This window comes from Lutra lutra, chromosome 15 (assembly GCF_902655055.1).
Source record: "Lutra lutra chromosome 15, mLutLut1.2, whole genome shotgun sequence".
Classification (NCBI taxonomy): Eukaryota; Metazoa; Chordata; class Mammalia; order Carnivora; family Mustelidae; genus Lutra; species Lutra lutra.
In genome coordinates this window covers 3112420-3234873 of record NC_062292.1, presented here as the reverse complement: position 1 = coordinate 3234873, position 122454 = coordinate 3112420, and the positions used below count along the sequence as shown (strand labels likewise).

The 122454-nt window shown below is 41.1% G+C and overlaps 3 protein-coding genes and 1 long non-coding RNA gene across 14 annotated transcripts; 1 reads left to right on the top strand and 3 right to left on the bottom strand.

Annotated features, from left to right (window-relative positions):
• Positions 1-2668: 2668 nt before the first annotated feature.
• Positions 2669-31068, bottom strand: FMO2 (flavin containing dimethylaniline monoxygenase 2). Of its 2 annotated transcripts, none has more exons than XM_047704356.1 (9): positions 30932-31068; positions 30510-30647; positions 16610-16798; positions 12940-13102; positions 10325-10467; positions 9810-10009; positions 6604-6959; positions 4435-4507; positions 2669-3070 (listed from the first exon to the last, which is right to left on the bottom strand). In XM_047704356.1, exons 2-9 carry the CDS (start codon positions 30639-30641, stop codon positions 2707-2709), a joined length of 1620 nt encoding a protein of 539 aa, XP_047560312.1. In that variant the 5' UTR covers positions 30642-30647; positions 30932-31068; the 3' UTR covers positions 2669-2706. The 2 variants fall into 2 exon arrangements, with proteins under 2 accessions (XP_047560312.1, XP_047560313.1); XM_047704357.1 differs by having other exon boundaries at positions 30510-30680; positions 30932-31015.
• On the top strand, positions 24376-46601 carry LOC125085728 (uncharacterized). The gene is made up of 4 exons (XR_007123000.1): positions 24376-24635; positions 39106-39296; positions 41634-41689; positions 46397-46601. It is a non-coding gene; the product is annotated as an uncharacterized LOC125085728 (long non-coding RNA).
• LOC125085720 (putative dimethylaniline monooxygenase [N-oxide-forming] 6) lies at positions 43945-104535 on the bottom strand. Of its 8 annotated transcripts, none has more exons than XM_047704363.1 (9): positions 104448-104535; positions 60515-60652; positions 55610-55798; positions 54265-54427; positions 52938-53080; positions 51326-51525; positions 48847-49202; positions 46838-46910; positions 43945-45447 (listed from the first exon to the last, which is right to left on the bottom strand). In XM_047704363.1, the coding sequence occupies exons 2-9, from the start codon at positions 60644-60646 to the stop codon at positions 45105-45107; spliced, it is 1599 nt and encodes a 532-aa protein (XP_047560319.1). In that variant the 5' UTR covers positions 60647-60652; positions 104448-104535; the 3' UTR covers positions 43945-45104. The 8 variants fall into 8 exon arrangements, with proteins under 8 accessions (XP_047560319.1, XP_047560321.1, XP_047560320.1 ...); XM_047704365.1 differs by lacking the exon at positions 104448-104535 and adding an exon at positions 61740-61925 and having other exon boundaries at positions 60515-60756; XM_047704364.1 differs by lacking the exon at positions 104448-104535 and adding an exon at positions 61071-61130 and having other exon boundaries at positions 60515-60756.
• On the bottom strand, positions 81072-104571 carry FMO3 (flavin containing dimethylaniline monoxygenase 3). 3 transcript variants are annotated; one of them, XM_047704360.1, is made up of 9 exons: positions 104448-104571; positions 103180-103317; positions 95918-96106; positions 92394-92556; positions 92005-92147; positions 88656-88855; positions 85403-85758; positions 82773-82845; positions 81072-82059 (listed from the first exon to the last, which is right to left on the bottom strand). In XM_047704360.1, the coding sequence occupies exons 2-9, from the start codon at positions 103309-103311 to the stop codon at positions 81717-81719; spliced, it is 1599 nt and encodes a 532-aa protein (XP_047560316.1). In that variant the 5' UTR covers positions 103312-103317; positions 104448-104571; the 3' UTR covers positions 81072-81716. The 3 variants fall into 3 exon arrangements, with proteins under 3 accessions (XP_047560316.1, XP_047560315.1, XP_047560318.1); XM_047704359.1 differs by having other exon boundaries at positions 104460-104536; XM_047704362.1 differs by lacking the exons at positions 103180-103317; positions 104448-104571 and adding an exon at positions 98131-98183.
• Between the last annotated feature and the right edge of the window lie 17883 nt (positions 104572-122454).

Genomic DNA, 122454 nt, shown 5'->3' with positions numbered 1-122454 from the left:
CTTCCTTAGTCAGTCTCGGGCTCTGGAAATACACTCTTTATTTATTTATTTATTTTTAAACATAACAGAATATTTGGAAAGATTTCAAGAGATCAAGCTCTTTCTAAAACTTTCAAGGTTATACATTTAATAATAATTTTGTCCTAATGGAGCTATTTCCCCCCACCGATTCAGTGTCAGCCCAACACGTGTTTCCCAGTCTAGTCCACTGTAGAAGTAGGATAATGACCAGCGGTACTTCCCTGGTAGGGGTAATGATGAAGGAGGCAAGTTAAGGAAAATAATTAGGACAATGCTTTAGATATTACAAAGCAGGGACTGGCAGACCTTCTCCACAAAGGGCCAGCTAGTAAATATGTTAGGCTTTGTGAGTCCTACTGTTTCTGTCGCAACCACTCAGCTCTGCCATTACAGCTTGCAAGCAGCCAGGACCGGGGATGTGTATTGCAGCTGTGTCCCAAGAAAACGTTATTTATGGAAATGGGTAGTGCACTGCCTTTAACCCACAGGCAATAGTTCACCTGGTCTTGCCATACAGGCTTGATATATTCTACTATTAATAATAATAATATAATGGCTTGCAAATAATCTTTAATAATTAGCAAATCAGGTTTTTAATCAAGAAGTATATACATTACCTGTGATTTTTTTTTTCCAAGGGAAACCACTCATAGGAACAATGAAAAATATGTTGCATTTAAATGCTGGTGTCATTTCGATGGAATTTGAAGAAATAAAGCTTCCACTGTCAAGAGATTGCCATTACATTGCTGTGGGCACTTCAGGGACAAATCCAGGCCTAAGTGAAGAGCAGTGTCCACACAGACTTTGGAAGAGTAAGAGGAGAAATATGCCTAAATCTTTAATCTCTGACCTTTTCCCTTTTCAAAAGGCCTTGGTCGGGGCTTAGGGCAGAGCTTATCTCCCAAAGCACAGTTCACTAAGAGAATGGCTGTGATGGGTTACTAAACCAGATGTTTATTCTGTTGCTCAAGGTCTATTGACATGGAATTGCTTATATCTGTTTTAGATTTCAGTTCCAAGAAAATGTGTCTCCTAACAAAACTGTACGCTTCCTTTCATCAGATGACAAGATTGCATATTGTTTTACCTTTTGCCTTGTTTACCTGCAAGGTTAGAGGTAAATAAAAGGCTCAAGCATTGTAATACTTTTCATCTACATAGGACATATACTTCTTCCCTAATGCTTGTTTTTTCAAATGAAAAAATGAGAAAATTTTCAAATTTTTTCATTTCATAAGATGAAATGAAATGAAAAATCATTTCAATTTTTCTTTTTCTTTTTTTAACCTTGAATCTTCTTCCTTTATTTATTTTAAAATAATTTAAAAAAATTTTTTATAAACATATAATGTATTATTAGCCCCAGGGGTACAGGTCTGTGAATCGCCAAGTTTACACACTTCACAGCACTCACCGTAGCACATACCCTCCCCAATGTCCATAACTCAATTTTTTCAAATGAAAAAAAGTTTGCAAAATTTTCAAATTTCAAAATACTACCTTAAATATTCTGGTATAGGTGTCTTTCATTGTAAATGCCTTCACATGCTTCTTAAATCTGGCCGGACTATAAACCAAATATTATGAAAAAATTAATTGATCATATTTGCAAGAAGAGTGTTGTTATCTATGTTAAGTTCCTCCAGAAGCAACATATATATGATTATAAATAAAATAAACTGTTAATAAGTACTTAATCAGCAATAGGGGTTTTGTAAATAAGTATATTCTGGGGAAAGGTTATGATCCACAGTCCCAGAATCAAGCAAAAGTGGGTTCCAGTCCCGGCTCCACGATAAGACCAGCTGTGTGGTCTTGGGCATGTTACCCAAATGCTCTGAGTCTCAGTTCATCATCTGTAGAATGGGTAGAACAGCTGCATCCACATCACAGAACTGTTGTGAGATTTAAAGGACACTGGTACACGCAGTGTACCCTGAGCACAATGTCTGCTCTGTTAAGTACTGAATGTGTCTGTAACTGTTACCGCAGCTTTATTTTTATTTTTACAACGGTGCTTCTGTCAAAATGCAAGAAATGTGCCTACTGGCTTTTCTTTCTTTCTTTTTTCTTTTTCTTGCTGTGTTCTAAGATTCATTGTCTGCGTACAACACTCAGGGCTCCATGTAGCACGTGCCCTCCTTATTACCCTTAATACCCTTAATATCTGATCATTGCTGACGCTTTCTGACTCGAGCCTCTCCTTTTCGCCTCCAGGATTTTTGAGCGATTCCCTACTGAGCAAATGGACCATGACCTGACACCTGCGAACTTTGTTACCAGTCTCGGTAAGAGACTATCGGGAACATTCGTGCAGGAGTTTAAATATTTACCCACCATTGAAATTTTCCAATGTTTTCAACCATGGGGCTTGCTTTTCCTTCTGTATAGTCCTATTTTTTCCACACAAGCCCCTTCTTTGGGGCCTGGCAGCACTATTTATCCAGTGCCATTTAATTGTCCTTTTGGAGAGTCTGAGGAACTTGAGGGAAGGGTGGAATAGCAAAGAAATTTTATGACGCCATTTTGGTGTTCTCCATGGACCGAACTCTGCTAATTCTTTACAACCACCTCTCTCTGTCCTCTCAACTCTGAAATACAGAATCCATTAGGTTTCCCATTTTTTTCTTTTAGTCTTTTTTTGTTTTTAATAGGAACTGGCTGATAGTAAAGTCACAAGCTTTATGCTGACAGATTAGAACCACTGAAGCTGAAAACAAAGGCCACGACAATAGCAAGAAGCCCCAGGGTTTTCAACAGGAAGGAAACCGGGAAATCCGGAGAAGCTTTTACTGCCCGGGTCTTCAAAGGCTTCAGTATCCGTTGTTTCTGGGTGAGGATGGCACTCTTGGCTCCCTGCCACGGCCTGGGCCCAGTGAGGCGGTACTGGTAGGAGTTGCAGGGTCCAAAATAGAGCTTCACAGCCAGTTTGGGGTCTTTCAGCAGGAGAGACAGGATGTCTGGCTTCGCACCTATCTCTAAGGCGAGCTCGTCCAAGTAGTCGATGTAATTGGTCTGCAGCGTCTGGCTCTGGCTCTTTCCAAACCTTAATGAAAAAAGTAAAAAATGGCGGATTCACAAAATGTTCTAAGTTGCAGAAGAACAGGAGGTGTTTGACAGCGCTTGGAAGAATGATGGGCTGAGTGAGTAAAGGAGGTTCGAATGACTCTGGTGGAAGGTTCGAACTTCTCCCGTCTGGAGGCCCGTCTCAGATTGAGAGTAGCTGTAAAATCAAGAGCTGGTTGGAAGTCTGAGGAATGGGACAAGGTTTATAACCACGATTACTATTGGATATTTAGTAAGCGGCTTCAGTTCTCCGGGCAATACACATCAGTCAGGATGGCTGCAAAGATTCGTGCGCTGACACATATGAAACCCTTGCTCAGTGTCTTGCACAGAGGAGACGCTTAATATTTGTGTGTTAAATTATTAAAGTAGTTGGCGCTCTGGCTGGCATAAAACAGGTTCTCAATAGATGTTAGATTAATTAGAATTTGACCAGGAGACAACCTGTATGTGTGATGTCAGGCCCCCCGAGTCTACTCTTCAAGGGTGCTTGGTCACTGGTGGACCCCATTTTACCCTATCATAGAGCATCCATCTACTTTGGCTTCTCACCGACTCCCTCTGATTTACTTTGATAGGACGTCCCCCAGCTAAATTTTCAGAGACACACATGGCCACTGTTACTACTGCTGCTCTCACCCCATTTCCTCTCTCACCACAGAATCTAACACGGACATCATACAAAACTGAAATAAAACAAGTCCAGGAAAAATGTCCCGATTTGGTAAAATTTTTATCTTTTATGTAGTTGGTCCTACTTTTTTATTTTTTTAAGATTTTATTTATTTATTTGAAAGAGAAGATGAGAGAGAGCAGGAGCACGGGGAGGGGTAGAGGAAGAGGGAAAAGCAGACTCCCCACTGAGCAGGGAGCCCGAGGCAGGGATCATGACCTGAGCCAAAGGCCGATGCTTAACTGACTAAGCCACGCAGGTGCCCCATGGAGTTGGTTCTTAAACTAGTATCACCTGGGGAGGGGCACCTGGGTGGCTCAGTGGGTTAGGGCCTCTGCCTTCGGCTCAGGTCATGATCTCAGGGTCCTGGGATCCAGCCCTGCGTCAGGCTCTCTGCTCAGCAGGGAGCCTGCTTCCCCCTCTCTCCCTGCCTGCCTCTCTGCCTGCTTGTGATCTCTCTCTGTCAAATAAATAAATAAATCTTAAAAAGAAAAAAAAAGAATCACCTGGGGAGAACATAAAAATAGAAATTTCCAGATTCATCCTGAGGTTCCAATTCAGTTGGTCTGGGTTGTGACCCAGGAATTTGCATTTTTAAGAAACAGGTAGGTGGGTAGTTAGGTCACCCTGAGAAATATTGCTTTATGTAAGGAATTAAAAAAAATTCTTACAGATTGATTCTTTTTTCATTCCTCTGGATAATGTCGGCCATCATAGTCCTCTCTGAGGGCAAGGTACACAAACCTAGAAATAAAAGACTGGTTTGAGTGGTGGGTTTGATTCAGTATCACTGCTTTTTCTAGTAGTTGGTTCCTACCATTGAGCTTGGCCATTTACGCATCTTACGACAATCAAGGCAGCTTGGTGTTGCTGAACTCCAGGCTGGGATGAGTTCTGTGTGGTCTGCCCTTAAAGGGAGCCCAGGTTACAGCGAGACCTCTGAGGTGGAGTGCGTAAGGGAAGAGGCTGGAGAAGGAAGGTGAGCCTGAAGAGCCAGAAATCATGCCAGGTGGGTTGAGCTCTATTTTAAAGGTGATGGGAAGCCATGGAAGGGTTTTCTGTAGGTGGTGACAAGATCGGATTTTCCTTTTAGAAAGATCCTTCTAGCTGGTGAATTTTGGGAAATGGGCTCTAGGAAAGTGAGTCTAAAGGTAGCAAGACCAGTTGAGAGGCCGTTGAAGTAAACCTGGTGGGAGTAAAGTCAAGCAGTGGGGACAGAGAAGGTAGATTGGTGCAGGAGTTATCACTGTGTGCTTGTGATTCCATCCCTGTCCGTGGGTGTTCTCGGACATGGCGAAATGGTCAGTTTCCCCTGGATATAGTTAGTCATCAGACATACCAGAGTCAATGAGTCCAAAACCGAGCTTCACTGAAGCTCTCCTGGTCAGACTAGTATCTTCCTCCACATGTCCTCTCTTTATTCCTGGCTCTGCTGTCCACCCAGTTCCCATGGCCAAGATCTGCAAGTCATCTGTGATTCCACTCTCTCTCTCTCTCTCTCATTTTCTACATTCAGCCAATCATCATGTCCTGTGGATTTTATCCCTGTTTCTCACATTTCATCTTCTCCACTTTGTCTTTCTGCCAGGCTCAGCTACATCATATTTCAGCAGACTTGCAGTGGCCTTCTCACTGGTCTCAAAGACCTCATTCTTTTCTCATTTCAAACCTGTCTTCCATACCAGTGCTGAAATAATCTATTGAAAATGTAAGTCTGGTAATGTTTATTCCTTGCTTATAACGTTTCATTGGGTTCTCTGGTTGAAGAGCTTTCTAAAATGGAGATTTTAGGTCCTCAGGTCAGACTTAATCAGGGTCCCTAAGGATCCAGGTGATTTTTATGTATGGCCAGATTTGGAAAGAACTGATCTACATTTTATATTGTAAGCCTTTGAGCGTACGTTACAAGGCTTCAGTGTCCTGGCCCTTCTCCTGAAAGATTATTCTTTAAAAATCTCTCATCCCTCTCTGCCTCATATGTTATGCTCTGGGAAGGTCAAATAGCTTGTAATTCTCCATATCCATCACGCCTCTATGCTTTGGCTCAAGAGATTCTCTCTTCTGCACCTGAGAAACTCGGTCGTCTAGCAGGTTTTTCTTGGCTACATGCCCTCATTTATCCCAGCATGCTGCAAAGCACCCTTCTCCTTCTTTCTATGCACTCCATGCATCCCTCTACCAAAGCATTTATCTTGGTATGTGGAAATGATCTGTTCGTATTGCTGTCTGTCCCACCAGGCTCCAGCACAAGGCTAGGTATTCAATGAGTTTTGGTTGAACTCAATTGAACCCTGGGGTCAGGGAGATAATGGCCTCCTGAGGAATGCAAAGTGCTATGCAGATCCTTAGACCAACCCTTTCAATAACCTTATAACTTTGTAAGGATCCGTGAGGTTGAGCTTCTTAACATATTGAGAGTTAATTTGGAGTTAATGTAGAGGCCCTGGGTCTCTAGATTTGCACATATTCAGAAGAAATTATAAACATCGTATAGGTGAAGTCAGGAGTCAGAGATCCTTTCCTTCTCAACTATTTTTTCATGATTCCAGGAAAGGATAATATGTATTTAGCTTTATGAAAATTGAAATTCTCTGAACTTTCTAATATTTTAAAGGGATGATTACAGTTCTTTATTATTATTTTTACTATTATTATTGTTATTATTTTATCTCTATATTTGTTATTTTGCAAATTCTCCACTAACTTTTTAGGACATTAATCTCACGAGAGTTGCCTACGTTTGGGCAACTTCTTCCTGGCAGCCTCCTTATCTAAACCTGTTATTGAGCAAACTCCATCAGAGATAAAACCCTCAGCCCCTCACTTTCCCACTCGCATACCTTTGAAAACCCTGGTTGCCCATCGAGCTTGAAGTTCAACAGTTGGGAAAATGGAACCTAGGGGTTGGATGAGACCAATGCATGCCAGAGTTGACTTCTCCAGGTGAGGAGGGAACATGTATTTATACAGTGAGACCATCTTATCCTCTACTTTCACAAGTGAATCTTCAAGGAATGGAAAAGAGAAAGTATATCCTGTTGCAAAGATAATGACGTCAATCTTCTCCTCCACTGTTCCATCTTCAAAGATGGCAGAAGTTTCCGTGAGCTCTTTCACTGTCGCTTTCACCTTGATGGCTCCGTAGAGTATACGACTTGGAAGATCATCATTTAGTACAGGTTCTTTCATAAGATATCTGAAACGCGAAGAAGAAAACACTTAGAAGGAACATTTAATGATATTGGGTGAGTCTTGAAACTCTCTTGATATTTTATGGGTTTGGCTCTTCAAATAAAGAGATTTCTCAACTATCCATAAAACTTTCTAGCTTGACTAGTTGATCTACCTCAAACCTTACTATCTGACTTGATTCTCATGTCACAAATCTCTCCCCTCGATGAAGAAGAGAAAACATGTATGTCCTGTGAGTAAAAGACATTTCAAAAAAGGAGGCATCCCCAAGGGCTTAAACAAAATACCATGGCTATGGTCATTCCGGTCATTGTTACCCCATCGACGTTTCCACTATTGTTTTAATTATCTTGCTGTTCTACTTAATCTCCATCTGATCATAAGTAAGAAAGGAATATTTTGTTAAATCCCCATTAGTTTTGAAACTTTTATTAAGGGATCAGCGTAAAAACCAATGTATGAAATTAAGTTTGGGATATTTGTTGATCCCAAATACCATGGAGTCTCTGCATGTGATAGCATGTGTGATAGAGCAAAGTCTGGTTGTATTTCTGGAATTCCCCTTTTCATAGATTTGAGAACCACTTTTTAAAAAAATAAGACAACATGGGGCACCTGGGTGGCTCAGTGGGTTAAAGCCTCTGCCTTAGGCTCAGGTCATGATCTCAGGGTCTTGGGATCAAGCCCCACATCGGGCTCTCTGCTCAGCAGGGAGCCTGTTTCCTCCCGCTCTCTCTGCCTGCCTCTCTGTCTACTTGTGATCTCTGTCAAGTAAATAAATAAAATCTTAAAAAAAAGAATAAGACAATACATGCTACATGTATCAGATCTCAGAACTGAGCAGTCACATGGCATTTGTTGAAAGATTCCAAAGTTCTTCTGTTTTTGTATTTTTTTTTAAGGGAAGGAGCCTGTTATCGACTAAAGAAAAATAAACATTCATACTGTTTGCTTGTGTTTATAAGATCAGTGATATATAACTTTGAGCTCAGTAGAGATTTATTTCTTGGCAAAGAGATAGTGAGTATGTTCTCAAAAGCTGCTCATGGGAAGAGCCCTTATGGTGTACAGAATTAGCAAAGCATGAGGTATCACATGGAGAATTTGGGACACATTTCCCACCACACCCCTCTGAAAGGAAGGCTTCAATCTCTTCAAGCAGCCTTTGCCAATGTTGGACAGCTTTGGGAACTAGGAAATTCGTCCCATGATCCTAGTTCTGCTTTCTAGAGCAGCTCATAATATTTTTTTCTTTTTTAAAATTTATTTTTTTATTCATGTATAATTAATATATAGTGTTATATTAGTTTCGGATGTACAATATAATGATTCAAGAGTTCTATACATTTCTCAGTGCTCGTCAAGATAAATGTACTCCTAATTCCTTTTGTCTATTACCTCCAGCCCCCCCACTCATCTCCTCTCTGGCAACTGCCAGTTTGTTCTCCGTATTCAATAGTCTGGTTTTTTGTTTGTTTGCTTGTTTCTTTTGTGTCTTAAGTCCCACGCGCGAGACAAATTGTATGGTATAGTCTTTCTCTGACTGACTGATTTCACCTAAGCTTATACCCTCTGGGTCCATCCATGTTGTTGCAAATGGCAAGGCTTCATTCTTTTTATGACTGAGTAATCTAATTAAAAATGGGCAGAAGAGGGGCGCCTGGGTGGCTCAGTGGGTTGAGCCGCTGCCTTCGGCTCGGGTCGTGATCTCAGGGTCCTGGGATCGAGCCCCGCGTCGGGCTCTCTGCTCGGCGGGGAGCCTGCTTTCTCCTCTCTCTCTCTCTGCCTGCCTCTCTGCCTGCTTGTGATCTCTCTCTCTCTGTCAAATAAATAAATAAAATCTTTAAAAAAAAAAATGGGCAGAAGACCTGAATAGATGTTTTTGCAAAGAAGACTTCTAGCTGGCCGACAGACACATGACAAGATGCTCAGCACCACTCGTCATCAGAGAAAGACAAAACCACAGTGAGATATCGCTTCATATGTCAGAATGGCTAAAATAAAAGACATAAGAAATAACAATTATTGATGTGGATGTGGAGAAAAAGAAACCCTAAATGCACTGTTGGTGGGAATGCAAATCGGTGTAGCCACTGTGGGAAACAGTGGAGGTTATTAAAAAAGTTAAAAATAGAATTATATGGAAAAAAAAAACTTAAAAAAAAAGAAAAAGGTGCACCTGGGTGGCTGTGGGTTAAAGCCTCTGCCTTTCAGCTCAGGTCATGATCTCAAGGTCTTGGGATCAAGCCCCGTGTCACGTCGGGCTCTCTGCTCTCGGGGTGTGTGTGTGTGTGTGTGTGTGTGTGTGTGTGTGTGTGTGTGTGTGTGTGTGCTGCTTCCTCCTCTCTCTCTCTGCCTGCCTCTCTGACTACTTGTGATCTCTGTCTGTCAAATAAGTAAATAAAATATTTTAAAAAAAACTAAAAAAAATAGAATTATATGATCCATTAGTTCTACTATTGGGTATTTACCCAAAGAAAATGAAAACACTAATTTGAAAAGACATGTGCACTCCCATGTTCATTGCAGCATTATTTACAATAGCCAAAGTATGGAAGCAACCTAACTGTCCATTGATAGATGAATGGATACAAAAGATGGGGTGTTATATACACAATGGCATATTACTCAGCCATAAAAATTTCCCAATATTTCTACTTCAACTTCTTAAGTATTTACTTTTTAAAAGGTATACAGAACAAATTTGGAATTGAAATTCCAGGATGTCGATGATACTCATACTGTTAAGTTGTGATTTGAAATACCACATTAGCAACTGGGCTCTTTATAAAGAGGCACCTCTGACAACCTTGCTTACCAATGAATATACCATAAAAAAGCAAAATAACTCTACTTGTTTTGAGGCTCAAGGCCATAATTTTCATGGTTGAACCACTGATTCATCTGCTGTTCCATCATCCATTTTCGAATCATTTGTGGCAGGATATTTCGGAGCATGGACCTAAACCGGGTGTGGAACACCATGTCCCAGGGGTAGCCATCTTCAGAGATCCGACCCATGACCCAGGAACCGTGTCTGGTGCTGACAAATACCTGGTAAGCAAAAAGGAATGCTGCTTAAATCAGGCCATTGTCCCTTTTGGAAAGGATCTACTGTGTAGACAATATATCACATGTATGGCTCAGAGAAGTAAAACACTTGCTCTGGGTTAGCAGGGCTGATTAGTGGCAGGACTAGGAGGTAAACCTTGGCTTCCTGACTTCAAGATTTTTTATGGTACCACACTGTAGTAACCAACCAACCAACCAACCAACCAGTAATGGAACCTTGGTTATGTGGCGGATATTCCAATATGCCCTTGCTCCTTTCTCTCCTCCATGGTACAAGATGAATAGAGAACATCATACCTGAGCAGCCTTCTTACTCAGCTCAACGGCAATGTCTGAGGCTGAGTTTCCTAGTCCAATCACCAGGATCCGTTTCCCTTCAAGTCCCCCTGGGTGCTTGTATTGGTGGCTATGGAAATACTGGCCTTTGAACCTCTCAATACCTTCAAGGGGAAGAAGAGAGAAGTCCATGGGTTATGTTAACTTCAATAAAAGTGCACTGTCAGATTTTCTTTTTTGGAATCAATCATTTGCTTGGCTTCCTCACTCCTTAAGGAGGTTACAGTGGCAAGACCAGCTGACAGACTGAAAGCATATGGAACCTGTATGCATATGGAACAGGACCAAAAGAGTTGATTTCAGGGGTTGCAGCGTACATATTTATTAGAGAATAAGATGGTTTTGATAAATCGAGTGGAGTCAGATGCTGTCTTCTGACTACCTATTATCTCATTTCAGACTGTACAGTAATACTTTAATATCACACAGAACATGTATTCTTTTAAACGTTTTTGAACATATTATGAAATGCTATTATGGTACTTGCATAGTAATTAGAATGGTATTTATCATTCTCATTTTGCAAAAGCAAACAAAAAGTAAAATGAACTAAAAACCAGGCACATAGAAAGTGAAGGATGTTTCCCATTGCAGGATAAGTCGGTAACTTACTGGATAAGCCATTTTGAAGACAAGACTGTAGATTTCCCAGAAAAATATGACTTTGTTAAATATTTATCTTTTATGGTGGGTTTCTTTTTTTTTTTTTTAAAGGTTTTATTTATTTGACAGAGAGAGATCACAAGTAGGCAGAGAGGCAAACAGAGAGAGATTGAGGAGGAAGCAGGCTCCCTGCCCAGCAGAGAGCCCAATGCGGGACTCGATCCTAGAACCCTGAGATCATGACCTGAGTGGAAGGCAGAGACTTAACTCACTGAGCCACCCAGGCACCCCTATGGTGGGTTTCTTGAAAGAACCTTTGGATCATTAGTTCTCATAGTGGGGTCCTTTGACCAGCATTATTAGCTGGAACCTGGGCACTTGTTGGAAATGCAAATTCTCAGCTTCACGACGCCACATGTACTGAGTTGGAAATGCCTGAGGTGGGGCCTCCCAAGTTGTTTTTAAAAGCCCTTCAGGGATTCTTTGAGAATCAGTGCTTTCGGGTAGAAGAGCTCACACCTGGCTGCATACCTTTTTTAAAAGGGCTGTTTATCAGAGATAGAGCACAAGTGGGTGTGGAACTTGGGGGACGGGCAGAGGGAGAGGGAGCGAGATTCTTAGTTAAGCTCTGCACTAAGCATGGAGCCCCAGCAGGGAGCTGGGGGTGGGGAGGGGGTTGGTTCAGTCTCATGACCTGAGCTGAAACCAAGAGTCAGAGGCTTAACCAACTGTCTTCCGGCTGCCCCTTGCCTGGCTGCATATTAAAATCACTTGAGTAACTCTTAACTGCTTTAGGCCTACACTATACTAACTGAACATTGGAGGTCATAAGGATGTTAGAGGGTCCACAGATGGTTTGAATGTGAGACCTGGACTGTGAACCACTGTATTAGCTATTTTCCTGAGGGCCTTCGGGGGGAAGTACACTTTCTGAGGGAAGGGCCTGGGAGGTACCAGGTCAGATGGCTGCATGGTTCCCTTGTCTGTACTCTTCCCCGTCACTCTCTGTGTGCCCATCACTGTCCTGTAGGAGAGCTTATTTCCACGGAACCTCCTCAATAACCTGTCTGAAGGCATGGCTCTGAGGAAAGTTCTCCAAGGACATGGAAAAGTCACAGTGTTCGGCAGGATAGATAAAGGCCGAGGTAGGTAGGTACATGGTGAGAAGGGCCTCTCCAACAGAGAACCGATTTGGGTGACAATGCTCTGAAATTCTGGGGAAGATTCAGTGACTTTGGAGGAAGTTACTGAGGTCCCTGTGTCATGAAGACCGAAAAATGGTATGTGGAGACTTTCATCCTTCTAGCTCTATCTAGATCTTAATACTATGCCCAGTTGCAGTAGCTAATTCTGCCTGTCAGTCCAACCTCCATATAAAATTCCTGGACATTCTAGGGTTGCAAAATTTCTCACCTCAAAATGTGTCTCCTTGGCATGTGGATAATGTTAGGCTAACATTTTTTAAGAAACAGAAGGCTTAGAAAAACCTCTAACTTTCCCTCCTAACTGCCTAAAAAAATTTAGATAGAGGACCTGCTCCAGGAAGGGGGCTGTCCCCCTGGATAACTACAGTATAATAGGAACCGGGTGAGGTAGACGGGGAGGAACACAGCAGTCTGTTTGTTGAAATTCCTCTCTGTGTCCCACTATTTCTGAGTGGTTCAGCAAACATTAGTTTACCAAACACTTACCTTTTTCATCTCCCTGTGAATTGTCATCTTTCCCTTTGTGGTCCCCAACCCTGACGTCCTTCTCTTTAGCTCCGAATGGCACATGAACAGCAGCTGCCCGACTGCCTGTGGGCCTCATATTCTTATGGACTCTCTGCATGCATAATTGCATTTCATTTTTTCCTATTAATCTGTTTCATGTTAACCCTTAGACTAAGCCCAAAGAATGTTGGAAGGTAAGAGAAAATCTTTCCTCCCCAACAACCCCCGCTCTGAAAAGCTGGGAGTCCTCGTGGGCCTCACCTGGAAACGATTCCAGCGGCATGTGAGGGAGGATGTGGTGGCCGCTGCAAACCATAACTGCGTCAAAGACAGCGCTTTGCTTCTTGCTGTTGCACTCGGTGACAACCTCCCATTGGCCCGAGGATGAGAAATCTGGGTGTTTTTTCACACTGAGGACAGTTGTCTTGAATGAACACAGAGAAGCCATCATTGAACGTTACTCTGGCATAACAGGGGCCTCACTGAGTATCCTGGGAGTGGGAATGGGTGGAGTGCACTGTATGACTCCATGTGGGTTCCATTTGAATCCTGTTCAAGCCACTTAAGACAAAGACTGCTAGGTGTCCCCTTCTCATTCTTCTTTGGCAGGGAGCTACCAAGGCTATGGTACTTTGTACAAGACTCAGCCATGGGAACCAGTCTGTTAAGGACTGAAAAAGGACTTGAGAGAGAGAGACAGAGAAACACAAAGTCTGGGCAAGATATGGAACATATGCCCATCATTCAAATGATCACATGGTCAGTATTTATTAAGAATCTTTTATGTGTCTGCCTCTGCGAAGACGGTGTGTTAGAGAAGATATTTCAGGCAAAGCACTTTGCACCGTGTCTGGCACAATGTCTGGCATCCTGTGAATGGTAGTTGTTCACATTATTATTTTTCAGAGTACATCATGTTAGCAATATAGTTCATGATCTCATTTGGATGAAGTAATTTATGTTCATTAATTTTTTTTAATGTAGCTCACACTGTCTGGAAGTCTATGAATTTTTTAGAAGTATCCATCAAGGTGTTACATCTTTTTTTAAAAATTTAATTTTTTCAGTGTTCCAAGTTTCGTTGTTTATGCACCAGTGCTCCATGCAATATGTGCCCTCCTTAAGACATCTTTGATGTGTAACAAACAACATCAAGTGGAAGTAAAGTTTTTCTCACTGCTAGAGTAATGGCATGCTTCCCTTGGTTATGAGTATTTGAGTCCCATGTACATGCTTTTCAAATTTTCAGATATTTAAAAAATGCTGGGTTGGCAATTTTTGAAGGTGTTTCAATTGAAAAAATATATGGAGATTATTAGCATAAAGCTTGTAAAGGACTATAAAATGTCCAGGCATTTTTGGCTGAGATTAAAGATTTCAGATTTGCAGTTTAGGGTAATAGATTAGTTAAAGTACTGTGAATTATTGCTATTCAAAATTTGGTTTGAGAACCAACCAAATTCAACAGAGCCTTTTACAGTCTAACATCTTGTGGCTTATAACAACTCAGAGACCAATAATGGAAATGAGTGTCCATTGGGGAACCCCTCTCTAAGCTCCAGGAAACACAACAGCAGTAATATAATAAATAAGAAAAATAGTTCTCTTGCAACTTTAACCTGATCTTTCAAAGAGCAGATAATAAAAGGTACATATCATAAGAGGGCAATATATCTGTTAAATAAATTAATAGTCATATGGACAAAGAACTATAAAAGCTTGTGGCATTAAAAATAATCTGTTATTCGTAGGATGGCTCCACCAGGAAATGAGTAATAGTTTTCTAATGTAGTACATTAGATATATTTTAATGGCATTTACAAATATAGATTTCCACCACAATCAGCTATTATAAATTAATATAATACAAACCTGGAACAAAACTGAAATTACTGAGGAAATGAGAAGTGTCACAAAAAAATTAGTTCATTGATAGACCTAAATGTGAGACAGGAATCCATCAAAATCCTAGAGGAGAACACAGGCAGAGGCAAGGGAAACAAAAGCAAAAATGAACTAGTAGGACTTCATCAGGATAAAAAGCTTTTGTACAACAAAGGAAACAACAAAACTAAAAGGCAACCAATAGAATAAGAGAAGATATTTGCAAATGACAATCAGATAAAGAGCTAGTATCTAACATCTATAAAAAACTTATGAAACTCAACAGCAAAAACCAAAAACCCCAGTCAAGAAATGACTTGAACAGACATTTCTCCAAGAAGAAAGGCAAATGGCTAACAGACACATGAAAAAATGCTCAACATCACTCAGCATCAGGTAAATAAAAATCAAAACCACAGTGATCAGAATGGCTCACAGGGGTCAGACTGGCTAAAATTAACAACTCAGGAAACAATAACTGTTGGCAAGGATGTGGAGAAAGGGGAACCCTCCTACACTGCTGGTGGGAATGCAAGCTGGTGCAGCCACTCTGGAAAACAGTATGGAGGTTCCTCAAAAAGTTGAAAATAGAGCTACCCTACAACCCAGCAATCGCACTACTGGGTATTTACCTAAAGGATACAAACATAGTAATCCAAAGGGGCACATGTACCCCAATGTTTATAACAACAATGTCCACAATAGCCGAACTATGGGAAGAGCCCATATGTCCATCAAAAGATGAATGGATAAAGAAGACGCAGTTATGTATTTACAACGGAATATTAGTCAGCCATAAAAAAGAATGAAATCTTGCCATATGCAGTGATGTGTATGGAACTAGAGGGTATTATGCTAGGTGAAATTAATCAGTCAGAGAAAGACAATGATCATATGATTTCATTCATATGGAATTTAAGAAACAAAACAGATGAATATCAAGGAAGGGAAGGAAAAATAAAATAAGATAAAAACAGGGAGGCAAACCATAAGAGATTCTTAACCATAGGGAACAGACTGGGGGTTGCTCGAGGGGAGCAGGGTGGAGGCATGCGGTAAGTGGGTGATGGGCATTAAGGAGGACACATGGTGTAATGAGCACTGGGTGTTATATGCAACTGATGAATGACTAATTTCTGTCCCTGAACTAAATTGAATTTAGATTAAAAAAAGAAAATTAGGGACGCCTGGGTGGCTCAGTTGGTTAAGCAGCTGCCTTCGGCTCAGGTCATGATCCCAGCGTCCTGGGATCGAGTCCCACATCGGGCTCCTTGTTGCCGGGGAGCCTGCTTCTCCCTCTGCCTCTGCCTGCCATTCTGTCTGCCTGTGCTCGCTCGCTCTCCTCTCTCTCTGACAAATAAAATCTTAAAAAAAAAAGAAAATTAAAAAATTAGCTCACTAATATTTATTCAGAGATATAATATAATTTTATTTACTAAGCATAGTTACTAGTGTTCGAAGTGTAGGTTATTGATAAAAATTCAGCATGTTTAGTGAGAATATTGTTTTCTTCTTGTTGATTCTTTGTTTTTGAGGGAGCAGAGGAAAGCTAGCATGCAAAATGATCCAGCCGTCCTTATGTTGCTAGAGAATGCACCATGCCACTCCCCCTAATACCAAAAATAGTTTCTACAGGCTTATGAAATGAATGGGGAACTGTGAGCTCATTTAGTACATTTTTTTTCTTAGAAATTCCATTTCTAAAGAGATGATCAGAAAATGAAATAGTAGTTTGATTTTTCCTTCTGTTCTTTCAAGGGAAACGAGGCTAGGAACCCGTAGTGGTTATAGACATTAGCTTAACTGCAGTTTCGTTTTCCATATCATCATTAGTCAAGCCCTTAGTATTAACAGGTGATTTTCCTCTTCTGCTAAAGTGTGTGTTATCTATAATATCACTACCTTTTAGGTCTTCTATTCTTCCAGCAAAAAATTGGATTGGAATACTTTGTTTTCTTCACAATTTCTTTCATTACCAGAGTAACTTCTTTGTTTACATGTGAGCTGAACCCATGTAGAGAAAACCATTCCCCCCAAAATACAATACCTGGAACTGAATATATTTTAGAAGATCAAACTTTCTGGCAAAAATCCTGAAGTATTCCAGGAGCTTAGAATGGTGCAGGAAGTTTGGAAAGTCTTCAGGCATCGGAAAGTCACTGAAACAGGACATTTCTTTGCTCGTGTTACTGATGACAGATTGATAGATACTTGCTCGGCCGTCTTCAACATTTTCCTGAAGAATCAAATAAAAAGAGTGATAATCATGTTGCATTTAAAATAATCCCTTGGTGTTTCACACTTCTTCCAAACCTAACTCTTGGGAGATGTGATCCTCTTTCATTGTCGTAGCATGATGGCCGTGTCTGGGTGATGGGGTTTAGTATATGTGCTCTATCATCCCATGGGATAGGGCCTAGTTGGGGCCCTCCACTGTTGTTCACTGGTGGGATTATTACCGCTGGTGGGACTGAGCATGGGGACGATCCTTCTTTTGCCACATTGCAGGGTATTAATATCCCCGGTCTCTATGTACTTAATGCCAGCCATTGGGGCAATTAGGCCCATTCTGAAAATTCCCCTGGGGAGGTTACACCCACTTTCCTTTAGGAACCAATAAACTCTGGGATACTGATCGGAAAACCTAAGGGAGAATTTCAATTAAAATGAATACTTCTGGGGGCAGGTAGTTTTCACATGTTAACATGAACGCACCATCTTCATTTTATGCTTTATGCAAATCAACCTTCCTCAGGTGATAAAAATGAATAACATTAGTACCAATCAAATCTTAAGCTTGAATGTAAATGCTGGCGAGTACGCTTTGGTAAAATCGGAGGTAGCTCATAGTATGGTTGAGTTTATAATTTCCTCTAAGCACTGTGCATACAGATAATATTCTTTGTGTTTAATTATATAAGAGCCAAATATGGTGATTCAGTGTCTCTGAAATCAACAGGTTCTCAAAGAGGCTTGCATAAGAACATTTAAATAACGCCACCAGAGAAGTCCTCAATAAATGCTTCTGGGCAATTTGAGGCTAGTGTTTGAATATTAAAATGCCAGAATTTATTCTTCCAGAGTTCAGGGTCATTGTATCCTTTTGTATGAGAGGGAAACCTCTTCATATTCTTTTTTTTTTTTTTTTTTTTTAAAGATTTTATTTATTTATTTGACAGAGAGAAATCACAAGTAAGCAGAGAGGCAGGCAGAGAGAGAGAGAGGAGGAAGCAGGCTCCCTGCTGAGCAGTAAGCCCGATGTGGGGCTCGAACCCAGGACCTGGGATCATGACCTGAGCCAAAGGCAGCGGCTTAACCCACTGAGCCACCCAGGCGCCCCCCTCTTCATATTCTAATGCAAACTCCCTTAGCATTCAAACACTTACACACCATTCACACCACACCAGAAAACTCTCATCACCTAGGAAGCCGGCTGACCCTAATCTCAAAGACTTAATGACTAAACTGTGGAATCTCACCTCTTTTATCAGCAAAGATTTTATGTGCATTGGGCCTTGCTGTGTCCCAAGTTCAGGATTATTAGTACCAAGATGAGTTACCAAAGCTAAAACAATGTTTGTATTTAGATTATGTCATTTAAGAGCAGTGTGTAGAGGACTTGCTAAATCAGTCTTTGTTTATAAGGATTCTCCTGAAATCTTAGCAATGGTATCATCTGAGCCTTGATTCCGGACTGATAAAGTTAAATGCGTTTTTCTTGTTCATGTTCAGAAAGGCATTTGGCTCCTGGCCTATGGTAGGCGTGAATGAATGAATGGATGAATGAATGAACGAGAAAGAGAGAGAGAGAATAAATGTGTAAGAGAGGAGCTGCAAATTGCATAATACTAGAGTCATACTGATATGTAAACTATTTCTGGATGTTTCCACACGGTGGAACACAATGCCCTTGGCAAAGCTAAGTGTCGAACTTTCCTATCCAACCAAAGTCTCAAACTTAGAAATACAGTTGACCCTCAAACAACATGGGCTTGAACTGTGTGGGTCCACTTACACTTGGGTGTTTGACAGTACAGTACTTAGGATTTTCTGATAATGTTTCTTTTCTTTAGCTTGCTGTAGTGTAAGAATATGGTATATAATACACATAACATGCAAGGGGTATGTTAATCAACTATTGATGTTATCGGTAGGGCTTCTGGTCATCAGTGGGCTATTAGTAGTTATGTTCTGGGAGAGACAAAAGTTCTATGTAGATTTTCAGCTGTGGCCCCAACTCCCATGATGTTCAAGGATCAACTATATTTCATGAGGCAGAGAATACCAATTTTTTCCTCAAGACCAGATAACTTTATAAGTAGTACAGTGTTAAACTTGAGAGTCCTAGAGTCTGATGGGGGTTGATATCCTGATTCTACCACCTTTAATGGCTTTATAGCCATGGGCAAGTCACTTAAGTCAATTCCCTCAGTTTCTCTGTAAAATGAGGTTCACTAATAATTAGGACATTGAACAATTGTTATCAGGCTGAGATTAGATAAAGTGCTTAGCACAAAGCCTGACTTTAAATAAGAGCCCAACACATGTTCGCCTCTGTTGCTATGATTATAGGTCATGAGGGTTAATCTTACTAAACCAGTCACAGATTTGAAATAGCTACACTAAGATTGTTGTACTATAGCCGACATGATAGTTTTTTCAAGCACTAATAAGATGACTTTGAAATGTGGTTGGTTACTCTGTCAGGTCAATTTTAAGGGCACTTGGAGTGATGTGAACTGGTTCTGATGTCCGAGCTCTATAGTAATTTCAGAGTCTGGGCAAGACTCCCCTCTGGGAGTTGTATTGGTGTCATTTGTCAATAATTGATGATGACATCACAATTTTTTCCCTGAAGATCATGTAATAATCTTTATTATGGTCGATTGGCGTACAGCTGTTAAAAAAATGCTTTATTTCTGCATGTACTTCTTCCTATGTTGGCCGAAGCAGATGTCTATGTGTTTAGATAAATCAGCGTAAAACTGGGGTTTGGTGAGGTTTTACAAAGGGAGAATGATTCTTATTAATAAACAAATACATATCAATCATCTCTCCTGTCCAGACCCTGAGCTTGGAGTTAGGGACAAGAATAAAAACAGGACACACAGTTTTCTATCTTTAGGGAGCTTATTACTACATTGAATGAAAATGCATTTGGACTTTTAGGATGGAAAGATGGAGACAGAATGAGATGACAAGCCCAAAACAGGAAGACACAGCTTTCAAAACAGATAAATGTAACTCATATACATAATTAAAAATGTAAGCAGGGCCGGGGTATCTGGGTGGCTCAGTATCTGACTCTTTTTTTTTTTTCTTTTCTTTTTTTTTAAGTGTCTGACTCTTGATTTCAGCTCAGGTCTTGATCTCAGGGTCTTGAGTTCAAGCTCTGCACTGGGCTCCATACCCAGCGTGGAGCTGATTTAAAAAAAAAGGCTGATTGGAGCGCCTGGGTGGCTCAGTGGATTAAGCCTCTGCTTTCGGCTCCTGGGATGGAGCCTCCCATCGGGCTCTCTGCTCAGCGGGGAGCCTGCTTCTCCCTCTCTGCCTGCCTCTCTGCCTACTTGTGATCTCTGTCTGTCAAATAAATTAAAAAAAAATTTAAAAAAAAGCTGATTTAAAAAAAATATATATATATAAAACCCAAAAATGATATTTAAGCACAAATACTAATAGTATGAATTTCCTAGTGGACAGAATATATTACAATTTATCTATTTAAAATAAATGGTCACATGATAAATATTCTCTTAATATGGAATTTTCTGAATGTCAGAAGACTATATAGCAAAATCAAATTACCTTGGTCAGTAGTAATTTAGAATTTATGACCTTTTGATCAAAGGTTGGACTGAAGTTTACCTTTGACTCTGTAAAAATAAGAAGGTTGTAAAGGCTAATCTAAGTTTAAGGAAGGTTATAAGGGTAATATTTAATCTGCTAGAGGGAGCAAGCTTATATAGTGAAAATAGATTAGCTTTTTACAAATGTGAATTACAAAAACTTACAAATATGTCATTTTCATTGTGAAGCATTGTTATATTGACCTCTACCAATCAATATTTTGTTCCCATGCTGGTGACTCTAAGCAGTTGGAAATAACACAATTGTATTTCTTTACAAATATTCTGTCATTCCAAATTTTCACTCTTTCAGGTGGACCTTATATCTATCTGCTCCATTGCTTGAAATGAGTAAGACTGAAATTATTTTTATGTTGTTGTGCTACTGTTTGGGACAAAAACTGTGGTTCCCAAGTGCCATTCAGTGCACTAGTTGTCTTATAAGGATTCAGGGGATCTTTGAAAAAATATAAAATCCAAGTAGGTCTGGTTTGGGCCCAGCCATCTGTATTTTAGAAGGGCTCCGCTACTGATTCTTAGGCACTGAACACAGGAACCATCATGTTTATTAGACCGTCACTGGTTCTGCTTTCTCTCCACTAGGCTGGTGTCTCTCTGGATCTCTGGCTTTGATCACCCATGGTGACCCCCAGTTAAACTCCCTGACCCCAGTATTGCCCACTTTCTGTACCACCTTCAGGGTAAAGCGTATACTCCTTGGCATGGGACACACATTTCTCATGAAGAGACCCTGGCTGTCTTCTCTAGCCTCATCAGTCACCACCCATCGTCCTGTGTCCTTCAGTCTAGCTATATGGCGTGACTTTATCTTCTCTAAGCATGTCAGCTTTCTCAAGATTCTGTATTTTTGCACATGCCACTCTCTCTGCCTAGAACACTCTTTCTCCTTATTCTCATGCCTGATCCCTGCTTCTTGTCAAGACAAATGAAAGCATTACACCCTGCAGGCAGCTTGCCCTATTCTGTACTGCGTGAGTTTCTGTGCTGCCCGTAACCCTTGTAAAACTGCACTCTGATGCGGATTCTCTTGAGTATCTCTACTCCTGCTGGGACATCTGGAGACTTCAGTGACTGCTGCGCATTTTCAGGACTATGAAGCTTAGTGAGGGAAAGCCTCACTAAAATGCAGGTGGGAGGTTTTGGCCCCAACACTTCTGGTCAGTTGCAGACCTGGCAGGAAGCGATGGGCTTGACCTCGCACACCGATGCTACTCTACTCTTCCATCGGAGGAAGAGACACTTTCCTCATCCCCTTGGGCAACAGCTCAGCCAAGGAGAAGCCACCATACCGCGAACTCCTGGTTTACTTCAAAGGACTTTCAGTTCAGAACAGTCTTCCCAACTTACCCCTTTTCTCCTTAAAAAAAAAAAAGTCCATTTGCTTTGTTCCCTGGACTTGCCTATGGTTTTGCCACAGCCAGATTGCAATTCTCTTTTATTCCTCAGCAAACCCACTTTTTGCTGGTAAAATAACTGGCAATTTTTATTTTTAAGGTAAAAAGAACTTATTATATGCTGGGGATGTCATACAAAATCATTTAATATGTTGAAAGAATGAAAGAGCATGTAATGTTAACCAGAAGCATTTTTTCGTCACTGCAGATAGGACTTAATGATACTAAAATGGACATTCAGTAGCATAGTGGGAATAAGTGAATGTTTTGGTAGTAGGATGCTACAAACTTTTTTTGGTCCTATTACACACAAACGTTACTTTTAAAAAAATATATGGCAACTTAGCCAGTGTATATCTTAAGCTACTGGTGAACAGGTTTAATTAAGGACCATGCCTAGTAGTTGATATTTCATTGCTTGGAGAGTTAAAGATATCTAACATGTTAAATTTGGTTCCATTAAATGGGCAGCAAGTACAAAAACTTAAGTTCTACTGTGAGCTGAATTTGCTGTTTGATTCTGGGGATAAATTTACCTGGGGAAATGCCTGACAGTAAAACAAGGGAAAGGCGGTCATTTCTTCTGGAGAGCAAATGGCTGTTTCTCCCAAACCGTGAAGAGGAACAGAGTTTGACACCTTGGAGTATGTCCGTTTAACATGGGGATTATTTTAAACTGGTTATTTTTAAGAAACAGCAGGCAGAGAGCAAGCTCTGAAAACCAAGCAGAAGTTATCCTTTTGTAAGAGATACTTACATGTAGAAGGGAAATCTCTGCTCATAAGGGTGTCTCCCTCGAGGTACCAGGGGTGAAGGGCATGAGTCAATCTCTAGGAACTCTTCCCCTCCCCTCCCAGGGGTAAGTAGCCTTTATTGTTGTAGAGAAGTGTAAGGTTCACAGAAAAATCAAGCAGAGCATACAGAGCCCCAATGTGTCCCTCACCTCCACACACACACAGCGCCCCACACCAATATGATGTCACACCTCATGGTACATTTCCCAAAATTGGCGAACCTATCCTGACCCAACCTTATCCCTCAGGGTCAGTAATGTGCTGACCTCGCTTTACATGACCGACGTCATCTGATTTAGAAATCAGTAATTTACCGATTTACTGACCTCACCTGAGATCTCACTCAGGTTGTACATCTGATGGGTTTTGACAGATGCATGATGACAGATACCCAGCGCCACAGTCTCATACACAATAGTGCTGTCAGCCTCCAGGTCCCCTGCACTCTGCATTTCATCTTTCTTTCCTCCCCCACCCATGGAAACCACTGATTTTTATTGTCTCATAATTGTGTCTTTGCAGGATGTCCTATGGTTGTGATCATACCCGACGCAGCTCTTCAGGTTGGCTTGTCTTATTTAGATCTACGGAAGGTTCTCCCATACCTTTTTAAAGCCTAGAGCTCTTCTCTGAGAGATCCATTCCCTAGCGTTTTAGAGCTGTATTCCTTTGTTTGAAGGTACCACAGTTTCTTTATCCATTGACCCACTGAAGGAAATCTTGATTGCATCTGAATTTGGGCAACTAGGGATGAAAGTGCCAGGAACAAAAACATGCAGATGCCATGTGGACTTGTCTTCAGTTCTTAACCTAAATACCAAAAAATGCAATTGCGGGATCCTTGGTAACAATGTTGACTTATAAGAAACCGTTTGGAAAACTTTGTTTTCCAAAGTAGCTGCAGATCCTGCCTTCTACAGGCAGTGAGGGAGACCTCCTGTTGCTCCACATCCCCAAGAGCATTTGAGGTCCACAGCAATTTCCTTTTTTTTTTTTTTTTTAAATTAAAAGAAGAAGTGGATTGGAGAAAGAGATGAAGAAAGTAGCTTGGAACACTGAAAGAATAAAATTAAATAAAAAAAACATTTTAGTTGGTAGATAGGAAAAAAAAAAAGCTGTCATCACCCGGAAGAATTCAATTGAGTCAGAAATCGAGAGCAAGCAGAGAATTTCACAGTTATCCACCTCTGTTCCATTGGACACGTCACCACCACGTCCCGCCTTTCTTGACTGAATGCACCACTCTGTTACTTTTCCGTTCACACACCGTCGCCTGAGCTAGACCTACTGGCTGCCCAACTGAACAAGACAGAGCGAGTTTCTCACTTTCTGCCGGTGAGCTGACTCAGCTGTTAAATAGGAAACCCAATGCCTCGTGGACTCGCAGCACTGATTGAGGATGAGGCATTACATTTCACATTCTCTGGCCTCAGCTAGCAAGCGAAGGTTAGTGCCATTCATTTTATTGCCACTGTTATTATTTTTTTATGCCAAGTGACATAAGTCAAGCAGAGAGAGTCAATTATCATTGGTTTCACTTACTTGTGGAGCATAAGGAATAACACGGAGGACATTAGGAGAAGGAAGGGTAAAGTGAATTGGGGTAAATTGACGGGGAGACGAACCATGAGAGACTGTGGACTCTGGGAAACAAACTGAGGGTTTTGGGGGGTGGTGTGTGAGCCTGGAGGTGGGTATTAAGGAGGGCACGGATTGCATGGAGCACTGGGTGTGGTGCGTAAACGATGAATCTTGGAACACCGGAAAAAAAAATGAAGTACACAATAAAAAAAATAACAAAAATGCTGTACCTTAAAAAAAAAACTCCAGAAACTCTTACCAAAGAGAAGGCAATGCCTTAAATCAGCCCAACAACCTTCCCTCACTTCCTGCTTTTCCTGGTCACCTGCTTTAGCTGACTTCTCACCCTCCACATCTTCTCTTGTTTTTAGCTGAAGACGGTATTTAAGGTGGTGGCCACTTCCGGGAATTGCTCAGTTTTCCTGGATCTCTCCCAGGTACAGAAGAGATATACATGTTATTAAATGTTTGTTCCTTTTCTTCCTGTTATTCTGTCTTATATCAATTTGATTATTGGACCAGACAAGGAACCTAGAAGGGCAGAAGGGAAGACTTTCCTGCCCCTCTACTGGTCCTGGTCCTGTATAAGGTTAAACTTTAAGTGAACAGAATGTGCTGTTAAAATGAATGAGCTGTTTGAGGGACAGGGTGACTCAGTCGGTTAAGCATCTGCCTTTCAGCTCAGATCATGATCCCATGGTCCTGGGATCGAGTCCTGCATCAGGCTCCTTGCTCTGCCTGCCGCTCGCCTTGCTTATGTGCTCTCTCTCTCTTTCCATCAGACAAATTAATAAAAACTTTTTTTTTTAAGAACAAAGTGAAACAAAAGAACAAAGTGAAACTCATGACTGTGAGCCATGGGAAAGATAGACAGGAGTGCACGTACCGGTCAGTGCAGAGATGGTAGCATGTGGACAGTTCCATTTGGTGATACCCCACATGTCTGTTTCACATTTTTATCTTCCTATTTTCAACATTTAAGTAAATAACTTTGATGCACACAAATCCAGGTGATCAAATTTGTGTGTATCCAAAGCATAGAATTGAAAGAATTGAAATAGAATGGACAATTGAAATTTCAAATAAACGTTTCTTTTATAAATTATTTTTTTAAAGATTAATTAATTTATTTGACAGAGACTACAAGTAGGCAGAGGCAAGCAGAGAGGGAGGGAAGCAGGCTCCCCGCTGAGCAGAGAGCCTGATGTGGGGCTTGATCCCAGGACCCTGAGACAATGACCTGAGGTGAAGGCAGAGGCTTAACCCACTGAGCCACCCAGGCGCCCCCAAATGAACGTTTCTTGACGAAGGGTAAAACCAACAAAATGATGTTTAACATTCACAAATGTGATTTCCTATAAACTGGATTAAAAATTCAGTTTCATGGGGTGCCTGGGTAGCTCAGTTGTTAAGCATCTGCCTTCGGCTCAGGTCATGGTCCCAGGATCCTGGGATCGAGACCCATGTTGGGCTCCCTGCTTGGTGGGAAACCTGCTTCTCCCTCTCCCACTCCCCCTGCTTTTGTTCCCTCTCTCACTGTGTCTCTATCAAATAAATAAAATCTTAAAAAAAAATTCATTTTCACAAGAATAGAGTAATAGTGACCTGCATCATCAGTGGTTCAAATAAAAAAGATCCAGAACTTTTTTTTAAGATTTTATTTATTTGTCAGAGAGAGAGAGCACAAGCAGAGGGAGCAGCAGGCAGAGGAAGAAGCAGGCTCTCCACTGATCAAGGAGCCCAATGCGACACTTGATCTCAGGACCCTGGGATCATGATCCAAGCTGAAGGCAGAGCTTAATCAACTGAGCCACCCAGGCATCCCAAGATCTAGAACTTTTAATTGTTCCCAAACTCAGTATAAATGATTGGAGTTACATGAGACAAAGTATAGGGAGAACTTATGTATGTTTAATATCAATCTTGTGGCTACTTCTAGGACCTATCAACTACCATTTATTATGAGTCATTATGAGTAAGCCACTTACCCTTGGTTTTCTTACATTTCAGTTGAAATTAAAAAGAAATAATGTAAGAGAATATTGTGAGTATAAAATGAGATAGTTCATGTGAAAATAATATGAGCAATAGCTTTAATTTGTAAATACAGAAAAAGCTAATGCAACATTAAATTTGTTTTAGTAAGGGCAGACCATCCCGGCCAAATGAAGCATAAGTCACAGAGGGCAACTGTTAGAGCAACTGATTATAAATTCTTTGAGGGCAGTGATTGTGTCCAATTCATTTCCCATTGTCTGAAGCAATGCCAAACACCTCTTTCGTTCTGAAAAATATATATATTATAAAAATAAATTGGTTTGGAATATTGGATCTTGTGGGAGTCACATTTTAAGAGAGAAAGTAAAATTTCAGGTTGAATCTAGAGGAAAGAAACCAAGATGGAGAGATATTTAGAGGCCATTATATGAAGAGTAATTAAAATAATTGAATATATGTAGCTGGGAAAAGATATATTTATATCCAAAATGTAAAAAACAATGTATATTGGTAATTTTCCTGTGAACACAGGTATCAGGAACAATGAAAGAGGCAGAGAAGGTTAGTGGCTAAAGGAAGGTCATGTTTTCCTCTCTTAACAGCTCAGTAAGATGATCAACTATGCAGGCTCAGGAATCTTATAGAGCTTCATTTTTGTGCTTTTTCCACACCTGTGTTCCTCTGGACAAGTGGTTCATTCCAAATCTCAGCTTCCTCTTCTTAGGTCCACGAGGATAATCATTATACATACTGAAACCTGAAAGGTTTCAGGACAGCTCCCCCCCTCCCTGCCCCCAAACATGCCACTTGGGCATGTAGATTATTTTGATCTGAAAACACTTGAGACCCTATGGGCTCAAGAGAAATTTTGTACTCCCTTAACCACACAGAAGAATCTAAATTGGGGGTATTTCCCAGAATAAGTGTTATTAGCAGAGAGAAATTTTATCCGAGTGACCCATCTGAACTGTAGGACAAGTATCTTACTGCCAAGCATCTACTGTTCTTATGGTCCTGTGAAGTGTATTTCTTTCCTCTGAAGTCCCAGAACCACACCCCCTTCTCTTTGGTTCAGAATGACATCCATTCCTCATTTTGCCTGTCTTTGGAATTTACATGTTAATGTGGGTTCTGTGTGTGTGTGTGATGCCTATCGAATGTGATTTTCTCCTGCTAATTTGTCTTATGTCAATTTGACTTAGTCCAGCTGGAAGGACTTTTGAGGGGGCTGGAATTCTTGCTGCCCAACACTACTTTTTAGGGGTATTGTGGAAAAAAGACTGAGAATGTATGGCAAGTACTTTTTCATTGCTGGAAAAAATGCTAAAAATATGTTAATTACCCACTCTCCCCATGTTCCAAAACTGCCACAAGGGGCCGCTGGAGAACCTTTTGGAAGAATTCAGCAGTCAGAGTTGGGCACGGGGCAAGTCTCCTTAAATTTTGTTTTAACTGACGTCAGCGCTAAATATGTTACGTGACCTTAGAAGGATTGTGTGTAAATATAGAATATTTACTTATTTTCAAAACTGATTCTGGATGGTAGAGGAGTGAAGAGGCAAAGTTTCCCCAGGGGACTGGGCATGGTGGCTCCCAGCATCCTTTTTCATTCCTTCTCCCTTTGGCAACCCAGGCTGCTGGTAATCAAGACCTACACATGGCTCCCCTGGCCAACTGTGAAATCTTGCATCCTGTATGTTTCACACTGCTGGGAGATTACTTGTCTTGTCTGAGCTGAGAAAATTGTTTGTTTTTTTAATTAGATATAGTTTTGGGAGGTTCAAAATGTGATATTGTTACAGGTTTCAGGAAATTATATACTTAAGCATTTTATATCTAATAAAATTTAATTAATTCACATTGTAATCTAACTTTCCTTTTCTAACCCATAGGAAGGTATCTTTAATTCTGAAACATTAGACACTGGGAACTGGGAATAGGATAGGAGGAAAAATATTTTGAGGCAGAAAGAAATCTTCCTGGAATTCATCAAGTCATATCTTTGACAGATCATTCAAAATAGCTCTCACCTGTTCTGTTGCCAAATTGATGATAATAAAGAAAGGGACATTTGGCTTTTTGATATTAAGTCCCAAATCAGGTACTAAAACAGTGACAAATTTATTATTAAATATTAATTTGTTATAACTTCACATTTCTTCCTTAAGTTAAAAAAATCTACCTGGGTGAAAAAAATGCCAATGGAATCTGTATATGAACCTAGAGTGAACAACAATAAAAAATACATCTTCAGTTAAGACAGGAATAACCACCTTATATCACCCTCTCAGGAAAAGCTAGAATGTTTCTAATGAGCAGTTGTTAGTGTGCGAGGAATGTGATTCAAGCTGTTTTTCCAGTTTCCTTTCTGCAATGTCCTGTTTAAGGACCAACATCTCCATCCCTAGCTCTGATTGTGTTTGCATAGTTGAATGAATAGATTTTTTTTATTCAGTTTTGTGCAATTCGTTTGCCAAACTTGTCTCATCCTAGGATTCATTTGGGTCTCCTGTTAAAAATAGGTTCCTCTCCTCAAGAGATTTTGATTCAGTAAGTCCGGTCTGGTGTTAAGTATCTTTATTTAATTCATCTATTTGGTGTTAAGTATCTTTAAAAAACTCTGTGGGTGTGTATTATAGTCATATACATTTGAAAAACGTGAGGTTAAAAAAATCTGTTTTGGCATAAAATTCAGTTCAGACTGGCAAAAAGCCCATGTGCTAGATGTCATGCCTTCCCCCTAACTGGTTGGCTTCTAGGCAGAACCCTTTGGATGGTGTCTGCTGATACCAGAGTCTGCTTTTAGCATATTAAACCTTTTGCTTCTTCTTCTTCTTTTTCTTTTAAGATTGTATATACTTATGACAGAGATAGCGAGAGAGGGAACATAAGCACAGGGGAGCTGGAGAGGGAGAAGTAGGCTCCCTGCTGAGCAGGGAGCCCGATGTGGGATTCGATTCCAGGATGCTGGGATCATGATCTGAGCCAAAGCAGACGCTTAATGACCGAGCCATCCAGGCGCCCCTAAACCTTTGGCTTTGGGCTAGAGTGTTCTCACCTGTTCAATCCTTCACTTAGATGTACCTGATATACACTCCTAAAGTTATTGCTCTGGAGTGCTGAGCTGGAACTTTTCTTTAAACTTTTTTGAGCAAAAATGCAAGTTGGGCATGGTTGTAAGGAGAGGGTTAGCTGTTTAGAAGTCATAGACACCTGAGTTTGAATACTAGTTCTTCTAAGCTGTGTAACCACGATCAAGTTACTTAACTTCCCTCAGATTCTGTTTGCTTAGACTATAAAATATAAATAGTTATTGTAACTAACATTTATTGCACTCTAAATTTTTTACATGACTGATCTCCCTTAATCTTCAAAACAGCACTGTGAAATAATTACACTGTTCTATTACTATCCCAGTTACACTTAGGAAACTGACACAGGCTTGTAAATCAGTTTGCCCAAGATCTCACACTTAGAAGGTGGCAGGCTAGTCCTTAAACTCAAAACACCGTGGGAAAGAAAAACTATGAATCTATGCAGCTGTCTATCTATACATCTTTCTCATTTTTATGTAAAATCGGATGAATGGACACCATTATCAATTTTTAGGTTTGGCTAATAGAGTGAATTGAATGAATATATTTAATAATATCTTTTTATTTTACTTTATTTTTCTTAATGATTTATTTATTTATCTGAGAGAGAGAGAGAGTGCGCACAAGCAGGAGGGGCAGAAGGAGTGGGAAGCTCAGGCAGACCCCATGCTTCCTGTGGAGCCCGACAACGAGGCCCATCTCACGACCCTGAGATCAAAAACCTGAGCTGAAACAGAGTTGGATGCTTAATCGACTGTGCCCCCAAGGCACCCCGATAATATCTTTAAAGAGTTTCCTGGCAGTCACCCTAGAGTGTCATCAATAAACCTAAGCAAACAATGTTTGTTTGTCAGATAAAGACAGTCGGTAGTAATAAGAGCACACTCTCTGAAAAAGCATCTGCTCAGTGATTGGAATACTGCGGCATCTGGAAAAGAGTCCCTGTCACTCCTGTTTCATGGTATGTTCCCCAATATTAGTGTGTGGATTTGAGAATCACAAGAATGTGGGCTGCGAGACAGTTACAGGTTCTGTAAGGAAAGGTCCTTTGCATGCCTGGCTGGGTCAGGATGGTAATGATCTGGGAGAGATGACAGCCCATTTCTGTAGTTCCTGTGTGGCTGGATGAAATAAGTCTGATCAAAGTTGCTTAGGAAATCCCCAATAAGGCCCATCTGTAAGCACAGTCTGTTCAGGAAACAGGAAGATTTTACTTACTTTGAACCTCCACAGCCCTCCAATATCTTCAGTCCGCTCAAAGCAAGTGGGCACCAGTCCCTCGTCCACACAGCACTTCAGAGAGACCAGGCCACTGACCCCAGCTCCAATCACAGCCACCTTCTTCGCCATGGTCTTCTGTTAAGGAGTGGATCAATCAGTATTGTTTCGCTGGGACAAGAGGTTAAGAATGCCCTCACGGTGTGGTCAGTAATTAGCTTGAAACTGTAGCAGTAAGTATAATAAGTAGCAATAACTTAATAAATCACCTCACTAGTCAGGTCACAATTTGCTGCAGACTTTGTTTATGATGTCTTGGTTTGGTATTTAAAACCAACCCATTTAATAATGCCAAACCATTTAATAACAGCCGTAGGAGCCAAATCTCATTACAGTCTTTGGAGTGCTGAGCTTTTCCTTACCTTTCTTTTGCCTTTTGGTGCTGTCCCTTCTACAGGATAGTTTTCTCTGTTGGGTGTGGGCTCAGAGGCAGTCAGAGTGCTTTAAATGTTGGGGGAGGCCTTGAAAAATGGGAGGAGCTTCCTGCTCCTTCAGCGTTTTGCAAACTAAAACTCCTTAGCCTTCCTTAAGAGTTCTGAGATTAAGCAAGAGGCTTATGTTCTGAGGTCCAGGGTAATGATCTTTACAGTGACACCATCATACACTTACACATATCATATGCATGGTATAAAAAACCTTTTTATAATGGAGGTGACCAATGTTCATCAACCAACCTGCAAATATGAACAAATATACAAAGAAGTTAAAATTATCCCTAACTCCACCATACAGAGATAATTATAACCAACATGGATATTTTGGTATATCTTTCCAGACATTTGTCTGTCTACACATATACACACCTGAACAAAAATGGAATGACACTCTGTTATTCTCAATTTGATTTTTCACTTTCTAGTATATCAATATCTTTATATCTATAGCAACACTTTAAAGGTTCGTGAATTCTATTTAGTTGATGGGTTAGTTATCTGTCTAAAAAATATTCATTACTCTGAGTTAGGCACCATTTTTTTTTTTTTTTTTTTGACAGAGAGAGAGAGATCACAAGTAGGCAGAGAGGCAGGCAGAGAGAGGAGGAAGCAGGCTCACTGCTGAGCAGAGAGCCCGATGCAGGGCTCGATCCCAGAATCCTGAGATCATGACCTGAGCCGAAGGTAGAGGCTTAACCCACTGAGCCACCCAGGTGCCCCATCCATTTTTGGCATATGATTGTACCCAGATGAATGAAACAGATTATGTTCCTGGTCTCCTAGAATTTACATTCCTGCTCTGGCCTGGCTGTCTTAAACTTGACAACATCTGGATCTGTGCATGCCACTGTCAATGTTCCTAGATTGCTTACCCTGCCCAGACCTATATCTCATCTTGGTGTTTCTGCTTGTGTGTGTACTGGTTGAGATGAACCTCTGGGACTACCAAGATCTTCCTGTCCATTGACCTCTTTTTGACGATATAGAAATGACTTATTTTTCATAATTAAAACTTCTATTTTGGATAATTTCCTTTTGCTTATAATCTCAGTTATTAACACTAACATTAATTAAGAAGCCTAAATCAAGGAGATTGAAAACCTTTGTGTACCTTGGATATTGTCTTAACGAGAGATAACGGATTTTGTTCTTCAACAAGACCAGTAGATCTAAGAACTCTGAGATGTTTTTAAACATAAATTCATTCAACAAATATTTATTGAACATGTCTTAGGTATCAAACATTTTCTAAAAGCTACAGACACAGAAATGAACAGAAGAAAGAATACGCTCTACCCTCACGGAGCTTGCCTTTTAGTGAAGGGAGTCAGGTAAGCAGTTAATAAAACAGAATAAACAAGTAGAGTAGCTGGTGATAAGAGTTCAGGAGGAAAATAAAGCAGAAAAGTGAGGTCTGAGATGCAGGAGTGGAGGATAGTTTGATAATTTTTTTAAAAAGATTTTATTTTTTGACAGATCACAAGTAGGCAGAGAGGCAGGCAGAGGGGGAGGGGGAAGCAGGCTCCCTGCTGAGCAGAGAGCCTGATGCGGGCTCCATGCAGGGCTCCATGTGGGGCTCAGTCCCAGGACCCTGAGATCATGACCTGAGCCAAAGGCAGAGGCTGTAACCCTCTGAGCCACCCAGGCGCCCCTAGTTTGATAGTTTTAAATAGGGTATTCAGGAATCATTATTTTTCTGAAATTTCCCCAATTGAATTGGATCCTGATAAAAGTATTTCTCTGTCAAATAGAGCAACTCCATGACAAGAGTAAAAGACACAACAAAGATGATCAATGACCACAGAATTAAGGAGCTTTAAAAGAAAGAAAGAAAGATCCATTACCTCACCCATCTACCTGGTTTGGGCCCTGCAGTCACTTCCCTGAGCCATTCCTGGAAGAGTCCAAGATCCCTCAATTATGGCTACTCTCATAAGAACAATGTATATATCAACTGTCATATCTCTTCCTCCTTTAATTTTAACTTTCTATTATTTATTTCAACAGAAAATTTCTTCTTAAGACCATGTTTCTTAAACAACACAGTAAGCCACCTAGACTGAACAGACATGTACAAAACACTCCATCCAATGAAAAGAGCATAAGTGCTCTTCCCAAGTCTACATGGGACATTCTCCAGAATAGAGTATATGTTAGGCACACATTAAGTCTCAACAGATTTAAGAAGATAAATGTGATACAAAATATCTTCTCGTTAGAGAAGTTGTGGTTACACAATGGGTGGTTACACAATGGGATGAATTTAGAAATAACATAAATAAAACCGGAATATTCACACAATTATGGAAATCAACACATTTTAAAAAACCAGTGGCCCAAAGAAGAAACCACAAGAGAAATTAGAAAATACTTAGAGACAAATGAAAATAAAACAACATACCAGAACTTATGGGACACAGCAAAAGTGGTGCTAAGGGGAGAATTTATAGCTATAGATGCTTACATTAAAAAATGAGAAAGATCTCAAATCAACAACCTAACTTTATAACTTAAGGAAGTAGAAAAGAGAAGAACAATCTAAACCCAAAGCCAGCAGAAGGAAGGAAATAATAAAGATTAGAGCAGAGATAAATGAAATATATATGAAATAAGAGAATAAAAACAGTAATGAAAATCAATGAAACCAAAAGTTGGTTCTTTGAGAAGATCAACAAAATTGACAAACATTTAGCTAAATGGACTAAGAAAGAAAAAGAAAGGCAAGAAGAGAGAATACTCAAATTACTAAAATCAGAAATGAAATGAGGGATTACTATATATTCTACAGAAATAAGAAAAATTGTAAGATAGTGGTTTGAACAATTGTGTGGGAAAAAATTGGATAACATAGATGAAATGGACACATTCCTACAAACAAAAAAGCTACCAAGTGTAAATCACAAAGAAATAGAAAAATGGACATCAGAAAAGAAAAAGGAAAGCCTAGGACTTGACGGCTTCACTGGTGAATTCTACCAAACATTTAAAGAACAATCCAATCCTCCAACTTTCTTAAAAAATTGAAGAGGTGGGAACATTTCATAACTTATTCTATGAGGTCAGAATTACCCCAAATACCAAAGCCAAAGACACTACAAAAAAACTACAGATCAGTATCCTTTATGAACATTGATGCAAAAATCCTCAATAAAATACTAGCAAATAATTCAGAAGCATATTAAAAGGATTATACTCTATGATTAAGTGGGATTTATTCCCAAAATGCAAGTATGGTATAGCATGTTCAAAATGATCAGTATAACAGACCACATCAAAAAACAAAGGAGAGAAAACATGATTATCTCAGTTGATGCAGAAAAAATATTTGACAAAATTCAACACACTTTCATGACAAAAACACTCAAAAAGATAGGAGTAAAAGGAAACTATCACCACATGTCAAAACTGTGTATGAAAATCCTATAGCAAACATAATACTCAACTGTGGAAGACTGAAAGTTTTCCCTCTAAGATCAGGAACAAGGCAAGGATGCCTGTTTTCACCACTTCTGTATAACATAGTACTGGAAGTTCTAACCATGGCAATTACTTAAGAAAAGGAAATAAGAGACATATGAATAGTTAAGAAGTAGAATTATTTTTATTTGTAGATGATATGATCTTACATATAAAAAAAAGTCCTAAGAAGTCCACAAAGAAATTGTTAGAATTGATAAATGAATTCAGCAAATTGTAGGATAAAAAGTCAACACACATAAATCAGTTGCTTTTCTGTATACAAGCAGTGAGCCAAGGAAATGACAAAAGGAGTGACAAAAGCAATTTCATTTATAATAGCATCAAAAAGAATAAAATAACTATAAATCAACCAAGGAGATGAAAAACTTGTACAATGGAAGTTATAAAACGTTGCTAAAAGAAATTAAAGAGGACATAAATAAATGAAAACACATCCCATGTTCACGGATTGGGAGGGATTATATTGTTAAATTCCAGTATTACCAAAGCAATATGCAGATTCATTGCCATTCCTACCAAAATCCCAATAAACATTTTTTGGAGAAATAGGAAAAACCCATACTAAAATTTGTATGGAATCTTCAAGGGACCCTGAATAGTCAAACAATCTTGAAAAAGAATAAAACTGGAGGACTTAAGTGTCCTGATTTAAAAACCTACTACACAGCTATAGTAAAACAGTATGGTATTGGAATCACTAACTCATTAAAAAAAAAAAAACAAAAAAGGAAAAAACTAAGATAGTTACCAGCAGACCCACACTGAAGGAAAATCAAAGTTCTCTGGCCAAATGAAATGATCCCAGATGGAAGCATAGAAATACTGAAGAATGAATAGGTAAATATGTGTGTAAGAATATTGACGGCATGAAGCAACAACCAAAATGTCTAATGAGGTACATGCCAAAAGCACTAAAAAAGGTATTAGGGTAGTAAATAAATTCAAAGTGTTATATAGAACTTTCATTGACTTTAAGAAGCCAAAGATGCATAATGTGGTCCCTAAGGAAACTCCTAACAGAATAGTAAAAGACAACAAATGAGTTAATGGAAAAGGAAGGATATATTTCATTAATTCAAGAGTAAGTATAAGAGGAGAAAAGGAAAAGTAGAACAGGTGAGGCAGATCGAATATAAATGGAAAAATGGTGGACTGAGAGGTTAAATGAAAGTGATAAAGTATTCCAACTAAAGACAAAAATTGTCAGACTACATTTTTCAAACAGAAGAGCTGGGGACTCAGAAAAAAGATGTTTGAGGAAATGGCAAAAATTTATTTGGGAATTAAGACTAGGAAGAATGCTGGGATATGGTGGACTATGAGAATAAACATACTCTTCTAAAGACTTTGAAGTTTGTTCTGTCAGTTAGAATTAATCTTGGAGCAAATACTCCTGGTCCCAGTCTCTGTGCTAGAAGGTGATGGGTAGAAACATGAAAAACTAGTTCAACTGTTACAAAAATTCTCATCGAATTAATTACCTTGATCAGTGTCCCACAATTTCCTCCCACATCTGCCACAATGGAGTTTAGGACTTGCAGTTTGGTGCAGCGATTAAAAGTGGACTTAGGTGGCTTGGATTCAAAGCCCTCCTTCTTTTAATTCTTTAATTTCCTGGTTGACCCATTCATTCTTTAGCAGGATGCTCTGAAAATATGCAAGGAATGATTCCGATCTTTTGGTACCAGTTCAGACCTGATTTGTGACTCAGGATGTGATCTCTTCTGGAGAATGTTCCACGTGCACTAGAGAAAAATGTATATTCTGTTGCTTTGGGATGGAATGTTCTAAATAGATCTGTGATGTCCATCTGGTCCAGTGTGTCATTTAAAGCCTTTATTACCTTGTTGATCTTTTGCTTAGATGATCTGTCCATTTCAGTGAGGGGAGTGTTAAAGTCCCCTACCATTATTGTATTATTGTCAATGTATTTCTTTGATATTGTTATTAATTGATTTATATAATTGGCTGCTCCCATGTTAGGGACATAGATATTTAAAATTGTTAGATCTTCTTGTTGGACAGACCCTTTAGATATGATATAGTGTCTTTGCTTGTCTCTTATTATAGTCTTTGGCTTAAAATCTAATTTGCCTGATATAAGGATTGCCACGCCAGCTTTCTTTTGATGTCCATTAGCATGGTAAATGGATTTCCACCCCCTCACTTTAAATCTGGAAGCATCTTTGGGTCTAAAATGAGTCTCTTGCAGACAGCATATCTATGGGTCTTATTTTTTTTTAATCCATTCTGATACCCTCTGTCTTTTGATTGCGGCATTTAGCCCATTTACATTCAGGGTAACTATTGAAAGATATGAATTTAGTGCCATTGTCTTGCCTGTAAGGTGACTGTTACTCTATATTGTCTCTGTTCCTTTCTGGTCTGTTACTTTTAGTCTCTCTTTGCTTAGAGGACATTTTTCAATGTTTCCTCTAGGGCTGGTTTGGTGTCGGCAAATTCTTTTAGTTTTTGTTTGTCCTGAAAGCTTTCTATCTCTCCTTATATTTTCAATGACAGCCTAGTTGGATACAGCCTTTTCTTGTTTAGTGCTCTGACTGTATCATGCCAGTCCTTTCTGGCCTACCAGGTCTCTGTGGATAGGTCTGCTGCCAATTTAATATTTCTTCTGTTGTAGGTTACAGACATCTTGTTCTGAGCTGCTTTCAGGGTTTTCTTTTTGTCTCTGAGACTTGTAAGTTTTACTTTTAGATGATGGGATGCTGACCTATTTTTATTGATTTTGAGGGGGGTTCTCTGTGTCTACTGGATTTGGATGCCTGTTTCCTTCCCCAAATTAGGGAAATTCTCTGCTATAATTTGGTCCAAGATATCTTCTTCCCTTCTCTCTCTTTCTTCTTCTTCTGGGACCCCAGTTATTCTACTATTATTTCATCTTATGGTATCACTTATCTCTTGAATTCTCCTCTTGTGACCCAGTAGTTGTTTCTCTTTTGCTCAGCTTCTTTAGTCTCCATCATTTGGTCTTCTATATCACTAATTCTCTTTTCTGCCTCATTTATCCCAGCAGTAAGAGCCTCCATTTTTTATTGCACCTCATTAATAGCTTTTTTTATTTCAACTTGATTAGATTTTAGTTCTTTTATTTTTCCAGAAAGGGATTTTATTTTTCCAGAAAGGGATTCTCTAGTATCTTCTGTGCTTTTATCAAGCCCAGCTAGCATCTTGATAATCATCATTCTGAACTCTAGTTCAGATATCTTACTACTGTCCATATTGATTAGGTCCCTAGTTGTCAGTACTGCCTCTTGTTCTTTTATTTGAGGTGAGTTTTTCCACCTTGTCTTTTTATCCAGATAAGACTAGATGAGTGAGAGAACAAAATACTAAAACGGTAGCAACAACCCTAGAAAAATATACACTAACCACATCAGAAGAGACCCAAAACTGGGGGGAGATGACAGGAGGAAAAAAGATATATATGCACGTGTGTGTGTTGTGTGTGTGTGTGTACACATACATACACTGGTAAATAGAACAGAGCCACATACATGATTTTGGTTGTATTTTGGTCTGTTAGAAGAAACTGCCTCCTAAAATTTTAAAGAAAGAAAAACTGATATATATGCAAAAATAAGGGTAAACATGATGAAGAGATAGAATATGACTGTAAAGATGAAAATTAAAAAAAGATTCTAAGAAAGGAACTGATATGATAAGAAGTTGGTCGATAAAAGAAAAAAACAAAGGAGAGAATGTGATCAAGCAGGAGACTAGAACAAAGCCATATGCTAAGGGTATATTTTGATTTGTTAGAAGAAACTGTATCCCAAAATTTAAAAAAAGAAAAACTTATATGTATACAAAAAATAAGATTAAATACAATGAAGGGACAGACTATGAGTATAACAATGAAAGTTAAAAAAGATTTTTAAAAAGGTATTGATAAGATAAAATAGTTCAAAAAGGTTAAAATAGGAAAGAGGAAAAATTAAAAAAATAGAATAAGAAAAAATAAAATTAAAAAATTTAACTTTGAAAGACTAAAGAATCATGGGAAAAAAAGCCATGAATTCTATGTTCTGCTTTCCCATAGCTCATTGATCAGAGAACTTGGTCTTGGGTGGACATTCTTGCTGATCTTCTGCAGGAGGGGCCTGTTGCCGTGATTCTGAACGTCTTTGCGGGAGGCGGAACCACACCGCCCTTGCCGGGGCCGGGCTCAGCAATCTGCTCGGGTTCGCGCTCGGAGCTTTTGTTCCCTGAGCGCTTTCCGTACCACTTCCCGGACGGGAATGAAGATGGCGGCCGCCCAGTCTCCCCCGGAGCTGCTGAGAGCTCTGGCCGCTCCTCAGTGTGACCTCGGAGAAAAGCCATCAGTCCCTCCCGTCTCCCTGGTCTCCCGCTGCCCTCTGAGCTCCCTCAGCCTGTGACTGAGAGTTTCTGTCTCTGTCACGCGGCCCCGTGTGGAGTTTCCAAACCCAGCAGATTCCTGCAGTGTGCTCCTGGGCCACTCCTCCCATAAGAGGAAGGGGGTGGTCTCCCTGGAGCTGCCACTTGTGGGATCCCTGCTCGAAGAGTAGTGGCCCGACTGTGCCTCGAGTGACAGTTTATGAAACCCTGAGCTGAGAGCTCACTACTGGGCTCCATCTCTCCCCCAGGCTTACCTGCTCCGATACCTGGGAGCTCTGCCGCACTCAGACATCCCCGGTCTTTCGGTGATCCTGAGGGACCTGAGACCACATTGTCCCCATGAGGGCTCCACCTCCTGCTTAGTCTCTGGAGTGACTTCCGGCCACGGAGCAGACTTCTAATCTTTTGGATTTCGGCCCCGCTGCTCTCTCACCTGCTGGTAAGTGGCTGATGGAGGCTCCCTCCCCTCATCACCTTGGATTCACTTCTCCACCCGTCTGACCTTCCAGAAAGTGGTCGCTTTGATGAGGGAGCAGGAGGCTGGCTGAGGACAAAGCAAAAGCTGGCACCTTGCACCCCCTCTCCACCCTCTCCCCTCGGTAATATGCGTGACATTCCTCAGGCATCCCTGACTGCCCTAAAAGAAAAACAAATAGTCAACTTGCAGAGATCACAATCCTGCAAGGCAGGAGTCTCCCTTGGTTTACAAATGTCCTTGAGATTTACAACAAAGAAGTTACCTTATCAATAGCCCAATTTCCAGAGGCACATAACTCAGTTCCTCAAGCCCTAATGTCACCCTCCCCTCCATAAACAAAACTAAAGGAGGCTGAGGTAGAAGGAAAAGTAAATAAATTTAAATTTCTTCTAAACCTAAATTTCACTAACAAGGATGCTTTGATAGCAGGAATGTGACATTCCACCAGGAGACTCCCCAGTTGTCTTTATGTTAGTGCCTCATTAGAGGAAAAATGGCCTTGGCTTGATAGTAACCAGGTCTTCAATATCCTGACAGTCTTCTTTACCCCAATAGCCCTTCTGAACACCCCTTTCTCCTCACCTACCCAACTCCTGTGTATATAATCAGCCATTCCTCACATCCCCGGGGCAGCATCTCCGTCTGCCCATGGGTCCTGTCCCCGTGCTCTAATAAACCACCTTTTTGCACTAAGAATTCTTTCTTAGCCGTCGGCTCCGAACCTCACCCCGCTGAACCTCACCTAGGTTCAAGAACTTCATCGGCTTTTCTGTTCCTAGAATTGCTGCTGTTCTCTTCGATCTCCTGTTGGGTTTGTAGGTGTTCAGAATGGTTTGGTAAGGGGGGTATAGCTCAGGGGTAGAGCATTTGACTGCAGAATGGTTTGGTAACTATCTAGCTGAACTCCTGGGATCAGATGACATTTAGGTCTCCTACTCCTCTGCCATGTTGCTCCTCCATTTCCAGAAGGAGCATTTGAACAGACATAGGACAAGACCCTTCTTGTAGAACATGGTTCAGGAGTGGTGGGAGGCTCTGGCCAGACAAATTCCTCTCCATTTGCTGACTGGTACATGAGGTCCCACTTTTGGGTCTTTATCCATTTCATTTAGGTGATGCTTTGATATTTCTTTCCCTCCTGTGGCAGAAGCACAGGACCTCACCTTCTAGTTGCAAAATCCTGACAAAATCCAGACACCCAGGCCATTGGGATGCCGGGTAAAATACAAATTCTGCACAGGCTACACTTACTCTAAAACATTATTTATCATTTATCTGAATTTTGAAATTAACTGGTTGTCCTATACATTTGCTAAATCTGGCAACTTTGTCTGGGAAGGGTCATTATTCATTTAAAACCGAGTGTAGGGGTGTCTGGGTGGCTCAGTGGGTTAAGTGTCTGCCTTTAGCTCAGGTCATGATCCCTGGGTCCTGGGATCAAGCCCTGCACTGGGCTCCCAGCTCAGCAGGGAGCCTGCTTCCCTCTCCCTCTAACCCTCCCCACCTCTTGTGCACTCTCTCTCTCAAATAAATAAATAAATAATCTTTAAAAATTGAGTGCCAATTAATTTGTCAGTTTTGTTTTCTTGAAAGCATGTTTTCTATAGGAAGGGGTAAGTCAGTCTATGGGCGTCTATGGAAAAAGGAGTCTGGATGATGGCCTTTGGAGAAAGTCATTATGGAGAAAGAATAAATAACAAAAAAGCAGGAGTTATCCAAGCGGATGGTAATGGATGGAGGTGTGTGTGAGGTGAAGGATATCTGTGACAAAGGGAACAGCATGGGCCAAAGCAGAGAGTGAGAATCATAGTGGTATGAGTTTAGGAAATAGGACCAGGCTGTCATCGTGAGTAGAAAGAGGGAAGCAGGGAGAAGTAAGAATGAGAGAGATGAAGGCCAGTTAATGGAGGTCCTTGAATGCCCTTGAGCTTGAATATTGTCCAAAGGGTGATGGGAAGATTTTGAAGGGCTTTGAAGATGGACTTGCCATGCCACACTTGGAGCAGTGTGGACAGTAGTTGGGGGTGGCCTGGCATTAACTTCCCTATGTTTGCTTTGCTAGTAGAAGGATTGGTATGGAATCTGCCTGCTTCATTCATTTATTTATGCGTCTAATCCCTGAAGGCATCCAGGCTGGGATGTTTAAGGACTTCTGTAATGCTTTAAGGTAGGTTTGTAATATGAGTCAGTCCCTTAATAGGTGCAAAACTCATCAGATGCTTAGCAGTGTGGTTAGCGAAGGCCCCATGATGAATCAAAGCTTCAAATGCCTGAAGATGACTTTTTTCCCCCTTGCAGGGAGAAGTGACCAATGAACAGACATGGAGTCTCTGGATATACTTCTTTAGTATAAGGTAAGAAAAGAAAGTGAAGTTAAACCTTATTAACTGTAAGTGGCAACCATGGAACGAGCTTGTGACGTAAGATGTAAACTTTAAATTGCATGGGAATTTCAGTTGTCACTTCCTTGTGGCTTTAAAAAACTTACCCCTCGTATTCATTTTGCCTCCAACTATTTTTTTACTAAAAGCCACATTAGAATACTGCATCCAGCTACATCTTTGTTGGTTATAGAGATTTTATATTACCAGGTCGTGGTCTTATCTCTTTAAAGAAATCAGTAGACACAGCCCAGGGTGTTATGCCCAAGAGGCTGCCTTTGGTCCCGATAGTAGCCTGGTAAGTTGGTCTCTTCATTCCATATCTTTTTTTTTTTTAAGATTTTTAAAAAATTCTGTATCTTTTACTCAAAGCCCAGATACTTGCTAAGTCTTCAGAGAGAGCATCTTTCTTCCACTGGGGGGTCCTGCTTTCTTCCCCGAGCTCATTCCTTGTCTTTCCCCCTCCAACTCTCCCTGAAGTCATGAAGAATTTCCGCCGTTTCTTCAGATGTGCCCTGCTTCTCTGTATCCCTCTCCCGAACTCTGCAGGGGGGAGTCTCTCAGTAAGGATGGCCCCTTTAATTCCCTCCTGGGACATGAAGAATATAGTCCACATCAAATGACACTTCCTCAGAGAAACCTTTTTAAAAATGCCCCGGAAAAATCTCTCTCCCCATACACGACCCCCTTCACATCTCTTTCCTATAACCTCGATCGTATCTTACTATGGCATGTATGTACACATATATGCTCAGCCCTCTCTCTCGATACACACATGTCACATACCGAGTAGTAGTACTCTTCAGAAATATGACTAGATGCACCGTGCCTGCTGTGCGCATATATGTGCACACGTATGCTTATGGTACACATGCACGTATACGTATGTATTTATGTATACTTACATGCATTACACACATATGAAGTGAACAATGCATTTAGTCCAATTTCTGAGGAGTATCTGCATTTATGAAGACTATTTCATGGGCGGTGACATAGCTATGTCCTTTTCGTTCCTGATGCCCCTGTGTGCTGTTTAGCTATCCATCACCGTTTTGATCGCATTGGCTTATGTATAGCTTTTGGATAGTACAAATGAATGTACTGTGAATATTATATACCAGTTTTTGTATAGCTATATATTTTTATTTTTTCTGGGTTAATAAATACATATCTTGTGTGAGATATATTATTTGCAGATGTTTTCTCCCCATCTGTAATCTGTCTTTTATTCTCTTAACATTGTCTTTTCAACAGTGGAATTTCTTAATTTTGATAAACCCTAGTTTATAAATTTTTTTTTCATGGATTGTGCATTTGATATAACTAAGACATCTTTCCCTAACTGAAAGACTTTTTTTTAATGTTCTCTTCTAGAAGTTTTATACTTTTAAGATTTACATTTAGTTCTATGATCCATTTTGAGTTAACTTTTGTATATGGTGCAAAGCATTAATTGAATTCTCTTCATATCACATAAATATCCAGTTGCTTTAGTATTATTTGTTGAAAAGACTGTCATATCTCCACTGAGTTCCCTTAGATAGTGAATGAACTGCTTAAAAAACACATACTGCCAAAACTCTCTCAAGAAGACACACATGGGCGCCTGGGTGGCTCAGTGGGTTAAAGCTGCTGCCTTCGGCTTGGGTCATGATCTCAGGGTCCTGGGATCGAGTCCCACATCAGGCTCTCTGCTCAGCAGGGAGCCTGCTTCCTCTCTCTCTCTCTGCCTGCCTCTCTGCCTGCTTGTGATCTCTGTCTGTCAAATAAATAAATAAAATCTTTAAAAAAAAAAGAAGAAACACATAACCTGAGTAGTCCTATATCTATTAAAGAACTCGTTAGACATCTGCCTTCGGCTCAGGTCATGATCCTGGGATCCTGGATCGAGCCCTTCATTGGGCTCCCTGCTAGACAGGGAGCCTGCTTCTCCCTCTCTTCTGCTTCTTCCTCTCCCTCTTCTGGCCCCTGCTGTGTCCTCTCACTAAAACAAACAAACAAACAAACAAACAAAAACACTTGAATTTATAGTTTAAAAACTTTTCCACAAAGAACTTCAGACCAGATGGTTTCACTGGTGAATTCTAAGGAAACATTTAGGAAAATAATAATGCCAATTATAGATAAACTTTTCCAGAAAATTTAAGAGTCAGATTACTCTCTGACTTATTCTGTGGGACCACTCTTATACTGATACCAAGGCCAAACCAAAATATTACAAAAAATAAAATACAGATCAATATTTATTATAAACATACATGCAAAAATCCTTAACAAATGTTAACAAATGTAATCCTACAGTGTGTAAAATGGGCAATATACCACGAACAAGTGGCATTTATTTCAGCAATGCAAGATTGGGCTAAGAGTCCATGTAATTCACCATATTTTAACCAAAACCATACAATCATCTCAATAGATGCAAAAAAAGTATCTGACAAAAACCATCCTCCATTCCTGATCAGAACTGTTAGCTAACTAGGAAGAGAAGAAAACTTCCTCAACTTAATAAGGGGCATTTCTGAAATATCTATAGTCAACATCACTCTGACTCGTAAAAGACTCGATGCTTCATTCCTAAGGTCAGGAACGAGGCAAGGATGTCTGATCTCACCACTTCTATTCAACATTATATTGGAGTTTCAAAGAAATAAGGCTAGCAAAAGAGATAAAAGACATCCAAATCGAAACTGGAGAAGTAAAGCTATCTTATTTTTAGGCAAATTGATTATTTATGTAGAAAGTATTATGGAATCTATAAAAAAAGTTACTAGAACAAATGATTGCATTTCTAAATATAAGCTGTAAACAATGTTTAACTACTATTTTTAATAACATCCAAAAATATCACATAGTTAGGATAAATCTGACATATGATGGGTAAGAACTATACACAGAAAACTACAAACACTGCTTGAGAGCAATTAAAGAAGATCTAAGTAGATGAAGAGAGACACTGTGTCACGGGTTGGAAGATTCATTATTGTTGTGATGTCATTTCTGATTGAATTCATGATAAAACTGAAATCATGATTCATGATAAAACACCCTTAAATAATTTACTGAAGTTTGTTCATCTTTCACATCTGTGCTCACTCCCCTTCACCTTCCTTCTTCCTTATCTCAGGCATCTCCAAACTTGCCAATGCATCGTGTGAAAATCCTTTCTAGAGTATAGATTCTCATCAGAAAGGGAGAGGCTGAGTATCTTCCATTTTATTGAGACTTTCAGTTAAATGGGCCAGAATTCATTTTTATATCTGCAGGAGGGGAAGAAGTAGCTGAGATTTTATGTATGCACGTGTGTATATATCTGGAATTAAACTACATAGATATCTGTGATTAAACTTCTAGGCTAAACTCTGAGACGTAAAGGGCTTTCTCATTAATAAAATGTAAGCCAAACAGCCAGCAAAAGCATTGGGAATGAAAGCATTTTGAGCAAATTGTGAAAGTGTTGGGGTCTTTGAGCCTCACGGACAGCTCTTGTCCTGGTTGGCTTTACCGTCCTGTCCCACTGGGTCAGGATGGCATTTCTGGCCCCATCCCACTTTCCTGGTCCCATCAGTCGAAACTGGTATGGGCTACAAGGACCAAAGAACACCTCCAGGGCCAGCTGGGGATCAGTTAGGAAGAGCCACGGTATGTTGGGCTTGGCCCCTATGAAGGATCCCAGCTCGTCCATGTATGTGATGTAATCTGTCTGCAAAGTCTGGCTCTGGCCAAACCTGAGGAAAGAAAATGACACATAGCAATGAGTGTCACAGCTATAAACCAGGCACTGATTTCTTATTTTCTACCTTAGAAAAGTAGCATTTTAGTCAGTGCCTCCCAAATTATCCCACTCCTATTTCTCCACAGCATTGAGTTTACCATTCTTTGGCTATAAATGAGTTGATTTTTTTTTTCTTTTCCTTTCTAATCTCTATCTAAGTTTGATGTTATTTTGGTCTTCTGCCTCAGGCCTGGAGGGAACTGCCCTTCGTGTGTCCAGATGACTGATTAACTTAGTTCACCCTTTAACACATGGTTATTCTTTATATAACATTGCTTAGATCTGATGTTCGATTTTGGGGGCCTGGCCTCATTTACTTTCACGAGCCCTGAGGAACAGGCTACCTTTTAAGAAGTGAGGTTGACTTTGGGGCCTCTCCTCTTCCTCCTCCATATTCCTATTGGCCATGATACGAAGGGTGGTGAGTGGAGTGGGCTGTGTGACTTGCTAGCACACGGGAGTGCCCACGCCACAGAGCTGTCCTGTGAACTGCATGAGGTACGGGGAGGTTTTGTGGACTTGGAAGTCTCCAGGTCTTCTCTGCTCTAGACCCTTCCCTGACAACTATTCAGCGGCTCTCAGTGAATGAGGCGTCCGAGCTTGCAAGGGCAGAGAAGCTTCTTTACAGCCACCTCTTCACCTGAAGGGGATTCATGATCTAATTATTCTTTCAACAGATTTTAATACGTAATTTGAAAAGGATTTACTTCTATAGAAGTAATTAACATAAAAATTACATGTAAGTATCTGATGTCTAGCCATGTAAATGACTTTCTACAAATCCCGTTTATGGTGTACTTAAGAACCCATGTTTCGATGACTCAGAAATGAATATTCTTTTAGAAGAAAATAGCAGGGCAGGTGAGTTCAGTTTAGTTCTTCATTTGGCTTCCTTATTACAGTGCTCAGTTCCCGGCTAGTTAACTTGCTGGCGGACATGTGGCTGGTGGAAAGGACTTCTTGGAGACATGCGAGCTGGATAATTGTTTAGGTGGCCTGTCTTCTGCAAGGTAGGATGTTCAGCAGTATCCTAGTTTCTACACATTAGATGCCAATCGTATGCCCTCTATACTTGGAGCAACCAAAACTGTCTGTGGACTTTGCCAAATGTCCCCTGGGGATCAAAATCACCCTCATTTGAGAAACTACCCTAGAGTGTAGTGTGCTCCATACAATTGTGTGATGTGTAATGACTGTTATTTTCCTATCAAATATTGCTTGATCATAGCAAGTGTTTCAAAAGTGTGAACTCGGACTAGTCAAAATATTATAAAATACATAAATGTTTTCCTACATATAAAGGAAAAACTTAGGATTTGTTTCATTAGCAAGTACAATCTTACCACTTGAGTTTTTTCCCCATTTTCTCATCAATGTCATCCATCATTTCACCTGTAGTTGGTAAGGTACATGATTCTAGAAAAGAAACAAAGAAATATTGAAGAAGATGAAAAAAGTCAGAACTATATAATGACATGATGAATTTTTCTTGGTATTTATGAATTATGTCCCTAAGTGATTTTGTATCAAGAGGAGCTGCCTTGGGTATCTTTAGTAGAATAACAACTTATAGAAATAAAGTCTTGAGAAGGCAGTGAACCCCCTCTGTGAATGGCAAAGCTGGCCTGCAGTGAGATAGTGACAGCAGAGAAGTTTGTGGCTCCAAATCACCTGGTCTCATCCACCTGTGACGTCGTGCAAGGCCCAATCCTTAGCATGCCTGAGATACACCCCATGCACGTAATAGCTTAACAGTTCCTTTGTATTTCTTATTTGCATCCTCTTATCAAAAATTCTTCCAAGAAATAATCTGGTAAAATAGTTCACTCTAAGGTACATGGCAATGGAAACGGACCCATGGAAGGAGGCATGGGTTTTCCATCAGCCTGCAGCCAGAGGGGATCTTAAGGGTCCTCAGAAAACCGTTAGTGTTTTGCTACAGTTGATCAGTGGAGGGGGCATCTGATGGCTGAGAGTAGCTCTTTTGCCCTATAACAGTGGCAGAAAGCTATTGTGACATTCGTGGTGCAGAACACTTCCTCGTCATGGGCAGGATCCTACACAGCCTGCCAGACCTTGCGGTCAGATGTTTGCTAAAATTCTTGTCTGCGCTGTTCAATGTTGTATCCCAAGTGCCACGATAGAGTGTGGCACATAGTAGTGCTCAGTAAGTATTCGATGAAGGAATAAATGATATATTTTGCTTCATGTAAATTCCTTGGGTTTATGAACCGTAGCCAACTTTTTTTTGTAAAATTCCAGGTGCTTGGTATTGTTGTGCCTTTAAGAGAAAAACATAGTGGAAGTATTTTACAGAAAGCACCCTTATAAATGATTTCATGACAGGGTTTTTAAAATAATGATTCTTTGTGGTACACTTGACATTGCTTACTTATCCATGACATTTTCAGAAAACATTGAGTCTATGATTGTAACATTTTCTTCATTACCTATGGTCTAAGTTTCTATGGACAATATGTTAGGGGAAGTGTATCTAGATTGGCCCAGTCTTTTGAGCCCTTGAATAAAAAGGCGCTTTAGGTAATAAGGATGATCAGTATGATTGCTGTAAATTAAATCAGTATATTTGAGACATTGCTTTTCTTCATGTAATCCTCATATTCTTGATTTCCTCATAAAAGCTCACTTGTGGCCACTGGAGACCGTGGGGTCTAGAGTGGAGGGAGCAGGAGAGGATGGTCAACAGAGTAGGCATGGCCTGACTTTGCTGTTCTCTAGCATTGCCCACGACATCCTCAGGGCCCCTCTCACCTTCACAGTGTATCTTGACATTGCTGCTACCTACCGCTGTCTTTCTCTTGCTTAAAGCTTTGCAAAGTACGTGGCGCTTGGGTGGCTCAGTGGGTTAAGCCTCTGCCTTCAGCTCGGGTCATGATCTCAGGGTCCTGGGATGGAACCCTGTGTTGGGCTCTTTGCCCAGCAGAGAGCCTGCTTCCCCCTCTCTCTCTGCCCGCCTCTCTGCCTACTTGTGATCTCTCTCTCTGTCAAATAAATAAATAAAATCTTAAAAAAATAAAAAATCTTTGCAAAGTCCCTCCAATTTCCCTATGAGAAGTCTAAGCTCTGTAACACAGCTCCTAAGGCCCTCCATGGTCTAGTCCCTTTCTCTGTTTCTTGCCACTCCCTGCCTCTGTTTTATATCTCCTTACAGAACACCTTAAGACTTCCCCTATTGTAACATTCCCCTGGCTCTCTTTTAGACTGTGTTAAGATCAAGGAGTATGTCTAGTTCCCTTTATATTCCTAGCATCTAGCACAGTACTTGGCATATAGTAGGTGCTCAACAAATGTTCACTGACTAAATGGATAAAAGACAGAATGGTCCACCTACTTGCAAACACTTTAGCTGCCCAGCGAGCCTGCAGGTCAGCCGTGGGGATGGCAGCCCCAAGGGACTGGACAAGGCCGATCACAGCCAAGGTAGGCTTCTCCATTTTTGGGGGGAAGATGCCTTTAAACAAGGTGACCTCATTGTTTCTGCTTTTGATGATGGAGTCATCAAGGAAGGGGTAGGCGTAATTATAGCCTGTTGCGAAGATGATGTAGTCAATGGCCTCAAACACGGTCCCATCCTCAAACACAGCTGAGGTCTCTGTAAACTCCTTCACGCTGGGCTTGATGGATACGGTACCACACAGGATGCGGGATGGGAGCTCGTCATTGAACACAGGCTCTTTCCTCAGGGGACTGTTCAGAAACAAGAGACAAAGGTTCTTGCTGTAACATACTTTGGTTCCAGGAAATATCTGCAGTAGTTCAGAGCACTAGAACCAAAGCTGAGGAGTGAAACATTAGCATGGGGACCACTGAGCTCTTCTTTTGTGGCAAGTTTTCTTCTATTGCCTGCAACAGTCCTTAAGAAATTCTGTCTGAGGAGTACTTGGGTGGCTCAGTTAAGTGTCTGCCTTCCGCTCAGGTCATGATCCTGAGGTTGTGGGATCGAGCCCTTCATCAGGCTCCTGCTCAGTGGGGAGTCCGCTTCTCCCCTTGCCCCTCTCCCTGCTCGTGCTCTCTCTCACTCTCTGTCAAATTAATAAAATCTTAAAAAAAAAAAAAAGAATTTCTGTCTGAGCTGCCTCTTTTGGCTCTTCAAATCTCGAAGATTTCCTTATGAGCACTTACACGATTTGGTGATTCACCAAACAGATGAAAATAAAACTAATTCTTAGACATAATCAGTGGTTCCGAGTACAGAATTTGGAGCCAGGTGGCCCAGGTATATAATCTACTTCTGTCTCTCACGAGTGGCTACTTCTCTGTATTTGTTTCCTTGTGTGTAAAATGCAGTAGTGATGGACTATACCTCCTTCTGTTGTTGTGAGAATTAAATGAACATTACCTGTAAAGCACTTAAAACTGTGCCCACCACTTGCAAGCATCACTATTATAAATGAACCATTATTCTAAATGAGGTCTTCTGTGAGAAAATCCAATTTGCTTGGTGAGCTGCTTTATTGTCATATTTGGTTTCCTTTACTTTGGTTGCCAAAATTCTAGGATTCAGGCATTTTGGAATTTACTCCAAATATCTCAAATAGAAAGTTTATAAATCATAGAATCTGTCTATGTATTACCACACCATTCTCTAGGTCTATAATTCTGCAACCTCTTCTTTTGCTTTATCAGGTGACAAAAAGCAGGTCACAGTAAAGCCTGTTTTTCTCCCCTTGTCCCCTACCCAAGGGAGGAGTGAGAAGGTGTCGTCAATACCTCACGGTAACTGGAACCTTTTCTAAGATGGAGCCTCATTTAAAAAACTGCTGTTTCTCTGGGGGAGAATGAATGGATTTCCAAATCTACATTTCAGTTGTCTAAAGGGCAAAGCCAGAATATGATTTGCAGTTAGTCTTACAAGACAAAAGGTCTTTCCGCCCCCCCCCCCAAGATTTTATTTATTTATTTATTTAACAGAGAGAGAGAGACAGCGAGAGAGGGAACACAAGCAGGGGAGTGGGAGAAGGAGAAGCAGACTTTGCACTGGGCAGGGAGCCTGACGTGGGGCTTGATCCGAGGACCCTGAGACCATGACCTGAGCTGAAATCAAGAGTCAGATGCTCTACCGACTGAGCCACCAGGTGCCCCGAGAATGCCTTTCTAATTAGTACGTGTTGGTCTCTGCTCTAAGTATATAAACAAATATTAATTTTACAGTGTATATCAGTTTTGAGAATTGTCAGTGTTTTACATGTTTCATGGGTCCTGACTGTCCTGCTAAAATCCTAGACTGTGTGGTTGAGGAGGAGTGCACTTTAATTGTGAGATTTTCTGCTTTCTGAGACATGTCGATTAACACTACCTGGTTCGTTGCTCTTTAGATGCATACTGGAAAATTTGAGATTAATAAGAACCAGTATTTGTAAAGCTTGATAGTTCCCAAAATGCCTTAATTTTTTTTTTTTACTCTTCCTGCATACCACAGTAGTCTTGATGAGTAGATATTGTTATTGCTATCTCCATCACCTGTAGCATGGATAAGGATTCCTCAAAAGACAATTCATGAATTGGCTCAGCCCTCGAGATTCTGTGCTATAGCTTGTAGCTACCATAAATGAATCTTGCATGTCAGAGGCATCCGGCTGCCTGCTCCTTTGCCATTTTGTATTTTCCCATATACCTTTCACCACTAGAGTCATTTCAGTAAGATTTTCACCCCATGCACCGTGTCACTTATGCAGTCCTCACTTTAATCCCAATGACCTTTGTGAGATGACTTAAGTTAGACCTAGAGAGAAAAATTTCAACTGAAACTAGTGCCCCACTTTTTTGGGATTTATCATCCCAAAAGATAAAATAGGAGTTACTTGTAGTACCCATTTAAAGGCATCAGGCCATAGTTCTCATGCTTAAACCATGTGTTCATCTTCTTGACATATAACCAGTCGGAGACAAATGAAGGAAGCGCATTCCGGAGGAAGGTTGCAAAACGGGTCACGTACACCATGTCCCAAGGATAGCCGTCATCCCAAACCCGGCTCATGACCCAAGAACCACTTCTGCTGCTGATAATGACCTGGTGGGGAAGGCAACACGGATTTCAAAACCACTCTGTAAGAAAGAAGCAGATATGACACAACAGACACGTTCTATGGGCCTCTCCATACATTTCCCCAATATCTAGGCAGAAACATATTTAGAGAGTTGGGTCAAGATGAAAAGTCCATGATTGAAACTAGGTAGAAACAGAACTACTCTGCCCCTATACCCCAGAGGGCTGGTGCACAGTTGTTGAAATAATGAGAGCCTGTCATCTTGGAACAAGAGGGCTGTTGTCTTCAATTGTGACAGGCCTAATCTTCACAGAGTCAGAGACATCAATGGTAGGGGACTAGCCAGTCCAGAGCCTCAATGTTGGTGGATGGTGGTAGTTGCTGGATTGGGTGGGAGAAATATAGCTTAATCTCTACCTGAAATTAGGCTGAGGAGATACCAAAGAGTTAATTCAGTTTTCTGTCTGAAGTCTCCTCTCTCCCTCCTTCTTACACACCCACTCCATGACCTCTGCTCGGGACCCAAACCATGGCAGCTGTCTCAGCTCTGAGACAAGCCCAGCTGCTCGTCTGTTATGATGCTTTTGTGACAATCCAAGGGAATCGAACTTCAAAAAATTCGTTAAGTTTTATTTATACTCACTTAAGAATTTGTTTATTGAGCATGTGTTTCCTTAAAAATAGGTTAAGTTCTTCAAGGTCTATTGGTCATGGATGATTTAGCCTAGAGTCCTTTGGGAAGCCTTCCTTGACTTCATCCAGGCTAAGCTGTCATCTCTTTTTATGGTGCTGCTGTTGCCACACCTAATGTCACTGAGGTTTTATCATCTCCTTTCATGCCTGTCCTCTCATCTCCACCCACTGACTGCCCCCAGAAGTCAAGAAGTAGTCTGATTTATTTCTGTGCTTATTTCTAGTCTGACATGATTCTGGCATATAACCTGTGCCCAGTGTTTCCTGAGTTCTGGCTATTGAGTTTTTGGATAAATGACAGCAAGAACCAGATCGGACATGTCTTTCAGACCTTTGGAATGATAAGCACAATCAATGGCCTTTGTGTGGTAGGAGGTAAGACACGCTGTGAAATATATAAGGGTGGGTCCCAACTAACACCAACTAGCAACAGTTTGCTTGGAGGCGATCAGAACACAAAATTAAAAAAAAAAAAAAGCACTCTTATCTACACACACACACACACACACACACACACACACACACGCAGGCACGCTTGCCTCTGGGTTGGGCGGAATGTACTTCCTTGCTCGCCCGGGCCATACCACCTTGCTTTCCAGGGAGGTTGTCTCAAGTCCTCCCTGACTCAATGGGGACATGCCCAGGCAGAGCCCTTGTCTCAGAACATGGCCAACCGGAGCCTCAGGGCCTCAGCGTTGACTTAAGAGGGCAGCGTATCCCAGGCTCGTTTCTCAAAGTGTACCTGTGCAGCCAGACGACTGAGCTCTACGGCAATGTCAGATCCGGAGTTCCCCAGGCCGATCACCAGGACCCTCTTCCCCTTGAAGGCTTCTGGGTCCTTGTAGTCCCTGCTGTGGAGGTAGTGGCCTTGAAACCGGTGTAGGCCTAAGGGGAACATAAGGAGTATTTTGAGTTGATTTTCAGAAGAAATGATGAAGACTCAGTTTTCATTTTTTAAAAAATTCCTATTATCAGTCTTCATTTAAAAAAAATCTTCCTAGTTAAAGTGCATTTATCCTTTCAGTGGCTTTTGACACTACACCCCCAACACTACACCCTAAGGGTACTTACAGTGCCCTAAAAAACCTACAGTATGGGAACTTGTATTTTGACAATAATAATAGCTAATGTTTGTTGAGTACCCACGGTGGGCCAGGCCCTCTGCTAAAAGATTTACAGTCTAACATCTGATCTGGATGACATCTCTAAGTGGCAGATACCAGTGTCTCTATTTTTAAAAGACAGGGAATCAAGACAATGAAATTAAGTGACTAGTCTAAGGTCCTCTAAATATACTGCCTCTTAACCTTCATGCCTTCAATCCTCTATTCTTCCTGAATCTTACTCTTTTAATTATTTGGCCTATGAACAACATGCCTGCAGATGGGAAGTCTACTATTTTATGGTGGACATGTGTTTCTGCTGCAAGGAAAGAAAGAGGGAAGGAGAAAGATTGGTTGCTGTGTATCGCATTTATTTGATGTTTGGCACTTTTGTACTATAGCGGAGTATGGCGCTACACACACACACACACACACACACATACACAGAAATTTCTTTCTTTTTTTTTTTTAAGATTTTATTTATTTATTTGACAGACAGAGATCACAAGTAGGCAGAGAGGCAGGCAGAGAGAGAGAGAGGGAAGGGGCTCCCCGCTGAGCAGAGAGTCTGATGCGGGGCTCGATCCCAGAACCCTGAGATCATGACCTGAGCCGAAGGCAGAGGCTTAACCCACTGAGCCACCCAGGCACCCCACACACAGAAATTTCTTAAGTGAATTTACAAAATGTGCCTATAGATGACTTTTAAAAACCCTTCCTCTAAGTAAATACTTCCTCTTCAGGTCTTCATCTGATCTCTGATGAGCAGGTCCTTAATTCTTTTAGCATAAGGTTTCAAGAGGCCAATTCTTACTATATTTCACATATCATCAGACTCCCAAATTTTGTTTTAAAATCTTTGGAAACTTAAGAATAATTATTATGTACCATCTATGGAAAAGATCTAGCTCAACCCTTGACGTTTGTGTATAAATCCCCAGTCTATTGTATATTTTTCCAACTTACCAGGAAAAGAATCAGTTGGTAGATTGGGGTACACATGATGTCCTGAACAAATCATTACAGCATCAAAAATAGCAGATTCCTGTTTCCCATCCTTTTCCGAAACAACTTCCCATTGTCCGGTGACTAAGAAGTTGGGACATTTCTTTATGCTAGAAACCAGGGTCTTAAAGAAAACCAGAAAGAAATTCCTTCTATTTACAATTCTGTGGGTTTTAATTTTTTCACTGTGTTTCTGTAGAGGAAATAACTGCCATGACCTCCCTGATCATCGAGAAATATATGGGAAAACATTAAAATAAGGAGTCATAGTGATTCTTCAAATCTTCGAAGGAAAATTACCCAGTGGGGCATATTTACTTTTTTAACATCTAGTTAGTAGGTAAGGGGTAGATTACACTGAATATTCTTGTGAAAGATGCCATGTCATTTGCTCACTACCACCTTCAACTGTCATTCCTGGCTTCTTTCTCTCTGACCTCATTTTCTATCAATTCCATAAATATGGGACTATCTCGGGGTTATCAATCCTTATTTCTCCTTTGCAATGTACAGATACTCTCCCTTGGAAATATTAGCCACTTCCATAGTATGACTATTATGTAAATAAATATAAAATTATATTAAGTATAATAAAACAATAAATAAAAATAAACAAAAAAAATAAATAAAATAAATAAATAAAACAATTCATAGCTCTTGTAAGATGTGGAAAAGAAAGCCCTTGGTGACAGTAAATACAATCCCAGTTCATAATTTTTTGGTTATTTTTCTCACTCCATATGTATGTTTGCATTTAACAGTACTAAATGGAGATTAGGAATTCTAAACAAATGCGAAGCATTATTGTCATTTACAGAGCCCAGTCTTCTCTGTTATGACTGCTAAGTCTCCTGATCTGAGGAACTAAGTGGGGGGAGGATGAGAGCAAGGACTATGTTAGTCATTCATTTAAAATGTCACTCTCCTCATCATGGCAGAACTTCCAAAGAATGCCACAACTTCTTGAACCACACCTCATTGGCACTGAACTCAAGAAGTCTAAGAATGGACTAGAGAATTTGGGATTGTTTCTAAAACGTGACAGTGTGACGGTGGAGTGTGCACTTTGACGGCGTAAGTACATCTAGTATTTTCTGTTGCGTTCTCAAAGCTCTCAGAGACCAGCGGAGAACACGTTCAGAGGAAAAAAACAAGAAGACACAAATACTTTAAAATCCAAACTAATGTTGGATTGGCGAGTTCTCCTAATATTTGGATCTGATTTCTAGAGCAGAATATTATATCCTTGCTTCCCCGCAGCGGATAAACATACTGAGATCAACAGCACCAGTTAGAAGGCCCTTACCTCAAACTGTATATATCTTAAAAGGTTCTTCTTTTGAGCAAATGTCCTTATGTATTGCTGGAGCTTGCTGTGGTGCATATAGTTGGGAAAGTCATCAGGATACGGGAAGTCTGGAAAGCACATCATCTCTTTGGAAGAGTTGGTGAATACGGACTGGTAAATGCTGGCTCTGCCTTCTTCGGCTTGGTTCTAGGAAGAAGGATAAAGCTCAAAAAGGGAGCCAAGCATGGCATTCTCTTCAGTGAATATTCAATTTTAGTTCAACTGAAACCTTTTTAATATGTAAAAAAAAAAAAAAAAAAAAAAGACATTAAAACAATTCACAGCTCTTGTAAGATGTGGGAAAGAAAGCCCTTAGCGTTGCACATGGCACAGAGCGGGGCCTACACCTTAGTTCTCTTACTCGAATCACCCCCGAGTTAGCTTGTTTGTGGTCTCGTAGAGTTTTCTTTCCTTTTCCAGTCACAGCACCTGGTTCTGATCTCCCGCTCGTGTCCAAGCAATGAGGATGATAACAACACAACTAAGTGGTTCACAGGAGGTAGTAGTTTGGAATCTCCTTGCTCGGCTGTATGGCACTCCGTGAACAATCGACCAGCAACAGAACCTTCTCTTGAAGTGGAGGCTTTGTTTATTTGGCCTAGTCAGAATCAGCCGAAGGGCCCCTTAGATCACAGATTCCTGGCCCCATCCATAGAGTTTCTGATTCAGTGTGTCTGGCCTGGGGCCTGAGAATCTGCATTTCCCACAGTTCCAGGCGATGCTCAGGCTGCTGGCCCAGGAACCAGGCTTTGGGAGGCACTGCTCTATCAGGAATGGACTCTGTGCTTGAGGAGTCCCTGAACCACCGGTTAGTGGTCCTTGCCCCTCACCAAACACACAGGAAACAGATGCCTCAGAACTTGTATTAAATCTTGCCAGTGTATCGTGAAGCCACATCACTGAAAAAGGGCTTTCTTTTTGAGAAGTCGTTGAAGGCTCAATGGAAAAACAAACATTTCCTCTCTGTTTTAAGGAGGATAAAAGTTCACACAATGTGCTGCCTTGAAAGTACTTTAACAAGCTGGCTGCCTCTGCTTCCTCGGAAACCAAAGAAATGCCATGTTCCTGCCAGATTCAAGATCTCCATCTCCCTGTAGCCCCGTACTGACCTCAAGAAGACAGGGACAAAAAGTGCCAGAAAGACCTGACAGGCTTATGTCTGGGGTGGGGCTGCTTGTGGCCTCCGTTTGAAGATAAAACTTCTTCTAGTCATGGTTGTTGTGTTTCTTATAAATAGCCAGGCTCAGAGATTTTGACTTTCGTAAAAGCCTCACTTTGAAATTTCTGCTAAGGTCAGGAAAAGGGTGATGGCTCGTGCCTGGTGGATTTTGAGGTTTGAGTCTTTCCCATTCACCCACAGCCATACCTTTTGTTGGTGGTTGTGGAAGGAGACATGGGAGGGAGTTTTCTCAGGTGTGGATTGAAGGGAGGGAGGCCTGAGCTTCAGGCAGGGGACTGGTTAACAAAAACATTAAGACTGCTGGGAAACAGAGAAAGACCTTGGGTTATTTCCACCGTGAATGAATCTCTGCTCCTTTGCCTCTTGACCGCAGCCAATCATAACAGGAGGAGGAAGAAGGTGTACCCTGCAGCCCCCTGGAATTTTCCCTGAAGGAATGTTCTACACCCAAGGAAAACAGATGTATTATATAACAACAGACGATTGCCTCAGAGAGCTCATATTTTAGTTTCAGCATGTGATGGGGTTTGAGTGGGGAAGAAGGAAGTGAGACTCTGCCTCTGGCTGAGAGAGCCGCCCTAGGCCCAGAGATCCAAGCAGCCGTGGTCACATTGTCATGGCCTGTCTTGGGTTATGACTATGTCCATGTCTCGCGTCTTCCCCACTGGAACGGGGGCAACCAGAGGGCGAGGCCAGAGGCTAATTCGAGAATGTGGTGCATGGATGTCAACAGTCTGCTCTGATCTTCTTTCAGATTCCATCTCTGCTCGTCAATCCCACTTCTCCTAGTCCAAATACACCCTCAGGACCCGCTCAAAAGTTGCCCCTCCATCATGCCTTTCCTTGTCTCTTTCTTAACAACCAGGAGTCATCCTGTCTCCACCTCTACTGAGCTCTGATCATCTTTACTGGCCTAATCGCATATTCACTGATATTATAGTTAGCCTAGGACTTGTTTTCTCTGATTTTAAAATGCTGGCTGCCTGTTGTACCTCTTATCTGCAGCTTTCCCTAACATCGTGGCCTATGCACGGTCCACTCCCCAAATACTTACTGAGTGAATAAATGAATGGGTGAGTGGAACAAACGTCCAGATGGTTCTGGTTCCACTGTTTTCCCCTTTTGTATTGCAGCAGCATGGAAGTCTTCTGAGGACACGAGACCTTAATCTTGGAGTATATGAAACTTAAAACATGCTCCCATGCAGCCTGCTAGTATTTAAACCTTGTTTGGTTTCCATTTTGTGGAAAAAGCACACAGTGAAAAGTTCAGAATTATTAGGTTTCTTTCTTTCTTCTGAAAGAAAGTCCTGCCTAACAGGACTTGCAAGATAAAAGCTTACGTAACACATATTTCTAAAGATCTCTTTCTCAGAGTGGATTGTATGCACCAAGCAACCTTTCTTAGACAAGAAGAATGGGTGCAGGGTATGGAGGGACTAAAGTTTAGAGTATTTTTATGTGTTTACATGCCCACGGGGCTGTGGAGTAGAATTCTGCTTGTAACCAGTGACCTTATGGGAAAGAGCAATCCCGTCTTGCAGATAACCCAGAGTCTTGGCATTGTACCGATCTGTCGTCTGTTGCTTCCTTAAGTAAACTCGGTGATCCTGGCACTGGTTACTTACAGATCCCTGGATGCACCATGTCCGCTGCCTCCTTCGTGCCTTTCATGCTGGTCGCTCCTACCTAGAAACCTCTCCCACCTGGTCCTGCACACTGTTGATGACTGTCCGTGGGGTGCCATTCACAGACTGCAGTGGGACTGTCACTCTCTGGAGTCGTGTCACGTAATAGTCCTCTACTTTTGCTGTCTGAGAACATCCTTTGAGTCTCAGCTACGTGCTCTCCTTGCAGGAAGTTTCCTTGACCTGCTAATGTTTTCATAGCAAACCCCCACCCTCTTCTAGATCTCCAGGCACTTGTTTGTTAAATTGATGGCCACCAAGGGCTATCTCGTTGTGCTCAGTTTTATAACCTCTTCTTTGAAACTCTTAGTGCTAGATGTATTTTGGAATTTGTAGAGTTTTGGAATTTTCTCCATAACACTTCTAGTGAGATCTGGGACAGCACCCTGTAGTCAATGGCAAGAAAACTTCTGTAGTGAAAACACCAGAGTGGCACAAAGGAAGATTATAACTAGCCTAATGTCAAGTTCAACTCATGTTTTCTGGCCATTTGACTTCAGGAAAGATTTTGCCATCAAACAAATTTTTGCCCATTTTCTATCAAAGGACCTGTATTATGGCTTACTTCGTATTTTTCATCTCAGTACTTGGCACAAAACTGCCCAAAGAGATGTTCAAGCAGCATTAATTGTTGCTGATGACATCACAGAGAACCATTTCATGGTTTAGGCTAAGCTGGCCACATCTCCCTGAACAAATAGAAATAAAGAAAATCACATCCTTAAAAAATAATAGCTCTTGATTACTTCCTAATGGAAATGATCTTGTATCTCATATGACACATCCAGGATTATAGGACCTCTCACTTAAAAAAATTAAAAAAGATTTTATTCATTTATCTCACAGGGAGAGAGATCACAAGCAGGCAGAGAGGCAGGCAGAGAGAGAGGGGGAAGCAGGCTCCCTGCTGAACAGAGAGTCCGATGCAGGGCTCGATCCTAGGACCCTGAGAACATGACCTGAGCCAAAGGCAGAGGTTTAACCCACTGAGCTACCCAGGTGCTCCTTAAAAAAACCTCTTGAGATGAAAACAAATATGTCCCAAGTTAGCACTGATAGATTCTGTTGGAGTAATTGTATTGTTGTAGTTTGGGCAAGAACGGAGACAAAGACAGAAGAGTTTGGTTACAAGGAGAATGGTGTGGATATGATGTCTTCGTGTCAAATATGTATCATCTACATCCAATCACAATGGCTGGGAAATACAGGACAGAAAGGTGGAAGTTTCCCTGACCTGGCTTTCAAAGTTTAAAAATGGGTTTTATAATGAATATTTTCTTATTATATCATTTGTCCAACAATGAGACTGAATGGCAAAGGCAATCATTTTTCTCTCTGGTTTTGGAGTTTGCAAACTATTCAATAGTCACACACACAACATGCACAATCATTTATCATAACTTACAATATCTTTGCAATATAGTAGTGAATTATAACATCACATCCCATTACAGTTGGAAGGCATATTAGAGGATACCTAATCTCCTGCCTTGACAATTGAGCATTTGAGGTCCAGAAAGAACAGAAGTGACTTGCCTGAAATTAATCTTTCCAGAAAACCTAAGGTTGAGACTATAACTCGGAACTTCTGACTGGTCTAATTTTTTCTCTTCCTTTGTTTCCTTTCCTTCCCCCACCCACCATGTTCCTAGGTTTTCTGAGCTGTAGTGAACAGGAATAGAATCCATTCCGTTACATGGGGGGAGGCAGTGGTACATTTTTGTTTTTGTTACAAATTGCTGACATTAGCGCCCTTTACAGGCTTGAGATCTGGGCTCTGCAGAGAGCAGGTAACAATGCAGGTAACAATGTTTCCTGAGCTAGTATGAAGTAGTTTTAAGTGATTGGACAGTAGCATGATGGGAGAGAGAAAATCTTACTTTCCAGATCTGGAGCTTATTTGACTTACCACCCAAGTCCGAATAGAACTGATCAGATTTGACTTACGGAGTGACCCATCTCCCTTCTGTTGGTATCCCAGTGATGTCCCACTCACCGAGAATTTCCACAGGCCTCCAACATCATTGCTTCTCTCAAAGCAGGTGGGCTCCAGCCCCTCTTCCAGACAGCACCGGATGGAGGCTAAGCCACTGACACCAGCTCCGACAATGGCCACTCTCTTCCCCATGGTTGCCAGGAAGGAGGGCCTGGAGAGAGCTTCTTTAGAAGAGTGTCCCTTAACACTTGGGATTTTTCAGTAGGAAGAACCAGTCAAGGTTTGTGCGTCAGGATCCTCACCTTAACACAAGAAAACATCAATGCACGTTAACAAGCTTGCTCATCATTTTTACCACTTTTGCTATAGTAAGATAATAAATCTGCTGTTTCTCCTGCTTATTCAAGGCGCTCAAAATAGCAGATCATTGAATGTTGGAGCAGGAAGGCCCTTGAAGTTCATCAGTCTAATGCTCTCCATTACAAATGTAGCAATAGTCACTCCAAGATTGTTAGCGATTACTTCTTGGACATCTCACAGCTAATAAGTAAAGGAGTTGGAACCAGAACTCAAGCCTTCTGTATGAAACCCACGGTTCCAAATCACCCCTACTCACTTTGAATGCTTGGCTCTAAGCTTAGTCTTAATGAGCTGCCTTCCTTTCCCCCAGAGAAACAGCAGTTCTTTAAATGTAGAAGAAGATGGTGTTTAACAATGTCTTTTGATGTAAAAATTGAGGAAGGGGGAGGAGTTATTAGTCTTAAAGTAAAAATTCCCTTTTCCTTGTATATTTCATGGCGTAGAGCCCTGGTAAAACCTGGAAGAGAAGGACTGAGTGCGGTAGGGATAGCAGACCAGGGGAGGTGATGGGGAGCAGAGGAAGAAAGGGGCAGGAAGGGCAAGAATGAGGTCCCTGGTTCTGGTTCCAAAAAATAAAAGTAACTGATACTGTTCACCGAAGCTGTAAGGTGAAACCTCTGGGAGATTAAAGGAACAATGGCTCTTTTATTAATTTTTGCTTTGGAACTACAGAGTATATAAACAGAGGCTGTGCACCTGGACTGTTTGTTAGGCTAATTGTGAAAAGAACCCTCAATTTTCTGAAAACGTAGGAGGGCATGATGTGAGGAGCTGAGTTAACACTCGGAGATGTTGAGTTTGTAAAACTAGTGAACTCAGAGGACAGAACCGTAAAGCCACTGAGTCTTGTCTCTTGGGTCCCTGCCACTGCTTCCTACCTTTCCTTCTGCCCTTCCTCCCTCCCTCCCTTTTTCTGAGTACTTACCACGTTATGTGTTATAGTAGTCTCTTGGAGATGCAAAGACGAAAAGTGCCAGTGCTGTCCATCCAGAAGCAGATGGTCTAATGGTGAGAGATGATTGATGTCGCAATGGAGGTTTGATTTAGTGAGTGCCAGCCCTCAGGTGGGAGCGTTAATCCTCCTAAGAGAAGACTAAGAGAGGCTTCAAGAGGAAGTGAGAAGAGCACTGAGTTTTGAAGGAAGAATAGAGGCTGCCAGGTAGTCAAGGAGCAAGGAACACATGACAGGCAGGGAGAAAAACTATGTGCAAATTTACAGAAAAGTACAAGAACTTGATAGATTGAGCTACAATTAGTTCTGTGTTGCTGGAGCCATAGGTAATGGGGATAGCAGAAGGTAAATGGGACATGGAGAGCCCAGATTCTGAAGGATATTGAAGTGCTGAATGGGTTGGATACCATCTTCTAGGTTATCGTGTTCCATTCAAGAATTCTGAGCAAGGAAGTGACAAGATCAGAAAAGATCGGATCCATATGGAAGCTAGGCAGAACAGATGTCTAGCTAGACAGCTAGATTCATATGGATAGTGGTTAGAATCAGGAGTACCAGGACTTAATTTCAATAGTCTAGAACAGAGAAGCTGAGGGTCTAGAGTAGAGTAGTGTCAGGGGAATGGAGAATAGAGAGATGTAAGAGAGATTTAGGCAATAGATGTTTGGGAACCTGTTGATGGATTATAGACTTGATGCCTAGGTCCTTCCAACTTTGAATTTTATGCTGTGATTTATATGCATATCACTCTTGATTTAGTGCAGACAGCAGTAACCATTCTATTTCACAAAGAAAGGGACTTAGTACAGGAATTAGGTTCATGCAACAGATGGAAGGACTCCAGGAACAAAAACCAGGGTGCACCTGCCACCGGCCTTATAAGATTACACCTCTGGAGCTACCGTTCGATGGAGACGGGAACTGCTGTTGCCACCCCAACACCTGCAGGGAGTGGGATGTAGAGTTAGGCTGATGTAAACACACCTGTTGGAAAATGATTATAGATCAACACAGTCACAGAAATTCAGCCTCAGCTTCCTTTTGCCTTCCAAGCCCAGGTATCTATCTCCCTGGAAAAACCTAAATCGCATCCAAACCCTAACTGCGAGGAAGTCTTAGGAATATAGTTTTTAGCCTTCTCGTCCTTGTGCTAGAGGAGGGAACCCAAAGGGGGTGGGAACAATGTGCCAAGTGTCACTAGGTACTGTCTATATCAGTGGTTTATGTGGAATTAAGTGGAAGCCATTCCTGTATTCTTAGACCACCCAACATTCTCTGTTCTTCTCCAGTAGTAACACAGTAAGTCCTTAGCGATTTATTCTCCTGGTTGTGTATTTTGTGGTAATTCTTACTGGCCTTCAGATCTCTCCTCTGTAAAATGCACAAACTGAACTACATAATTACTGAAGTCCTTTCAACATTCCACGACTCTCTTAATTCACTGAGTAAGCCTCAGTAAACCTTTTCAAAAGTAGAAATAAAAGCCAGCAATGACACAAATGCATTGAAATTGCTCAAGAGGATTTCTTGTTTGACGTCCAGTTGTCAAGAAGTGGACTTAGTTTGCTGCCGAGAGCGTTGAAAATGGGAAGTTGCAGCTAATAGAACCGAGAATGTAAGAGTCAGGAGCGTGGAACGTGAGAGAGAATCTTTGGAGTAGTTGTCTTTGGGAAGAGCTGTTGGTGTGTTGTGTGTCATTTTCCGTCAAAGAAGTGGAATCAAAAGACCTGCTTCTTTAGACAAACATGTTGTGGGGCTCAATCCCACCACCTGGAGAGCAGTATAGGGGCCCTGTGGAATTTTGGTCTACCTCATCTTGCCTGGGAAATCGAGAGGATGGGATTTGGGCTGGCTAACTGTGATAGGGCATTGCATTTGTATTGCGTTTGGCCAGAACCCCAGAGTTTATTGAGACAAAGCATATATAAGGGTTTCCTGGGGGACCCGATGTGATTCGCCAAAAGAGAGCTAATATGGGGCCATATTAGGTCCTGTCTATTAGGGCTACAGAAGTGTCTGCCAGGATAGGGTCCATTCTTCTGGGTCAAGAGAGCTACTGGGGAGAGGCCACCATTGTTTGGGGCCCCTGATGTATAAGCCAAGGCATCCATACAAGTAAGAACTAGTTATAAACATGTGCCCGGCCAGAGACCTGGAAGCTGCAATATAATAATACCAATGAAACTAGATCTCCAGCCACCCCACCCCACCCCCTGCTCAGCGCTTTTTTTTAAACCTCTCTTTCCCTTCCCTCCTACTCCCTTCCTGGCCTTCCTGGGAGCTTTAGAAGCCTCTCCTGTTGGCATCATGGGGAGGGAGAGTGGAAGCATAAAGTGGTCTAAGAAAAAAAAAAAAAGCTTCAGGCCCCCTTCTAGGACCTTATGCTCCCTTGGCATCAGACCCAGGTGGAGGTACTAGAGAAAAGATCAGAACTTTAAATGAAGTCCAAGTTTTTGATCTTCACATTGAGACCAGATCTTCCATTTTCTGAATTAAGAGTGTAGTTGTGACCTAACAAGACTGCAGAAATGTCTATTACTTGAAAGTGATCAGGAAAGTTATGAGCTCGGGGGTCTTTCCCTCTAAGTTCCCACAGCACCTTTGGGGATACAAGTGGGGGCACTTCAGGTACTTAATCAATGCATGATAATGTCCCCAGAGTTATGTGATAGATTAAAGTGAGCAAGACAGAAACAACCGGAGAACATTTTTCAAAGTGCCCTGGGGCTGCCTCTTCAGCTGTGACCCTGGGCGTGATGGAGGACCAGGAGGCAGAAATGGGTTCAGACCAGGGAGAAGGTATTCCCAGGGCTCCTCCCCCTCCCCACCAGCAGGGAGTCTATCTCCTGGTTGGTCCCAGCTCTCCATGTCCTCCGAGAACCCTGCTGTTTTTTTGTAGCTCAAACCACTGAGGCGACAGCTGCCTGCCTGAGGTTCACACTAGACTTTCCAAGAACTGGTTGAAGATCAGATTGAGATCAAGGAACATACGTAGACTGCCAACAACTATTTAGAAAGTGTTATCCTCCCGTTCGTTATCTCCTAACACCCTTGTAGGATAATCATGACCGTGATTCTCAATTTACTAATGAAGAAACGGAGCTGTTCAAGTTAATTAAACCAGCTAACGTTTATGTCTTCATGGCGTGTCTTCTCTAATAGCTTATGGAACTAGTGTCAGAGAACGCCGACTTCGGAAAGCATGGAGAAGACGCTCCTCCAGAGGGTTGTCCCACAAATGGTAACCGGGCCCTTACCGTGTGCCAGGCGCCGGCTGCGGCATTGCGATGCGCCGGCAGGAGCGGGCAGGGCGCCGGCCGGAGGAGTGCGTGGTCTCGGCTCCCGGACACTGCAGGCAGAAGGCTCCCCGCCGTGCCGAGGGGGCGTTGGGCTGTGATAACCGCCGTCGTTCCTGCGGACTGTTCCCTCCTCTGTACCCGGCAGCGAGCTCAGCGTTTCAGGCACGTTATTTGGTTTACTTCTGTAAGGACCGGGGAGTCAGCTAACTGCTCCCTCGACGCCGCGCGGGAACACCCGAGACTTAGGTTCGGACGCACAGGGTCGCGCAGAACGGGTGCTGGGACGGCGGCGCTTTGCCGGCTCCTCTCGAGGGGAGCACGAGTAAGGGGAAGGTGTGGACGTGCCCGAGCATTTGTTAGGTCGGGCACCACGGCAGGACGTAAGGACGGACACGGGCCGCACACATCGCTGCTGCGGGTACCGTTCTGACGGCGACCCGCGCTGCGGCAGGGGCTTATGAAAGGGTCAAACTCAGAGGGGCAACGCGTTTACCCTGCGGGAAGGGGCTGGAGGAAGGTTTGCATCACTGTTCGTCTTGAAGCAGGAGAAGAAAAAGTGGAGACAGAGAGAGGAAAAGCCCGTCAGTCCCAGGGACCGCGGGAGCAACGCACAGGTCCGTGAGAGCGCACAGGGAGGGTGAGCACGCACCTGGAAGAGCTCGAGGGGGGTGTGAGCCGGGGGGAGGAGCGTGTGAGTCGGGGGGAGGAGCGTGTGACGGGGGAGGAGCCTGTGAGTCAGGGGAGGAGCATGTGGCTGGGGGAGGAGTGTGTGAGACGGGGGGAGGAGCGTGTGAGTCAGGGGGAGGAGCGTGTGATGGGGGAGGAGCCTGTGAGTCAGGGGAGGAGCATGTGGCTCGGGGAGGAGCGTCTTAGTCGGGGGGAGGAGCGTGTGAGTCAGGGGGAGGAGCGTGTGATGGGGAGGAGCCTGTAAGGGGAGGAGCATGTGGCTGGGGGAGGAGCGTGTGAGTCAGAGGGAGGAGCGTGTGATGGGGGAGGAGCCTGTGAGTCAGGGAAGGAGCATGTGGCTGGGGGAGGAGCGTGTGAGTCGGGGGGAGGAGCGTGTGAGTCGGGGGGAGGAGCGTGTGACGGGGGAGGAGCGTATGAGTCAGGGGAGGAGCATGTGACTGGAGAGGAGCGTGTGAGTCGGGGGAAGGTTTACCTACCCTCTGAACTTTCCAAGCCTTCTCTCCGGGTGATGTCTCTTTGCAAGGGATCTGAAAAACAGACTAGTGGCGAATGACTGAGAAAGGGTTGATAAGCAACTCAGGAAAGGGCAATTTGGCTTTTAAGAGACATCAGTGTCTTAAACCAAAGGAATGTATTTCTAACGGTGGAATTTTGACCGTGGGAGCAAGGTCAGGTGGGTCGAGAGAGTATTTTCCATAAGCAGAGTGGCCAAGCATCCTGGTTTACTAGGCACCGTCTCGGAACGGCTGTGGCATCTTCATTACTGGTGCCCTCTCTCACTCGCAGAAGTGGTCGGGCTTAATTGAGAAGTGATCTGGTCCCCTTACTTATTATAAGAGATGCTCTTACCCCAGTTCAGATTGCAGCCCCAAAGCCCATTCAGCCTCTACAAATATGGCTGGCTCTCTTTCTGGTGGCTCCTGTCTTAGATCAGGGTCTGTTTTCTGTAAACTATGCACAGTGTAAGTGCGGAATAGTCTTCTGTAAGACTCAATTTTACTTATTGAGCTGTTCTACTTTTTTTTTTTTAAGATTTTATTTATTTATTTGACAGACAGAGATCACAAGTAGGCAGAGAAGAAGGCAGAGAGAAAGAGGGGGAAGCAGGCTCCTTGCTGAGCAGAGAGCCTGATATGGGGCTCTATTCCAGGACCCTGACCTCAGCCGGAGGCGGAGGCTTAACCCACTGAGCCACGCAGGTGCCCCTGAGCTGTTCTACTTTAAAAGACAAGTCTACCAAGATGAACCATTTTCTTACACAATGCAAACATATTTTTCCCTAATTGTTTCCCCAAGGCTGTGACTCAGAGCAAATGTTTCCAATTAGGCTTGTTTCCCAGCGTGCTTAGGGTTTGACACTTATGTGGGTGGTGATGTTGTGAGTAGCTTTTCCCAAAATTCCAGTTTCCACCAGACTCTTTCTTTTCTGACCTCCTGATCTTTTTCTAGTCAGTTTTATAGCATTCTAAACTTTTTTTTTTACTGTAAGAAGGATACTTTTTTTAAAAAAAATTAATGCATAATTGAAATATAACATTATATTGGTTTCAGGTATATGCTATGGTGTAATATTTTTATATATTGCAAAATGATCATCACAATAAATCTAGTTAACATCTGTCAGTTTCAAAAATTTTTTCTTATAATGAGAACTTGAAACATTTACTCTCAGCAACTTTCACATCTATGATACAGTATTATTAGCTAAAGTCACCATGCTGTGTGTTACATACTTATAGCTTATTTTTTTTATCCCTGGAAACTTGTACCTTTTGACCCCTTCACCCATTTTCCCTGCTTCTTATTCCTCACCTCCAGCAACTGCCAGTCTGTTCTCTGTGTCTATGAGCTTGGGGTTTTTTTGGTAATTATTTTTATTCTTTAAGGTTGCACATATAAATGAGATCATGGTATTGGTCTTTCTCTCTATAACTTATTTCACTTAGCATCATGCCCTCACGTTTGAGCCATATTGTCACAAGTGGCAAAATTTCATTCTTTTTTATAGCTGAGTAATATTTGATTGTATTTATAGATACCTCGTTCTCTTTACCCACTCATTCGTCAGGGGACCTTAGATTGTTTCCATATCTTGGCTATTGTAAATAATGCTGCAGTGAACATGGGGGTGTGTATCTTTTCAAATTACTGTTTTGTTTTCCTTGGGCAAATACCGGGAAGTGCAATTGCTAGATCATAGGGTAGTTCTATTTTTACTTTTTTGAGGCATCTCCATACTGTTTTCCAGAGTGGCCACACCAACTTAAATGCCCGCCAGCCATGGCCAGGGGCCCCCTTTTCTCTACATCTTTACCAATATTTATTATTTGTCTTTTTCATAAACCATTCTGATAGGAGGGAGGTAAGTCTTAACGTGGTTTTGATTTGTGTTTCCTTGATGATTGGTGATGCTGAGTACCTTTCCAGTAACTGTGGGTCATTTGTATGTTTTCGTTCTAAATTATTCTTTAACTGTGCCCTGTTTCAACCATTAGGTGGTGAGTTTCTATACCTCAAAGACCAAAGATCTTCCTATTCTTCCACCTAGGGCACTGCTAAGCCCATAGCTGGTGTTCAATAAGTATATTTTTATTAAATGGCTGATTAGCTACTTGGGGATTCTAGTGTGCTTTGGAAATACAGAGTTCTGCCTCCTTGAGGGGCTGCAAAGAATTTAGGAGGGCTGTAAAATCCGCTCCTCCCTTCAAGGTGATTAAGTTTGTTACAAGATGATGGGACAACAGCAACTACCTGGTCAGGCTCTTGGACTTTTTCTGGACTTTGACTCCCCAGTTTCCGAATTCCATAAGTAGTCTGTGGTTTGGATACCAAACTGAGCAGGAGTGGTTTGCACAGGGTGCCTATAACTTGGCTTCGCCGGGCAGCAGACTAGGGTTTTGGAGGGATGAAAGAATTTACTTTGGACCTTCTGGTAAAGTGTGGGAAGCCTGGCTTGCCGGACAAGATGATTATTGCAGAATGTGTGAGGCTCTGGGGATATTTTCCATATCATGTAATATCTTGTAATTCTCATTATTGCATTTTGCTAGATTTAAGGGAGTTTTTGAGCATCTGCAACTGTATGCAGAGATCTTGATTTCCTACTATTTCTGGATCTCTGGCTTCATTCCGTCACATCTCCAGGACTGTTCTTACTGGAGACATACGCCTGTACACGCTTGTCTGGGCCCGTGCCTCACTGGTTCTGTCTTATCCCAGGGACAGAAGGAGGGAGACAGGGAAAAAGATTTAGACTTTCCTTTCCTGAAGCTTCCACCAATAGCAGATCACCTTGCAGTGACCCCTCTCATTGGCCGGGAGGATGCCCTGGGCCATGGGAGGAAGGCTAAAGGGACAGAAGGGCAGGATCCCTTTTCCTCTATCCAGTGACTGCTTCCCTTTCTTGACACCGCCCTGCTCACCAGTAAACATTAGCTCAACTTGATCCTTGTCGCTGTAGCGGTACGTTTCTTTGTCTTTGTCAGCGATTGGGACTTCAAATAGTATTATCTTCCTAATTAATCTTCCTAATTCACCCGTCATGTTGAGCCTCTCTTTTGGGGGTGACAGCCTCACCCTGCTGGCATTCACACTGTTCTCATCATTTCTCTGCACATACCCTGCCTGCCGGGATGTCTAACACCTGAATGCCCATCACGCATACCACATTCTTTCTCCTCTTCCTGATGCTGGGGGTGGGGGCCCTTCCACTTTCATTTTGTCCATACAAGTCTTATACGGATAAGACTTGTATGGTCTTATCAAGACCCAGAACAAACTTTACTGTCCCCAAGAAGGCTTCCTAACCCCTGCACTCGCTGCTTCTGAGCTCCCAGAGAACAAACACTGTGTCCCACACTGCTCAATGTTGCAGACTTCCAGGGATTGTCTGCTAATGGTCTCATGAATGTTAATGACCTGTGCAGAAAGATTTCATATTTCCTATCATGTATACTTTTAATTTTATCTTCATCAGCACCTAGTGGAGAGCTGGGTATTCAGCCAGGAGCCCCGTAAATAAATGTGGATTTAACCTGATGACCCCTTTCTAAGTGTTTCCTTATTTGTGACACAGAACAGTGATTAACTATCTGCCTGGGTACTATCTATACCACAGGATTTGGAACGGACGTCATGTCTTTCCACAGGAATGCTTGGGCCCATTCTTCCTTTGTTTTGCATATAATACACTATGTTTTCCTTTTTCAGGCATGTCCATGCCAATTTTTTTTTTTTGTCATTAGAATTGGTTGCAAAACACATTCTCTACATCTATTGTGTTATGTGAAACTAGTTTCGGGTTATGAATCCACTTAAATCCATGGGATTTTGGCATATGTTTTCCTTCTGACATGGCTGAGGGGGCAGTGGGAAAGGTGGTGAGTTAGATGCTGAGAAGGTTCTTGAGTTGGAGATTAGGTCAGTCACTCCACAAAGATGACTTACTGCTTAACCAAAGGCATCCCCATAGCTAAAAACCCCTGGTATCAACCAAGCCTGGTTTCCCCAGACTGCTATTCAATTCAGTTAAATTCATTCACTAACTCATTTAGTCATTCATTAAAATATATATGCCTACTACATGCCAAGTCCAGTTGTGGGCACCGGGGATTCAGTGTGAATAACTTGATAATGAGCTATTGAGGAGTCACAGGAGATGTGGGGACAAAGGAGGCACTATGGTTCCATCATTCATAGGTCATCTCTCATGGATGTGTCTGTGCAGAGAAGAGTGGCAGTGGAGGGGAGAGATTGAGACAAGTGCATGCATTACTCTGGTGGGGTTGTTGGGGTTGGTCACCATCAACATTGCGTATTTCCTGTGTCACTAAAGCTAGAGGACTGGACCAGATCACTTTCTTTGCCCTTTATTCTTTCTTTCCAGTCTTTCTTTTATTCTTTAAAAGAATATTACATATAGGGGTATCTGGGTGGCTCAGTGGGTTAAGCCTCTGCCCTCAGCTCAGGTCATGGTCTCATGGTCCTGGGATCAAGTCCCGCATTGGAGACTCTGCTCAGTGGGGAGCCTGCTTCTCCCTCTCCCTCTGCCTGCCTCTCTGCCTGCTTGTGATCTCTCTCTCTGTCAAATAAATAAATAAAATCTTAAGAAACAGAATATTACATATAATATATAATGATAATACCAGAAGTATAATAACATGAAATATGAGGTGAAATATTTTAATTATTATATTCTTTATTTTCTATTATTCTATGATATTTAAACAATTAATTTGTGTATATATATATTTTAAAAGATTTTACTTATTTATTTGACACAGAGAGAGAGATCTCAAGCAGGTAGAGAAGCAGGCTGAGATAGAGGGGGAAGCAGGTTCCCTGCCGAGCAGAGAGCCCGATGTGGGACTCGATCCCAGGACCCTGAGATCATGACCTGAGCCGAAGGCAGAGGCTTAACCCAATGAACCACCCAGGAGCCCCTTGTATATTTTTTTTATTGATTGTTTTCCTCCAATAGAATGCAACCTTTGTAATAGTAGGGACCATTTCTATCTGATTCACTGGTAGATCCCTAGGGCCTGGGATAGACTCTAGCATGTAATAAACATTTAATAATTGCGATGAATTGGGACGCCTGGGTGGCTCAGTTGGTTGGACGACTGCCTTCGGCTCAGGTCATGATCCCGGAATCCCGGGATCGAGTCCCACATCAGGCTCCCAGCTCCATGGGGAGTCTGCTTCTCCCTCTGACCTTCTCCTAGCTCATGCTCTCTCTCACTGTCTCTCTCTCAAATAAATAAATAAAATCTTTAAAAAAAATAATTGCGATGAATTCTATCCTAAATATTATCATTTTTACTGAGACTTTTGGACTGGAAAACAGAATAATGTTTTTGGAGCTGGAAGCGTTAGCACCAAAATGCTATTTGCAGCAGATCAGCAGTCTGAGAACACAGCAAATTATGTTGCCTCCTGTATTATGTTTATTGCTCTGCAGGAAGAAGACTGACTGAGACGAGGTCGGGGGATAACATGAAATGTTACTGAATAACATGGAACACTGGACAGGACGAGTGTTATCTGAGGATGCAAGGGACACACACTTAGATAGGAGTTTGCCATTATCTTGTTGGAAAATTTTCAAGAAGTTATTATTTTCTTATTTGAAAGCTCTGGGTCTTAACTTGATAGTTTAGTGCCTCCCTTTAATTTTTATACGTTTGGGAAAGGAGGATTAATATTTTCCAGTTATACCTTCCCCTAGAGGCTCCTGTTTGCCTATACACAGAGAACTTTCCATCTGTTGATTTTGCTGCTGCTCTTTGAGCCAATCCTTGAGCCAGTCCACCGCCTGGGGGGGCGCACGCTGGCCAGCTGCAGCGTCTAGGGTGAGTCTTGCTTTAGTAATACTAGTGTCCAACAGAAGCTCTTCACTGGTCTCCTCACCAAGCCTTTTGAGAAGTCCTGCTGCCCTGGGCCCTCCACAGCCACGAGAAAGCGCAGATTTCCAACTACGGGCGGCGTCACCGTCCAAGGACCCAAGCTGCTCACTGCACACTGCCTTTAAACTGAGGCCGTGCGTGCTTGTTTGCGCTGGTCGCAGCTGGTCACTGAGGGCAGCAGGGACACTGAACACGTCTATTCCTTTTAGACACAGAGCTCATCTGATGCCCAACTTCGGGTCTGCAATTCTCCCAGGGCCTGGCCTCGACACACCTTTCTTAGACTGCTCAGCGGCGCAGGACTCTTCAGCCAGCTGTCCTCCCTCTGCTTCGTGCAGACCTAACTCCCTACCCAACGGCTGTTCCTGTCTCCCTGCTGTCTCCCTGTTACCTTTCACAGGTAGGCTTTCTCCTAGTAAAATCCTATTAGGCTTTCTCCTGATAAAATCCTGGCTTGGTTAGTCCTGTCTTGGCTTCTCCTTCTGGAAGAACCCTGGACTAACACACCCATTCTCTATGACTGGACCTTTACCCTCTTTCGCTTTGAAATCAGAGCTGAACTTCTGTTCTGATCCTTAGGCACTCGATTGGGGCTCTATATTGTCTGGTTCTTGGCAATGTTCTCTCCTCTTCAATCAGATGCGGAATCTCTCCGACATGCCATTTGTTTCTGGTGGGACTCTAAGTGGATGGGCCATCTGGAGTCACCGTGTTCTTCCAGAAATGTCTGCAAGAATTCGACTACTGCCACTACCTAGAGACTCACCATCTTGTCCTTGTTATTGCTAAGACCAAAAAATCTACTTGTGCTTTTCATGGATATCAACGAGGAGCTGATCTAAGTTGCAAACTGGAATTTTTTTTTAATCACTGGCCACCTTTCTGTGATGTTAGTCCTGGGACCAGCTGGTTAGGTACTTAAGCCTGTGGCCTGCATGATTTGGGGGATTTGTTCCCTTTACACCAGCCTATAGCTGATGTCCTAGCTTCTCCTGTATCAAGAGTTAGAGGACCAGTAACCCAGAAGAGAGATGACATATACTCTCCATAGGAGAGGTTATGTTTTCAGAAATCTTTATTAAGAGTAAATTTCAGGGGCGCCTGGGTGGCTCGGTGGGTTAAGCCTCTGCCTTCGGCTCAGGTCATGATCTCAGTGTCGTGGGATCGAGCCCCACATCAGGCTCCCTGCTCAGCAGGAAGCCTGCTTCCCCACATCCCTGCCTGCCTCCCTGCCTACTTGTGAGCTCTGTCTGTCAAATAAATAAATAAATAAATCTTAAAAAAGCGAATTACAGATCGTTTATTGGGATTGATGTGAAAGCAGAAGAAAGATGAAAGCAGTGGATATTTGAGTGACACAGAAAATATTCTAAGCAGCACAAAAGCCAAAGGACAAGCCCGTAACTTCTAAGTAAAGCCTCATTACCGCCATGGTTTTTTCAATGTCAGGGAGTACCTTAGGCTTTCTACATACCTGTGTCGTGGACTCAACCAGAATTGAAATCTCTGTTTGTCGGACACCCACCCAGTTACACAACATGAAGGAGGCTATGGGTTTCCACATCGGTTATAGTATTACAGCATAATCCTTTTGGCAATCAGAAATAGGCAATTATCCTGACCAGCTTATGTTTCCAACTTAGCGAGCTCTTTATCTTCAGCACTTCAACCAAACTTAAACTGATGAGTGTGAGAAGCTGTGAATATAATAGAGACAAATGGCTACAGGAAAATGTTCGAGTAGTTTAGGCACCATCTAAAGGTTAGAAATCATAGTCAGAACTTCCTTTATTAAAGAGTGTTATCTTTTTTACAAAAAGATTTTAAAATTTTATTTGAGAGCGACCGTGAGCAAGAGAGAGCATAAGCCAAGGAGGACGATGTAGGGCTTGATTCCAGGACCCTGAGATCATGACCTGAGCTGAAGGCAGAGGCTTAAGAGACTGAGCCACCCAGGCGCCCCTAAATAGTGTTATCTTAACCCAAGGAAACTGTGGAGAGAGAGAGAGATGGTTTCTAGATTGTAGGTGCTTCCCTCCGATGCTTTGTGGTGAGGATTAGCCCACACCCTGCCAGGGAACTGGAAGATCTCTGGATGTACCACTCCTTCCTGTGTATTTCCTCTTCTGTGATGTGGGTGGGGAGCATGTCCTGGCCGGCTTACATGCTCTTCTTAAGAAAAGGACAAGGTCAACTTGAAGGGGCTTGGAGAACGCAGAGGATATCTGCTAAAGATGGTGAGAATAGTGAACCAGGTTAATCATGTGCCCCTGGACCTCAGCCAGCAGCTGATTTGCCACATGACTTAGGAATATGGGTTTCCTTTCATTAGTTGACTTTTAACCCTCAAATAGTATCAAAATAAGTAATGTCTTCAGTTTGGCATAATTGTGAAAAAAGGGATTGTTTCAAGAAGATAAACTTCTAAGTATTCCCAATTACTTTTATAAATGTGAATGAATCAAGTACAGTGCAAATTTGTCTTTACCCTGGTCTATCATTCTACATATTTTAAACCTTCTTTCAAGAATAGTAGATTGGATATTTGTTCTTTTTTTTTTTAAAGATTTTATTTATTTATTTGACAGAGAGAGATCACAAGTAGGCAGAGAGGCAGGCAGAGAGAGAGAGAGAGAGGAGGAAGCAGGCTCCTTGTGGCGCAGAGAGCCCGACGTGGGGCTCGATCCCAGGACCCTGAGATCATGACCTGAGCTGAAGGCAGAGGCTTAACCCACTGAGCCATCCAGGTGCCCCTAGATTGGATATTTGAAGGTGTTTAAAAAACACCTAAGATTCGTTGATTTAATATTAATTATTGACATAATTTGTTATGATAGGTTGATTTGGATGCTAGTCTCCTTGATGAAAGGCAACCATAATACTTAGGAGCAACAAAAGTAGATTTGTTTTGTGTTACCCAAATGCCAATGGAAGTATCATTTTACATAATGAATATATGACAATTTGAGGGTTAGTAATGAACAATATTATTTATTTTACTGAGTAAAAATGACTTTAAAAGGAACATATTAAATAATTTTATTTAAATGAATATGTATTAAGAATGTATATTAATGTGTGTTGTCAATATACATGCAGATTTATTGATTACTTTAATAAATATTCTCTTACAGTTCACTATATGCAAAGGCACTGAGGATACTGTGGAGAATAAAACAGGCAGTATTTATGTTCAGATCCTAGTTGTGAATGAGAAAGGGGATGATAGATAATTATGCTAAGCAAAACAAGTCAATCAGAGAAAGACAGTTATCATATGATCTCACTCATATGTGGAATTTAAGAAACACAACAAAGGATCATAGGGAAAAATAAAACCAGATGACATTAGAGAAGGAGACAAACTATAAGAGACTCAATTGTAGGAAGCAAACTGAGGATTGCTGGAGGGGAGAGGGTGAGGGGATGAAGGGAGGGGGTGATGGGCCTTGCGGAGGGCACACGGTGTAATGATTACTGGGTGTTATATAGGACTGATGAATCACTGAGCTCTACCTCTGAAATTAATAATATACTATATGTTAATTGAATACAAATTTTAAAAAAGAGAATAAACAAGTAAAAAATTGAATAAGATGATTTCAGAAATAAAAGTGCCAAGAAGGACATAAAATAGGATGATCTGAAAGAGAGTTGTGCTGATGTGAACTGGGTGGCCAGGGAAGACATCTCATCTTGGGATTGTCCTATGGAAATTGAAATCGGAATATAAGAAAGTGCTAGCTACACACAAATCTTGGGATACAGCATTTCAGGCAGAGAGAGAACAAATGCTCTCAAATGGGAATGAGTGTAGGGTGCAAGAAGGCTTACGGGAACAGAGAAAAGGAGGAGAAAGGTATCAGATGGGGTTGAAGGTAGAGTGGGATCTTGTAGGTCATGGTGGGACTTGGGTTTTGTACTACTTGCAATGGTTAACCACCGTAAGGGTCGAAGCATGGCAGTGACAAGATCCCGTTCGCGCTAGAGAAAGATCACTCCTGCTGGTGCACAGGAAGTGGAAGGCACAGGAACGGAAGCAGAGACATGGTGTAGGAGGCTCCTGGAACCACGGGGGAGACTGAATGGTGGAGGTAGAGGCTGTGGAGGTAGAGGGAAGCGAAAACATTCGCTGACACTGTGCACAGTCAGGTGGTGAGGGGTCAGGGGCTGAACTGTGTCTTCCCCAATTTCCTGTGTTGAAGTTCTAATGCACATACCTCAGAATGTGACTGTGGTTGGAAATCAGGTCTTTAAAGAGATGTTTAAGTTCAAATGAGGTCTTAGGGTAGACCCAATCCGATAGGACTGGTGTCCTTATAAGGAGAGGGAATGTGAACACAGCCACACGCAGAGGAAGGACCATGTGAGGACACAGGGAGGAAAAAGTAGTTATCAACAAGAAAACAACGCTGCTGACACCTGTATATTGTGCCTATAGGCTCCAGAATTGTGAGAAAATGCATTTCTTTTGTTTAAGCCACTCAGGCTTGGTATCCTGTTATGGCATCTCTAGCAAACTAATGCATGAGGCAAAGAAAGAAATCAAGGGTTATGCCTGCAGTGTCCAGCTTGAGAAGCTGCATATTGAGAAGTCTCACTACCAGGATGAGGAAAAGTTCAGAGAAGGTACTGAGAGTTTCTTACCGATTCCCAGTCACTTCTGGAAGCCAATGCAAAGGGCTGTCTTTATGGGTCTAGTAGCATTTATCAATGTCAGTAAATTGGACTTTCTAATCATTTTGTATTCACACAAGAAAAACTTACAAGACACTTGCTATCAAAAGGGGGCATTGCACTGAATTGTGCTGAGGACCACTGACCTCTAGCATCTTGAACCAGGAGGCTGCTTGGCCCAAACTCCGATTCCTAAAGTCCTTGCATTTATACTTTGGGTGTTGTCTCCAAACAAGATGACAGGCGCAGGCCCAGATTCGCAATGACGGAAATAGAAGAGCTTATCTATCCCAAAACCTTGAACTTGTAGCTGTATCTTTAGGATAAAGATAAATATATTATGAATTTTTATTTTTATAATAAAACTTACAGTAATTATCTTGTGATGACCCATGTCAAAGGATTGTATGGGGATTGATTACGCTTTCATACTTCATTAAACTCTAAAATGATAGCAGGTACTAGCAATTTCTAAAAATCTTTGGTAACTGAGAGTACAGAGGCTGGATGTGTATGAGTGTTTCTGTTTATCGAAAGCAAAGTTAGATTTTTCAGTTTTCTGTTACATTCCAGACTGTGACTGCCTGAACACAGGAACCATTTCTAACTCGGCTTTTCTGTCCTAGCTTCTAGCATGGTGGCTTGGCCAGAGTAGGCTGTCAGTTAGTGACTGGGGAACGGATCAAGATGATGGCAAAGAGACCTAATTAATATTTAATATTATTAATATTTTCTAGGGCTAGGCCCTGTGTTAGGGTAAACACTTTAACCAGTCTTCACAGAATTTATTATTTAATATTAATATTTCCTATTTCATATTAATGAAACACTGTCAGTCTTGATCTTGCAGTTGTTGCTGACAATAACAGCTACCTGCTACTTGAGTTTATTTTAATGGGGTGCCCCATCTCTGATTATACTGTCTTCCGATTACTGCATGGTAATGCACAGGCCTGCAGAATCGGATTTTTTGAAGACAAATAAAAGAATAGCTAAAAATGAACAACGTTTATCACTCTGAGGTGTAAGCAGCCTGAAAAGGAGTAAATTTAAATATAAACTTGTTAATGTCTGTTCTTACCTCCCAGGCTGTAAATTCTGTGAAATCAAGTTATGTGTTGATCACCTAAGACAAGGCCCAGCCCACAAAATCCTTCATAAATGTGTGTTGCATGAATGACTTAGAAAAAGTTACTATCATATTTTTTGAAGTACAAACCTTTGTTGGTCACCAGAGGCTTCTTTCTTTCCTTGACAGGCCACAGTAGTAATAAAATGGTCACTTGGAAGGCAGAATGCCGCATCTTCAAAATGTGGGGGACTCAGGGGACACTTAATTCCTTGTTAGAAGCACTTGTGATACCTCCAGTATTTTGTTATTAAGCACAATAGAATAGGAAAAATTAATTGAAAATGAATTATGTATTTTAAAAATACTCAAGGAAAAGATCCTGACCAAAGGACTTTATATATTTTTTATGCAAATAGACGAAGATTGATTTTATAGATAAAAATGTTTATAGTACACATAGTTTTTTTTTTTTCCAAATTTCTTTTCAGTGTCACAGTATTCATTGTTTTTGCACCACACCCAGTGCTCCATGTACTACCTGACCTCCCTAATACCCACCACCTGGGGTGGGAGAGCCTCCTGCTATCTTCAAGCCAGAAGATTTAGTAGAAAACGATCTGCTCTCAAGACAATTGGTCGACAGGGAACATCTAATGCTGGCCTTTCACACGTGGGTTATCTTGTCACTCCAAGTGAAAGTCTTGCAAAACTATGTGTACTACTACTAGGTAGTAGTAGTACTAGGTAGTACTAGGTAGTAGTACAGACAACTAGGCATGACCCCATACACCCCAGAGCCCGCAGAAATTACCCAAACAGTCGGTCCTAAACCTGCTTACGCTGCCTCCCTGTTCCTTCTCACAGAACCTCCCCGCCAAAAGAAAAACCAAAAACCAAAACCAAAGACAAAAACAAACAAGCCACAACCAACAAAGGCTCTTGCCCATGTTTTCTCCTCCCTCGGCCTCCTGTCTGACCCTGGGGCTCCTTGTGGAGTGGGCATGCCTCCTGCTCTTGGGATCTGTGAGTAGTAACAACCCATCTTTTCGATGGCAATCAGGTCCTGCTCTGTTGGCCTCACCATACCCGAATAATAATAAAAGCTACACCTTAAAGGAGCCACCCATAGCAAAACAGTCTCTTACCACCTTACACTTAATGCTTTGTGTCTGGAACATTTGATTGAGGCTGAATAATGCCTGTTTTCAACAAGAATGGCTGATATTTATTGGCTGCTTCTGAGGTGTCAGATATCATTCCAAGCACTGTGGAAACAGCTACGGACAGTGTTTCTGCTCTCACACAGCTTACTTCTAGAGAGGGGAGAGATCACGCACAAACACATGGCGACTATGTCAGATGCCATGGGGAAAAACGCAGGACAGGAGGTGGAGAGCGCCAAAGGGTTGTATTTTTGTACAGAATTGACATTTGAGTGGTGCCTGGAAGGAACGTTGGGGTTGGATCTCATGTAACATTGAGCTTGGCTGGGTAACTGCATGTAGGGGAATATGCTCACTTTTTTTTTTTTTAAAGATTTTATTTATTTATTTGTCAGAGAGATAGAGAGTGTACAAGTAGGGGGAGCGGGCAGGCAGAGTCAGAAGCAGGATCCCCACTGAGCAATGTGGGACTTCATTCCCAGGACCCTGGGATCATGACCTGAGCCAAAAGCAGACACTGAACCGACTGAGCCACCCAAGCATCCCAATATGCTCACTTCTTGAAAGACCATTTGGGGTCGATCCAAGAGTCCTTTAAAGTGAATATTACTCCTCCAGTCATTCCTACTGAAGGAGAGAGCAAAAGAAAGAACAAAAGGGAAGAAGGAAGACAAAGAAGTTAGAGAAGGAGAAAGGGAGAAAGAATAATAATAATTAGAAAGAAGAGGAAGATAAAGAGGAAGGGGGAAGGAACAGAGGAGCGAGAAGATAAGTAGATCTATACATTCATGTTTGGCTTAGTATTTGGCTGAGAACAACTGCTTGGTGTCAGGAGCTTGAAACCTCTAGAAGGCTGAAGAGCCAAAAGCCTGCTTCAAATCCCTGCTTCCCATCCTGGAAAATGGTGCAGTCAACAACCCTGCAATCAAGCAGGTCAGCTTTGAGTCTAATCAGTGTAGCTGTGTCTGCTGCAAAAAGACAATTAATTTTTATTTGGTTATAGTTTTACTATCTGACTATGCACTTTAAAGTTCTGGTAGGAATTTTGAGATGACATTGGGAGTGAAGAGATCTTTTGTGCTTCATGTATTTAAATTGTATGTCCATTAAGGTATAAATATATATTTAATTCTGTCAGTAAAATACATAAAAACAAATGATTGAAAATCATTACTGTTATGTGTAGAAGTAATCTAAACATTGGCAGTAGTTCGATTTAGCATGGAAATAGGATGTGAATAGGATCATTAAGAGAATGTGTTGGCTACATTAGTTTAGGAAGAATATCATATCCTTTATGAGTCAATTAGTGTTTACAAAAACTTAAATAATCACATGAGGAAAAATAACAGATATTGGATTGTACCAGTTTTATCTGCAGTTTATTTTCTGTGCTAGTATGGATAACATCAGGCAAAATAAACTCCATGGGCTGTCATTAATTTTTCATTATCTGATTCCATCTAGCACATGGAGTTCAAGAAAAGTTCTGTTTCACTTGGGAACATTGGAGAATGTTTCACATCTTGTGAGAAGCCCTTAAAAGCAGACTGTTACTTTGTTATCTTAAACTAGGGAAAGGGAAATATTTAAAATTGTGTACAACAACATCCATGATAGATCTTAGCTCCAAAGAAAAAAATGTAAAGAGAATTAAAAAAAAGGAGAAGGACAAGTATAAAGAAAAATGTGGTCTTTTGTTCCATTCCCATATATGTATCTTGCTGCTCCCCTGGCTTCAGAAGTGAAGGTATCATAAGAAATAGGTGATGTAACCACGTATGGAGCCCTCTGGTGACTGATGGCGAGGACAGACTATTTTATCGGCTCTATAATGGCAAACTTTAAAAATGTCAAACTATCAGAAGTTTAACTATACAATGTGATAATACTTTCAAAGATAAACTTTAGATTTATGCTGTTACCCCAGAAGTTCATGTAATAAAGACAGCATTCATTTTGGTAATGCTTTTGGTTCAATGTTTATTTATTTATTTATTTATTTTGAGACATTTCATTCATCTAAAAGGCATATTTCATGTTCTACTTGTTGTTGTTGACATTATTTTGCTGCTACATGTTGGAAAGCTTGTGTCCTTACTGAGAATATAGCTATGATAAGTTCACTCTTGTTAACTTTCGTTATCGACCAGGCCTCCGTGCTCTGCTCTTTGGCCAGGGAGCAGGACGCATTGCCTGGAGGATTTGGTGTAGAACAAAAATAGAATTAATAGCCAAATTCTCTACTTGATCCTCCTGAAAATGGTTTGCAGGGGTGGCTGGAGAATGTCCATAACTATTCCGCTGAATTTGCTCTTTGTTTAGATTTAAAGTGTGTATTTCTAACCTTGATTGAAGAAGAAAAGAAATCATGTCAAAATGTGTCAGGACATGATTGAGATTAGAGGCGAAGAGCGTAATTGTGATGATGAGATGCTAGTGGAATCTAAAGAGAAATGATCAGTGCTGTCTCTAGATCATCCCGTTATTCTTAAAGAGGCTTATTGAAAAGCCTGGAAATAGTATAGTTTTACTGACTAATGTCTGTGGAGTAAGAAAGTAGGAGGTGTGAAACTCTTAATTTTTAAATAGAAAAGTTTCTTCCTGGGTGGTGTCAGTAACTTTCAGAAGCCCAGGACAAATGATAATTAGATCAATGCAAAGAAAACAGCAATGAACAGAGCAGGGAGAACGAGGAGCCTGGCCCAACGGCAGAGCAAGCAAGGCTTCTGAGGGGTCCCAGCAGCCCTTGTCTTCATGGGCTTCAGGGTCCTGTCCCACTGGGTCAGGATGGCATGTCTGGCTCCTGGCCACTTGCCTGGGCCCACCAGCCTAAACTGGTATGGGCTGCAAGGACCAAAGAACACCTCCACAGCCAGTTTGGGATCTGTGAGGAACAGCCATGGGATGTTGGGCTTTGCCCCAATGAAGGAGGCAAGTTCATCCATATATGTAATATAATCCGTCTGTACCGTCTCGCTGGTGCCAAACCTAGAGGTGGGAAGAGGAAACAGCACTGTGGATTCCGAAGCTCTGTGTACAAGTCTTATAGGAACAAGAACAGGGAAAATGCCTCACATCTTTTTAATCAGAGGGAATCAACGTCAGTCCCTTGTGTTGGTAAGGGGACCCCGCTTATTTATTCTGCACTTTGTAGCCTTTTCCAAGAGACCTGCATGCCGATCTCATTTGGACATTCCCCAATACCATGCAGCAGCTGAGAAATGCCTTTCCATCCCCATTCACCAGTGGAAATGATCTCTTACTCATGAAGCTTGTTCATGGCCGCTGAGCTAGTTAGTGACAGAGGTAGGACTAGAGCTCTGTTCTGACTGTTCTCATTTGCTGAGTCCTGTTCCTTAGAGCCATCTGGTTGGTGGCAACCTCTGTATCTTAGATGATTTACGGGCTAGAAAATAGAAGTCCACGTTCGTGCACTCCCAGACTCCTCTGGTTTCTAATCCTTTCTAGGTCTTCTTTCTGTCATATATTGCAGGAGCCATGGAGGGATGAAACGGGACTGAGTACTGTATCAGGGGCAAAGGGAATCCTCCATAAATACTTGCTGAATGGATGAATTTGCTCATAGCTGTCACCTTAAAGACCTCACTCTGCACCATTTAAGACTAAGAGAGTTACAAGGATTCATGGATTCTGATTTTTCTATGGAAACCCTAGACCATTTTCACAATAGGTGCTCTTACCATTTGAGCTTTTTCCCTCTTTTTTTATCAATATCATTCATCATGTCTGTTACAGAAGGCAAAGTACAAGTTCCTAAAAAAAGGTGGGGGAGAGAGGGGAAGGCATGATAATAGTTAAGTAAGTCTGGCATAAGATCAACCTGCTATTTTTTCCTTTTTAATAAGGATTTATGTATCACATTAGTATTTCCATTTTTTCGGGTCATTGCCTAGCAAAGTAAAATCTTGAGCAAATCAACAGGTGGTCATTTTGAGAGAAACATGTAAGTCATTTCCAGTGTTCTCAAAACTGAAATATGACATAATTAAAAACCCAGAACCAAATAGCTCTGTATCTTTGTATCTTTGCTCTTAAACCAGTTAGCAAATGTTTAAAATCAGTTTTAAGGATTATGTTCTAGTCTCTCAGCTGTATTTTAAAAATGTATCTAATAGTTTATAGCCAAAGTTATATCAGCATCTCTATTTTAGATTTAAGGAACAAAACTTCATAGGAAATTATCCCACTTTGTCAGAAAAAGGAATTTCCAACATGTAAGTTGTAGAATCTATTCAAGTCCCAACTGTCTCTCTGAAGAGCCAACAGTTTCTGGGTGAGACTGAAGACAGGAGCTGTGCACAGGACACAGAGGACTCGGGGGAGCCCCAAGACACCGGATCCAGGTTGGGACTGCCCGGATGGCAGGCTTATTCTGAAATAGGTTTATAGACTTCTCTGAAACCCATGCCAAAACATGCTTTTGTGCCCAGAGGTACTTGAAATTTAAGGTGGTTTCTTTGGCAATTTTGGGATCACCTTGAAGAAGACTAGAAATCCCAGATCTGGTGGCTCAGGACCTACAATGATTGCCTAACTCCCCGTTCCTGCAATCCTTTCGGGCTGGGTCACTTGAACAGCCTTTGTAGGTAGGCATGGCCTTGTTCCAAACCTTGGACCTTGTCCTGTCCCTGGGCAGAAAGACAGATCAAGAAGGAAGTGATTGTGCTCACTAGCCCACCAGGTCCTGCCATGGGGTTACCTGTAACTGGCTCCTCTGTTCTGGCATTTAGATTCCCCCAAATTGAATTACTTGCCTTATCACTCATTTCCTCTAGGGCTGAGTCTTTGTTTTGAATATCAATTCCCTATTGATTTGTCTCTGCCTTGTCTTCTTTCTTCAGAGCCCAAGTTACAATGATCCCAGCAGAGTAGGTGTCTGACCCTCTAATGTCAGTCTCCCTGAGCCTGAACCCTAAGCTCACTTTTTTCTGAGTGGAGTTTGATGCCACCACCTTCCTACCTGTTGCTGCGTGGTGCAACACATCTCTGACTTGGAGGAAAGAGTGAAGGAGATTTAAAGGGATCACTGATACATGCTACTGGCATGATGTTGATGACCGCCTGCTGATGAAACAGGTCTCATAAACAAAGTGGCAGTTTCCAACTTCTGTATGAAAGAACATTTAAATCCCAGCAAGTCAGGAGGGACCGGAAGCCCTACATATGATTTCAAAGGGAGTAGACCTGCTAAGCTCCCTTTTCCAGAAGTTTTATACCTCTAGGACCAAACAAACTTTGCACTTTAAACTTTGACACCTTTTTTTGTTCTACAACCATGGACTTTTGTCTTCTGATCTGAATCTTCACGTAACTGCATTCAAACCTTAATATGGATTAAGGTTTGAGCCTTGTAACTTCTGTTGGAGAATGCTGCCCATTTTCCTTTCCTGACCTCAATCGAGTTTGCTGTTGTTGTTATTATTTTCTTTTTTTTTAATTTAATTTAAAAATTTTTCAGTGTTCCAAAATTCATTGTTTATGCACTACACCCAGTGCTCCATGCAATCCACGCCCTCCTTAATACCCACCACCAGGCTCACCCAACCCCCCATCCCCTCCCCTCCAAAACCCTCAGTTTGTTTCTCAGAGTCCACAGTCTGTCTTAGTTTGTCTCCCCCTCCAATTTCCCCCAACTCCCTTCTCCTCTCCAGCTCCCAGTGTCCTCCATATTATTCCTTATGCTCCACAAGTAGGTGAAGCCATATGACGATTGACTCTGTCTGCTTGACTTATTTCACTATTTTCTTAATGCAGGCTCTCAGTATTCCTCTACCTTAGAGACTGATGATCTGCTACTCCTAGTACTTTCTGCTTCTAATGATCCACTGCTTGTTCTTATCTGACACATGACGGGGAAGAAGATAGAGCAGAAACGACACTGACTTTCCAGCAACATGATTTTTTCCATGACATGAATATCTGAAGTTGGCTGGATATTGGCTTGGAAACATCTCTTATTAACCTTTCAAACAAGGTCATTCTATTGAGTTTTGAAATAATAATTTATAGAATTGTCATATATTTAAGACCAGAAGCTCTAGTGTTCTCAAGGTTAATAAGAGTTTACAGCTCTAAGGAGTTATGAACCACAAAATACTTCTTGAATAATATCTTGTACTATTGCATATGATAATCCAATGTGATATATTTTTAAAAGCTTATAGAAGATAGTACCAAAAGTATAGAATTATACATTCAAAACTCGATAGGATCTAGGATTTTCCCGTTGTTATTATTGTTTTCACAAAGACTCAAAGGCATTCTTATTGGCATCCCTCTTCCCCATCAATGACCTTCTTAGTCTACTTACCTTTTATTACTTGTACTGCCCAGCGGGCCTGCAGGTCAGCTGTGGGAATGGCAGCCCCAAGGGACTGGACAAAACCAATCACTGCCATGGTTGGCTTCTCCAGTTTAGGAGGGAAAATGCCTTTAAACAAGGTGACCTCATTGTTTTTGCTCTTAATGATGGACTCATCAAGGAAGGGGTAGTCATAACTATAGCCTGTTGCAAAAATGACGCAATCGATGGCCTCAAACACCGTGCCATCCTCAAAAATGGCTGAAGTCTCAGTGAATTCTCTCACATTCGGCTTAATGGACACCGTGCCGCACAGAATGCAAGCTGGGAGTTGATCATTAAATACAGGTTCTTTCCTCAGGGTTCTGTATGGAAAATAGAGACAACTACTAGAACAGTAATATTTCCTCTTTTATTGCTCCATAATAATTAATAATCAACTAATAAGGAAGAAGAAAACTACCCAAGCTTTTCCCCTTGTGCCATGGAGTCTCACCAACATGGTTGAAAAACAAAACTGAAGTAAGGCAGTATTGTGAAGTAAGACAAGCTGCCTTTTCCTGATCCTTTCTCTACTTCCCATGATCTTTCTCTCCTCTTCCGCAGACCTCCAAATCCCAGAATCAGCACCCACACCCTCTCCCCTGTTAAAGATGTATCAGGAAAGATCCTAAATCTGGGTACTTAGCTGGGCATTTGGATTTTTTTTTCTTCAATTCTTATTAACTGTGAACCTCATTTGAGTTAAAGTTTCTCAGTTTCTCTTGCCTCATCTTTCTCATCTGGAATGACGGTAACTGTCACGCCCATCTTGGGTCATTGGGAAACCAAAATAATACAAAGATCTGGCCTGAGCTCTCTGGTGGGATGGGGTGTGAGCCCCTTCCAGACAAAGACACAAGTCAGATGAGGGAGGGAGTGCCAGGGATTTATACAGGCCAGAAGAAGGAGGGGGCCAATTCAAATCTTTGGTTGGTGGGGTGAAAGTGAGTAACACTGAAGAAAAAGGCTTTGGTCTTATGTTACTATGGGAGCTGTGAGAGAGAGCCACAGTGATAGTCTACCTGGAACAAAACTGAGTCAAACAATGGGATGGGTTGGAATCCTGGTTGGAAAAAGGCTGGATTCAACTGTGAGAACTACCTGCCATTTATCTTAAACCCACTGCCATCAGGCTTTTGGCCCCACTGCCACCTGGAAACGGCTCTTGTTAAGGCCACCAGGATGGTCAAACTGCCAGATCATATGATCCACTGTCACTTCTCATTTTATGCAGCTTACCCGCAGTGTTTCCCAGTTGATGGTTTCCTCCTTCTTGAAACACTGTCTTCATTTTGCTTCCAGGTCATCACTCCTCTCTCTCGTGATTCCTTTCCTACCCATCTGTTATTCTGTCTTAGTGTCTCCTGCTGAATTCTCCTTCTCTTCCTGAACTCTGTATGAGGACATACCCCAGGACTTCACCCCTCAGAACTTTCTTCTTCTTCACCTACATTCATTCTTTAAGAGATGTCATCTGGTTTCATTCCTTAAAGTACTATCTCTACTCTGGCGAATCCACATTTTTAAACTACGGTTTCACTCTCCCTTCTGTCTTGTGTATCCCTAGGCTGCTCAACATTCTTTTATAATGATGACTAATTGGCATTCCAACTTTGATATATTTAAGACTAAATTTCACTCCCCCTGTGGTCTTCCACATCCCAGTAACTGTCAACTCCATCCTGGCATCCTCGCTCAGATCAAAAGTCTGGAAGGTATCTCTGACTTCTTTCTTATTCTCACATCTGTTATCCAATCTAACAGGAAGTCCTACTTGGGTTTACCTGTAAGATATATCCCAAATCTGACCACTGCTGAGCATTTGCTGCTAACAGTCCTAGTCCATGTCACCAACTTCTGTCATCTGGGTTTTTGACAATAGTCTGGTGCCTAGTCTTTTCACTTCCTTCCTTGACCTACCCCTATCCACTGAGTGATGACCATTGTGCCAGAGTGATTTCTTCGGATTAGCTTGGATCTTGTCCCTGCCTTGCTCAGGTGCCTTCTCTGGCTTCCCATTGCATTCACAGTAGAAGCCAGAGTCCTTACGATGCTTACCAGGCCCAGTGCCATCTGGCCATTTTGATGTCTTCTTGTTTCATCTCCTGCTGCTCTCGCCATCCCCTTTTCCTCGGGGAGAGAAGGCCATTGAACATTCCAGTCATGGCCCTGAAGAGGCAGCGAATGAACCGTTTCCTCTGGGATACTTTCCCCCGGACATCCTCCTGGCTCATTCCTTCAGCTCCTTCAGGAATTTGCCTAAAAGTCTCCTCCTCAGGAAGGCCTTCTCTGGGGATGCTAGCAGCAACCCCCCCCCCATTACATCTGCCTGTTTTGTCCTCTCTCCAGAGGATACATCAGCATGTGATCTCCTGCCACTTGTCTCTTGTCTGTTGCCCACTACTAGAAGGTAAGTTCACGAAGACAAGGATTTTCTGTGTTTTGTTCACAGCTGTATTCACAGGGCTTAACATAGGACCTGACGCATAATAATGCTTAAATATTTGTTGAGTAAGTTAACTTTGATGTAAACAGTTTATAAATTGGATTTTTCGGCACACATCAAAGTAATTTCTTATGTGTCTGAGGGATACGTCTAGAGGGATATTATAGGAACGAGTGAGGAGGAAGCTGAAGATGGAGGTGTTGTTGCACATTTCAGTTAAGGTAAGGTGATGAGAGCGTAGCGGGGAAAGTCCTGCTTTGCTGAACTGAACTTTGCCATGAAGTGAGAGGCAGTAAACAAGGTGGTTAAGAGTGAGGCGCTCCGGAGTCAGCAGATCCGGGTTCATCTCGAATATCGCTTCTGCCTTCTGGCTATGGGACTTTGGTAAATTCATTCAGTACACTGAACCTCAGTTTTCTCATCTTTAAAATGGGGATTATAATAGAGACCTCCTCATAGTTGTTCTGAGGATAAGATGATGCATGTCAGAGCCTTGCGGAGTCACACTAAGTGTTTAAAACATAACTATTACTATATTTGCTTAAGGGACTAATTCCTGACTCATTATATAACTTTCCAGCTGTGCAAATCTGGTAACAAAGATTGTGAAGCAAGAAATCACGCTGCATTTTTGCAGTTCTTCATCCCCTGAAATGTGAGACGTGGTTATTTCACTAATATTATTTTGATTGGTTTGGGAGTTTCAACACACAGTGTGAGGTGTTGACACTGAAATAAAACTTGGCAGGCATGTCATATTTAACGCTGTGTTACCCGTTTAAAGGCATCAAGCCGTAGTTCTCATGCTTGAATCTCGCATTCATCTGCTTCATGTACCACCAGTCAGAGATGGCTGTCGGCAGGTTGTTCTTGAGGAAGGTTTCAAACCGGCTGATAAACACCATGTCCCACGGATAGCCATCATCCCAGACCCGGCTCATCACCCAGGAGCCACTTCTGGAACTGATGATGACCTTAAAAAAACCAGCAATTTAACCATTAAGTAGTGACCATTTGTAGTGGGTACTGTGGTATGTCCCTCAGATCTGACTTTCGGAATGGAGTTATCACAGCAGCTACTGGGAGTGTTGCCAGCAGGCTGCCCTCAGCCATTAGCCCTCTTTGAGAGTTGCTTTGGTTGAAAAGGGAAGGCCTTCCCCAAAGTCTTGTTGTCTTTCCGGATTCCCTGTCTTCAGGGTCTGTTTGATGCAGGGATATGAAAGTCCAATCTCTCACTCCAACTTGGGACAATTCAGAAGGACAGCTTTGGGGTAGGGTAGAGGGAAACTTCCTTCCCTTGCCTCAGAGGTACTCATCCCAAAAGCACTCCCAAATAAACTTGCTACACTCCAGTCCACATCTTTGGACAAAGCGCCCTGTCATCTTCTCTGCTGGAGGTGACCAATAACTGAATTTTCGCCGCATTTCCTCTAGTGCATATGTGATGATCATTGTTTACAATCAAGCAATTATGACCCCCCCCAAAATGGTGTTTTGACTTAAAATCCCTTTCCCCATCCCAAGAGAATGCAAGAAATTTGGCATCAGAGTACTATAGGCTCAAATCCTGGCTCTGCTACTTACAAATTATGTGGTTTGGGGAAAATTCCTTGAACTTCTCTAATATTTGGTTCCCTTATTGGTAAAATGGAGATAAGAAGTACCCGCCAGTACCTGCGTGAAATTTAACACAGTGTGCTTACCATGCGGTAGGACCACCACCGCCTGACGGGGAGAATGTGTTCCTTTCCTCCCCTTCTGTTATGATAATCCCTAACGGTATAGGTTTTCAGGCATTTTTTAAAAAGAATTTTTGTATATAATGCTATTTCAAAGTATGTATGTATGTATGTATTATGTTTAACTGTAAAGGAAGCCAAAAAGGAGAGCCTAGGGAATCAAACTGCTGAGAGCCCCTGAAATTGGCCTTTCTTTCTGCTAATTTATCATACATACAGCTAATGGATGAGTCTCTTAAAACTATGACCTCATGATATCTTTCCTTAGCTCAAGAAGCTGAGGTGATTTACCATCATTTATAAAGAAATTCAAATTCTTCAGCCAGTCATTCAATCCCTTAAAAAATACGACATAACCTGACTCCAGTCTTCCTTTCCTCTCTCAGTTCCTGTAGCTACTCTGTTCCTTGGAATCAGGTCTGACGTTCAGTCCTCTAACACTTCATTAATCTCCCCCGTGACTTTCAAGAAGACAGTGGCCATGTCTAGTCCTCAGTTATCTTTTCTGTAAAATGGGCACAATAAAACCCAGTGTACTTTCTTTCTACAATCGAAGGAGCGCATTTACACCCGGGCACTGGAGTACCGTATGCATTACACAAACTGTTACTATTATCCATCTCCATTCCAGCACGATGAACCACAACAGTGAAATATGCTGTTCTCACTCCTGTCTCCACACTGTGGTGAATGCCATTCTCCCTTTTAAGAGCACTCTTTGCCACCTCTTCAACCATATGACTCATGGATATCCTTCAAGGCCTGGTTCAGGTCTACCCCCTCTGTGAGGCCTGAAGTTCTGGAATCAGAGCCTCGCGTTCCTGGAGCATCACCTGTGCGTCCCTTGTTCCAGGGGCGGCTCTTGTACTGTTGTTAGACTTTCTGCTTAACTCTTGAGGTTATGTTTAATTTACGTCCTACCAGTGTATTATTTTCCCAAGTAGATGTTAAGTTCCTTGATGAGAGGGGCATAGAGTTGACTTCTTTTTGTCTCTACACCGTCTCCGACAGTGCTTTGAACAGTGGACAGGAATATGTTGTTATGCCATTTGTCCCGTCCTGATCTCCTGGCTTCACCAATGGTATTACCGTCATTTAAAATGGACCTGTGTCGCAGATGCCCAGTGTGATGTCAGTAGGCATAGCCTCTAGAGATAGAATTCCTATCTGTGGGCTTCTGGGCAGTCAGTCCTAAAGAATCTTCCCACTAGTAGGTGCCGTTTTTCAAGCTCCTTCCCTTCCCCCTGTGAGCCCTGTTTCACCTCTTCTCCATTTCCTCTAAAACCTCTCCTTATACCATTCTTTTCCAGACCCGATGTATTGCCATGAAGAGGTCTTGTCTCCATTTCTTGAGACTCTAAGCTTCTTCCTGCTTCAATACCTTCTTCCTAGAGTCCTCTTCTGACACTGAACCCTTTTCTCAACTTTTTGCTCTGAGCTTAAATGCCATCAGCTGGAAAGGGCCTTCCCACTTCCTTGTCTGAGGCCCTTATCCATGCTTTTCCTTGTTTTTTACTAGCACTTTTCACAATTTTCACATTATTTGTGCATTTACTTATTTAATATCCATATGTTATACTAGACTCTGAGTTCAGGGCGGGCATCATGTCTGTTTTACTCTCTGCTTTCTCTCCAGCACTCAAGCCAGTGTGGCGCACAGTAGGCTCTCAGCAAGTAAGTATGGGACGACCGTATGCGTGAATGAATGAATGTAGAACTCTCTCTTGCTGACATCATATGTAAATGCTTTGACTTCTTACCAAGCTCAAAACATAGGTTTGATTTTTATCTGCTTTATTTATCTTTGTGAGAAAACTGATAGTCAGAGGGATTGATATATTAAACTCAAGAGTGTCAGAGTCATAATCTTAACCCTAAATCCACACTAGTGTCAGAGGAATTGCTGACATGTTAGATACCAAATGTCCTGAAGAAGATTGTTGAATGACATCACTCCTTGGCAATATTCTGCCTTTGTCACACCAAACCATTTAAAACCTCACTTGGGGTGCCTGGGTGGCTCAGTCAGCTGGCCTCTTGATTTTGGTTCAGGTCATGATCTCAGGGTTGTGGGATCCAGCCCCATGTGGGGCTCCCTACTCAGCAGGAATTCTGCTTGACATTCTCTACCTCTCCCTCTGCTTCTATCCCTGCTTGCACACACATTCCCTCTCAAATAGATAAATAAATCTAAACAAAAACTAAAAACCAAACCAAAACCTCACCTGTTATGGAGGGAACCTGAGATGTACGAAACACTGCTTAATCTTCCAGTCAAGAACCCTGCATACCACTACCCCCTCCCTAGTTTCTTATCGCACCTTTCAAATGGTAGCTCTCTCCGTTCCTTCAAAGATAGCTCCTGACTACCTGAGAAACGGTACCTGTTCAGCTGTGTGACTGAGTTCCGTGGCAATATCACAGCCTGAATTCCCCAGGCCCATCACCAGGATTCTCTTCCCCTTGAATATTCCTGGCTCCTTATAATCCCGGCTGTGGAAGCATTTGCCTTTAAAAAGTTTTAGTCCTGAGTGAAAAGTGGGAAACATAGGAGTCATCTGGTTTCCATTTAAAAACAAAAACAAACACTGCTGTAAAAGACTTGTGGGTGAATGCAGTTAAAAGAATATGGAACTTTAACAGTCCGGGTATATTCCATGTAATAATAGACGCATGCTTTAATTCAATCTGTACTTTTGAATATATAAAAAAATACTGTGAAGATATTCCCTCATGCTAGATGTGTAGATGGCAGACTAAATTTCAGCCTTACCTGGAAAGGACTCTTTTGGTAGGTTGGGGTACACATGATGTCCAGAACAAATCAACACAGCATCAAAGACGGCTGATTCTTTTTTACCATCTCTTTCAGTGGTAACATCCCATTGACCAGTGACTGAGAAATCAGGACGTTTATTTATGCCAGATACAAGGGTCTGAAAGAAATACAGAAAGATTGCCTTTTCCATGCTAGCAGGTACATTTGACACCAACTTGATGAAATAGTATGGAAAAAGTCCTCAACAGTGGCTTAGGAAAAATCATCCATTATTAACATACATATTATGGGGGAACCTGGGTGGTTCAGTCGGTTAAGCCCGTTCCTTTAGCTCAGGTCAGAATTCTGGAGTCCCAGGATTGAACCCCGCCTCAGGCTCCCTGCTCAGCCAGGAGTCTGCTGCTCCCTCTGCCCCTTACCCTGCTCATGCTCTCTCTCTCTTTCTCTAGCTCTCTCTCTCAAATAAGTCATAACTGAAACATTAAAAAATTTAAAAAATACATATTACGAATTCAAAATTAAAAAATCAAAACATCAAATGGTAAATATATATTTTTCGTGATTTTATTTGATTATTTGAGAGAGAGAGAGAGAGAACATGAGTGGGGCGCGGTAGAGAGAGAAGAAGCAGCCTCCCTGCTGAGTGGGGAGCTGGCCGTGGGGCTCAATCCCAGGACCTTGGGATCATGACCTGAGCTGAAGGCAGATGCTTAACTGACTGAGCCACCTAGGTGCCCAGGTAAATATATATTTTTATCCTCACATATCTTCTTGGGCATAGCCAGTATGTTTTATACTGAGTGACTCCCCTCTTTGAGATAAGACTGTGAATTCAATCATAGCTTACACGTGGCATGTACCACATGTACTAAGTAATCTGGAGGCCAGTCATTTTTGTAGTAACAGTTACTACTTCCCAACATAGCTCTTTAGCTATTTTATTTTTTAATATTATTGTCTTAAATGAAAGATATCATCTATATTCAGAGAATGAGTTCTCAAATTAGTGTGCATGAGAATTACCAGGAAAGCTTATTAAAGTACAGATTCCCAGGCCACAGTCCCAGATGTTCTGAACCAGTAGATCTGGCATAGGATATGAAAATTTGAATTTCTCATGCACTCCCAGGAGATGTTGATGCTATTTGGCCCATATACTGAGTTTCACTGGATTGGATTATCAATAAATATTATTCACAGCTTCACTGGATTGGATTATCAATAAATATTTATTCACAGCTGAACAGCTGCCTGTTGCTTGGTATGTTCTTTCATCAAAAATATTTTTTCAGCTCTTCTGATTGTATTGGGAAGAGGACCTCTGTTTGGTACAAGTCATTCTTATAAATTTTATTATGTATAGCATTTCATACTGATTAAACACAGTGTGAAATGTACACAGTACACAGATCTGTATAATGCCTGTTACTTATGAAATATAATAAAATAAGCACTTATGAATTCATAAAATCTTACATATCATTTATTTAGAATAAGTCTGGGATTATGCATTTATTTATATTATGGTAAATGGTTCCTTTTTGAATTACAGTTTCTGGTTTTTTGCTGCTGGCTTACAGAAATGCAATTGATTTTTATATCTTGATCTTGTATACTACCAATAACCCTGACATTTTTATGTTAATTATTATTATTATTACTATTATTTTAAATTTTTAAAATTTTTTCGGTGTTCCAAGATTCATTATTTATGCACCACATCCAGTGCTCCATGCAATATGTGCCCTCCTTAATCCCCACCACCAGGCTCACCCAACCCCCCACCCCTTCCTCTCCAAAACTCTCAGTTTCTCAGAGACCACATTCTCTCATGGTTTGTCTCCTTCTCCGGTTCCCCCCCCACCTTCACTTTTCCTTTCCTTCTACTAATGTCTTCCATGTTTCCTTGTGCTCCACAAGTAAGTGAAACCGTATGATAATTGACTTTCTCTGCTTGACTTATTTCACTCCAGTCCCATCCATGTTGATAAAAAAATTTGGTATTCATCCTTTCTAATGGGGGCGTAATACTCCATAGTATTTATGGACCACATCTTCTTTATCCATTCGTCTGCTGAAGACTTTGAGATCCAGTACCTTAAGCTTACAGCACATCTCAGTTTTTGGCTAGTCACTACCGCATTGAGCAGTGCAGATTTAAGATTAATATGTTTCTATGGATCAAGAAAATTCCCTTCTAATCTTAGTCTGGTGAGAGTTTACTTTCTTTTTTCTTTTCTTTGCTTTTCTTTTAGGTAACTTATTTCATTAATTTCTTTCATTAAATGTTAAATGGATGTTAAATTTTATTTAATGCCTTTTCAGAAGTTAGTAAATGTATTGCTTTCTTCCTTTGACAGGGTTTTGGACTAAATTACATATTTATATTTTGTGATACTGAAATATTCTGTATTCTTAGCCCAAACTCAACTCAATGAAGATGGTTCATTTTTTAAAATATTTTGTTGGATTCATTTTTGAAGTTTTTTCCACTGACATTCATGAGGGAACTATGTCTGAATTTTCTTATTTCCCATTGTTTTTGTTTGCTTTTGATGTCAAGGTTATAATGTTATAGAATAAGTTTGTAAGTCATACTTTGTGTTTTAGTATCTGGGGTCTATAAAATATTGAAATAATTTGTTCGTTGCAAATTTGGAATTACCTGTGGAATCTTTTCTTAATGGGAAAAATTTTAGTTTCTGATTCAAAAGAACTCTAAGTTACTAAAGGACTATTCAGACTTTCTACTTCTTTCTGTGTGAGTTTTGGCAAGTTTAAAAAAAAAGATTTTAAATGTAACCAATTTAAACCTTATTTGGCAAACACTTTTATAGTATTCCTGTTACATTTTTTATTTCACCCACATCAGTTTTATCCATTTTTTTCATTTCTAGTATTATTTATTTGCATCTTTGTTCCTCAAACTGTCAGCTTTTTATCTAATTTTTCCTTTTGAAAGGATGAACTCTCTAATCTTCTTAATATGCTTTTCTATTTCATTAATTTCTTCTTATTATCTTGTTCATTCTATGTTCTTTTGGGTTTATTCCACTTTTATTTTCCTAAATTTCTTTATCTTGTTTTTGAAACGTTCTTATTTTCTAAATAAGTATTTAAGCTTATAATCCTCATGAAAGTTTTGGTCTTTATGCTTACCACAAGTACTGATACGTAGAATTTATCATTCAGATATAAATATAAAGATTTCCATTGCGGTTTCTTCTTTGAGCCATAAATTGTTCAGAAAAAAAGAGTTTTGAATTTATAAATTCATGGCTATTTTACATTTATTTATTTCTTGTTGATTTCTAAGTTAATGACATTTTTGTCTAAGAACTGAATATGTGGTATTTTATAAATTTCCAGTGTATTCTCTGAATCTAGGGTCAGGAGACCACAATATTAAAAACTTTGACAATAAGGAAGAAATAGTGAAAGGAACAAATAAGAATCTGCTAATAAATATAGAATTCCTCACAGTTATGCCTCAAACTAATCTTTTGATAGCATCTTACCTTAAATTGTATGTATCTCAGGAGCTTCTTTTCTTTGGAAAATGCAGTGATATATTCCTGGAGCTTGCTGTTGTGCATAAAGTTGGGGAAGTCATCAGGATATGGGAAGTCTGGGAAACACATCATCTCTTTGGAAGAGTTGGTAAAGACAGACTGGTAAATGCTAGCTCTGCCTTCCTCGGCATGGTCCTGTAAATGTATCGTTTCAAATGGGAGAGAGTTTGTAAATGGGTAAACTTACCATGGTCAGTACCGGTTCCAAATAATTATCACTCATCTTTACCCATAAGTAAATTCAGTAAGATGAGGAATAAATTAACTTTACTTAAACAATTTGATGCTAACCAAAGAAACTTAGAATATGGAAGAATATATCTTTCTTAACATTTTTTCTAAGGGAAACAAATTTTGAATTTCATTAAGCCGTTTTAGGAATATATAACTGGAATTGAAGAAAAAAATCTAATATATGTTATGATATGGATTAACTTTGAGGACATTATGCTAAGTGAAATGAGCCAGTCACAAAAGGATAAATACTGTATGACTCCACTTATATGAGAAATCCAGAGTTATCAAATTCACAGAGACAGAAAGAGTGGTGGTTGCCTGGGGCTAGGAAGAAGGGGAGTTATTGTCTAATTGGCAGAGTTTTAGTTTGGGAGGACTGTAAAATGTTCTGAACATGGATGATGGTATGGTTGCACAACAATGTGCATAAGCTTAATGCCACAGAACTATACACTTTAAAGCAGTTAAATGATAAATATTTATTGTGGTATGCTCACCACAGTAAAAAAAATCTTCTTTAGCATATCATGAGGTAGTTCTGGTGAATTAGAACATAGTATTTTCTTAAGTACCTAGGGCAGAGAGGACGTAAGGTACGTTTATAATAGTGTTTTTCAAATGTTTTGGCCACAACCTATAGTTAGTAATATATTTTATATTGCAACACAGTACATGCACACACACACACACAACAGAAGTTTTATGAATAAATCATATCTAACTATTTGAGTTGCATTCTAACATGTTCTATCCTTCCCATTTAAAAATGCAGATTGATTCATTAATTTATTTCATAACACTCTAATAGGTCATAATTTCTAGTTTGAAAACAATGATTTAAAAGAAATGGAAGGGTGAAGTTTAGAGGACTGGGTGAGAGAAAGGGGAATAGAGGCAGGAAAGAGTGTGGTGGTAAATCACCTAGGTCTTAAAGTTTATTCTTTGGGCTGAAATGTCAAGATTAACATACCTCATATAAAAAACACTGAGGGCAGAGGAGCTTCTGTTTTCACATTTGAGATTTTGGTAAGATATCACTTATCTTAAAGACTCGCCCTGGACCAACCTTGGTAGGGGCAAGTTGCCCCAGAGGAGTCAAGGAGCAGTGATTAGGAAGAGGCAGGATCTTAGCTTAGCTCTCTTGAACACATTCAGTTTGAGCAAAACAAGGAGCTCCCACTTGCTCCCAATAGAAATGCAGAAATTTTTTAAAAAAATTTTATTTTTATTAATGTATAATGTTTTATTAGCTCCATAGAGACATAGTAATTATCTGAGACTTGTAGAAGGTAGTCTACCAGAGAGTTGCCATGGAGGGGGCTAAGTGGCATTTTAGGAGAGAGCTGTAGAGTGGCCTACTTGGTTCAGGAACTTAATGGGAAAACTGAATCTTGGGGAGGTTCATCAGGTATGCTCATAGGAGGCAAGTAGGGTTTAATCAGCAAGGTCATTTGGCCTCTAAGCTAAGATAGAACAGTCTCCAAGTTCATCAACTATCGTCTTCAATTTAAGATTCCTAAAGGGTAAGCGTGAGTGATAACAAATACAACAGGGACACCAAGAGACTAGAGGGGCCAGAGAACAGTCCCAGAATCTGTGTTTGAATTTGAGAAACTTTGGGCTTTCCTCCACCCCAAGGTCACATAAGCTCTTTTTCTCCATAAGTTCAGATACAATCTTGGAAAAATTCAGTGGTTGAGAGGATCTGATAGACTGACTTTTGATCCAAAAGATATTTGGAGATTAAGCTGTGCCAATTGGGGGTACTTCTTTTGTCTTGGAATGCTTTTATGCTCCTCCCTATGTAATTTTGGATATTTATCTGTTGTCCTATTTGTGCTAGACACACAAGAGTGACCTGAGCATTAGTAGTCTAGTATGTATTTATGGATAAAAAGCATTGCAAAAGATCAAGAACTCACAAGGAGATCATGAGAGAAGATGAGAGAAGAATTCCCCCGTTTGTAGCCAGCAAGGAAACAGAGACCTTAGGCTGACATCAGCAAGACACTGAGTTTAGCCACCACCCTGTGTGAACTTGCAAGCAGGTTCTTCTCTATAGTGCCTGTAGTAAGAGCCCAGCCCAGCCCAGCCATGCCTTGGTTTTGGCCTTGTAAGGCCTTAAAGTGAGGAAGCTGAACTACGCTGTGTTTCTTGACCTACATAACTGAGAGTAATAAATGGGTGTTGTTATGAGTTGGTCGGTTTGCAGTAATTTGTTATGCAGACTTAGGAAACTAATACAAGGGCAGAGGTGAGGTACTGGAACAAGCCACGGTTGGGGAAAATTATGTAATATTACACCAAGGGAGGTAAAGTAAGAATGATGCTAATCTTTGAGACAGGTTTGAGGTAGTTTTGCAACTGGCTGCTCCAGGATATCAGTCTTGATTGATCTGTAGATTTTCTTAGGCCCCCAAAGTCCTGATTGCTGAGGATGGAGCTGCAGCATAATTAAATACATCATTTGTGACTTGCTCTTTTTCTTTTTTTTAAACAATGATGGACATCTTACTGTTCCTACTCAGTGTTACACAGTGCATCTCAGAGCCCGTATTTATAGACTGATCCTTCTAAGTCGATCAGGTAGAAAATTCATTAGGGAATGGCTATAGAGTCAATAATTGCATTTTTAAATATAATTTTTTTGGAGGGAGGGGTCAACAAAGAACGAAACCCTGCTTGTTTATGGAAGTAGATTTATTCTTTTCTGGTTACAAAAGTAACCCAAGCTTCCGATTAAACATGACCAATTATATAGACGTATTTAACTCTTCTTTCACCGGAGTCTTTACTAAAACGACTGCAAAACTATCAGAGGTATGAAGCCACAAGGGAAATAAAAAAAGAAAGAAAAGTAAGAACAAACAAAAACCAGCAAGAACATCTTAGAAGATTGAACATAGATGAATGACGACTGGTGTTAACAGACCAAAGAAAGCCCAAAGCTAAGCCTCGGTCTAATCAAATGAGAATCCAGATCCAATAATGATATCGTAAGACATACAAGGTCTAAAGTCTTTTTTTTCACATGTATAACTTCTCAGAGAACGACTGGAGGATGTAGTCTGAATGTAATCTTCTAAAAGGAGAGACTAAACGAAATAATAGGACAATAAGGGCTCCAAAAAAGAGGGTTATCCCTGCAGCAGGGATGCAGCCCTTACTAGAGAAGGAAGACAAGCAGAAGAACCATCTTTAAGAGACAATTAAAAGAATTAAGCAGATGGACCAGCCAGTGTGTTTCAACCTATTGAGAAGAGAGCCATAATTCGAGGGAGAGCTTGGGGGATGAATTACAGATAGTATTTGTAAGGTTAAACAAAGCATACAGGCAATTACTAACTCCAGTGCAAATAAAAGTTGTTCAAGGAAGAAAATGTAATGAGAATCCACTGAGTGGCTCCTCAGTGACCAGTATTTACACGATGCTACCATGAATCTAACATGAAGGCTTGTTTAAACAAAAAAGATCATAAAAGCATATGAAGAAGGAGATGAAAGTTTCTGTAAATGCTGTGACTTTTGTTCCGTGCGGTTTAAGGGATTGCTCTTTGTACCTAACACATTCTATAGGTGCAGAGAAAGTTACAAGAAATGAGGAAATGGGCCAAAAATGAAAATAACGAAACAGAGAATTTAAATTTAGTTTAATAGGGGCCAGTTATTACTTTGAGTAAGGGGAAATACAGTGTTGTATGATTTTCTGATTTTTCAAAAGAAGACAGATCTCTAGATTCTTATGTAAAATATCATGATTTTAAAATGTTAAATTAAAATCTAAAAAACTGCATAGATAAAATAGAATAGATTAGCTGCAGTACAAAAAGAGCCAGTTTACTAACTCTAAAATATATAAAAAATTTATTTTTGTCTAGTAATTTTGTGATTTGTGGGTTTTGGTGAGGTTAGAAAGCTTGGTAGAGATTACACATTAAGAAACAAATTGATCCTAAGGGTGGAATAAAATCAGGGGAGGTGAACAAAGGGTTGTTCGCCCAGAAAAAAAGAGGATTATTCATGAAACTTTGGGCCCAAATCCAGACAATTTATTGATGTATTGTTCGGGGATCTCCTGGGAAAGAAAGACATTTCCCTTTGACCCGTGGCCTAGTCCTAAAGTACTTTATTTTCTCAGTGATCAAAACAGGTGAGGGAAATACATCATTCCGGCTTTAGATCAGTGCTGCAAATGAGATCTAGAAGGGCACAGGGAGGTGCGACAGGAAACAGCCACAGTGGTGAATGATCTGCACCTCTATTTTTTCACACTTAAGAAATCTTTGGATACCTCTCAAAGGGGGAAAAATGCTGAGAGAATGTAAAGTGTTGACTTTAGAAACCAAAGGTAATGAAAATTCAAAACTAACAGGATTTTGTAATATAATCCCATAATGTGAATTCTAGGCATACAGCGTAGGCTCCTAGTGGTGTTTGAGAAACACGGGAAGTTATGCCACCACCTGCAGTGTGGACCCTCTCACAGAGGTAATCAGGAAACTCTGAGTAACCAGTGTATTAGTTTCCTGTGTACTGTAACACAAACTTAATGGCTTAAAACAGCAGGAATCTATTTTCTGAGAATTCCAGAGGCCAGTAGTCAGAAATCAGTATCACTGGGCTGAAATCAAGGTGTTTCACTGGGCTGTGTTCATTCCAGAGAGTCTAGCTAGTCCAGCTTCTGGTGGATGCCAGCTTCCTTGGCCTTTTCAGTGCCCAGAGGCCACTTGCATTCCTTGGCTAATGGCCTCTTCCTCCTTCTTGAAGACGGAGGTCAGAACAGTCAGAGCATAGCATCTTCAAATCTCTCTTTCTGCTGAAGTGATCACATTATTTTCCCCTTCTATCTCTGGGTGTCAAGTCTCCCTCTGCTTCCCTCTTAAAAGCATATATGCTATGGCATTTTTAGCACACCACATAATATAGAATGAGTTCACCATCTCAAGATTCTTAACTTAATCCTATCTTAGTTTTTCCTTATTAGGAACATTTGTGAGCTCCAGGGAATAGGGTCTGGTACCTATGGGGGCGGGGACCATTGTTCAATTGTTCAGCCTGCCACAGGCCATTGGCCCCTAAAGATTCACATCTATTCCACATGCAAAATACATTTACCTCATCTCTTCACTCCCAAATCTCAATCCATTGCAGTATCAGATCAAGTCCTGAATCTCATCTATACATCGTCAGCTCAAAAGTCCCAAGTTATATCACCTCAATTATCCAAATCAGGTATGAATGAGACTCCAGGTATGATCTGTCTGGGCCAAAATGCCTCTCTGTCTGTGGACCTGTGAACTAGCACACAAATTGTCCTCTACTAAAGGACAGCAACGAGACAGGTGTTGGGTGCCAGTTATAGATGCTCCCGTGCCCAAAGGGAGAGAATGGAAGGAAGAAAGCAGTTAACAGTCCCAATTCTGAAATCTAGTAGGGTAAACATTATTAGGTTCCAAGGCTTAGGAATAATCTTCTGTGTCTCAAGGCTCCAGCCTCTGGGTCTCAGTTCCACCTTCTGGGGTAGTCTATCTTTTTTTTTTTTTTTTTTTAAAGAGAAGCATATGTTTGCAGCTGAGGACATATCAACCTATGATGCCAGGTTCAAATGTCAAAGCCTTTCCTGAGCAGCAGGATATGTAGCTGCTCTCAAGAGCTGTATGGGCAATGCCTACCATCAACAATGTTCTGCAAAGTGAGTCTGAATACGGGGACTGGCCAAGATTCCTGTGGAAATCCTGCTAGTTCGATAGGCCACTTACTAGAATGGCACCTGGCAGTTTACCGAGGAGTTAAACATTCAGGCTGGAGGGACAGACCAGCTTGAATCAGGATCTTGTCTTTGTCACTTACCAGCCGTTTACTACTTTTTTTTCCATTTAAGGCTTCAGAGTCATTTAACAAAACTCATACCTGCCTTATAGGATTCTTGTAAAGATTTAATTCAATGGGAAAAAGTGTTAGGCATATAGGAAGTGTTCACTGGAATAGCCCCAAGAATCAACAGAGAGCTAATCTGAAGCCCTGTCAGCACGTTTCAGCAGCACAGTCAGGCTCTACAACGTCATGCAGGATGTTGAGCAGTTTCAAGAATTCTTTACAGCCATATTCTCATGTCTTTATAATATTTAAAGAGTTGTCACAGATATTGTCTCCTTAAATTCAATCTTATTGAGGTATAAAACATAATACTAATTTTGCACGTGAGGAGGAAATGGTAGCCTAAAAAGGGTTATTGTTCCTCCTAAATTTGCATATATGAATGGTGAAGAAGAAGAAGAAGGAGAAGGAGAAGGAGAAGAAGACATATGGGGTAAGCTTAGCCATGCAGTGTTCCTCAGGTGGGAGACAATGAGGGAGCTGGGGCTCACCTCACACCTGCCGATGCGGTTGTCAGGCAACGGAGGAAGTGATTTAATGGTTGCCTGAAGGCCTGTCTGCTGACAGAGTCATTATTATGAATGCACAGAGACTAAAAGACATTGAAGAACTACAAATCAGTGTATCTTCTTCTTGGTTCCTCCTTTGGCAGTATCATTAATTATATGGTTTTTGTAAGGCCAAACAGCACCTGAAACCTTAAAACCTGTGGTCTGAATCATTAAGTGGACCTTTGGTTAACCTCCACAAAAGAATGAGAACAACTCTGTTTTTTAATGAGTAACTCATATAGTTACATTACATAAACCTAACCAATATTTGCCCTTGGACTTCATTCCCAGAAGTGGCTCAATTATTAATGGTTTACCAGCAGTGAATTCCGTACACAGAACCTACAAAGCTAGCTCACTATCTCATTTACTTCTGAAGTGAGCCAGCAACTTACTTTCCAACCTGCTCCTGTGTTTCGTAGATTCTAACCTAAGAGGGGCTACAACTGCGTGGAATCTGGTTTGGAGGCCTGTGCTTCTGCAATGTGTTCTCACATACGTCACACCTCACTTCCTGGTCTGCTGCACTGATGTCCCACTCACCGAGAATTTCCACAGGCCCCCAACATCTTCACTCCTCTCAAAGCAGGTGGGCTCCAGCCCCTCTTCCAGACAGCTTCTGATGGAGGCTAAGCCACTGACACCAGCTCCGATGATGGCCACTCTCTTCCCCATGGCTGCCTGTGCAAAGGCCCAAAGAACATCACTAGCAACAGTATTGCCGAAAACAACTTCTTCTTCTTTCTTTTTTTTTTGTATCATTCTTTGGCTTACTTAGAAACTTTGGGGGCACCTGGGTGGCTCAGTTGGTTAAGTGTCCCCCTCATGATTTTGGTTAAGGTCATGATCTCATGGGTTGTGGGATTGAGCTCTGTGCTCAGCAGGGAGCCTGTTTGAGATTCTCTCTCTTTCTCCCTCTTCCTTTGCCCCTCCCCCCACTGGAGCTCTCCCTCTCTCTCTCAAATAAATAAATAAATCTTTAAAAACCTTTATTTTTGCACTGAGAATGTAATATTAAAAAATAGATCAGAACTTTTTTTACTAATCTAACTACATTTTGCTTTTTCTCTCTGATTTCTAAAGAGAATTTTTTTTTTTTTCCAAAAAAAGCAGCACTTTGTTTCTGGTCAACGCCTCCAAATTAAGAGACGGACGGTCCGGCATGTGTATTTATCTTTTTTGCTTTTGGCCTTTTATCACTGATTTTCTACCAGAGAGAGTGAGTATGAGCAAGAAAAGGAGATTCACAATTAAAACACATATGCACACAATACCCACAAACACGTGTGTGTATATGAATGAAGAAAAATGTGCATGTGTACGTGCACACACGCATTTATTTCTTCTTTCTCTTTGACAGAAGACTCAATGTGGGACAAGGTCAGGGCACATCTGCATTTCAGGACAGCAGGAATCACCCCATTCCTCCCTACAATGTTCTTCATCTTCTCAATTAAAAAGAAAAGTCCGGTCTCTTACCTAAAAACCTCTTTCCACTGGCTGCCACTTCCACCTCCATTCTCTTTTTTAAAAATTAGATTTCCTAAACTTTTCCTGTTTCTGACACTATCTTTAGGCCTTAATATTACTTCTCTCTATTTTTTTTTCTTTTTAGGCAAAACCACATATATATGTAGTGAAATAGACCTGGATGACAAGAACTTGTCCCTTACTTCTCAGGGAAAAAAAGATCTACCTGAATTATATGTCATTCTCATTCTGACCACATTTGGTATGAGCTATAGATTCCCTTCCCATCCCCCCTCCTCCCTCTCAACCCATTATAATATCATCCTTTTCCCCTTTTCTACCTTTTTCTTTATCTTCCCTTCTGTATGTTTAAGTTCTGTCCAAGTCGTTTGGGCAGTTGGGAAGGAAAAGGTTTTCCCTGGGCCAGCACTCCATGGAAATTATTGGAAAATGGGAAGAACTGCTTTTACCTGTTTTTTATATTTTTTTATTTTGGGGGAGGAACTGCTTTTAAAGGGGAACTCACTTCCTGGTCTTCTCACAAGTGAGCCCACACCACCAGCTCCCAGATTGGCTGGGCTCTGCCCAGTCTCCTGGCTACCCAGTGCCTGCTTTCCCTTTAGTCAAGGTAAACATGATCACTGCTTATACTTCTAGGTACTTGGCCTGGAGTCAGGCTGTTTTTCCCAGACGACTTGGTTTTCTGCTGTGTTATTTTGAAGTTAACCCTGTTTTACTCAGTCCTAATTTTTTGAGGGGTATCTCCTAGTAGCCCCCCTAAATCTATAGAAATCTAGCTGCTTAATTGACATATCCCAGCAGTAAAAATGGGTTCTCTATGTTCCTTCCTCCTGTTCTCTCTTTTGACTTTTGTGGTCAAAGGCCTGGATTTCGCAAATTGGTATTTCTTTGATTTTGGGGGACAGTGTACCATCATGGAAAAGATCATGTTTAATAAATTGACCCATTAGTACCAGGTAAAATTATGTTGGTGATAAGATTAATCAAGCTGCACCTAACTCCCACTCCTGAAATACAGTGAAATTTCTAAAAATTCATTCCCTATCAAGCACATTTTTATATCACTTAAATTATGACATCTCAATTATTCTACCCATTAATCCCTTCATTAAGCAGGTGATACTTAGCATAAACCAACATATATTTCATTTTGGAGGAACCGTTTTTTATGTCTTTTGGAGATGTTAGTGCTCATCTGTGAAGTAAATACAGTTAAGTGAACAGACAAGACGTCAGATCTCCATGCTGTCAGATGTTTGGCCTTGAGCAAATCATTTAACCTCTCCAATTCTTGGTTCCTTCGTTAATGAAATAGGGATACTACACCACAACATTTGTCTTGCTCAGTAATTACAAGGATTATGGGATATTTATATGTATATGAATATGTATATATATATTTATACACACACACACACACACACACACACACACAAGGCATGTAGAGGTAGCATTTCCCAAGTGGTAAATGTGGGGTATAGGTAAGATTTTTTTCTTTTAATCCCAGAGATCAGTAAATTTTCTAGGGCTTCAATTCAGGCCACATGATTTTTTAAAATTATTTTTATTAACATATAGTGCATTATTTGCCCCAGGGGAACAGGTCTGTGACTCATCACAGATGACCTGATTTTATATCCTCTCATTTTTCATAGAGCTCTTTTTCCTTTTAATGCTAATCCAGAGGAGCTCTTCCTCAGGAACATTCCTGTAGCCTTGTTCATCTAAGGAGAGGCAGGACACACACACCCAATTCCACCTTAGCCTCTACTGTTGTTTTCTCCTTCTAGCAGGTGAAAAAGGCCTCTTCCCCTCTCTGACCTTTTCAGGAGTATGTTCCATCGTGGCGGACACATATACTGACCCTGGTCCCTCTCCTGGGCGTCTCAGCCTCGCTTTTACTTGCTGTCGCTTTCTGCAAAGCTCTTTTTCATCTTCAGAATCTCAACTGCCCAGGCCTGACTGGGGCAGTGGCCACTCCCTGCTTCATTGGCCCCTCTTTTCCAAACCTTCTATGCAGTTTCCTTCCTCTTCTCTGGATGGGGGCCAGTTAGAGAGGACGTTAGGTAGAGCAGTTTAGCTCAGATAGTATGGCACTTCTTGGAGGCCGATCAGGTGTGTCCCAAGCTCACTCTTAATTCCCGGCCACACTCCCCACGCACAACCTTTGACGGCTGTTCTAGACCCTGCAGCTTGGGGTTTCCAGGCGGAAGTTTGAGTGTGAGTGCTTCAGGGAACAGGCCTGTCAACTGAGACTTCCTGAAGGAATATTTGAGTCAAACACTGAGACTGGACCAACTCCGTGTCTTTTCTCTGTTCCTTGACTTGTTCAGTCCCCATCACTGCATGGAAGAGGCACCTGTACAAGCTTGTAAAGAGATCATCATCTTGCACGTGCCCAGGGAGATTTGGTGCCTGGTGCCTCGTTTCCTCTCGGAGGAGGCTGGAGTTGGGGGTTGACAGACTTCTTCTGCGAGGGCCAGACAGCAGATGTTTCAGGTTTCACTCTGCCGCTGTGGCCGAAAACCCTTGTAGACAGTATGTGAGTTGATGGGTGAGGATGTGTTCTCATGAGACTTATTGATAGACCCCGAAATTTGAATTTCATATACTTTTCATATGTTATGAAATATTCATCTTCTTTTGATTTTTTTCCCCAAACGTTTGAAACCGAGAAAACCATTCTTGGCTTGCCAGTCATGCAGAGAAAAACCGGACCAGAGTCGGCCGCCGGTTCACCCTGCTTTGGAGAAATGACATTGTTCGGAGTGTTGGGGGCTCCTGTGGGGTGATCTTAATGAAAAGCTTATCGGCTGTTAGTTCATCTGCTTAATCGTCTGCTCACACACCGAAATCATAAGCTCCAGAGAGGTGCAACAGTGACAAAGAATGATGTAAAATCAAAGTTTAAAAGTCCAACAGGATAGAGACAAATCCAAGTCAAACAAGTCCTTAACTAGCAGGTCCCACAGCTCGATAAACTTCCTTCAAGAAAGCTTCATAAGAGATCATGGATTTCTGACACTGGGTATTCTTATTTCAACACGTGTGAATGAGCGGCGCCTGGGGGGCTCAGTCGGTTAAGCACCTGCTTTTGGCTCAGGTCATGACCTTGGGGTCCTGGAACTGAGCCCTGTGTCAGGCTCCCTGCTCCCTGCTCACTCTGCTCCTCCCTCCACTTGTGCTAGCTCGGTGGCTCTCAGATAAATATATAAAATCTTTAAAAATGTGTGAAGTGATAGAAGAGCAAAGGAAACTTTATGAGTCAGGGTGTTGCTGAAGAACAAATGTAGACTTTTTTTTTTAAATAGATGAATGTTTGATACTTTGTCTACTCAGAAAAGCATATCTCACAGAGGGTAAGTTATCTGAATCACCTTGAGGAGGAAACCAAGGTGACACATGTCTCGCAGCTGGCCTAAATGGGCTCGCTGTCCCAAGAGGTCAGAACTAAGGAAGAGTGCCTTACCTGATGTGTCAAGAAGTGAAGAGAATCGAGTCAAACTCTTTCAAAATAAAAAAAGATGAATATAACAAAGCCAAGACAAGTGACCGAGCCAAAAGGCAGGAAGGGAGTCCCAACAGGAGAAAAATCAAGAATTTGGAGCTCGCTGTAAATGAAACAGAAACAGAACACGAGCCAAGGGAGAAGTTATTGGGAATTAATACTACTGAGCGAAAGGTCTACATATTGCTTTTATTGGTTAATTTGTGTGTGGTACTTAGTGTACTGTTCTGGTTAAACTATGCCAGCTGTAATACCAGTGTTGCAAGTGTCGTTAACCTTTGAACGATGCCAGGGTCAGTGGCTCTGACCCCTGTGCAGCTGAAGATCTGCGAGTAATTTTTAACTCCCCAACATAATATGACTCATATTATTCCTACATAGCTAAAGGCCTTTCCCCCCCCCCAGAATAATATACAACAATATGTGAAACTACTCCAAACCCATAAATAAGGTTATGTCCTTCTGTGTGGCTGAAGAGTCAGGATAGATGTTGATATAAAACTGGGTCACTCAGGATCAAAGGAAATGATACTTGGGATCTGTTCATAATATAGTAATACCAGCTGCGAGTACTGGGGATGTCAGTAATAATATTACATTGATAATTAGAACACGTCAAACAGTGACGTTTGGTGTTGAGATACAATTGGTGGTTTTAGATTGATAATGGTAGTAGCAAGACTGATTGCACCTAATGTGGATGAGGAACCTGCTAAATGTAAAGAAAAGATAGTGAAATATACAGAAGCTGCCACGGGGACTAATTACTGGCTCAGGGCAGACATACTGTTGGTTCTGTGCCAGTACCTCTTTAATTATCGATGTGGCAAGTAGACCAAAGAATAATGGTAGAAGAAGCAAAAGTTTATATTGTTTGTTTGAAGAAATGCTGTATCAGAGTCTGTGGTTATTCACGGTACTAATCAATTGCTGAAGCCCTCAATTCTAATGGATATTACTGTTGGAAAAATTATTATGAACAAGGGAACAGTAACAATTATGTTAAAAATTTTATCATTCCTGGGGCACCTGGGTGGCTCAGAGGGTTAAGGCCTCTGCCTTCAGCTCAGGTCATGATCCCAGGGTCCTGGGATCGAGTCCCGCATCGGGCTTTCTGCTCGGCAGGGAGCCTGCTTCCCCCTCTCTCTCTGCCTGCCTCTCTGCCTACTTGTGATCTCTGTCTGTCAAATAAATAAATAAAATCTTAAAAAAAAAATTTTATCATTTCTTTTTTTAAAAAAGATTTTACTTATTTATTTGAGTAAATTTTATCATTTCTTAATAAAGCTCTAGGTTGACCTAATTCAGCATGAGTAAGAGTTAAGGAGGTTCCTCCCATTCTGGTTCAAGCACGGAACTGTAACCATGATGTGCCGGTGTCGTCATGGTTTGTTAATAGCAGGTGGTTTATGGAAACAGATGAAGTGGCTGAGTAAGCATTAGACTAAATCTAAAGACGGATGTTGAATCCTGTTTTGACCAAGCCCTGTGGTGAATAACAGATTGAGCTGCGAATTCAAAAAAGGAGCTTTGGTTTTGTCACGCTTGCCCCATCTTTCTCCTCTAAACCTTGGAAAAGACCAAAGACAGTTGACTGGAGGATTTAACTTAATTCAAGTGTTCGATTTGCATTTAGTTGATGTAAGATAGCCCACAATCTGTATTTCAGGACCACAGAGCTTTAAAGGTGTTTCACCTACGTTAACCCAAATTCCTAGTGGGGCACTGAGATTTTGGTGTTAGGGGAAGGACTGATGTTGATTCAATGTTGAATGGACGTAAAAAAAATTACTTGGCTTATGTTTGCAAATTGTAATTTTATTTCTGTTATTTATTGACAGAAAGGGTAGTGAGGTAGAATAATAATTGTGTGTAGAACTATGGATTAAGTAGGGCTGGAGTAGTTTTAATGTTGTATAATAATGCTGCTAGTTTTGGAAAATTATTCATTTGGGTAAAAAAAAACAACAAATCAGTGAGTGTTAGGAGGCTTCCTAGGGATAATATAATCAGAAAAACTGTAGTAGTAATTATAGGTATTCTATTTCATGATTTCATGTGTATGGAAGTTTTGTGGTGGATGGCTGTAAATGAATATTACACATGTAGAAATGTTAATAGAATGTAAACGAGTAGGTTTAGAGCTGTGATGCTTGATCTCTAAATCATGGCCAATTGATGAATAGGCTAGAATTTTTATGGCTGTGCTTGGTTAAGCCCTCCTCATTCCCCTAACTATAATTGATACTATAGCAAGAATTAATGTATTTAGATTAATTGATGGTGAAACTTGATATAAAACTGATGGTGAAATTTGATATAAAACTGATATGTAAGTTTTTGTCATGCCGATAGAATTGATCATTAATAGAATATCTGGTGTAACTTCTGGTACTCAAAGGCAGAATGGGGAAAATTCAGGTTTTTTGGTAAAGGTGATTATAAAATAATAAAGGGTGCTGTTGGATTGAAAACTTCAGTAGTTGTTCATTGACCCATAATAGCTATGATGATAGCTATTATGAAAAGTACAGATGTGGTGGAGAAATATTTACTGGATACTTTAATGGGTCATGGGTTACAATTTTTAATTAGAATGGTAATATGGTTTATTATGTTTATCTTGAAACCAATTCAGATTATTAATTAGTGTGAGCTTAACATAATGATTATCATGCTTGTAATAATGCTAAGTGACATAATAATAAAGATAAGAGGATTTATTAGTATGGAAAGAATATAAACCACAGGGTATTGGTCTAATAGTTTATTTAGCTGACTTTAACATGGTGTGATATGATATTACGGAGATTTTAAATTTTGAGGATTGGGTTTAATCCTATAATTCTAGAAACAAGAGGGTTTAAACCTCTATTATTTATTCTATCAAAGTAATTCTTTTATTAGATATATTTTTAAAGTTTGTGGCAGGATACTTGCTTTAGTAATGGGAATTGATACATATTATATGCATATGCTAGCATTAGTGATAAATTTTTTTCATAAGAGATATGTAAAATGGTCATATCAGCATTGTGCTTATGAGGCTTGGATTCAAAAAAATAGAAGAAGAGTTATTTATTTAATTAATTAATTTTTTGGGGGGGGGATAAATTTTTATTTATTTTTAAAATTTCTTTTCAGTGTTCCAGAATTCATTGTTTATGCACCATACCCAGTGCTCCATGCAGTCCGTGCCCTCCATAATACCCACATAATACCACCAGGCTCACCCAACCTCCCACCCCTCTCCCCTCCAAAACGCTCAGTTTGTTCTTCAGAGTCCACAGTCTCTCATGGTTCATCTCCCCCTCCGATTTCCCCCAACTCACTTCTCTTCTCCATCTCCCCATGTCTTCTGTGTTATTCCTTAAGCTCCACAAGTAAGAGAAACCAGATAATAATTGACTTTTTCTGCTTGACTTATTTCACTTAGCATAATCTCCTCCAGTTCCGTCCATGTTGATGCAAAAGTTGGGTATTCATGCTTTCTGATGGCTGAGTGATATTCCATTGTGTATATGAACCTCATCTTCTTTATCCAGTTGTCTGTTAAAGGGCATCTCCGCTCTTTCCACAGTTTGGCTATTGTGGACATTGTGGCTATGAACATTGGGGTACAGATGTTGATGGCTGATTTTAAGGTAAGTGTGGATTTGTAAATATTTACCCACTAAGGAAGGTTATTTCCTATGTCTCAAGAGCTGTACCTTTTTAGATTAACATCAAAATTTATGTAGGACTTATTACCTTTTTAGTTAATTTTAAATTTTATTTTTTATAAACATATATTTTTATCCCCAGGGGTACAAGTCTGTGAATCACCAGGTTTACACACTTCACAGCACTCACCATAGCACATACCCTCCCCAATGTCCATAATCCCACTCCCCCTCCCAACCTCCCTCCCCCCATCAACCCTCAGTTTGTTTTGTGAGATTAAGAGTCACTTATGGTTTGTCTACCTCCCAATCCCATCTTGTTTCATTTACTCTTCTCCTACCCCCTTAACCCCCCATGTTGCATCTCCTCTCCCTCATATCAGGGAGATCATGATAGTTGTCTTTCTCCGATTGACTTATTTTGCTAAGCATGATACCCTCTAGTTCCATCCACGTCGTCGCAAATGGCAAGATTTCATTCTTTTGATGGCTGCATAGTATTCCATTGTGTATATATATACCACATCTTCTTTATCCATTCGTCTGTTGATGGACATCTAGGTTCTTTCCATAGTTTGGCTATTGTAGACATTGCTGCTATAAACATTCGGGTGCACGTGCCCCTTTGGATCACTACTTTTGTATCTTTAGGGTAAATACCCAGCAGTGCAATTGCTGGGTCATAGGGTAGTTCGTTTTTCAACATTTTGAGGAACCTCCATGCTGTTTCCAGAGTGGTTGCACCAGCTTGCATTCCCACCAACAGTGTAGGAGGGTTCCCCTTTCTCCGCATCCTCGCCAGCATCTGTCATTTCCTGACTTGTTAATTTTAGCCATTCTGACTGGTGTGAGGTGGTATCTCATGGTGGTTTTGATTTGTATTTCCCTGATGCCGAGTGATATGGAGCACTTTTTCATGTGTCTGTTGGCCATCTGGATGTCGTCTTTGCAGAAATGTCTGTTCATGTCCTCTGCCCATTTCTTGATTGGATTATTTGTTCTTTGGGTGTTGAGTTTGCTAAGTTCTTTATAGATTTTGGACACTAGCCCTTTATCTGATATGTCATTTGCAAATATCTTCTCCCATTCTGTCAGTTGTCTTTTGGTTTTGTTCACTGTTTCCTTTGCTGTGCAAAAGCTTTTGATCTTGATAAAATCCCAATAGTTCATTTTTGCCCTTGCTTCCCTTGCCTTGGGCGAAGTTCCTAGGAAGATATTGCTGCGGCTGAGGTCGAAGAGGTTGCTGCCTGTGTTCTCCTCAAGATTTTGATGGATTCCTTTCTCACATTGAGGTCCTTCATCCATTTTGAGTCTATTTTTGTGTGTGGTGTAAGGAAATGATCCAATTTCATTTTTCTGCATGTGGCTGTCCAATTTTCCCAACACCATTTATTGAAGAGGCTGTCTTTTTTCCACTGGACATTCTTTCCTGCTTTGTCGAAGATGAGTTGACCATAGAGTTGAGGGTCTATTGCTGGGCTCTCTATTCTGTTCCATTGATCTATGTGTCTGTTTTTGTGCCAGTACCATGCTGTCTTGATGATGACAGCTTTGTAATAGAGCTTGAAGTCCGGAATTGTGATGCCACCAACTTTGGCTTTCTTTTTCAATATTCCTTTGGCTATTCGAGGTCTTTTCTGGTTCCATATAAATTTTAGGATTATTTGTTCCATTTCTTTGAAAAAAATGGATGGTACTTTGATCGGAATTGCATTAAATGTGTAGATTGCTTTAGGTAGCATAGACATTTTCACAATATTTATTCTTCCAATCCAGGAGCATGGAACATTTTTCCATTTCTTTGTGTCTTCCTCAATTTCTTTCTTGAGTACTTTATAGTTTTCTGTGTATAGATTCTTAGTCTCTTTGGTTAGGTTTATTCCTAGGTATCTTATAGTTTTGGGTGCAATTGTAAAAGGGATTGACTCCTTAATTTCTCTTTCTTCTGTCTTGTTGTTGGTATAGAGAAATGCAACTGATTTCTGTGCATTGATTTTATATCCTGACACTTTACTGAATTCCTGTACAAGTTCAAGCAGTTTTGGAGTGGAGTCTTTTGGATTTTCCACATAGAGTATCATATCATCTGCAAAGAGTGATAGTTTGACTTCTTCTTTGCCGATTCGGATGCCTTTAATTTCCTTTTGTTGTCTGATTGCTGAGGCTAGGACTTCTAGTACTATGTTGAATAGCAGTGGTGATAACGGACATCCCTGCCGTGTTCCTGACCTTAGCGGAAAAGCTTTCAGTTTTTCTCCATTGAGAATGATATTTGCCGTGGGTTTTTCATAGATGGCTTTGATAATATTGAGGTATGTGCTGTCTATCCCTACACTTTGAAGAGTTTTGATCAGGAAGGGATGCTGTACTTTGTCAAATGCTTTTTCAGCATCTATGGAGAGTATCATATGGTTCTTGTTCTTTCTTTTATTAATGTGTTGTATCACATTGATTGATTTGCGGATGTTGACCAACCTTGCAGCCCTGGAATAAATCCCACTTGGTCGTGGTGAATAATCCTTTTAATGTACTGTTGAATCCTATTGGCTAGTATTTTGGCGAGAATTTTTGCATCTGTGTTCATCAAGGATATTGGTCTGTAGTTCTCTTTTTTGATGGGATCCTTGTCTGGTTTTGGGATCAAGGTGATGCTGGCCTCATAAAATGAGTGTGGAAGTTTTCCTTCCATTTCTATTTTTTGGAACAGTTTCAGGAGAATAGGAATTAGTTCTTCTTTAAATGTTTGGTAGAATTCCCCTGGGAAGCCATCTGGCCCCGGGCTTTTGTTTGTTTGGAGATTTTTGATGACTGTTTCAATCTCCTTACTGGTTATGGGTCTGTTGAGGCTTTCTATTTCTTCCTGGTTCAGTTGTGGTAGTTTATATGTCTCTAGGAATGCATCCATTTCTTCCAGATTGTCAAATTTGTTGGCGTAGAGTTGCTCATAGTATGTTCTTATAATTGTCTGTATTTCTTTGGTGTTCATTGTGATCTCTCCTCTTTCATTCATGATTTTATTTATTTGGGTCCTTTCTCTTTTCTTTTTGATAAGTCTGGCCAGGGGTTTATCGATCTTATTAATTCTTTCAAAGAACCAGCTCCTAGTTTCGTTGATTTGTTCTATTGTTTTTTTGGTTTCTATTTCATTGATTTCTGCTCTGATCTTTATGATTTCTCTTCTCCTGCTGGGTTTAGGCTTTCTTTCTTGTTCTTTCTCCAGCTCTTTTAGGTGTAGGGTTAAGTTGTGTCCCTGAGACCTTTCTTGTTTCTTGAGAAAGGCTTGTACCGCTATATATCTTCCTCTCAGGACTGCCTTTGTTGTGTCCCACAGATTTTGAACCGTTGTGTTTTCATTATCATTTGTTTCCATGAATTTTTTCAATTCTTCTTTAATTTCCTGGTTGACCCATTCATTCTTTAGAAGGATGCTGTTTAGTCTCCATGTATTTGGGTTCTTTCCAAATTTCCTCTTGTGATTGAGTTCTAGCTTCAGAGCATTGTGGTCTGAAAATATGCAGGGAATGATTCCAATCTTTTGATAACGGTTGAGACCTGATTTAGGACCGAGGATGTGATCTATTCTGGAGAATGTTCCATGTGCACTAGAGAAGAATGTGTATTCTGTTGCTTTGGGATGAAATGTTCTGAATATATCTGTGATGTCCATCTGGTCCAGTGTGTCATTTAAGGCCTTGATTTCCTTGTTGATCTTTTGCTTGGATGATCTGTCCATTTCAGTGAGGGGAGTGTTAAAGTCCCCTACTATTATTGTATTATTGTTGATGTGTTTCTTTGATTTTGTTATTAATTGGTTTATATAGTTGGCTGCTCCCACGTTAGGGGCATAGATATTTAAATTGTTAGATCTTCTTGTTGGACAGTTCCTTTGAGTATGATATAGTGTCCTTCCTCATCTCTTATTATAGTCTTTGGCTTAAAATCTAATTGATCTGATATAAGGATTGCCACTCCTGCTTTCTTCTGATGTCCAATAGCATGGTAAATTCTTTTCCACCCCCTCACTTTAAATCTGGAGGTGTCTTCGGGTTTAAGATGAGTTTCTTGTAGGCAACATATAGATGGGTTTTGTTTTTTTTATCCATTCTGATACCCTGTGTCTTTTGATTGGGGCATTTAGCCCATTAACATTCAGGGTAAGTATTGACAGATATGAATTTAGTGCCATTGTACTGCCTGTAAGGTGACTGTTATTGTATATTGTCTCTGTCTCTCTTTGCTTAGAGGACCCCTTTCAATATTTCCTGTAGAGCTGGTTTGGTATTTGCAAATTCTTTCAGTTTTTGTTTGTCCTGGAAGCTTTTAATCTCTCCTTCTATTTTCAATGATAGCCTAGCTGGATATAGTATTCTTGGCTGCATGTTTTTCTCATTTAGTGCTCTGAATATATCATGCCAGCTCTTTCTGGCCTGCCAGGTCTCTGTGGATAAGTCTGTTGCCAATCGAATATTTTTACCATTGTATGTTACAGACTTCTTTTCCCGGGCTGCTTTCAGGATTTTCTCTTTGTCACTAAGACTTGTAAATTTTACTATTAGGTGACGGGGTGTGGACCTATTCTTATTGATTGAGGGGGCTTCTCTGAACCTCCTGGATTTTGATGCTTGTTCCCTTTGCCATATTGGGGAAATTCTCTCCAATAATTCTCTCCAATATACCTTCTGCTCCCCTCTCTGTTTCCTCTTCTTCTGGAATCCCAATTATTCTAATGTTGTTTTGTCTTATGGTGTCACTTATCTCTCGAATTCTCCCCTCATGGTCCAGTAGCTGTTTGTCCCTCTTTTGCTCAGCTTCTTTATTCTCTGTCATTTGGTCTTCTATATCGCTAATTCTTTCTTCTGCCTCATTTATCCTAGCAGTGACTGCCTCCATTTTTGATTGCACCTCATTAATAGCTTTTTTGATTTCAACTTGGTTCAATTTTAGTTCTTTTATTTCTCCAGAAAGGGCTTTTATATCTCCCGAGAGGGTTTCTCTAATATCTTCCATGCCTTTTTCGAGCCCAGCTAGAATCTTGAGAATCGTCATTCTGAACTCTAGATCTGACATATTACCAATGTCTGTATTGATTAGGTCCCTAGCCTTTGGTACTGCCTCTTGTTCTTTTTTTTGTTGTGAATTTTTCCACCTTGTCATTTTTTCCAGATAAGAGTAAATGAAGGAGCAAGTAAAATACTAAAAGGGTGGCAACAACCCCAGGAAAATATGGTTTAGCCAAATCAGAAGAGATCCCAAATCGTGAGGGGGGAGAAAGGGGATAAAAAGAGGTTCAGAAAGAAAAAAAAAAAGAAAAAAAAGGAAAAACAATTAAAAAAAGAAACCAATAAAGAAAAAATATAAAAAGGAAAAAATATATATATATTAGATAAACTAGTTAGAAAACGTTAAAAAAGAAACGGTAAAAGTTAAAAAAATTTAGCAGAAGAAGAAAAAAAAATTGAAAAACAAAAGAAAAAAAAATTAACTGCAAGGCTAAAGAATCATGGGGAGAAAGCCATGAGTTCCGTGCTTTGCTTTCTCCTTCTCTGGAATTCTGATGCTCTCCTTGGTATTGAAACTGTACTCCTTGGTAGGTGAACTTGGTCCTGGCTGGGTTTCTTGTCGATCTTCTGGGGGAGGGGCCTGTTGTAGTGATTCTCAGCGTCTTTGCCCCAGGCGGAGTTTGCACGGCCCTTACCCGGGCCGGGCTGAGTCATCGCTCGGGTTCGCCTTTCGGAGCTTTTGTTCCCTGATCGCTTTCCGTAGAGTCCGGAGGGCGGGAGTGAATATGGCGGCCTCCCGGTGTCCGGCCCGGCGGAGCCGAGAGCCCGGGGCCCCACTCCTCAGTGCGCCCTCCTAGAACAGCGCCCAATGACTCCCGTCACCCTGGCCTCCGGCCGCGCTCCGAGATGACCGAGCCTGCGACCGGTTCAAGCAACCCCGAGCTGAGAGTCACTCCTCGGCTCTGTCTCTGCAGCCGGCTTCCCTGTTCTAATACCTGTAAGCTCTGCGACACTCAGACACCCCCGATCCTTCTGCGACCCTGCGGGACCTGAGGCCACGCTGACCCTGCGTGGGCTTCACCCCGGTTAAGCCTCTGGAGCGATGTCCCTCAGCGGAACAGAGTTTTAAAAGTCCCGATTTTGTGCTCCGCTGCTCCGCCGCTCGCCGGGAGCCGGCCCCTCCCCCCGCGGTCTATCTTCCCGTCGCTTTGGATTCACTTCTCCGCCAGTCCTACCTTGCAGAGAGTGGTCGATTTTCTGTTTCTTGAATTGCTGTTCTTCTTCTCTTCGATCTCCCATTGGATTTGTAGGTGTTTGCAATCTTTAGATAAGCTATCTAGCTGATCTCCTGCTACCTGAGTAGTCTCAGCTGCTACTTCTCCGCCATCTTGACCCCTCCCCCCACCTTTTTAGTTAATTTTAAAGCTGAACTGAAAATCTCTCTGGAGAGTCAACTATCCTTAGTTCATCAGGTTTTCACCTGTACTTATTGACCATCTCGCTATTTTGCCAAATAGATGAATTTATTACTTAATGTTTCTGAAAGTAAATCATCTGGTTTTGGGATATTTGACTTCAGTTTTCTTCATGAAATTGTTCTAGTTAATTCATTATGCAAAAGGTAAAAGGATTGGGAGGGAGACAAACCATAAGTGACTCTTAATCTCACAAAACAAACTGAGGGTTGATGGGGGGAGGGTGGTTGGGAGGGGGGGTGGGGTTATGGATATTGGGGAGGGTATGTGCTATGGTGAGTGCTGTGAAGTGTGTAGACCTGGCGATTCGCAGACCTGTACCCCTGGGGATAAAAATATATGTTTATAAAAAATAAAATTAAAAAAATAAAATGTAAGTAATAAAAAAAGGTAAAAGGATAAACTTTGTTCTTTAATACTTTAAATACTTATTTTATCATTCTCTTCCAGTATTTTCTCCATAGTGCCCATTAAGATTTCTACTCCCTATATTTGTCTTTGTAAATACATATCTTATTTCATTTAAATATAATTGTTAGGTGCAGTTAAGTTTTGATTGGTTTTAGTTCCAAGTGGTCATTTTAGGGGTACCTGGGTAGCTCAGTGGGTTGGGTGTCTGACTCTTGGTTTTGGTTCTGGTCATGGTCTCAGGATTGTGAGATCAAGCCCTGCCTCAGGCTCACTCAGTGCAAGTCTGTTTCATATTCTCTCTCTTTCCCTCCCCACTGTAACCCTCCCTTTGCTTGCCCTCTCACTCTCTCTCTCTCAAATAAATAAAATCTTAAAAAGTGGTCGGTTAAAGAAGAGGTCTTGGGAGTATAAATAAGGTGCTTTATTCACACCATGGTTTGTCCAAGCACACTTGTCTCCTCTCACATGTTAGATAATTATAAATTGTCTTAAATATGAAATTGATATTTGAGGAGGGTGACAGTGTGTCCATGCCTCATGGGCTAATGAAATGAAGCTCTCTGTTCCCAAATTACTACTAACTCCTCCTTTGTCTTCAGTTTCATAATGGTTTTTGCACAATATTTAATGTTCTTAAAGTAGAATAAGTGGCCCATTTCTTCCCACCTCATAAGCTATACCTTGACCTAATATTTTTTTAGGATTTTATGTATTTATTTGACAGACAGAGATCACAAGTAGGCAGAGAGGCAGGCAGAGAGAGAGGGGGAAGCCCGCTCCCCACTGAGCAGAGAGCCCGATGCGGGGCTCCATCCCAGGACCCTGAGATCATGACCTGAGCCGAAGGCAGAGGCTTTAACCCACTGAGCCACCCACGTGCTCCCCCTTGACCTAATATTTTCATGCTAATATTTATGCCTACTATAATTCTGTTTGGGGGTTTGCTAAAGCTGGTGGTAGATAGTCTGGATTAGCAAGAGGTGGTGAGGTTTATCTGGATTTATCAATCCCGGAACATGCTGCCAAGTCCTTTGAGTTTTGAGCTATTGCTAGTAGTATTCTGGTGAAAAAGTGGTTATATTAGTTATTTCGGTGTAGGGTTGGACATGGTGGGGTATCTAATCCCAGGTTGGATCTTAGCTACTGCGTAACCAGAAATGTTAGAGTCACTTTTGCAGGTTGTTTTGGTTTTAGTTGCAGCTTCTTAGAGTTTAATTAAAATTTAACTTTATTATGAAGTTATCTTAAACATGCTTTACACCAAAATTTTATTAATTTGGGTTAACTGCATCACTGGGGTGGCTGGTACAAAATTTATCAACTCTAAAAATAAATTAATGTAACTTAGTCTCATTTCCATTTAGAACCATTTTTATCACTGCTGTCTCCTGTGGGGGTGTGGTTAAGCAGGGCATAATGAAGTACTTCTTACTGAGCTTGCGACCTGCTCCTGTACCTTTACTGGTCTAGAAGGCATCTTCCCTGGGATGCATATACTTGCATGTGTAATTTAATACAAGATTAATAGAAAGAGTGGGACCAAGCCTATGAGTTTATGGAGTTTCATAAGCTCCTCTAGGCATTTTCAGTGCCTTGCTTTAATTATTAAGCTACACTAACTAAATCAGAGCTAGAGAAATTCCTTTCCATAAAAGTCTTGAAATATTAAGTGCTATGCCAGTTTTGAAAGGGGTGAAATTAAACTTAATAAAAATTTAAAAAGGATTTCTAGCCCATGAAGCCTAATATTTAGAAAAAAATTAGTGCCTTTAAATTTTATTTAATTAGGAGTTGGGCTACAATATGTTTTGGTTGAAACTATAATGGCAGAAAATATATCAATTATGGAATAGTTAGGATTATTTAGGTCTTGTATGTGTTATAGAGTCTTATTTTGGGGGTTTGGCAAGATAAACATATATTATACCCAACTAAAAGTCTACTGGGAGATGAGGAGGTTTGCTAAGCTAATTTCTTTTGCAGATAATATGTGTACAGATTTATAATGAAGTTTTTATATGTCCAATGAGCCTTGACCCATTAATACTTTACGGTTATAATGTTGGTAAATAATATTCAGTGAAGATCAGCTACAAGTCACCTATGTTAGGACCTGTGATGGCCATAGCAGAGTCACCGTATCTCCCCAAATTAAAAAATACCATATGCGTGGTACCACCCTCATGTGTGAGCACAAGCTGGTCAGTCATTAGTCCACTGGGATGTCTTGTTTAAGGGAATGGATGGACAATTTTAGGTTGGATGGTCCTGAAGTAAGAACCAGATGCCAGGTATAGTTTCCCATTAACCGTTCCCCCACCCCATACACACATAGTATAGGGCCGGAGAGGAAAGAAGTGTATAACCTGTAGGTTGCTAGTTTCTCAAAGCTTGGTGATTAAGGGAAGATAATGGCTATGATAAACAGAGTGACAAGGGTTAATTTGATTAACTTGTGCTATGGATAATCAGTAATGTGATGTCCCATGTGATATTAATGATGATATGTGGTATAGACTATTCATGTGGTCTGTGGTTTTATGTATGCTACACCATCATATGTATTAAGTAAGTTGAAGAGTTTAATGTACATGCTTATTATGCGAATGGGGCAAATAGCTTAATGTATAATTATATATAGTATTATGTATAATTAAACCAGTATTCACTAATAAAATAGTATGTTGTAGACATATAATACATGATATATTTAGTGGGTTAATTTTTAATTTTGTTCCTCAATATTAAGTTAGCATATGACAATAATGATTCTTGTTTTCATATAACAATATAAGGAATAGTTTAAGTAGAATTTCAGCCCTGGGTGCTGATGGGGGAGCTGAGGGCTCCTTCCTTGAGGTCCTAGGGAGAAATTTGTCTCCATTTGTGGTTTGGAAGAGTAATAAATACACCACAAGGACTCATAATTTAAGAAGGTTACATTCAGTTAAACCTGTAAGTGGTATGATCACCAGGATAAGAAGAAAATATAGGTCAATTCTAGTTGGCCAATAATAATAAAGGCATGCTCAACTGATTGAGCCCCAATTCATGCTAGTTTTAAAAGTCCTGCTACTAGAATCCAGAATAAGCAGTGGCTTAGAGGTCATAATGTTATGTTTTTTTTGTCTTGACATATGAAGTCTTGGCTAAGAATAAGGTGAAACAGATTGGAGCTAAAACATCTTGTTTGGTGAGAGCGGGTGGGATTGTGTAAGCATGTTAGATTGTGTTAAATTATCCTACACATGTTCCTACTGAGTGAGGTTGCACGTTGCTTCTTGGGATATGACCCTAGAGGGCACTGCTGAATAATACAGTGCCTTATGTCTTCATGTGTTAAAGTCTTCTAAAGTGGCGCTGTGGAGAGAGTGCAGACTGCTGGCTTGCCCACAGCTGTAACTTGCTGCAGATCAGCAGTGGTAGTGAGAGCAGTGTCTACTCCACTAGACTTGCAGATCAAATCTACATCTGCCATTTGGTAAAAATGATGCATATCTTGTCCCATCAGTCTCTCTCACTCTTCCTAGGAGAGAAGCATGATCTGCTCTGGGTTTTGAAGACATTTTGGGTTTGGTTTTGTCTTCTAATTGATTTACAAGAGATGGGTTGGATAACTCTTGTGACACTATGTTGTCCTGTCTGGCAATTCTTTTTCTTTTTTTTTTTTTTTAATTTTTTATTTTTTCAGCGTAACAGTATTCATTATTTTTGCACCACACCCAGTGCTCCATGCAATCTGTGCCCTCTACAATACCCACCACCTGGATCCCCCAACCTCCCACCCCCCGCCCCTTCAAAACCCTCAGATTGTTTTTCAGAGTCCATAGTCTCTCATGGTTCACCTCCCCTTCCAATTTCCCTCAACTCCCTTCTCCTCTCCATCTCCCCATGTCTTCCATGCTATTTGTTATGCTCCACAAATAAGCGAAACCATATGATAATTGACTCTCTCTGCTTGACTTATTTCACTCAGCATAATCTCTTCCAGTCCCATCCATGTTGCTACAAAAGTTGGGTATTCATCCTTTCTGATGGAGGCATAATACTCCATGGTGTATATGGACCACATCTTCCTTATCCATTCGTCCATTGAAAGGCATCTTGGTTCTTTCCACAGTTTGGTGACCGTGGCCATTGCTGCTATAAACATTGGGGTACAGATGGCCCTTCTTTTCACTACATCTGTATCTTTGGGGTAAATGCTCAGTAGTGCAATGGCAGGGTCATAGGGAAGCTCTATTTTTAATTTCTTGAGGAATCTCCACACT

Bases quoted from the DNA above. Each gene is read 5' to 3' on its own strand.
- FMO2 (XM_047704356.1), bottom strand. From the start codon at position 30,641: ATGGCGAAGAAGGTGGCTGTGATTGGAGCTGGGGTCAGTGGCCTGGTC. The intron at 16,799-30,509 runs GTAAGTAAAATC...TTGATTCTTCAG, and splicing joins GAGGGCTGTGGAGGTTCAAA to GAAAATGTTGAAGACGGCCG. The intron at 10,010-10,324 runs GTATGATGTTCT...TTTGCTTACCAG, and splicing joins TGAGTAAGAAGGCTGCTCAG to GTATTTGTCAGCACCAGACA.
- LOC125085720 (XM_047704363.1), bottom strand. From the start codon at position 60,646: ATGGGGAAGAGAGTGGCCATTGTCGGAGCTGGTGTCAGTGGCTTAGCC. The intron at 51,526-52,937 runs GTACACTTTGAG...CTTCCCCACCAG, and splicing joins TCAGTCGTCTGGCTGCACAG to GTCATTATCAGCAGCAGAAG. The intron at 45,448-46,837 runs GTAAGATTGTAC...TTCTTTCCTCAG, and splicing joins ATGGGGAAAAAACTCAAGTG to GTTTGGCCAGAGCCAGACTT.
- FMO3 (XM_047704360.1), bottom strand. From the start codon at position 103,311: ATGGGGAAGAGAGTGGCCATCATCGGAGCTGGTGTCAGTGGCTTAGCC. The intron at 92,148-92,393 runs GTAAGGCTGAAA...CTTTTCACTCAG, and splicing joins ACCAAAAGAGTCCTTTCCAG to GACTAAAACTTTTTAAAGGC. The intron at 82,846-85,402 runs GTAAGTAGACTA...ACCTTTTTTTAG, and splicing joins GGCAGTACAAGTAATAAAAG to GAACTTGTACTTTGCCTTCT.